Source organism: Mus caroli, unplaced genomic scaffold (assembly GCF_978045245.1).
Source record: "Mus caroli unplaced genomic scaffold, Mus_caroli_1 scaffold_2, whole genome shotgun sequence".
NCBI lineage: Eukaryota > Metazoa > Chordata > Mammalia > Rodentia > Muridae > Mus > Mus caroli.
In genome coordinates, this window is record NW_028227257.1 from 150756015 (window position 1) to 150894177 (window position 138163).

At 49.4% G+C, this 138163-nt stretch overlaps 8 protein-coding genes and 2 pseudogenes across 23 annotated transcripts in view; 5 read left to right on the top strand and 5 right to left on the bottom strand.

Annotated features, from left to right (window-relative positions):
- Positions 1-3728, top strand: part of Spout1 (SPOUT domain containing methyltransferase 1) — a 5067-nt gene extending 1339 nt beyond the window's left edge. The window contains exons 5-12 of the mRNA XM_021155944.3: positions 361-450; positions 525-574; positions 697-827; positions 1194-1266; positions 1373-1471; positions 1858-1960; positions 2078-2225; positions 2977-3728. Of these exons, the coding sequence (XP_021011603.1) occupies positions 361-450; positions 525-574; positions 697-827; positions 1194-1266; positions 1373-1471; positions 1858-1960; positions 2078-2225; positions 2977-3069 (787 nt within the window). The 3' untranslated portion in view covers positions 3070-3728. The remainder of the gene's footprint in view (positions 1-360; positions 451-524; positions 575-696; positions 828-1193; positions 1267-1372; positions 1472-1857; positions 1961-2077; positions 2226-2976) is intronic.
- On the bottom strand, positions 3117-5643 carry Endog (endonuclease G). The gene is made up of 3 exons (XM_021155945.3): positions 5050-5643; positions 4154-4263; positions 3117-3471 (listed from the first exon to the last, which is right to left on the bottom strand). Exons 1-3 carry the CDS (start codon positions 5539-5541, stop codon positions 3189-3191), a joined length of 885 nt encoding a protein of 294 aa, XP_021011604.1. The 5' UTR covers positions 5542-5643; the 3' UTR covers positions 3117-3188.
- A 4676-nt stretch (positions 5644-10319) lies between these two features.
- On the bottom strand, positions 10320-10558 carry LOC147005952 (signal recognition particle RNA; annotated as a pseudogene).
- A 12243-nt stretch (positions 10559-22801) lies between these two features.
- Tbc1d13 (TBC1 domain family member 13) lies at positions 22802-40970 on the bottom strand. 3 transcript variants are annotated; one of them, XM_021156224.3, is made up of 12 exons: positions 40820-40970; positions 39852-39925; positions 38043-38083; positions 37574-37635; positions 37377-37476; positions 34756-34838; positions 32890-33049; positions 28221-28431; positions 27591-27754; positions 26017-26177; positions 25807-25864; positions 22802-25102 (listed from the first exon to the last, which is right to left on the bottom strand). In XM_021156224.3, the coding sequence occupies exons 1-12, from the start codon at positions 40840-40842 to the stop codon at positions 25037-25039; spliced, it is 1203 nt and encodes a 400-aa protein (XP_021011883.1). In that variant the 5' UTR covers positions 40843-40970; the 3' UTR covers positions 22802-25036. The 3 variants fall into 3 exon arrangements, with proteins under 3 accessions (XP_021011883.1, XP_085691171.1, XP_085691172.1); XM_085835045.1 differs by lacking the exon at positions 40820-40970 and adding an exon at positions 39175-39318; XM_085835046.1 differs by lacking the exon at positions 38043-38083 and having other exon boundaries at positions 40820-40964.
- On the top strand, positions 31118-31347 carry LOC110289289 (reactive oxygen species modulator 1 pseudogene; annotated as a pseudogene).
- A 10616-nt stretch (positions 40971-51586) lies between the features above and the next one.
- On the top strand, positions 51587-82713 carry Zer1 (zyg-11 related cell cycle regulator). 6 transcript variants are annotated; one of them, XM_029474033.2, is made up of 16 exons: positions 51587-52041; positions 65092-65327; positions 67948-68098; positions 68182-68618; positions 68899-69075; positions 70932-71046; positions 71139-71285; positions 71594-71761; positions 74927-75142; positions 76328-76369; positions 76472-76591; positions 77068-77183; positions 77982-78185; positions 78841-78938; positions 79568-79670; positions 81161-82713. In XM_029474033.2, exons 2-16 carry the CDS (start codon positions 65170-65172, stop codon positions 81216-81218), a joined length of 2310 nt encoding a protein of 769 aa, XP_029329893.1. In that variant the 5' UTR covers positions 51587-52041; positions 65092-65169; the 3' UTR covers positions 81219-82713. The 6 variants fall into 6 exon arrangements, with proteins under 6 accessions (XP_029329893.1, XP_021011160.1, XP_021011159.1 ...); XM_021155501.3 differs by having other exon boundaries at positions 51591-51990; positions 71594-71767; XM_021155500.3 differs by having other exon boundaries at positions 51592-52041; positions 71594-71767.
- A 3684-nt stretch (positions 82714-86397) lies between these two features.
- Zdhhc12 (zDHHC palmitoyltransferase 12) lies at positions 86398-89493 on the top strand. 4 transcript variants are annotated; one of them, XM_021156769.2, is made up of 5 exons: positions 86398-86579; positions 87499-87635; positions 88348-88425; positions 88599-88765; positions 88872-89493. In XM_021156769.2, the coding sequence occupies exons 1-5, from the start codon at positions 86480-86482 to the stop codon at positions 89191-89193; spliced, it is 804 nt and encodes a 267-aa protein (XP_021012428.1). In that variant the 5' UTR covers positions 86398-86479; the 3' UTR covers positions 89194-89493. The 4 variants fall into 4 exon arrangements, with proteins under 4 accessions (XP_021012428.1, XP_085691177.1, XP_085691176.1 ...); XM_085835051.1 differs by having other exon boundaries at positions 88602-88765; XM_085835050.1 differs by having other exon boundaries at positions 86407-86621; positions 88602-88765.
- Positions 89414-103074, bottom strand: Pkn3 (protein kinase N3). 5 transcript variants are annotated; one of them, XM_021156764.2, is made up of 22 exons: positions 102975-103074; positions 100986-101214; positions 100654-100799; positions 100042-100153; positions 99845-99972; positions 99492-99675; positions 97744-97890; positions 97557-97666; positions 97304-97447; positions 95761-95836; positions 95515-95677; positions 95257-95353; positions 95109-95176; positions 93677-93740; positions 93454-93545; positions 92970-93146; positions 91772-91834; positions 91582-91658; positions 90452-90594; positions 90257-90364; positions 90021-90101; positions 89414-89913 (listed from the first exon to the last, which is right to left on the bottom strand). In XM_021156764.2, the coding sequence occupies exons 1-22, from the start codon at positions 102999-103001 to the stop codon at positions 89701-89703; spliced, it is 2649 nt and encodes an 882-aa protein (XP_021012423.1). In that variant the 5' UTR covers positions 103002-103074; the 3' UTR covers positions 89414-89700. The 5 variants fall into 5 exon arrangements, 4 of the variants coding, with proteins under 4 accessions (XP_021012423.1, XP_085691175.1, XP_021012422.1 ...); XM_085835049.1 differs by lacking the exon at positions 102975-103074 and adding an exon at positions 101968-102619; XR_002377408.3 differs by having other exon boundaries at positions 90257-90351; positions 99845-100153.
- A 5637-nt stretch (positions 103075-108711) lies between these two features.
- On the bottom strand, positions 108712-120366 carry Set (SET nuclear proto-oncogene). Of its 2 annotated transcripts, none has more exons than XM_021156765.3 (8): positions 119995-120366; positions 113029-113086; positions 112245-112387; positions 111925-112028; positions 111724-111837; positions 110974-111144; positions 110742-110888; positions 108712-110398 (listed from the first exon to the last, which is right to left on the bottom strand). In XM_021156765.3, exons 1-8 carry the CDS (start codon positions 120101-120103, stop codon positions 110375-110377), a joined length of 870 nt encoding a protein of 289 aa, XP_021012424.1. In that variant the 5' UTR covers positions 120104-120366; the 3' UTR covers positions 108712-110374. The 2 variants fall into 2 exon arrangements, with proteins under 2 accessions (XP_021012424.1, XP_021012425.1); XM_021156766.3 differs by lacking the exon at positions 119995-120366 and adding an exon at positions 114475-114883.
- Positions 120367-134058: 13692 nt separating this feature from the next.
- Dync2i2 (dynein 2 intermediate chain 2) overlaps positions 134059-138163 on the top strand; it is an 18225-nt gene continuing 14120 nt past the window's right edge. The window contains exon 1 of the mRNA XM_021184569.3: positions 134059-134253. Coding sequence (XP_021040228.1) covers positions 134068-134253 — 186 coding nt within the window. The 5' untranslated portion in view covers positions 134059-134067. The remainder of the gene's footprint in view (positions 134254-138163) is intronic.

Consider the following 138163-nt stretch of genomic DNA (forward strand, 5'->3'; position numbering starts at 1 on the left):
TAGAGAGTGGACTCAGGGTTTTGCCCATGGTCTATGCTGAAGCTCAGCACGTGGATGGTTTGGGTTGTGCTTAGCATTTCTTTATGGTGCTTGTGTACAAACACCAGTGTGGTTCTGGAGATCGGAAGGCCACTTGAGCTGAGCAGTGGTGGTGCATGCCTTTCATCCCAGCACTCAGGAGGCAGAGGCAGGTGGATCTCTGAGAGTTCAGTGCCAGTCTGGTCTACAGAGCAAGGTCTGGGACTGCCAGGGCTACGCCAAGAAACCCTGTCTCCAAAAACAAATGAAAAAAAAAAAAAAAAAAGAGAGAGCACAATAAGCCCAGCACTTGGATCTTGAGGCCTGTCTTAATCTTTCCAGGAGTGTGGAAGGAGAATTCAGGGGAGTTGGCAAGAAAGGCCAGGCATGTGTCCAGCTGGCCCGCATCCTGCAGTACCTGGAGTGTCCACAGTAAGTGTGAGGTGAGGGCAGTGGTTGGGAGGCAGCCTCCCCAGGATGGACCTGACAGATGCATTCCTCCCTAGGTACCTGAGAAAGGCGTTCTTCCCCAAGCACCAAGATCTGCAGTTTGCAGGTACAGCTAGTGTGCCTGCCCCATTTCCCATGACTCATCCTTAGGCACCAAGACGGATCCAGGTGGGAACACGGGCTAGGGGTAGAGCCTGGTCCTGTCATCACCTCCTGTTCCCTGCCCAGGAATCCTCAACCCCTTGGACAGCCCTCATCACATGCGTCAGGACGAAGAGTCTGAGTTTCGAGAAGGCGTCGTGGTGGACCGGCCCACCAAGGCAGGCCATGGCTCTTTGGTCAACTGTGGAATGAAGAAGGTAGGGGTGGGAAGGCGGGCTGTGGTACACTTGGGGACACTTGCTAGCTATAAAAGGTAAGGACACATGAATGAGGAGACCTGAACTCCAGGCCTGCTGTGAAACACTAGTTAACCCAAAGTAGGGCTCAAGCTGTGAGCCCCTCGAGGCTGGAGAGGTGACTCAGGTTAAAGAGCACTGGCTACTCTTGCAGAGGACCCACATTCAGTGCCCAGCACCCACATGGCAGTTAACTCCAGTTCCAGATAATCTGGTGCCCTCTTGTGGCCTCCATGGGCCCTGGACGTGGCAGGCTGACCTGGGATCTCTGACAATGTGTCCCCTTCATGGTGTGGCACTCACTCACTCCCTCTAGCTTCTCTTCAGGAGGTGAAGATTGACAAGAAACTGGACCCTGGACTTCGGGTGACCGTGCGACTGAACCAGCAGCAGCTCCCAGGTAGGGGGAGCTTCCTGGGCCCTTAGAGCTGCCTGGCTCAGAGCCGCTTCCAAGCCGCCCCTACCTACCAGTTTCCTTGGTCTTCATAGCCTGTTTTGTTTCCCAGAATGCAAGACATACAAAGGAACAGTTGTGTCATCACAGGACCCCCGCACCAAAGCTGGTCTCTACTGGGGCTACACTGTCCGGCTGGCCTCTTGCCTCAGTAAGAACTCAAGTCCCTTCCCTGAATGTCCATCTGTCTCACTTGTGAGATCCACAAGTCAGATCAGGGTCTCTGTCCTACCCAATGGTGTGTATGTTTAGGAGGTGCCTCCTCTAGCCTCTGGTCACATCTCTGGTACCCTAGTCTCCCTGAGAACAGGATGTGCTTGGCCCCCATCCTGTTGCGGTCTCAGCACTAGGGAGGCCAGCACAGGAATCTCACTGACCAGCTTAGATATGTCAGAGCGAGACCTTGCAGTCTCAAGACAAGTATCATGGCTGCTGAATGTTGTCTGGGGCTTGGGAGCTCCTTCTGCCTACCACAGCCAAGGTCAACTTCCCAAGAGCGGTAGGTGTCTTCTTTACCTGAGCCTGCCCCACCCCCAGGCGCTGTGTTTGCTGAGGCTCCCTTCCAGGATGGGTACGACCTGACCATTGGGACATCAGAACGTGGCTCTGACGTGGCCTCTGCCCAGCTGCCCAGCTTCAGGTGAGTGCTGTCTAGAACAGGAACTGGGCCCTGCTCTACAGAGGGTTAGGAACTTGAAGCTCTGGAGCCTGCATCCAGTGGAGCCTTGAAGTCAGTGTCTCTCTCTCTGGGTCCCAGGCATGCTCTTGTGGTGTTTGGAGGCCTCCAAGGGCTAGAAGCTGGAGTGGATGCTGATCCGAACCTTGAAGTGGCTGACCCCAGTGTCCTCTTCGACTTTTATGTCAACACATGCCCTAGCCAGGGCAGCCGTACCATCCGCACTGAGGTGAGCCACAGCCACAGGCACCCACTTCTTGCAGCCCACCTTGCGTGCCTTTTCTAAAATTTACTTACGGATGTTTTGTCTGCATGTACTTGTGCACGTCAGGAGAGGGCATCGGATCCCAGGAGGCTACAGGTGTCAATAGTTATGAACTGTTATGTGTATTCTGAGAATTGAACTCAGGACTTCCCGGAAAGCAGCCAGTGCTCCTAACCACTGAGCCATCTCTCCAGCCCCAGCCTAAAGAGCTTTTCTGAAATTGGGATCTTTACCACAGTCAACTAGTAGCAGGGACTGAACACAAGAGCAATTAAGAGTTGCAGTCCTGGCCCCGTGCCTTGTGGTAGCCCTGTGTTCCTAGGTTGAGGGACCCAGGTGATCTGTCTGTCTGTCCCTCTGCAGGGCTTCTTGCTTCCGCTTCCTTGGTTGTATCCTAGGTCCCTCTGGGTGTTGGGGGGAAAGTGTGCCACAAGCTCTGAGCATCCACGGGATCTATGCACCCATCTTGGAGACTAGGATGGGATGCGGTCCCTGTGGATATTAGGGGGGAGGCTCTGTTACAGTCAGCCTCAGGGGCAGTGACTCTGCAGACGGGCAGTCCCAGTCTCCCTGTCTCTGAAGTCCTGCCATGTCACTAATTACTGTTCCACTAGTATCCCTCCTGACTCTGAGGTAGGTCCCACATGGGGCCTGAAAACAAGCAGCTGGGAATGCTGCCTGGCTTCCTGGTCCCAACCAACTTCTTTTCTTCCAGGAGGCTATACTCATCTCGCTGGCTGCTCTGCAGCCTGGTCTCACCCAGGTGGGGTCGAGGCCCGCCTCCCCACTTTCTGGACCCAGGACGTAGAGGAAGCAGCAGGACAGGAGGATCACGGGAGTAGAGATGGTCAAGTCTTCTCTCCAAAAATAACTGCCTTTAATGTGAGCCAGCCCATCTCCCCAGGGCCTCCAGTGAGTCCTCCACCATCACTTGCTGCCAGCAGTGATAGCCTTGAGGTTTCCAGCTCGAGCCAGAATATTGGGCACAAAGAGCAATCCCGAGGCCCGCTCGATGCTCTCGACGGGCACCAGGAACCGCTCCAGAGGGATGGTCTCATCCACGGGGGCATTGGGCATCACGTAGGAACGTAGCTCGATCTGCCCACCGGCTGCCTCCAGGATCAGCACCTTGAAGAAGTGTGTGGGCACTGCCACGTGGTTCTTCCCAATAACCTGGTACTTCACATAGGACTTCCCATCAGCCTCGGTCCTGTGGATAGACCAGGGCACACATGGCCAAGAGGCCTGGTTACATGCAAGGTCACCTCTTCCAGGAAGCCTTCCATGACCTAACTTCTAACAAGCAAGAAGTTTGTGCTGGGCCTGGTGCCTCCTTGGGTCTGGGAAATATGTAAGGTGGGGACCAATGCTTAACCTCAGCTTTTCTGCCCAATACTGCTTCAGACAGAATGGGAGGTAATAAACGCAGCTAGAGGAATGAGCTCTCTAGACCCTGATGCTCACCTATGCTCATGTGACTGTAACCTGTCCCGTAGGCAGTACACCTAACAAGCACGAGTGGGAGGCCAGCCTGGTGCTCGGCTGGTGCCACACCGCGCCACGCCAGATGGCCTGTAGCAGATGCCTGTAGCTTCTGGTTTCCTCAGCAGCCGCTGCCTCCTGCAGCCAGTGCTGCTGCTGTTGCTTTCTGTGCCCTCCCGAGGAGCTCAGCTCATTTGTCTGCCAGGAATCCTTAGCACGTCAGAGGCAACGGTGACAGCCTCCTGCAGCAACGGGTTACGGGTGGTGAGGGGGAGCAAAGGCAGGTGTGGGGCCCAGGCACCTGTGGGCACAGCAGAGTTCTAGGCCACCCAAAGGTCTCCGGCTACAGTGACACAGAAAGCCCAAGGTTGGAGAACAGGAGTTGGAGGCCCCATCAGCTACAGGCTTACCTGGGCAGGAAAAGAGGCCCCGTGCAGACATAGACATTTTGGTAAGTTCGTGTCAGGCTGCGGCTGTACTTCTCAAGGTTGTTCCAGGCATTCTGGTTGAGGTGTGGCACCTGGTGGGAGAAGCGAGGCTCAGGAGCACACCCCGGACCTTCCATTAGGGGTGCCCCAGCTCTTAATGTCAATGCCCAAACATTTGAAGGACAAGGGCTCAAAGAAGGGCTCCCTCCTTGGGGCTCTGTGACTACAGTTTTTGAGCCAGTGCTAGCCACTTTCCTGGCACTCCAATGCTCTAAGCTTTTTCCTTGCTCAAAGGAAGGAGGAAGGAGGGGACATTAGTCATTCAGAGACCCCTAAGGTCCCTTGAAACTCCCAAACCTCAGGTCAAGCTCTAAAAAAGGCACGGGGGCTGGACAGTGCTGGCTGGCGTGCACCTTTAATCCCAGCACTCAGGAGGCAGAGGCAGGCGGATCTCTTGAGTTCCTGGGCAGCCTGGGCTACACAGAGAAACCCTGTCTCTAAAAAGTGAGCAACAATAAGGTGTGGGGTGGGATGTGGTCTTCTGTCCATCTCCATCCACTAGGTGGATGTGCCAGGAACCTACTTCACAATCAAGACCCTGCTGGGAGCAGGTGCAGTGCTAACAGTGTGCCCTAGGCCAGCAGGGTAGACTGAGGAGTCAAGCTCCTGGGTTCCCTGAGGAAGCACACTGGGTGGATTGCTGACCGGCATTGCTGCAGCCCTTCACTACTTGGTGCACTGCTTCCCACGGGAGGCTGAAGAAGGATGAACCCCGGACTCTGCAGTGCCACTGTAGGATTCCTCCCTCCCGCCACGGTGCACGTGTAAAGTGAGATCTAGACGCTGCAGTCGGGCGGGCGACCAGGGTCCGACACTACCTGAGGCGCTACGTTGCTCAGGTAGAAGGTGTCGTCCATGGCCCGCTGACTCCAGCGGTGGTTGGCGGCGGCGGCCAAATGGCCGCGGTCAAAGCCACTGCCGCGGTAGTCCGCATTGGTGGCACGGTGGTACGCGTGCACAGAGTCGTCCTCGCGGAAGTCGCAGGCGCGACGGTCCCCGTCGCCACGGAGCCGCTCTGGCCTCAGCTGCTCCAACACCCAGAGCGCACCGCGCGTGCGCGGGTCGTAGCTAAGCACATAGGACTCGCGGCTCCGGAGCTGCGCCACGCCGGGCAGCCCGTACTTGGCCAGTTCCCCGGTGCCGCCCGCCGGTCCCCCGGGCAGCGCGGGAAGATCGGCCGCGACCACCGGCAACAATGGCACTCGGCCCAGCAGCCCGGGCGCTTTGCCCTCCCGCCGCCGCCAATGCTCTGCCGCGACGCCCAGCCCCGCGCCCAGGGCTAGGGTCAGGCCGGCCCGCAGCGCACGCATGCCTACCGGAGGACAAGGACGCTACCGATGTTAGCAAAGAGTGAAGGAGCCTGTGCCGGTGTGGCCCCCGACGCCCTTCAGCTGCCCTTTTAAGACGTAGCTGGGGCCTGGTGCCGCCCTACTCGCTTACCATTGGTCGTTCCACGTCGGGCTCCGCCTCGCCATGTACACCTCACATGGCCCTGCTTTTAAACAGGACAGAACCCCAGATCTGTCAGACCCCTCAGGTGCACCCACCCTCCTGCCACCAAACGAGCGAAGGATTTCTCTAGATTGATTAACAGAAGGACGCAGGTGTAGCTATTGATAGCCGCCTGGAACCTAAGCTTGCTAGTAAGGTTAGAGAAAACAGCTATGCTAGGGTCATACTTTTCAACCCACTTAAAGGGTTTGGCCTGGGATGTATGTTGTGTTTCCTGTCCGTACGTCAGGGGCTGGCTAAAGATATTTCCTACATTTCAGATAAATAGTATTTAATTTATGAATATTTTAAGACATCAACTTCCTTACAACCTATTAAGACAGAGGAAGACCGATACATAAAAACTTTGAAGAAAATAGGGCTGAAAGTGTACAGTCAGAGCCACACTCATTAGCATGGGACAAAACCAATTATACATTAAAAGATAATTGGGGGATGGCGCTGGGGAGGTGGCTCAGTTGTTAAGAGCTCTTCCAGAGGTCCTGAGTTCAGTTCCTAGCAACCACATGATGGTTCACAACCATCTGTAATGGGATCAGATGCCCTCTTCTGGTGTGTCTGAAGACAGCGGCAGTGTATTCATATCCATAGAATAATTCTTTTTGCAAAAGGATTTATTTATATATTACATATACAATGTTCTGCCTGCATCGATACCTGCAGGCCAGAAGAGGGCACCAGACTTTATTATGGATGGTTATGTGCCACCATGTGGTTGCTGGGAATTGAACTCAGAACCTCTGGAAGAGCAGTCACTGCTCTTAACCTCTGAACCATCTCTCTAGCCTGAATAATAATAATTCTTTAAAAAAAAAAAGATACATTGGGAAATAGGGCGTCTGCAGGTGTTGATGGGCAAGAAGGCAATGGAGGGAAATCATACAAATACACAGTATACACTGAACATCTTATGATGAAACTCGGGCTTGCTTGGTTTTTCTGAGACAGGGTTTCTCTGTGTAGTCCAGGCTGTCCTGGAACTCGCTCTGTAGACCAGGCTGGCCTGGAACTCAGAAATCTGCCTGCCTCTGCCTCCCAAGTGCTGGGATTAAAGGTGTATGCCACCACAGACTGTTGGAAAAAATGAAAAGAAAAAAAAAAAAAAAAGACAAAGTTGTAGGCTGGAGACATGGTGCAGCAGTTCAGAGCACATGTTGGTTTAGCAATGGACCCAGGTTCAGTTCCCAGCACCTATATGGTGGCTCACAACCATCTGTAACACCAAAGGATTTGTAGGCAAACACCTATATAGACAACATAATTTTGTTTTTTAAAGAGCATATTCAGCTCTTGCAGAGAACCCAAGTTAAGTGACAGGCAGCTCACAATGTCCTATAGCTTCAGTTCTTGGGACCCATTATATTCTGAACTGTGCAGCCTCTGCAGTTCTAGGGTGAAGGATTCAGCTCAGGTGACCAGAATTTTGCTTCCTTTCCTTTCCTTTCCTTTCCTTTCCTTTCCTTTCCTTTCCTTTCCTTTCCTTTCCTTTCCTTTCCTTTCCTTTCCTTTCCTCTCCTCTCCTCTCCTCTCCTCTCCTCTTCTCTTCTCTTCTCTTCTCTTCTCTTCTCTTCTCTTCTCTTCTCTTCTCTTCTCTTCTTTCTTTCTTTTTAAAAAGATTTATTTATTTTATATATGTGAGTACACTGTCACTGTCTTCAGACACGGAAAAAGGACATCAGATTCCATTACAGATGGTTGTGAGCCACCATGTGGTTGCTGGGAATTTAACTCAAGGCCTCTGGAAGAGCAGTCAATGCCCTTAACCTCTGAGCCATCTCTGCAGCCTGGAACTTTGGTTTCTCTAAAAACACAGTTATATTTCATGAACATGATTTTGTTTTAATCCCAAGTGTGGGATATGGGGCTGCTTCAGACTGTGCACAGCCGATAAATATGATTGTCTCATGCTCTAGGAGGGACAGGATTATTGGCAGCTGCAGATAGTTTATGTTTGGAATTCTGGGGACTCTTGAAAGGGAATAAAGTTGAGAACCCTGAGAGGGCCTGTGATGGCTGCAGGCCCTGCTATCACTGGTCCCTGCTGCTGCATTTGCTATTGGTCCATTGCTGCTATTGCTGGTTTGCTGGATTGCTGGTTGGAGATATCCTGAGGATGGATGACAGATTTGCCTCATGGGCCGGGCAGTGGTGGCACATGCCTTTAATCCCAGCACTTGGGAGACAGAGACAGGCGGATTTCTGAGTTCGAGGCCAGCCTGGTCTACAGAGTGAGTTCCAGGACAGCCAGGGCTACACAGAGAAACGCTGTCTCAAAAACTGAAAACAAACAAACAGATCTGCCCCCATGGAACCCAATGCCCCTAATCAGCAGGAAGTAGTCTAAAGAGGCCTATGCCTACAGCAGTGCTTGGTCTGGTGCTGCTATGTATTCAAATGTCAAATACTGGACCTGAAGATCTGGTTGTAGTCTAGACAAGCACAGTATCACAGCCACCAGATGATGTGTATGAACTTTGCTCACCTAGCTTCTCTGACTGGTTAAATAAAAGTGGTGACAGCCGGGCTGGTGAGATGGCTCAGTGGGTAAGAGCACCTGACTGCTCTTCCGAAGGTCCAGAGTTCAAACCCCAGCAACCACATGGTGGCTCACAACCATCCGTAACGAGATCTGGCGCCCTCTTCTGGAGTGTCTGAAGACAGCTACAGTGTACTTACATATAATAAATAAATAAATCTTTAAAAAAAAAAGTGGTGACAGCCAATCACGGGGGAGAATAGGTAGGCGGGACTTTAGTTGCCAGGCTGGACAAAAAAGATGGGGAGCAGAAGATATTCATTATATGTGATGGATCACGGACAGGTAACTGAGGGAAGTGCACCCTGAGGACAGCCTTACCTTATCTGAGTGAGTGCTAAGCCAGCCACACCTCACACCATGGGCACGGGGCTCAACTCATGCCACTTTTCCAAAGGAGGGGAAGCCATCACATGCCACAAATAAGAGACAGAGGACAGGGGCTGGAGAGGTGGCTCAGTGGTTAAGAGCACTGACTGCTCTTCCAGAAGTCCTGAGCCCAATTCCCAGCAACCACATGGTGGCTCACAATCATCTGTAATGGGATCTGATGCCTTCTTTTAGTGGGTCTGAAAACAGCAAGGATGTACTTGGGAGGCCAAATTGTTTAAGTTCAGACTGCAGTTTAGAGAACCTGATCTAAGTTTGAACTCAGATAAATAGGCTGGTACCTAGCACTAGTTTCTAATTGCCGCTCCCCTGCCCCCAACAAAACCCAAGCCTAGCTCCAGTCTCTAGACTAATCCCCAACAAGACCAGTGTCTCCAGGTTATTCCCCCAACAAACAACAAAGGTAATCCCCAGGTTACAAGCCCACCCGCTGCCTAACGACCACCGATGCAGTTGGTGACAGGAAGTTAAATTTATGATATGACTCCAGCACCAGCCAATTATGTTAAAGGTCACAGTAGCTTTCCAATTAGATACTTGCATGCTTAACCCTCCCCTGCCCCCCACTTGCTGCTTACTATAAAGCCTTGCCCTGATAGATATTCAGGGTTCACCACCACCACCAAAACCCTCCTGCATGAAAGTGGTGCACTGGATAGGGGTCGGAGCGACTTCAAATAGAAGACCCTGCTGTGAGATGCATCAGATCAGCTCCTGTCTTGTTTTTCGTAATACACATTCCCTGGCAGTACATTTGGTGTGTTGGCTGAGAAGTTCCCCATGACACACAGGACTAGCAATCTGAAGGGGCAAAACCAGTCTAGGTATTTTTGTTTTTTATGTTTGTAACACCGTGTTACACTTCCTGCTTTTTGCCTGTCTGAGAGCTGAATTTGTCTGAGCTTTCTGTGAAATCTGCTGATCAGAACAGAGCAAGCTTGTGTAAAGGTAAATGTGGAACTCTTCCAGTCATGCTGAGATGATTTATTTGTGTGGAACCTGGTGGCTTGTGTTGCCATGGCAATTCTTCTAGGTTTGAGCCCTGCTAAGGAATCTGAGTGTCAGAAGCTTCCTATGAGGTCTGAGCAAGTGAGTACTTGCAAAGTGGCTCAAAAGCTTGTGATTTGTGTGGCGGCTAATTTGTCTAAATGTTAGAAGATTTCTGTGAGATCTACAGAGTAGAATGAAAACTTGTGTAAAGATAAATGACTTATACTGCCATGGTAATTTTTACAGGTCTCAGTAAACATCTGTGCAGTACTGTGAGTTGGCACGTGTGAGAGCGCCACCTTCTGGTTGGTACTTGTTACTGTAAGCTGTATGTTTTTCTCGTTTTTTTTTTTTTTTTTTGGTTGGTTTTGGTTCTGGTTGTGCCTTTCTCTGTTTGTGGACTCCAAATGGTGGCACATCTTTCTGAGAACAAGGCCTTAAATTTGTTTCCGTGGCCAGTTTGTGTTTATGACAGATGTGTCTGGAAGCAGTGACTGTGGTGGAGCCAGGAGACCTCCCAAGCCTCAATTTGGGTGGGCATGGGCTCCTCACCCATCTGGTAACAAGGCCTTGATTTTATACCTGTGGATGACTGCAGTTAAAGATAGATGTATTGTAGGGCAGTGGTGGTGCACGCCTTTAATCCCAGTACTTGGGAGGCAGAGGCAGGCAGATTTCTGAGTTCGAGGCCAGCCTGGTCTACAAAGTGAGTTCCAGGACAGAGAAACCCTGTCTTTTTTTTTTTTTTTTTTTTTTTGGTTTTTCGAGACAGGGTTTCTCTGTATAGCCCTGGCTGTCCTGGAACTCACTTTGTAGACCAGGCTGGCCTCGAACTCAGAAATCCGCCTGCCTCTGCCTCCCGAGTGCTGGGATTAAAGGCGTGCGCCACCACGCCCGGCTGAGAAACCCTGTCTTAAAAAACAAAAACAAATCAACAACAAAAACAAACTAACAAAACAAAACAAAAGATAGATGTATCTGGGAACTGTGGCTAAGGTGGGTCCAGGAGACATCCTGAGTCTCAGTCTGGGGTGGGCATGGACTCCAGGACACCCACCAATCTGGTTCTTTTCTGGTGTGTGTGCACCACTGCTGGTTGTTTCTCTTTTTTTTTTCTCATTTGGTGTGTTTTGTGTGTGGTATTTGTGTTTCTCATTACAAGATGACATTGAAGAAGTGACTTTGACTAGAAGACTGTGATGAAGTAAGTGACTTGGACTTTGATGGATGTATTAACATGAGACAGGCTACATCTACCACATTCTGAAGGTTCCCTTCACCACAGAAGAGGCAGAAAGCTTGTTCCTGGACACATGGGGGAGCCCATCAGTAACCAAGCAGCAACTGATGCTTGCTTTCCCCTAACTCTCCCAGATTGGGATTTTAACACAATTAAAGGTAAGACCATCTTGGTCTACAATCAGACTCTGCTGTCAGGTCTCAAAGTGCTTGCAAGATGGTCCACAAATTAGGCAGAGAGAAAATGAAAGCCCTGCAGCTTTTTTTTTTTAAAAAGAGACAGTCATGAAGACATTTCAACAATACACCCCCATGGACCCTGCATCACCAGAAGCAAAGGCAACAGTCACTCAGCTCTTTTTTTTTTTTTTTTAATCAGGCAGCACCAGATATTAAGAAAAAGCTCCAGCCGGGCAGTGGTGGTGCACACCTTTAATCCCAGCAGTTGGGAAGCAGAGGCAGGCAGATTTCTGAGTTTGAGGCCAGTCTGGTCTACCAGGACAGGTGAGTTCCAGGACAGCCAGGGCTATACAAAGAAACCCAGTCTTGGGGGAAAAAAAAAAAAGAAAGAAGAAAGAGCTCCAGAGGGTTGAGAGGTTAGGAGAAAGAAGTCAGAGGAACTTAGTCATAGTGGCAGAGAGTATTTTAAAAAGAGAGAGAGACTGCAGAGGAAAAGCAGATGAGAGGAGAGAAGCAACAGATTCGAGAATGGGCAAAGATCCTGTTGGCAGCCATGGACAAACTAGAAGACCATAGGAGATGCCTAAAACAGACAACTTCAGAAGAAGGAGTTAAGGGAGGCCCTGAGATCAAAAGTGCCCCATTCCCAACCCCAGGGTAACCCTAAGAGTAAAAGGGAAACCCAACAGTTTTTTGTTGATTATTAATAAAGTTCAATATTCTGTCTTGCTAAAACATGAAGATCAAGTCTCTTTATCAGTTTATAAATGGCTTCCCAGTGGCAACAGAAACAAAACAAAGACTCAGGACATCTTAGAGGCCCTAAAAAAATTGGGCTATTGAGCCTTCACAAAGAAGGCCTTACTCTACCAATTACAGGTGACCTCCCTAGACCCAGGGGATGCATACCCAGACTCGGGGCCCTGACATCAGCCAATAGCCAATCTGATACCACTTGCCAGAAGCTGCCCTATCCTGAGCTTTTGTCCCCACCGGCAAGAACACACTCAGGACAACCGGAATCTTCTGCGGCAAAGCTTTATTGCTTACTTCTCAGGAAGATCCCGACCCCAGAAAATGGAGTCCCTTATATAGCACTCAGCCATGACGTTTCAGCACCTGATGTGGCGTGACAGCTCTTGATTCGTTGCTCACCCATCACACCACTATTACACCCTGAGAATGGGCAGTGACTAGGAGTGAGTTCACTCTTGCACTTGCGCACAAGGCTTGTTTACTAGTTAGTCACAGCGGAGGCCAGCGCCATCTTATAATGGTGATTGCTCGCTGCACGCGCACGGCTCTCCACAGCGATTGCTCGCTGCACGGCTTTCCACACTGCCCTCCCACCCCCAGTTTGTGCAGCCTTCTGGTTAAAGATGATGCCAGAAGGACTCCTTACCAGCCTCTCTTCTTTTTTTTTTTTTTTTTTTTTTTTAAAGATTTATTTATTATATGTAAGTACACTGTAGCTATCTTCAGACACTCCAGAAGAGGGAGTCAGATCTTGTTACAGATGGTTGTGAGCCACCATGTGGTTGCTGGGATTTGAACTCCAGACCTTTGGAAGAGCAGTCGGGTGCTCTTACCCACTGAGCCATCTCACCAGCCCCAGCCTCTCTTCTTGAATGCCCCCAGGATAACTTTTCAGCTGCCCTGATGCCTGACCCTGATCTTGATTAATGGGCTTCTGCATGACTGCTCAGATGGATGCAGAGGTAACATGGTTCACCAATGGCAACTGCCTTATTCAGGATGGACAGAGATATGCTGGGACAGTGATGGTCTCAGACACCAAGATCATATGGGGAGAACCAGTCCTGGCAGGAACGTCAGAACAGAAAGCTGAACTGGAAGCTCTGACCAAGGCGATAGAGTTGAGAAAAGACAAGAGACACAGATGGTTGGTGCCTTTGCTACTGCTCACATCTAGGGTAATTTTTATAGGGAGAGCAGCCTTCTGAAGGCAGAAGGAAGAACTAAACTCCACCCCAAAGAGCAACAGGACAGCCTGGTGGGTAGCCCTAGAAAATTGGGCCCCTCCTTTCCTTGACTGCACTTGACCCAGGCGATCCCACACCCTCTGACCAGACAGAAGATGGGATCTTGGCCAAAAGCCTGCCCATGTATCAGTGTCATAAGAGATGATGGAGATCAGCTGACTACAAACTAATTGTACTAGAGAAAATGGGTATAAGCATACTGAAAAAGATGCATTGTTCTTCAAACATGGGACCCCAGAGAATTCAGAACTTAGTCCACCATTCCCACACCAGAATTAGAGATCCCAACCCGAAAATAGCTGAAATTGTTAAAAAAAAAAAAAACAAACAAAAAACAAAACAAAACAAAAAAACACCCAAAACAACCATAAATCCTGTCAGTTGACCAATGCAGTTGCCAATAAAAAGAACACAAGTACTCAACACTGAAGCCAGAAGTCTATGAGGAAACGAACTGATGAACTTCACAGAGGTAAAGCCGAAATCCCAGCACTCGGGAGGCAGAGGCAGCCGGATTTCTGAGTTCGAGGCCAGCCTGGTCTACAGAGTGAGTTCCAGGACAGCCAGGGCTACACAGAGAAACCCTGTCTCGAAAACAAACAAACACACACACACAAAAAAAAACAAAAAAACAAAACAAAACAAAACAAAACAAAGAAAAAAAACAAAACAAAAAAGAAAAGAAAAGAAAATTTGGATACAAATATTTGCTAGTATTTATAGATACCTTTTCAAGATGGACTGAGACTTTCTCAACTAAGCACAAGACTGTGCAGATAGTAACAAAGAAACTACTGAAAGAAATTCTTCCAAGGTTTGGTTTCTCTAAGCGGTATAGGCTCAGACAATGGACCTGCATTTGTGTCCCAGGTAAGTTAGAGATTAGTTAATATTCTGGAGATTGATTGGAAACTTCCTTGTGCTTACAGACTCCAGCGTTCAGGACAGGTAGAGACGGTAGATAGAATCCTAAAAGAGACCTTAGCTAAATTGACCTTAGAGACTGATGGTGACTCTTCTCCCTTTCATCCTTTATAGAGTGCAGAACTCCCCACCCAGGTAAGACTCACCCTTTTGAAGTTGTGTTTGGTTCACCTGCTGGCAGAAGCTGTTACATGATCTCAAGGGTGTCCAGCGGGTGTACAAGCAGGTTTGGCATAAGCACTGTGCTTTCCATAAAGCAGGTCCACCTGTGGAGGTCCATCAACTTGAGCCTGCAGACACAGCCAGGGGTCACTAGAGCTTCGCTGAAAGGGTCCCTGTGCTACAGAGTTCACCGCACATCCGGTTGCTGTTGAAGAAGACCCTGGCCAGCAGGAGGAGAATTCAGCCTCATAGCCCTGTCACTGTTTACGTGAAGCTTCAGAAGTCCCGTGATTGGGCCTTCTAGTCGAAAGAGAAAGGGGATAGGGTGAGAGGTCAAATCTTTTAAGTTCAGACTCCATTTTAGAGAACCTGATCTAAGTTTGAACTCAGGTAGACTAACAGGCTGGTATCTTGCATTGGTTTCCAAGTTGTTCCTCAACAAAACCAAAGCCTAGCTCCAGTCTTTAGGCTAATCCTCAACAAGACCAGCATCTCCAGGTTATTCCCCCAACAAACCTGCACCCCCAGGTTACAAGCCCACCCCCTGCCTAACGACCACCAATGTGGAGGGGAGCAGAAGTTAAGTTTATGGTATGACTCCCAGCACCAGCCAATTACGTTAAAGGTCACAGCAGCTTTCCAATTACATGCCTGTTGCTTACTTAAAGCCTTGTCCTGATAGATACTTGGGGCTCAAACACCACCCAAGCCATCCTGTGTGACAGCAGTGAGCTGGGGGGACCCAAGCTAGGTGGAATAGAATAAAGACCCTGCTGTGACTTGCATCAGTTTGGCTCCTATCTGTTTTGGGGAAGAATCACTAACATTTCTCTGGCAGTACATATTCACATATACAATATAGATAGATAGATAGATAGATAGATAGATAGATAGATAGATTGATAGATAAAGATACATAGATAGATATATAAATAGATAGATATAGATTGATATAGAGATAGATTGATAGATAGATAGACAGACAGACAGACAGACAGACAGACAGATAGATAGATAGATAGATAGATAGATAGATATAGATAGATATTGATATAGATAGATTGATCAAGATACATAGATAGATATATAAATAGATAGATATAGATTGATATAGAGATAGATAGATAGATGATAGACAGACAGACAGACAGACAGACAGACAGACAGACAGATAGATAGATAGATAGATAGATAGATAGATAGGTAGATAGATAGTAGATAGCAGTGGCTCAAAAGCTCTGATCATAGAAGCTGCATTTTTTTCTCTTCAGTCCACCCCTACCTGAGAGTGGATGAATCCAAATCCCCTGCAATGTCCTGAGTCAAACACCAGAGGGAAGCAAAGAACACACCAAAGAAATTGGAGCCTAGAAAACTTTTAACCATGTGAAAGGGGTTTTAAGTGAAATTGATAATTTTAAAGAAAAATAGACACATAAAGATGAAAAACACAATACAGAGCTTTGGGCTTTATGTAACACTACTTTAAACATTTTGAGGAAGATGGAAGTAATGAATAAAATTGGCACACTGCTGATTAAAATTATTGTATTATTAAGCTTTATTTGGGGGGTGGGAGGCTGAGACAGGGTTTCTCTGTGCAGTCCTGGCTGTCCTGGAACTCACTCTGTAGACCAGGCTGGCCTCAAACTCAGAAATCAGCCTGCCTCTGTCTCTCAAGTGCTGGCATTAAAGGTGTGCACCACCACGCCCGGCTTAAGCTTCTGAAAGATCTTGACAGAATGTAAAAGGTCACAGAAGCCCTGAAATTGGCAAGATAGATGTCACTGTTAGCAGAACTAGCTTCACTGATTTAGAAAAATAGAGGTGCACAATGCTCTCGCCACTCCTTGAACCTGAACCCGTGTGTCTGCCAATGTTTTGACCGTTCCTTGAACCCATGCATGTGCCCATTGCCGGTTGTTTGTGATATTGGTTGCTGAGAAAGAGTCAGAAAATCTCCCCAGCAACCACAGCCTGGCCAATCCTGAGTTGCTACACCTGCACCAGACTCTTTCCTTGTACCCCTCCCATACCCATTTCTTGAGAATAGACATTGTTTAGATCTGGAAATCCCCTACTCCCCCTCCCACTTCTCCTTTCTCCCCTGAGGGCCTATAAAAACTGGGACCTTTTTCCCCTCGAGGTCGACTCCTCTACCCCTGCATGGGATATGAGTTGTCCCCAGAGCTCTGGCTTTCCCCGAATAAAGCCTCATATGGTTTGCATCAAGCTTGGTCTATTGTGAGTTCTTGGGTGTCCACTATTGTCCTGAGGCCTGAGTGAGGGGCTCCTCTCAGAGTCTTTCACTTCATTCTTAATAAGTATTTTGGTTTGTTGTATCTTTTTTTTTTTTTTTAAACCAAGGATTTTGAAAAAATTCACAAATCTTAGAAAAAAGTATAGAAAATTATAAATCAGAGTGAGGAGATTACTTGGATATCTTAAAAAAACAGGAAAAAGACAAAGGTGAAATATGATGAGAAGCATTAGAAGAAAGGTTGCAGAAATTTATAAATCTAAATGAACAAGATACTAAGATAGTAGAGACACAGGTACAGGAGAGGGTTGGAAAATGGACATAGATTTAAATGGGGAGCTTAAAATATTGACAGATAAAAAGAAAGCCAACCAAAGGTTGTTAGGAAAACCAAACCAAACCAGCAGCTTCTCCAGCTAGTGTCCAGCAAAGGCCAGCAGCTTGTCCAAGTAGTGTCCAGACAGGCCAGCAGACGCTGAGCACCCCTGAGAGGGCTGTGGACGGCTTCCTGGGGACGTGCTGGCCTTGGAAAAGTTTAAGGGAACTTACAAGTTAAGTGTTGCGAATGTTGGAATGTACTTGCCATACCTAAAAAAATCTTGATTTCTTGGGTGATCAAAACCAGAATAATCCAAGCTGGGTGTAGCACTTTAATCCCAGCACTTGGGAGGCAGAGGCAGGCAGATTTCTGAGTTCAGTTCGAGGCCAACCTGGTCTACAGAGTGAGTTCCAGGACAGCCAGAGCTACACAGAGAAACCCTGTCTCGAAACAAACAAACAAACAAACAAAAAGAAAGAAAAGAAATGCAGTTGATATTAGATCTCACTCACCTGAGATGGCCTTAATAAGAGAAGCCATCCCTAAAGCTTTTGAGAAAATTCAAACTCACAAATGTATTTTTTTCCATTAATTTATTTATTTATTCATGTTACATACCAATCACAGCCACTCCCTTCTCACAGTCTCACCTCATCCCAGACCCACCCTAGGTATTAACATACCCTGGCTCATCAGGTCTCTGCAGGACTAGGCACGTGCATCCTTTCCCACTGAGGCAACACCAGGCTGCCCAGTTCCCTACCTTTGGGGTAGGATCCACAAGCAGGCAGCAGAGTCAAGGACAGCCCTGACTCTGGGTTGGGGGGGACCTGCATGAAGGCCAAGCTGCACGTCTGTTATATTTATATGGGGGAGAGAGTGGCTAGGTCCAGCCCATGCTTGCTCTGTTTTTGTTTTTGTTTTTGGTTTTGGTTTTGGTTTTTGGTTTTTCGAGACAGGGTTTCTCTGTATAGTCCTGGCTGATCCTAGAACTCACTTTGTAGACCAGGCTGGCCTTGAATTTAGAAATCTGCCTGCCTCTGCCTCCCGAGTGCTGGGATTAAAGGCGTGCGCCACCATGTCCCTCTCCATGCTTGCTCTTTAGTTGGTGGTTCAATCTCTAGGAGCCCCAAGGGTCCAGGTTAGTTGACTCAGTTGGTTTTCTTGTAGAGTCCCTGTCCCCTTCAGTTCCCTCAGTCCTTCCCCCAACTCTTCCACAGGACTCCCCGAGCTCCATCTACTGTTTGGCTGTGGGTCTTTGCAGCTGTTTCTATAGATGAAACAAACAAACAAACAAAACCAGAAGGGGTCAAGAAACAGATAAATTGGGAAATGTCTATAGATGATCAGAGTTCAAAACTAAAGATATTTACAAATAATTGAAGGAATGGTAGACACTAAAGCTGATGCAAATATAACCTCTCCAAAATCTTGGCCCTCAGATTGCCCTCTTAAAGAGGTAGGTATCCAATTTCAAGGAGTTGAAACTTTATCCCAGGTAAAACAAACTATCAGATGGCTTAAATGTATAGGGCCAAAAAGTCAAACAGGAAGATTAAGGTTCTTTGTGGTTGAGAGAGCCATAAATTTATGGAGAAGAGATATATTACAACAATGGAAACACAGATTAGCCTCCCTCCAACTTCAGGGGCAAGGATTAAAATAGGTGCTGCTCCTGATAATTTTTTTTAAATGTTATCAAAGACAGTTACAGACTCTCCAGGCTGTCCATAAACACGGTTGTTAATGGACTGACTCTTCAGTTTTAAGTGGGGGAGTCACTGCTGATAAAACACCAATAGCCTGACCACTAAGGTGAATTGACTGACCAACCTGTTTGGACCAAGCAATGGTCTATGATAAAGGAAAAATTACAGGCACTAGAACAGCTGGTCTAAGACAAGCTGGGGGCTCAACACATAGAGGAGTCCACCAGCCCTGGGAACTCTCCTGTATTTGTCATTAATAAGAAATCTGGCAAATGGAGGATGTTGACAGATCTGAGAGCAATCAATGAAGTCATTCAGCCAATGGGTTCTTTACAGCCTGGAATCCCATTGCTGTCCTCGTTACCTAAGGAATGGCCTATCACAGTGATTGATCTAAAAAGTTGCTTTTTCACAGTTTCTTTACCAGAACAAGATAGAGAAAAATTTGCCTTCTCCCTCACACAACAACTCTATGCCAACCGAAAGGTGCCTTGTGGCAATCCTGCCACGGGGAATGTTGAATAGTCCTACCTTATGTCAATATTTTGTACAACACCATTGAAAATAATTCATTAGCAATTTCTTTGATCCATAAATTACCATTATATGAATGATATTTTGCTGGCTGATTGAAATAGATTTACCTTAGAAAGAATTTTTTTGTTTGTTTGTTTTTGTTTTCGAGACAGGGTTTCTCTGTGTAGCCGTGGCTGTCCTGGAACTCACTCTGTAGCCCAGGCTGGCCTTGAACTCAGAAATCCGCCTGCCTCTGCCTCCCGAGTGCTGGGATTAAAGGCTTGCGCCACCACGCCCGGCTGCAGTCGGCACTCTTAACCACTGAGCCAGCTCACCAGCCCCTAGAAAGAATGTTTAATGAAGCAAAAAAAAAAAAAAAAAAATGCCTTTTGGGGTTTACAAATTGCTCCTGAAAAAATCGAAGAGGAGATTCTCTTAATTATCTAGGATATAAGTTGTGTTATACGAGTGTTCTACAGGAAATTAGACCACAAAAGGGACAAATCAGGAGAGATCAATTAAGAACTCTTAAAAATTGCCAGGAGAAGCCAGGCATGGTGGCGCACGCCTTTAATCCCAGCACTCTGGAGGCAGAGGCAGGTGGATTTCTAAATTTGAGGCCAGCTTGGTCTACAAAGTGAGTTCCAGGACAGCCAGAGCTACACAGAGAAACCCTGTCTAGAAAAAAACAAAACAAAACAAACAAACAAAAAAAATTGCCAGGAGATATTAACTGGCTACAGCCTACAGTTGATTTGCCTACTCAAGAGCTAACTCTTTTGTTTAACATCTTTCAAGGTGACAAAGACTTAAATAGTCCAAGAAGATTATAAGCAGAAGTTGAAAAGGAATTGGCTCTGGTAGAAAAAAAAACTATAAGATGAACATATAGATCATAAAGATCCTCAGATGGCCTGTATTTTAGTTATTTTGCCACAAATTTTATGGGGACGTGGTTTGTTGCTGCAATGGGAAACACAGATTAATATTCCTCCAACCTCAGAAACCAACAATAAAATAAAGAATGCTTCTGAAAAAAATAAAAGGTATTACCAAGCCTTCTAGCTTTGATAATTCCTTGAGAATAGCCTTGACAATCCCAAGGGCTGGTGGACTCCTCTGTGAGTTGAGCCTAGTCACAGACTGTCCAGGTTGTCCACAAGAGCAGGACACAACGGGCAGTCTTTCAAAGGTACTAACTGCCCTACTTTAAAAATGGTTAAGTGACAAACCTGTTGGACATTCAGTCGTCGTCTTCTTCTTCTTCCTCCTCCTCCTCCTTCTTCTTTTCTTCTTCTTCCTCCTCCTCTTCTCCATATAATATTTATTTATTATATGTAAGTACACTGTAGCTGTCTTCAGATACTCCAGAAGAGGGCTTCTGGTTGTGAGTCACCATGTGGTTGCTAGGATTTGAACTCAGGACCTCTGGAAGAGCAGTCAGTGCTTTTTTTTTTTTTTTTTTTTGGTTTGAGACATGGTTTCTCTGTGTAGCTCTGGCTGTCCTGGAGCTGATGGGCACAAGGGCATGCATGCATGTGTGCTGGAGCTCACACACACACACAATTAAATGCTAATGAATAGTAATTGGGATGGTCATTCTTACCTGTAATCTCAGGAAGAGAGGATGGGGCAGAATAACCATGGGTTTGAGGCCCATCTGGGGTGAGGCATCAAACACACACAGAAGAGCAGAGAAGTCTACCATGGAGATCTATACCAGCTTCTCTTTATTCATCCACTAATGGTCAGTTGAATTTTTTGGTGCTTGTGAATACTACCAATATATTCACTGTTCTGTGTGGAAAATCAGTTCTCTTGACACAATTTACTGCAGACTGTCTTTTCTTCATCATGTTCTGGCTCCTTTGTCAAAAGTCAATTGATTCCAAGGGCTGGAGATGGCTCAGCAGTTAAGAGCACTGCCTGCTCTTGAAGACCTAGGTTCAGTCCCCAGCACCCACATGCCAGCTCACAACCATCTGTAGCCTGGGGATCTGATACGCCTTCCTCTGGCCTCCATAGGCACCAAGCACTCATACACATTTTCTGGGCAGTGGTGGCTCACACCTTTAATTCTAGCACTCGGGAGGCAGAGGCAGGCGGATTTCTGAGTTCGAGGCCAGCCTGGTCTACAAAGTGAGTGCCAGGACAGCCAGGGCTACACAGAGAAACCCTGTCTCGAACCACGCCCGGCTTGTCTCGAAAAACAAAACAAAACAAAAAAAAATTCTAGCACTCAGAAGGAAGGTGAATCTCTAAGAGTTCGAGGCCAGCCTGGTCCTCAGAGCAAGTTCCAGGATACCCAGGGCTACACAAAGAAATCCTGTTTAAAAAATAAAAATACCTAAACAAACAAAGAGCCTTTAAACAGATGAATTGCAAGATTTATACCTGTTTCTGGGCTTCCTGTTCTGATGGTCAATGGCAAGTGGTCCCTCTCACCAGCATCGTGTTGTAATTACCGTAAGTTAGAAGTTTAAAGTCAGGTGGCCCCCAGCTTTGTCCTGTTTGCTCAGGATTATGTTGGGTACCTGGGATCTTTTATGGTTCCCTAACCCATTTTCAGATTTCCCCCCTTTTCTGTGAGCTGTATGTGCATACTGTGCATGTGTGTGTGTGTGTGTGTGCGCGCGCGCGTGTGTGTACATGTGTCAGGGACCTGACCCACAGTCTCAGACAGGCAAAACAAACACTTTGCCACCTAGCTACACACGGATGTCATAGAAGTTTTGTTTCAGGCAAGGCCTCATTAGATAGTCCCAGGAAGACTGGAACTCACTACACAGAGCTGGCTGGTCTCCAGTTTACCAGGATCCTTCCTCCTTGTGGAGCGCTGGATTAGAGCATGTGCCAGCACCTTTGGCCACAGTGGCATTTGGATAGGGACTACATTCAATCCTGTGACGTCTCTGACCTGGGGACGCAGAGACGTCTTGTTTCTCAGTTTCTCCTTCAGTTTCTCCCAAGCATTTACCATGTTCAATATTCTTGGGACTGTGGTTCTGGCTCAATGACGCAGTGCTTGCTCGATGTGTGTGGGGGCCTGGGCTCTATGACTGGCACAAAATCCCTAAATACTTTAATTTCTTCTAGGTATTGCAAGTGGCATTTATCATTTTCAGAGTTTACAGTTGGCATGTAGAAATACTTGTGTTTTTAGCAGTGTGCATGGTATACACCTCTAACCCCAACACCCAGGAGGCAGAGACCCTGGCCTCAGAGGCTCTACAGGATGAACAAGAGTTTGAGACTAGCCTGAACTACATAGCAAAACTAAATAAAACATAGTATTAAGTGACCTAAGGAACAATGCACTGCCGGAAGTGTGTGAGATGGCTCAGTGAGTAAAGGTGCTCACAGCAGCCCTGAGTTTGCTGGGACCCACATGATAGCAAGAGGGAACCAATGCCAGTTAGACTCCCTCACCCATAGGCTACACACAAACATAATGTAAAAAGATTAATAAGCCGGGCGTGGTGGCGCAAGCCTTTAATCCCAGCACTCGGGAGGCAGAGGCAGGCGGATTTCTGAGTTCGAGGCCAGCCTGGTCTACAAAGTGAGCTCCAGGACAGCCAGGGCTATAAAGAGAAACCCTGTCTCGAAAAACCAAAAAAAAAAAAAAAAAAAAAAAGATTAATAATAATGTGTGACAGGCACAACACCTCCTTCCTAAGGCCATCTCTGGCTAGCCACAGCTGAACTGCAAGTCTCTTGGCAAGCATTTCCTGGTCTGTCTTAGAACACTATAAGGGACTTTGACTCTGTCCTTGCTCCAATTGTTTTCTCTCCTCCAAAGTCTCAAGTCCAGACACCACAGCACCAACACGCATGGTAAAGAGCACACAGTTTATTAAGGACAACTCATCAACAACCCTGGCCTGCTGAGCTCCTGGGAGCTGCTCCCAAATGAGCTGCAGGTGTGCAGGCTCGGGTTCCCCCTTAAGAATCAAGGGCAGATCCTTCCCTCAGGCAGCACCCATCTGCGGAGCCACCCTACCCAAGACAAAGTCTCCATGTCCTTGGCCTTCATCTCAAGGACCAAGTGGTGGGCACAGGATGCAGGTCTCCCACAGAAACAAATCAGATGCAGTGATTCCAGTAGCATGGTCCCAGGAAAGGGGGCAAGGGGTGGGGTAGGGGAGGCAGGCAAGAAGGAATGCATCCGCGTCCAGGGCAGCATTTGCTGCGTCCCAGTCAACAAAGGGATCATTGCTGGGCTGAGCTACCAGCTACCAAGTCCTAGGTCTGGGGACGTCAAGATGGCGGGAGTGTATATGGCCTCCTTTATACTCGGCTCTAGGGTAAAGCTGGCAGCCCTCTCAGGCAGGAACGGGGAGAGGATGTCAGGGTTAACCTTGGGAAGTAAGACAATCCATATCTCCAACTCCTTTAGCATCCTGGCCACTCCTCCCCACCCACAGTCCCAGGTCACTTGCCAGTCTGCAATAAATAGCTAGCCTGTGTTCAAATAAATAGTAAAATACCTCCCAGGTGTTGTGTATTGAGAGAGAAGGTAGTAAAAAGGCAGGTAGAGTCCCAGCAGCGCTCAACCCAACCTGGCTAAAGCAATGGCCTGGGAAGGAGGCAGCCCTGCCCACTGCTCTCACGAAGGCTTCAGGTGCCAGCTGCTGGAGCCTCGCTCCTGCTGGCCAGTCTCTGGAGAAGGTAAGAGCCCTTGCTGCCAACCTGCCTTCAGGACTCAAGCCACCTGACCTCCAGAAGAAACATGGTCAGAAAGTCTACAGGGTTCAGGGAACCCAGCCCCAAAGCCAGAAGATAGATCAAGCACATGACCAGAAGGCCAGCACCTCCACAGCCTTCCCCCTGCCTCCCCGCCTCCCTGCTCCGCCTCCCATGGGTGCAGATGGCACAGGTAGCCCTCTGGTACTGTGAGGCTCTAGGCCTTCCAGTTTAGCCACCCTGGACCCAGAGAAGCTTTCTTTGGTCCCTTGCCCTTGATGAGACCTGCACACACCAGGTGGGAACATGGCCATCAAGGAGATGACAGCTCTCCTGAAATGGCAACTCCCAGGCACACAGCAGCCAGGGTGTCTTACTCTCCAACTGAAGGCTCTCCCCATCCCTCCTTTCTCCATTCTTGAGTAGAAAATGGGCGAGAGGCTCAAAGCATCACAGGCTGCCATTGTCAGCAGCACTTGGCTTCCTGGAGCAGGTACTGGGGATTCCTGCTCTAACAAGAGGACCTGGAGGCCTCAGGCTGGGGATGGGAACAGGATGCCAATAAAGTTGGCCTCTAGGGCTCTCACTAAGCTACACTCCTGAATGCTGGCCCCAGGGAGCAGAGGGGAGGAGAGAGGGAAGAGAGCCAGGGTAAAGAGGACAAACAGAAGAAAGACAGCAGGAGCCACACACGCCTCTGGCAAAGGAAGAAAGGGACAGGCAGAGGTAGACACAGAGGGGAAGCAGGGCCTTAGAGGGTTCCCACACACCCTCACCCCACTGCCAGGGCATGTGTGAACACACATGAATACACATACACACACACAAGCAGAGACCCGGGAGACAGCCCTACCGGCCACAAGCAAACACACCTGACAGAGACAAATGGTGGCCCTAGAACTGGCAGTCACTCAGCTCTTCTGAGGTGCTTCCCCAGGCAGCCTGAGCACCAACACTCAGAAGTTGTTTCTGGCCCATTAGCTAATTGCCTCCCCTGACCAGGACTCAGGGAAGATGAAAGCACAGGGGTGAGGAGCTACTGGGCAGAGGCATGGCAAGACCCTGTCAGCCTCCTAGGCCCCAAATGGCCCCAGCCCCAGGAAGCCAGTTCAGGAGCTCTGGCCCTGCTGAGCAGTCTGGGTGGAGGGTCCCAGGGCTGAGGTGCAGGGAGTGTGGCAGGGCTGAGCACTGGGAAGGAGTGCATCGCGGTGTGCTCCAGGAGCACCCTGGACCATGGGAACCAGGCTGGGAAGACCTGGAGCTGGCCGGGACTGCAGCTTCCCTTCAGGCTGGCTTTCCCACAGGCTCCTTTGTGTCCCCAAAACAAGGGTGCGGAGCGAGCACAGTGGCTGCTCTTCCAATGCTGGGCCCCTGCTACCATGTTACTTCGAGTCTTGGAGTTCCTTGGCTTTCTGTAGGATCTGGCAGACGTCTGTGATGGGGTAATCCTGGAAAGCGAAAGCCAGGTCATGCTCCTGGAGCAGCATCCACTTTGCTCCACTTGCCACACCCACCACCTTCCCAGAGACCCGTTACCATAGAATGGCACCAGGGGCAGGGACCATGGTGTACCAGACACCCAGAGCAGCCTGCCCCAAACACTGCAAGTCACTAAGGTTCTGCGTCCCAAGGTCCAAAGGGTTTCACAGCCTGTATTAGAACCATGGTACCCAAAGGCCTTAGCCCCCACGTCTGACACAGAAGCTGGGGCCACACCTATTAACAGCATGGTGCTAGCTCAGGCAACATAGCCCTTAGTTCTCTAGTCACTTCAGGAGGCCCAAGGAGGGATATTGTGATTATGCCCGCCTTACAGACCTAGCTAGTGAGGTTATTGCAAACCAACCCTAGGCCAGGTGTTGGAGAAGCACCAAGGCCTAGAGACAAAGTCACTTGGCTCAAGTCACATGAGAAGCAGAGCAGAACAGATATGGATGCCAGGCTGACTGTCAGACCCGACACACACCTCTCTGGCCTGAGACAAATCAATAACTCCCATATACTACACTCAAGGTCTGTGAGGACCAGGACTCAACTCAGGCCCAAACCGGATGCGTTCCAGGGGTCTGGACCCTGAATGTGCAGTATGTGGTCCTGTTTCTGGCCCCAGCCTGCCAGTGTCTGAGACTGGCCTCGTGCCACCAACCAGTACCTGTAGAAGTCGCATGTTGACAGTGAAGTCCCCCTCCAGCAACTGCTCCCGGATCAGTCTGCAGGGAAACAAGGAGCCACAGTGCTGGGCCCTGGGTGCGCACAGGTTCGGGTGTACTCTAGCTGTGGAGGGTGGCCCCTGCTCACCACTCAGGACTGGGTACTCCTCCACCTCCACCCCCCAGCTTCTCTTAAGGATGGCCCCACTCACATGAGCATAGCACAGCAGACCAGGAGGAGGAAATCGAATCGGTTGCCATCAGCAAAGAGGGAGTCCCAGATACGGATGACATCAGGCAGCAAGAACTCCTGGGACAGCAGCAATGTCAGCCATCGGAAGGCAAAGAACTGAGGCTTGATACTCTGCTCTTGCTGGGGGACAGAGGGGTGTGTCAGGGAGCGCACGTCAGCTGTTTAAACAAGACACAGCCTGGGAGCAAGCCCGGTTCAGGGCCCTCAAAGGGGCCGTACAGAGCCTGGGTCCACTAACACGGCAATTCCAGCCAATGTTGTTATTTCTTCAAGGCACACTAAAACTCCTGAATTTCACACTAGGCTTTCGATTTGGAGATGATGTCAACTCATGCATCTCCTCCCCCTTGGCTCTGTGGACCAGCATGAAGGCCAGTACCAGGCACTGTACCTGTGCTCAGCTCACATAACCACAGAACAACCCTATAGAGGAGGGATCCGCAAGAGAGCAGTACCCTGTGTGCCACACAGGGTGGTAACAAAGTATACACCACACAGTAAAAAAACAGAACTCTTAAAAAAAAAAAATTCAACCAAAAAAAGCCGGGCGTTAGTGGTGCACGCCTTTAATCCCAGCAGAGGCAGGCGGATTTCTGAGTTTGAGACCAGCCTGGTCTACAGAGTGAGTGCCAGGACAGCCAGGGCTACACAGAGAAACCCTGTCTCAAAAAAAAAAAAAAACAAAAAACAAAAAAAACCCCAGAATTCTGTGTTTGCTTAAAAAATGTAAGCTGCCGGGCAGTGGTCGCACATGCCTTTAATCCCAGCACTTGGGAGGCAGAGGCAGCCAAAGCTATGCAGAGAAACCCTGTCTCGAAAAACAAACAAACAAACAAATGCAAGCTTCAGCTGGCAGGTGGCAGCACACCCCTTCAGTCTCAGCACTTGGAAAGCAGAGGCCACCAGATCTCTGAATGTGCTGGGCGTGGCCTTCAGCACCTTCACCTGCTCGGCCATCTTGCTGGCAACACTCTTTTCTTCCTTTTTGTTTTTTTTTTTCATGGCAGGGTTTCTCTGTGGATCGCTGGCTGTCCTGGAACTCAGAGATCCACCTGCTCCTGCCTCTCAAGGCTGGATTTGTTTTTTTTTTTTTTTGGTTTTTCGAGACAGGGTTTCTCTGTATAGCCCTGGCTGTCCTGGAACTCACTTTGTAGACCAGGTTGGCCTCAAACTCAGAAATCCGCCTGCCTCTGCCTCCCAAGTGCTGGGATCAAAGGCGTGCGCCACCACGCCCGGCTTGGATTTGTTTTTTGAGACAAGGTCTCATTACATACTCCTGGCTTACAAGGCTGAAAGCATGCACCATCACGTTCAGCCTGTAAGTACCATTCTTAACTTCACACTCCCAGCCTATTTAATGTCTTCTACGCTCAGCTGCCAGGCCTCCCAGGCCTGTCTCAGCACATGGGTCAGTGCTCCCTGGAGCTGGGCCAGCCCAACATTGCTCAACTACAGCCACTTCCAGCCCCCACATTCAAGGCAGAACTACTGTGTCCCTGGCCTGTGCGTCCTGCCCATGAGTCAGGTCCTCACCAGCTTCAGGTAGAGCTCTACATCCTTATCCTTCAAGGTGGAGTACACCTTTTCCATCTTGTAGGTGATACCGCACTGGGAGTCATCCAGGCTCTTGATGAAGTTGTCCCGGATCTCAGCCATGAGGTTGGTGAAGCAGAAAAAGGTATCTGCTTCAGCGTGCTCTGGGACAGACATTGGGGTATGAGTGGACAAAGGAACGTGAGGTGTTCTGGAGTCCTGCCTCACCTCTCACCCAGAAGACATTTGCCCCACTTATGAGTGTCACCAAACTGCCCCTGGCTCCTGTCCACCCCTAACGCCTTCGGCACTTTGGGCTCACCTAGGCACAGGGTCCACTCAGCAGCCTACATGCGCTGTGGTAATGAACCCCCCCTCTCAGTGCATCATGACCATCTACTCTACCACAAGTCAAAGGCGTCAACAGATCCTTAAGAAGCAGAACTCAGAAAAGCAGAGCTGGAAAGGGTTTCAGATGCAATCCCGCCAGCCTCTGTTCTGACATGAGCAGAGATGTATAAGAGCGGATGAGGCTTCAGAGCCCCATACAGCCTATCGGTCAATCCAGCCCCATTTCCTTTCTCTAGGAAGCCAGCAAGGGGAGATTGAGGTAGCTAAGAGCTTGTCTACCTTTCCACTCGCTGTTAGGGTCAGTGGCAAAAGTATAGTAGAGGGGGCCCACGATCTCATTCATGCCCTGCACATAAGCGATGCCAGGGTTGAGCTTGGCATAGATGAACAGGATGCGCTCCACCACCTCCCAGTGGGCTTCGCAGCCATTGGGTAGCACCTCATACTCGTTCAGGGCTGAAGGCGTACTGTTCTTGTGCGGGGAGCTCATCTGGAGAGAAGGGAGAGCCTGTTAGCAGGACAAATGTTTCCAGTAAGCCCAGCTTGACAGTATCCTAGCTTATGGGCAAGAAAGGGCAGGAGGAACATGTCCGGCCCAAGGAACAGGCAGGCCAATGAAGCAGGAGGAGATTTCCAGTTACACTAGGCTAAAAGCAGAGGTTACAACAGACATGATAGAACACAGCTCCTTCTGTCCCAGTACTTGAGAGGCAAAGGCAAGCAGAACTCTGAGAGTCTGAGGCCAGCCAAGGCTATCTTAAAACCAAACCAAACTAAACCAACCAAACAGAGGTTATACCAGGTGGTGATGGTGCCCATCGTTAATCCCAGCACTCAGGAGGCAGAGTCAGGTGGATCTCTGAGTTTGAGACCTGCCTGGTCTACAGAGAGAGTTCCAGGACAGCCAGAGGTTGCATAGAAAAACCATCTTGAAAAACAAAAGCAAAATAAACAGAGGTGGAGAAAGGAAGAGAAAGAATTTCCTGTAGTGAGAAATCCTACGCTAGACTGGTGGTTACACACAGGGGTAACCTATACATATGCATGTATATATCTAGCATATCTAGCTATATACATAAAATGTATGGTTTTCTGTCTTTTGTGTTTTTTTTTTTTTTAAACTTCAGTTGTGGGGCTGGAGAGATGGCTCAGCAGTTAAGAGCACTGACTGCTCTTCCGAAGGTCTTGAGTTCAAATTCCAGAAACCACATGGTGGCTCACAACCACCGGTAATGAGATCTGATGCCCTCTTTTGGTGCATCTCAAGTCAGCTACAGTGTACCCATGTATAATAATAAGTCTTTGGGCTGGAGGAAGCAGGGACTGAGCAAGCGGAGTTGACCGGAGCGAGCAGAAGTCCTAAAAATTCAATTCCCAACAACCACATGAAGGCTCACATCCATCTGTACAGCTCAGTGTACTCATATACATAAAATAAATAAATCTTAAAAAAATAAAAACAAACTTCAGTTGGAAACAAACTTCAGTTGTAATGAGAAGAAAGACTTGGCTGTATGTAGTGGTGCAGACCCGTAAATCTCAGCACTGGGAGGCAGAAGCAGGAGTCTCAGGAGTTCAAAACCAGCCTCAGCTATATATGAGAGTTCTAGGCCAACCTGGACTACACAAAAACCAGCTGAAAACGAGAGAAGGGTCTGAAACCTCAGCTGCTCTGTAGAATCTCAGAAAACTCGGGGGATTCTGATGCCTCAGCTGTCCCTGGCCTGTGCCAGCAGTGGCTACAGAGCTGGGGGACTGCAGGGGACACCCCCGCAGAGACTGTGAGTCTTAGAACACAGTACAGGGAGTCCGAGCTACCTCAACATTCACAGCACACATATAAGACAGAAACACACGCGCCTCAGGAGCAGACCGCACTCTTCCAACAGTCCTACACACTTCTCAAAGCCATCTTCTTTTTCTTCTCTTTTCTTTTCTTCTTTAAACAGAGTTGGGTATAGCCCAAGCTGGACTTCAAACTCGTCATACAGCTGAGGGTGACCCTGAGCTGATCCTCCTGCCTCACATTACAGGCTTAGAGCCATGACACTACCTTTGAATATTTCAAGAGGAGAAAACTGAGGCTCACATAGACCTGAGCCTGGACTGGCTAGCTCAGAGCCTTTGGCCAAGCCACTAGAGCAGGATGTCTCCCAGGAAGGCCCAGTGCTCCCAGCTTTCCAAGAACCTACTTTCCATGACCTCGTTTCCTCCTGCAGTTCCACAGAAATGATCATATCCAGATTACAGAGAGGAAAAAGAACAGAGTCACACAGAAGGCTGACTTAAGCCACCCTACCACAGGTCTAGAGTCCCAGGGATGAAGCTTGGGTGGATCCTGGACTGAGACCAGTTCCAAAGGTAAAACGGGAAGAGCCTGACCCTCATATTCAAAGCTACAGCAAAAGAATCAATAGAGCTGGGCCTTTATCCAGCATCCACGCAAGACGGATGCACAAGTGAGCCACGGTTCCTTCACCAAGCCAGCGCTCTGCACAACTCCAGTGGATCTCAACCCTGCAGCAGGTGCATGGGACCAGGAGAGACGGCACCTGCTCTGACTGCACCCATCAACACCCTGAGTAGTTAGCAACTCAGAGAGATCTGTGCAGTCCTTCATTCCCTGCTGGGGAGGCTTCAGAGCAGGGCCTTCCCAAAGAAGAAAGCCAGTGACATGTGGGAACAAGTCACTGCTACAGGTCCCAGAGCAATGGGTCTATGTAGAAATAAGGTCATACACCTCATTTTGGGGAGTGGAGATGGGGTGCATACCATCTGCCACAAGTGGCAGGGTCTGCTAGATCTTGGAGCTCAACAACGCTCAGGAAGGGTACCCAGCACAGCCCCCTTCTGTGCCATGTCCTGCTCTAACCCAGCCTCTGGCATGCCTGCACAAAGGCCTGCAGCTGCCTTTGTGACATCCTTGCCAGGCATGAGGACACCTGAACCAAAAGCTGCTGCCTGCTCACAACACTCATCGGGCCCACCAGCCACCTGGACAAAGGCCTGTCTGACCCTCCCTCCCACTGCCAACTCTTCTGGAACCTTCCAGCACCTTCCCTCATGTCTCAGTGCTTCTAGCCATAGGGGCCCTCTTTTTTTTTTTGCCATGATACAAATGATAAATTAAGCTTTTGTTGTGAGATGTTGAGCTGAGTGATATGGTGGTGAAGGAGATGCCAGTGGCTATGTCCCTATAGGCAGTCCCAGCCTGGCTCCTCCTGCTGTGTGAGGATGGGCTTTGTCATGAGTTGTGCTATGGTGGCCAGGGCGCTGTTTGGTACCTCCCCCTGTCTCAGGATTGAAGACAGGAGTTGGAAGCTGTCAGGGGACACTGGAGAAACCCTGATGCGGTAATGGCACCTTTGGCACATTCACGGCCATCAGAATGGGCACAGGACGTTAATCAGGGCAGTGCAGGCCTGCTATATCTCTACTTCCCATCCAGATCCCTTGTACAATAATAAAGAGATTTTGGTTTTGGTTGTTTGGTTTTTTTGTTTTTTGTTTTTTTTGGTTTTGGTTTTTCCGAGACAGGGTTTCTCTGTGTAGCCCTGGCTGTCCTGGAACTCACTTTGTAGACCAGGCTATCCTGGAACTCAGAAATCCACCTGCCTCTGTCTCCCAAGTGCTAGGATCAAAGGCGTGCACCACCACACCCGGCAAAGTTTTGTTTTTTGAGACGAGGTTTCTCTGGCTGTCCTAGAACTCATTCTGTAGATTAGGCTGGTATGAAATTCAGAGATCTGCTTGCCTCTGCCCTCCAAATGTTGGGACTAAATGCATGGTTTACCACAGCCCAGCATTTTATTTGTTTATTTTTGGGTTAAAGTTTTTTCTTCTCAAAAAAAAAAAAAAAAGGTGACAAATTATATTTACACAGTAAATAAGTTTCAACAGTCAACGCAAATCCCAAGCCACCAGCCCTGGGACTAAGAAGCAGTGAGTGACTTCCTCCAGGGTGTCCAGGAGGGGCATGGTTGGCACGTGTGCAGCATGGTGGGTAACGGGATGGCCTGTTGGAAGAGGAGGAGGCCCAGTGGTCACTGGGGGCTCAGTCAGAGGGCTTTTGTCTCTGCAGCAGAATCACTAGCCCAGCCCCACTCTGGAACATTTGGCACTCTCTCATATCTGAGGACTTGGCACATGCTTTCCATAATACTTAGGCAGCTCTTCTGCTCTGTCCTTCACCTCCTGTTGTCTAGATCTGCTGCAGCCTCTGAGGCCCACACCTGGATGGACGGCTAGCTGTTCCACCGCTGCTCGCACCACACTGGGACATCCCTCAGAACTGTCTCCACTCTACCTCTAACAGAAGCGCCTGAGATGAGGACAGCGCCTGGCCTGTAGTTCACATGCCCGGCTGGAACTACAACAAAAGGCCTGACAGCAACCTTCAGAAAGCACCCAGTGCCCTGTGGCCAGTGCACCAAAGGAGACAGGAACGGACAGCCTGTAAGGAAAAGCCCCATGGGCTGGAGAAATGGATGGCTCAGTGGTTAAGAGCACTGGTTGCTTTTCCAGAGGTCCTGAGTTCAATTCCCAGCAAGGACAAGGTAGCTTACAACTATGTAAAATAAAATCTGATGCCCTCTTCTGGCATGCAGGCAAACAAGCAGATAGAATACTCACAAATAAATAAATCTTAAAGGGGGGGGGGGAGAAGACCCCAGGGAGCTGGAAAGATGGCTCAGCATGAAAGAGCACTTGTTCTTGTAGAGGACCAGAGTTCGATTCCCAGCACAGCACTCACAACCATCCATGACTCCAGTTCCAGGAGATCTGATGCCTTTTTTTTTGACCTCTACAGGCACTAGACATGCACATGCACACATGCACACACACACACACACACACACACACACACACACACACAGAGGCAAACATTCAAACAGAATAAATAAATCTTTAAAAAGAAAACTGTCTCAGATCCCCAACTGGCTCTTACATTTGTGACCCCACTTCGATTCCTGGCCACTGTCTGAGACTTCAGTGTCGTCTGCTCCACCCGCTTACGAAGGGTCTCAAACTCATTTTGCGGGTCCAGGATGAGCAGGCAGGGGTACTCAGTGGCTCTTTGGAAGAAAGATATATCTGGGCACAGCCTCCTATTGGAATGGAAAAAATGCTATCAGTCAGGGTGGAGGTTCCAGCCAGGCAGCCTCAGGCATCCTCAGAAATGGTTGATCTACTTATTTTACAGTGCTGAGGACTAACCTAGGTCCACACTAGACAAGTGCTCTACCACTAAGCTACCCCTTCAACCCTTTGCTTGTTTGTAATTGTAACATCACAGCTGGGTATGGTGGCTCACACATGTAATCAAGTACTTGGGAGGTCTAAGGCAGGGGGATTGCCCTGAGTTCAAGGCCAGCTTCAGCTACAAAGTGAGATCCAAACCACACAGTGTGAGACTTTGTCTCAAAAAACTAAAATAATAATAGTTTTCCCAAGAGACCCGGTTTTTAAAAAGGCAGTAGAAATGGCATCTGCACGATTACTTCATATGTGTCTATGAAAAGGAACACGTGTAAATATTTTAAGTGTTTCTATGGCACACAGCCAAATTCTCACAGACCACAGACACTTCTTGACAAAAGCATTTGTGTGGAGCTGAGGATGCCACTTGGTGGCAGAGCACTCGCCTGGCATGTGTGGATCTAAGGGTCAAGTCCTGAGTTCAATCCCCAACAAGAGAATCATATATTTCCATGCATGTCTCTAGATGTATGCAATGTATAAGGCCTGCCTGTGATAATTTATCACAGAATGCCCTCCGCTGGCACGGAGAGATGCATGGAACATTAGGAGGGTGGCTTGGATCTGGAGTGTGACAGGGCAGGCATGCACGTGTACTCCTCAAAGCTCCTAGGCCCAGCACACTGTTTCCTGGCCCTTGGGAAACCTTGACCACCTACTGCCATCACCAATGAACAGAACCTGAGCCCCTAATCCCTCCACAAAACTACTACAGGATGGGACTCTTGACCTAAACCTGGCCCACATCATATTATGTATGGGCAGGGCTACTCCAACGCCAGTCTGAGCAGAAAGGCAGCAGAGCCTGGTGACCGCCCCTCTGGCATCCGGAGGTTATCTGGAAGGATCTGGACAGAGAAGTGGCACTCAGGAAACTAAAGGAGAGGATTCCTGGACGGTACCCCAAGCCTCAGGGCACTCCTGCATCAGTTCCTTAGGCTAGAAAGCTCTTCCCATTCTCCTCACGACTGGCATCTCTTGCTCAGTCACCTCCTCTAAACTGAGGCCCCTATTCTCTCAGAGCACCAGCTTTTCATCCCCACAGCACTGGGAACCTGTGCAAATCCCATAGGTGTTGCCAGGTTGACTATCTGACTCCTCACATAAGCCTCCAGCCTTCCTCACATGGGTGCAATTGGCCTGTGCCACGCAGGCAGAATTGGGCCTGAGAGAGATTCCATGAAAGGCTGCTGAGTCTGCTCTGCATGACTTTCCTGTCTAAACAAGGAGTGTGTGCCAGAGAGGACTCAGGCAGGCAGCTCAGTGAGGAGAGGGACTGGCTCCCAGGGCCCTTCTTCAAAGGCTGCTGTCCTGTGTAATAAGCAGCATAACATTTCTATATTGCACACACCGCTAACCTGAGCTATGTCACTTCTACTTCCAGATAAATCATATATGAGAGCCTGGGTCACCTGCACAAAGTCAAATAGTTGAGGGGAGGCTACAACTAAACCAGACAAATAGGTTCCAGCACATTGTGGCACAAACCCCACAAAGCCTTCCCCCAGTCCCCACAGCAGGCCCCCAGCAGCAGAAGCCCCTGGGAGCCTCTTACCGGACATCTTTGTCAATCTGGAGTAGCACCTCATTGTCCTTAAAATATGTGTTCCACCTGCTGTCAGGGTTTGGGTTCAGGGGCTGTGAAGAGAGGGAGAAGCAGATGCCGTGTCCAAGAACCAGGCAGGGCCTCAGACCAAATGCCGTTAGCCCTGGCTTTGATCTAGAGACAAGCTCAGTCCACCCAGAGGACACAGCAAGCACGGGCTTCCCAATGCTTCCCAGGTACCGTGGCGACACTTCCATACTGCACAGTCAGCCACAAGCCTTGCAGCCTGCTCTGAGCACATGCTGGGTGGCAGACAGTGCACTTGGCAGTGCCCCAGCTACAAGTTTGTCTGTGGCAATCCCTCACTGAGCACTGTTGAAAGGTTGACTGAGGCCGGGTGGTGGTGGCGCACACCTTTAATCCCAGCACTTGGGAGGCAGAGGCAGGCAGATATCCGATTTCGAGGCCAGCCTGGTCTACAAAGTGAGTTCCAGGACAGCCAGGGCTATACAGAGAAACCCTGTCCTGAAAAAACAAACAAACAAACAAACAAACAAACAAACAAGAGAGAGAGAGAGAGAGAGATAGAAAGAAAGAAAGAAAGAAAGAAAGAAAGAAAGAAAGAAAGAAAGAAAGAAAGAAAGAAAGAAAGGTAGGTAGGTAAGTAGGTTTGTTGACTGAATGAATGAACACCATCTCATTTTCTACCCAAGCTTTGAGTAGTCAACTCCAACTTCGGAGGATTGGCTCTGAGGCCAGCCCAGCTCCACTTCTTGTCCTATAAAGTCTACAGACATGGGTCTCCATGTCTGCCCAGCTCTTTCTTCAACTATACAATCCTAGGACCACAAACGAGAACTGTATAGCTCCTGAGGAACGATTGCTTGCCACCCTGGAGAGCCTGTCCTTAGACTCCAAGGTCATAAAAAGGTAAACAAACATTTAGCCAGAGGGAAAGCCAGGACCTATTCAAGGGAACAAAGCAGGAAGGCTGCAAGTTTGAAAGCCTGAGCTACATAGCAAGATCCTGTCTCAAAACAAACAAACAAACAAACAAACAAACAAACAAACCCATTTCCAGCCTGCAAGATGGCTTAGTGGTTAAAGAAGCCAACTGCACAAGCATAAAGACCTAAGTTCAGTCCCCAAGACCCATGGGGGAAGACAGGACCTGACTCAAAGTTGTCCTCTCACCTCTATGCATGCACCATGACATGTGCCCACCCTGGCATCCATACACATACTAACAATTAATTTTTTAAAAAATGTTTCAAGTTCAGTGTCACTCTTGACTATAAACTGAGTCCCAGAGCCAGGTGATAGTGTCAGACACCATTAACATTAACCCCAGTACTTAGGGAGACAGAGGCAGGTGGTTCTCTGTGGCAACATCTCTGAGGCCAGTCTGATCTATAGAGCAAGTTGCAAGACAGCTAGGGCTATACAGAGAAACCCCACTCAAAAAACAAACAAACAAAACAAAACAAAACAAACAAAAGAAGACAAAAATACTCCAAGTCTCAGGCCAGCACAAAAATACACAAGAGTCTGTCTTAAAAAGACGAGAGAGATTAATGAGTCTTTAAAAGCATATACTACTTATGTAGTCAGTCAGTCAGTTAGGTTTTTTGAGACAGAGTTTCTGTGTAGCCCAGGCTGTCCTGGAACTCACTCTAGATCGCTTGCCTCTGTCTCCTGAGTGGAAGAATTAAGGTCGTGCACCACCACATATAGTGTGGCGCATGTACTACGACTCTTTTTTTTTTTTTTTGGTTTTGGTTTTTCAAGACAGGGTTTCTCTATAGCCCTGGCTGACCTGGAACCCACTTTGTAGACCAGGCTGACCTCGAACTCAGAAATCCGCTGCCTCTGCCTCCCAAGTGCTGGGATTAAAGACGTGCACCACCACGCCCGGCTATGTACTACCACTCTTAACAAAGGACCTCAGAACCCAGCACCACCCGGTAGCTCACAACCATCTGTAACTCTAGTTCCAGGGGATATGATACCGTCTCCTGATCAAGCATGCATGTAGTGCACATATACACATGTAAGCAAAATGCTCATATACATAAAACAAATGAAGCTAGAAATAATTTTTAAAATTAGCCTTTTATTTAAAAAAACCAAAACCAAAAACGAGCCAAGTGGTGGTTGGTGATGCACAACTTAAATCTCAGAGCTTAGGAGGCAGAGGTCTGAGGGCAAATTCCAGGACAGCTTTACACACAGAACCCTGTCTCATAAAAACCAAGAGATAGACAGACACAGACACAGACACAGACACACAGACACACACACACACTCTTACTCACTCTTGGACTAGTCAGGTTTCCAGAGACCATGCCCTAGGAGCTCCTGGTGCAGAGCAACTCCCACAGCACTCTTAGGACTATAGTCATTGCCTATGTTATGAACTAGGCCTGAGCTCCTGTGGTTCCCTTGTGCCTAGTGCAAGCAGGGAGACACCACTGTTTCCAAGCGGGGGCAAGCCGGTGCAGAAGGGGGGAGGACGCACACAGGAATGCAGGCCAGGCTGCACCTGTCCTCCAGCAAGGGGTCCTGGTTGATTCAAGCCTCTGCCCCCACCTATGCTCAGCTCAGCCCATGCTTACATGAACCCTACTCACATGGTCCTCAAAGGTCACATCCTCCCTGAATACACCCATGTTGGCCTTGGCGATGCCAGGCTGGATAATCATCTCTCTCAGGAACTGCGAATAGAGCCCCCTGCAGGAGAGAAGTGCAGAGAAAAGATGCTTGGTGGTCCCACCGAGAGGCACTCACGGGAGGCTCCGTGTGAGGCTGTCCTGACCGTAGGTCTCACCTCTGCTTGGCCAGGATGGAGGTCCACGAGGCTCTCTCCAGAGGGAGGTAGTTCAGGAGGATCTGCACAGAGAACGGCACAGCTCTGGCGACATGCCTGTCCCCATCCTGGACAGTGGCCTCCCTCCTCCTAGCCCAACTCAGCCCTGTCCTCTGCTTTCCTCAGACTGTTCTACATGAAAAGAGAACTTGGTACCGACGGGCTGGTAACCCGGAACAGAGGCTGCCACCACCTCAGCTCTGAGGGTGGCTTCCCTGGTACCAACGAGTGGAAATCTTTACTGGCATAATGAAGTAGTCCATCCCCAAAGGAGTCCTGGAGGGGAAGCCAAGAGAACACAAAACCCCACAACTTTCAGAAAGACTTCCTCAGACAAGCCAGGAAAATAGCAAAGAGGAGAGGCCAGGAGGAGGTCCATGCAAGATCCAACGGAGTCAGAACCAAGAAGCCCCGCCCGAGGCACACCCACCTTCCAGCAGAGGCACCGCAGTCCGCCCTCACAGGGGATGCCTGTGGACACAGCAGGCAAAGGTCACCCCAAGCCAGAGTTCCAGAACCCCCCAGACCTCTATGCCTTGGAGCCAGCTGGCAGGGAGTGGAGTGGGCAGGAAACACTTTAGGAACCATTCTCTACCAAAGAAATGTCTAAGCAAGCTGGGCATGGTGGTATACGCCTTTGATCCCAGCACTTGGGAGACAGAGGCAGGCGGATTTCTGAGTTTGAGGCCAGCCTGGTCTACAAAGTGAGTTCTAGGACAGCCAGGGCTATACAGAGAAACCCTGTCTCAAAAAACAAAAAAAAAAAAAAAAAAAAAGAAAATGTCTAAGCAGATGCTAACTCTTCCCGCCCAGAACTGCGTCTGTACTCTGAGCCTCCCCATCTTTGATATTCCTCTTCAAAGGGCCCTTACCAACCAACCACTCTTTTCAAAGTCAGGCTCTTCTTTTAGGGGAGGGACAGAGTCTCATATGGCCTAAGCTGGTCTCCAAGTTACTGTGGAACTGAGACAGAACTTCTGATCCTCCTGCCTCAGCCTCCTCAGTGGCAGGATTGCAAGTGGGTTTTGCCATCGTGTCTAGTATATAGGGTGCTGAGTGGAAAGTGGGACGCTAGGCAAACGCTCTATAAACTGAACTATATGCCCAGCCACAGGCTCCTTTCATTTTATTTTTTGAGACAGGGTCTCACTATGTAGCCCTGCCTGAGCTAGAACTCACTATGTAGACCACCAGGCTGGCCTTGAACTCACAAAGATTCACCTGCCTTTACCTCTTGTTCTGGGATTAAAGGTGTGAATCACTATGCTGGGCAGGCATTAGTGTCGCTGCTTATAAACAATGGCTCTCTGGTTTCTCCATAGTACCCACAGAAGCTGGAATTACATAAAGGCCTGAGTATGACTTTAAGTTCTCAGGCAGGCAAAAGCTTATCTATTTGTTGATGCCCCTGTGTCTGTGTCCTGTGCTAGACATAAGCAATGGCTCTGTGGCTTCTCCACATTGGTCCTGTTGAGAGCTCTGTGCCAGACAACCACCATTTCACTTAATTCCCAGTTTAGCTCCAGTAAGGATGGAAGATTAGCTGCATCGTCCTCACTTACAGATAAAGACACGGATCTGTAGACAGAGCAACCAGGATTAAGACAGGTGTGATGTGCAGTCCAAGCTCTGCACAATCAGCACAGGCAGCTTCCCCTCTGGGGCCTCCACACCACTCCAGAATGGGAAGGCCAACTTCTGCAATGCTGTCAGGAGTTCATAAGAATGGCTCTGAGGGTGGCTTCCCTGACACCTGACCAAGGGGGCAATTACCGCCAGCCCCCCCCCAATCTGCATGACACAGGCGACTTAAATTCTTTCTTTGCAAAGTTACTAGGCAGATAGGAGCTCTACAAACATCTTGGGATGTTTTTACAGACAATCCAGCTATCTCTGTGCTAAAACATTAACCCTGGGGAAGGGCAAAGTCAAATGTGGTGGAAGTTCAATTCCTTAAAATTGGTGCGCTACGGCTTGAGTTTTAACACTAACCAAAGGTCACTCTCAGCTGGGATCCAAAGCCAAGAAGAGAATCTGGGAACCACCCTGCAACTTCCTTAACTCAAGAAACGAGCTGAGAAACGATGAGAGGCCTTCCCTAGGCTCAAAGGGTTACCACCGGTGCAGTCTTCAGGCCACTTCAAGGGATTTGGGGGATCATTTCCTGCCCCTAGCTGAGGCCCAGCTCTCTGCAGGCAGGCAGGTTTCCAGGGAAACCCTGAGTAAAAGTGCATCTTACCACTAAAACTGAGTTCTCGAAGCTTTTCCAACACAATGGAGGGCTCCTTCAGGACATCCTGGAAATCTGCAATCCTTCAAGGGCAGAAAAGGAAACGCCAAGGTAACAGGCTTAATGACTACTCTTGCAGCCAGCCCAAAGATCCTTAACTCCCAACGGTCTCCAACTACCAGCTTAGGGAAGTGGGCAATACAAGTTTCTTCCTCTAAGATCTGCCATGCCAACGAAAAGCTATGAGAGGTATTCTAATCCAAAGGGTTTGAAGTGAGAACTTAACATTAAGCACCGTCCACTGTTAGCGAGCTGGCATTTCCTGGGCACTTGCTGCGGCCAAGCCCAACACACAGCACACCACTACCCGAATTCCACAACCAAGCTTCCTGCAACCAGGAGTAATTGGATCCACAGACAACGGACTTGTACAATCTCCCCACGGCTCCCGAAGGTCTTGGCTGGGTAAGGGGGAGGGGGCACAGACTTCTCGGGCCTGCCCTCAGGCAAAGACAAAAGATTAAAAATTAGTCCTGGAGTGACCAGAATTTAGCGGGCGCCGCAAGATGTGCCTGGGGTGGGGGTAGGAGGTGGATTTAAGAGGCCAGATTGGAGAACCTGGGTCCTCTGGTGTTTCTCATGAGCATGGAGCACAGGGACAGGGGTATTTGGGGGCGGGGGGAAGGTGCGGATCCTAGAGCGAGGAAGCGGGGAGGGTAATAGGGGGCTGGACAAGAGAGACACTAGGGAAAGAGGTCCCGAGTGAGAGAGAAAGAAAGGTGACACTGAGGTAAGAAAAGCATCTCTGCTTCTCGCCTCTGCCACACAGGCAATGAGACCGTAAGGTGGACTCTGGGGGCTCGCCGCCGGGGGAGGGGGCTGTTCTTGGCCGCACATGCGCTGAGCAGCTCTCTCTGTGCGAAGGCCCGGCCTGGACGGAGCGGTCTGGGTGCAGTCTTGACCTCAGGTCTCCTTACCGGCTCTTGTGCAGACTCGACATGGTGTTGACTTCCGGACTCCCCAGCTGCTTCTGCAGCCTCAGCTGCCGCCACCGCCACCGCCCCCCTCCCTCCGGGGACACGGGGCGCTGGGCAAAAGCCTCCGGCAGGAAGCAGGACTTGGAGCGTGCGCGTTCCGCGGGGGCGGGGCCGCGCTGGGTCCGCCCAGGGGTCACGTGACGCGGGGCTTCTTTAAGGCTAGGCGACCGGTCCCTTGAGCGTCAGGACGGCGGGACTGTCAGTGATCCCGCTGGCTCTGAGTCTCCCGCCCTCAGTTTCTGTCTACTGAATACACTTGTCAATCTCTTTCACTCCCTATCATTAACTGCGGTGCAGTTGTTTGGTTGATTGAACTAGCTGTTTGAACTAGACTCAGTCTCCGGTGTGGTCTCGTTCAATGTCGAGTCCTTCTTTATGGAAATGACCCTGTTGCTCAGTAAATACCTCTCGGAGGAGCCTGAGGAATAAATACAGCTCAAGGTTTCCTTGACTTTGGAAGTTCATAAACTGTAGAATTTTCGCAAGCCTGGCGGTGGTAGCTCACGCCTTTAATCCCAGTACTCGGGAGCTAGAGGCAGGAGGATCTTTGAACTCGAGGCCAGACTGACCTACAGAGTTCTAGGACAGGAAGAGTGACACAGAAACTCTGTCTTGAAATTCCTCCCCTCCCCCGCACTCCCATCCCCAAGTAGAATTTCTGTAATTGCACAATTTCAAAGCAATAGAAAATGAAAAACAGGAGCTGAGGGGGTAACTCAGTTGGTAAACTCAGTTGTGAGTGTGAACTTAAAAGAGCAACCATGAAAATCATTGGCTAGCATGCACGAAAACAGGTTTCAGGTTCAGCACTCCTTGTAGCTGGATTTGGGGAAACATGCCAGTAATCCCAGCATTTGAGAGGTGGAAGCAGGAAGATCAGAAGTTGAAGGTTCAAGAAGTTCACTCTGCTAGAAGTGAATTTGCTGTTGATGCTCCAGAGAATAAAGCACTCTTGTGAGCACGAGCTCTGGCTTTTGCATCCACAGGATTCATGAAAGAGCTGCCAAGAGGGGCGGGAATGTGCAAGGTTTAGACAGCAAACTGACTCACTGGACTACCTTCAGTGAATACAGGGGAGAGCCATCAAGGAAAGCAAATGACCTTTAGGTCAGGGCCCCCTATACACACGTTATTGCTACACATATTTGCACACACATGCACACAATTTCTTTAGTAAATTATGTGTATGGGTGCTTTGCCTGCATGTATGTCGGTGCACCACTTACCTGCCTGGAGGTCAGAAGAGTGTAGGATTCCTGTGGACCTGGAGTTGTAGATAGTTGTGAGCTGGGAAATGAACTAGACCCTCAGAAAGAGTAACTAGAGCTCTTAAATTCTGAACTATTTCTTCAGTATCCCTCCCCCCCACACACACACAATGTTTTTTTAATTTGAAAAAGAGAGCTGGGGGCTGGAGAGATGGCTCAGTGGTTAAGAGCACTGACTGCTCTTCCAAAGGTCCTGAATTCAATTCCCAGCAACCACATGGTGACTCACAACCATCTGTAATGAGATCTGATGCCTTCTTCTGGTCTATCTGAAGACAGCTACAGTGTACTCATATACATAAAATAACTAATTAAATCTTAAAAAAAAAAAAAGCCCGGCATGGTGGCACAGGCCTTTAATCCCAGCACTCGGGAGGAAGAGGCAGGCAGATTTCTGAGTTCGAGGCCAGCCTGGTCTACAAAGTGAGTTCCAGGACAGCCAGGGCTACACAGAGAAACCCTGTCTTGGAAAACCAAAGAGAGAGAGAGAGAGAGAGAGAGAGAGAGAGAGAGAGAGAGAGAGAACTGGTTGTTATGTTGCATGCCTTCAATCCCAGCACTCAAGAGGCAGAAGCAAGTGGATTTCTGTGAGTTCAAGGCCAGCCTGGTCTACAGATCGATTTTCAGGCTACCCAATGAGCTCCAGAATAGCCAGAGCATAAAGAAACCCTGCCTCAAAATAAATAAATAAATAAATAAATAAATAAATAAATAAATAAAATTAGATAAACACTTAAATTAAAAAGTAAAGAAAAAAAGTAAAAGAAAAAGTAGAGGAAAAATCAAGATATCAGAAATCCTCAAGTTTCCACACACACACACACACACACACACACACACACACACACACTCGTAACTGCACTTAGTTCTTAATTTTTCCCAACAGCCAGTGAAGACTAATGTTGGAGAGTGTGAATTTTCTTTTCTTTATTTGTTTGTTTGTTTGTTTTGAGACAGGGTTTCTCTGTGTAGCCCTGGCTGTCCTGGAACTCACTCTGTAGACCAGGCTGGCCTCGAACTCTGAAATCCACCTGCCTCTGCCTCCCAAGTGCTGGGATTAAAGGCGTGTGCCACCGCTGCCCTGCAAGAGTGTGACTTTTCAACTCCCCTTGCACTCATGTTCCTGTCTGCTAAGACTCTGCTGGCCAGTAAAGCAGGTATAGGCTTTTCTAGTCCAAAGTCCGAAAGCCTCTCATATTCCTCCAAAAAACATTGTCAGGTTTGTCGCAGCAACACCCCAGTCCTTGTACCAACTTCTTCACTTTTCTCTTGCTGTGAAAAACCATGACCAAGACAAGTTCTAGAGGGGAAAATAAGGCTTCTTTAGAATCATGGTTCCGAAGGGATCGCAGTCCATAACCATCATAGCAGGGAGGCACAGCAGCAGGCCATCCTTGGAGGCAGAAGCAGCAAGGCAACAGCTCACATCTTGAGCCATAATCACAGAGATCAAGTCTGGAGTGATAGCTCAGCAGTTAAGTACACTTGTTGCTCTTCAGAGATCCTAGGTTCACTCTTGGCACCCACATGGCACCTTGCAACTATCTGTATCTACACCTGCCTGGAGTTTCCTCCCTTGTCTTTGTCTTTTTTTCTTCTACTTCTCTTGTTTTTTTGAGATAGTGTTTCTCTGTGCAGGCCCAGCTGTCCTGCAACTTGCTTTGTAGATCAGGCTGCCTTCAAACTCAAGAGATCTGCCTGCCTCTGCCTTCCCAGTGCTGGGATGATTAAAGGCATCAGCCACCACAATCTGGTCCTTTAGAATTTTTTTAGTCTAATTTATTAGATAATCAAAATTAATCATCACAACACCACTGTCTTAGGGTTTCTATTGCAGGGAAGAGACACCATGACTAAGGCTGGCTTACAGATTCAGAGGTTTTGTCAGTTATCTTCATGGTAGCATGCAGACAGACATGGTGCTGGAGAAGCTGAGGGTTCTGCATTTTGATCAGCAGGCAGCAGTGGGGGACTGAGACACACAGGTCCTAGCTTGAGCATATATAAGGCCTCTAAGTCCATGTCCACAGTGACATACTTCCTTCAATAAGGCCACATCTCCTAACAGTGTCACTCCCTGTGGCCAAGCATTCAAACACATGAGTCTGGGGGACATTCCTATTCAAACCACCACAACCACCCTTTGTTAATTTGACACCCAAACTTACTACTTTTATTATTTTTTATTTTATTATTTCTATGTATGTATATAAGTGTTTATCTACATGTATGTCTGTGTGCCACATGCATGCCTGTGCCTGGTGAAGCCAGACAAGGGCATGAGATCCCCTGGAGCTGGAGTTACTGTGGTGGTGAGACGCTGTGGGTGCTGGAGAGCAGCCGTGCATTCCACATCAGAGCAGCCACGCTCTTACCCACTGGCTGTCCTGCTCTCTCTGCTCTCACTGCGGTCTGGACTCACCACCAGCTCTGTTCACCCTTTCAAGTTTGCTCTTTTTTTCTTGAACCTTGATATTCCATATGAGGTGAGTCTTTCAATCTTTCTTTTTCCTTTCTTTTTGCTTTGTTTTGTCTTGGTTTTGAGACTGGGTTTCTCTGTGTGGCCCTGGCTGTCTTGGAACTCACTCTGTAGAGCAGGCTGGCCTTGAACCCATAGATGTGCCTCCTGCCTCTGTGTCCTGAGTGCTAGGAGTAAAGGCGTGTGCCACCACTACAATGCCCTGCTTGAGGTGAATCTTTCCTTCTTCCCTCCCTTCCTCCATCCTTTATTGGTTATTTTGAGACAGGGTCTCTGGTAGTTCAGGAGACTTCAAATTCACTATATAGCAAAGGTTAGCTTGAATTCTTGATACTCAGGTCTCTGCCTCCCCTGTTCTGGTATTACAAGCACACCCCACAATGCCTGATAAGTTTTCACTGTCTTTGGACACACCAGAAGAGGGCATCGGATCCCATCAAAGATGGTTGTGAGCTACCATGTGGTTGCTGGGAATTGAACTCAGGACCTCTGGGAGAGCAGTCGGTACTCTTAACCACTGAGCCATCTCTCCAGCCCTTTTTTTTTTTTCTTTCTTTTTTTTTTTTTTTAAAGCTGCTGTTAAGAGTTTGGGAAGAATTTTATTTACTTTGTAGATCAATTTGGGTAATAATGTCATCCTAACGCGCTGAGCTGTCCCGCCTGTGAGCATGGGTGACTTTCCATTAATGTGTCTTTAATTTCCTTCAGCTGTGGTTTGTAGATTTTAGTTCATAAGGGTTTTTTTTTTTTCACTTCTCTGGCTAATTTTTATATTTTTAGTTTTATTTGTATGAGTGTTTTGCCTTCGTGCATGCATGCATGTGCACCACATACATGGTTGGTGCTAAGGAAGTCAGAAGAAGGCACTGGATCCCTTGGAACTGAAGTTACAGATGATTGTGAACTGCCATTGGGTACTGGGAACTGAACCTTCCCTCATCGATCGATCGCCAGGAAGAACAACAGGCACTTTAAACTGTTAGGCCCTCTCTCCAGCCTGTAAATGTGTTCTTAAATGTTTTGCTCTTGGAAGGACAAAATTCAGCCCTGCAAGGTAACCTTTGCTCTCCACATGCACACGCACACCCCCTCCGAGTAAAATGTTGCTCTTGTTCCCTTTTGTGCTATTGTGGAGAGCTGAAAAAGCCCCAAGTGAATGTGGATTGTAGACATGGGCATGAATTCTGTTGTCAGGAACGCATCCCTGACACACACAGGAACAGTAGAGCCTTCCCAATCTTCCCAGTACAGGTGAGGTTCATCCGTGGACTTCCTTTCCTTGTGCGATGCATAATAGAACAGCTGAGTTCCAGGTTAGTATGCATCGCCGCTGCTCTGTTCTCCCAGTTCTAGCTTTTCTGAGTGTTTGCCTGTCCTTTCTTCAATCCCTTGCCACCCAGTTAGGTTTCCAGAACCAAGCTATGCCTCTGTGGCAGGATGGAGAGGAAGCCCCCTGTAAAGTGCCTGCCTGTCTGCCCAGCAAGCCTCAGCTGCCGAGTTAGGCCCCCAGCACCCATGTGAAATCTGCAGTTGTGGCAAACTCAGAGTCAAATACCTCCAGGGATAGTGAAAAACCTGTCCCCAAAAACAGTGACTGAAGAAGATATCCAACATCAACCTTTGGCATCTGAACTGACAGCTACCCCTCCCCCATGGCACTTCTAGAACTTGTTATGTAGACCAGGCTGGCCTTGAACCTACAGAGATATGCCTGCTTCTGCTTCAGGAGTGCTTGGATAAAAAGGCATGTGTCACTATCTATGCCTGGCCCACAAAAATATCATTTAATAAGAGCTATCTATCTATCTATCTATCTATGTATCTATTCATGCAATATATGCCAGGCTGGTCTCAAACTCACAGAGATCCTCTTGTCTCTGCCTCCTAGATCAAAATCATGCACTGACAAACCCATCATACTTTTAAATATTTTCAGGTTGTTCTAGTGTACAAAACAATCAACAGATTTTCTATTCTATCGTATCTTACAATCTCATTGGATTTACTTCTCAGCGCTCACATGTTGTGAAATAAGGATTACCAACTTGCCTTTCTTTCTTTCTTTCTTTCTTTCTTTCTTTCTTTCTTTCTTTCTTTCTCTCTTCCCTTCTTTTTAAAAAAATCTATGATTTTAGCCGGGCAGTGGTGGTGCACACCTTTAATCCCAGCACTTGGGAGGCAGAGGCAGACAGATTTCTGAGTTCGAGGTCAGCCTGGTCTACAGAGTGAGTTCCAGGACAGCCAGGGCTACACAGAGAAACCCTGTCTCGAAAAAACAAAAAAATCTATGCTGTTGAGGATGTATAATGGCAATTTTGGATTCTTTAAAAACACAGAAATAGGGGCTGAAGAGATGGCTCAGTGGTTAAAGGCACTGGCTGCTGCTCTTCCTGAGTCTAATTCCCAACAACCACATGATGGCTCACAACCATCTATAATGAGATCTGGTGCCCTCTTCTGGCCTTCAGTATATATGCAGGTAGAATGCTGTATACATAATAAATAGGTAGATCTTTAAAAAAAAAAAAAATCTACAGAAAGATTATAAGAATGCGTTTCTGTTTTAACCCCGGGTGTGGATGTGGGGCTGCCTCGCACTGACCACAGACGCTGACTATGATTTGCCTGGTGCTCTAGCAATGGCGTGCTTTTGCCAGCTGCAGAGAGTTTCTGTAATGGTGCAAAGTTTGGAATTCTAGGGACTTTTCAGAGGATATATAAATGCTAGGGCCCGCCGGGCATAGTGGCGCACACCTTTAATCCCAGCGCTTCGGAGGCAGAGGCAGGTGGATTTCTGAGTTCGAGGCCAGCCTGGTCTACAAAGTGAGTTCCAGGACAGCCAGGGCTACACAGAGAAACCCTGTCTCCAAAAAACCAAAAAAATAAAATAAAATAAATAAATGCTAGGGCCCAGAGAGGCATGGTGGGTTGTGGTTTGTTAAGTAATTGTTCAGAAAGAAACAAGAAGAAATTAGATACCCTGACAGCAAAGATCAAACTTGCCCCCAGGCACTCACTACCCCTAGTCAGTAGGCTCCTTAATGATAATGTTGCGCCGGGCGGTGGTGGCGCACGCCTTTAATCCCAGCACTTGGGAGGCAGAGGCAGGCGGATTTCTGAGTTCGAGGCCAGCCTGGTCTACAAAGTGAGTTCCAGGACAGCCAGGGCTATACAGAGAAACCCTGTCTCGAAAAACCAAAAAAAAAAAAAATGATAATGTTGCTTCCCTGACTTTATTCAGGGATCTCTTTCCTTTCCTCTCTATCCTTTTTTCTGTTATCTAGTGTTGGGGGGGGGGGGCAGAAGGGGAGAAGGGTGGAAGAAAGAAGAACCCACAAAGTAACCAACACCAGATACAAATATGTGTAATCCTGTGTTGAGTAGACAGAAGAGGGCATCTTTCCCTTTTCCCTGATCACAGAGTAAAAACTTACCATTTTTCACAATATTGTGTCAACTCTGATTTTTTTTTTTTGGCTTTCATGATATTATGAATTTTTTTCTGTCCCAACTTAACTAAGGAGTTTTGTTTGTTTGGCTTGTTTTTTGTTTGTTTGTTTTGGTTTTGGTTGTTGTTGTTTTCTTTTTCGAGACAGGGCTTCTCTGTAAAGCCCTGGCTGTCCTGGAACTCACTTTGTAGACCAGGATGACCTCGAACTCAGAAATCTACCTGCCTCTTCCTCCTGAGTGCTGGGATTAAAGGCATGTGTCACCATGCCTGGCGTTTGGCTTGTTTTTTGAGACAATGTCTTATTATATAACCATGACTGGTCAGAAACTCTATATAGACCAGGCTAGCCTCAAACTCAGAAGAGCAGGCTATTAGGTAGCCTGGAGTGACCTCTATGTAGCCAAGTATGTCCTGGAATAACATTAGGTGATCCTCCTGCTTCTACCCAAGTACTGGGATCACAGCCAGACAGGGTGGGACCCTCCAGCCTGAATCTTTTTTTTTTTTTAAGATTTTATTGATTTTATATATGTGAGTACACTGCCACTGTCTTTAGATACACCAGAAGAGGGCATCATATCCCAGTTCAGATGGCTATGAGCCACCATGTAGTTGCTGACAGTTGAACTCAGTGCCTCTAGAAGAGCAGACACTGCTCTTGACTGTTTTTGTGATTTGTTGTTGTTGTTGTTGTTGTTTTGAGACATGGTTTCTCTATATAGCCCTGGCTGTCCTGGAACTCATTTTGTAGACCAGGCTGGCCTCGAACTCAGAAATCTACCTGCCTCTGCCTCCCAAGTGCTGGGATTAAAGGTGCTTTTCTCCTTCTTATGTCAATGCCCTGTATTAGAATAATTGACCCCTAAAGCCGGGCATGGTGGTGCATGCCATTAATCCCAGCAGTTGGGAGGCAGAGGCAGGCGGATTTCTGAGTTCGAGGCCAGCCTGGTCTACAGAGTGAGTTCCAGGACAGACAGGGCTACATAGAGAAACCCTGTCTCAAAAAACAAAACAAAACAAAAAAAAAAAAAACAAAACAACAACAAAAAAAAGATTAACCCCATCTTTGAATTCCAGGAATAAATCTCACTTGGTCATTTTACTGGCTGGTTTAATGTTAACTGGACACAGGATAGAGTCATCTGAAAGGAGGGAACCTCCACTGAGAAAATGCCTCCATAAAAATTTAGATGTGGGCTGGGGAGATGCCTCAGTGGGTAAAAGCACTGACTGCTCTTCCAAAGGCCCTGAGTTCAAATCCCAGCAACCACATGGTGGCTCACAACCATCCATAATGAGATCTGATGCTCTCTTCTAGGGTGTCTGAAGACAGCTACAGTGTACTTACATATAATAAATAAATAAATCTTTAAAAAATACTTAGATGTATCAGCCCACTTGTGCACACATTCAACCCCAGTGCATGGGAGGCAGAGGCAGGTGATCTCTGAGTTTAACCCCAGCCTGGCCTACAGTGTGAGACAGAGTTACACAGAGAAATCCTGCCTCAAACAAAGATGAGCATACAAGTGACCTCCATGACCTCTGCATGGACTCCAGCCTCCAGGCTTCTGCCATCTGAGTTCCTGCTCTGACCTCCTTCAAAGACTATGATGGACAAGTGTATGCCCAATAAACTTTTTCCTCCACAACTTGCTTTTGGTCATGGTGTTTCCTCACAGCAATAGTGACCCTAAACTAAGACAGTGCATGTAGAATTGTTTCAATGCATTGCTGAGTTAGGATTGCCATACACAGGGTGTTATGTGACAAAATTTTTCCTAGAAAGTTGACAACATGCATGTCTACTCACCCCGGATAGGGAACTCAAGACAGACCAAATTTACCACCACAGTCCAGTTTGGTGAGCTAGTGAGTTTTATTGGTATTACTTACAGGAACAGAAATGACTCAAAGACAGGGGCATGACCAAGGCACATCTCTGCGGAGATGACAGTTCACAAAAGCTGGAAACCTATAGCACAGAGCATAGTCTGCAGAGAGCTAAACAGACTGGGAAGTGTACTTCCCACCTGACTCTGGTCTAAATCTCTCGTAGGCAGCGCAGCTCGTTTCCTCTTCTTCCGTGTAGCTGGCCTGGTCTCAGTATCTTCTTTGCAGCTCAGCTTGTCTAAGAACTCTCAACTTTTTATTCTTTACTCTGGCAGGGAGGGTCTTAGTGAATCTGGTTAGTTTTGGGGACTTCCTGAACCTATTTTGAGTTATTTACTTTCCTACTTAAGGTATCTACTTTCTTTTTTTTTTTTTTCCCTCCTTTTCTTGTTTTATTTGTTTTTTGTTTTAGAGACATGGTTGTTTTTGTGTAGTTTTGGCTGTCCTGGAACTAGCTAAACTAACAGAATCTGCCTATCTCTGCTTCCTGAGTGCTAAGATTAAGGTGTATGTATCGTGTGTGTGTGTGTGTGTGTGTGTGTGTGTGTGTGTTGGAAAAGAAAATCGCTCAATGGTAGAATTCCTGTCTGCCACAGGACCTGGGTTTGAGCCTCCACATCCCCTCCCTTCTTTCTCTCTAACCTCACTCCAGGGCATCCCTCAAGCAAAAAGTGTTGTTAGTTTACCAGATGTGGAGGGCAGTAAGAAAAATGTTTAAGCCTACTGCCTGATTGTTTGAACTTAGAATGACAGAGATGCAAAGAGCCCACACTGATTTCAACTGTGAATGTTCTGGACAGGAGCCCAGAAGGAAACAATTTACTGAGGGGCTGGGTAAGGAGAGAAGGTAGAGGAAAAGTCTGGATGCCCTGATTGTGAGACTGCAGAAGGAACGAAGGGATTTGTTTTCGGAGGCTATGGTAGAAATCGGGAGAAGAAATAGTGATGGGGCCAGTGAGATGGCCCAGCATGTAAGGGTGCTTGGTACAAGTGTGGTGAGGACCGAACTCGATCCCTGGAACCAACGTGGATGGTGTAGAGAAACCTCTCCAGCGAACAGTTCTCTGATCTCCTGCACATGTGCATATGCATGCACACATATAAATAAATGGGAAAAAAAATCTTAAAATGAAAAGGAAGTATAGACTAGAGAGCTTGTTCGGTTCCTACGTTTGTGGGGCTTACAACTACCTGTAACTTCAGCTTCATGGGTTCCGGGGCTATTGTCCCCAGCAGGCAGCTGCCGTCACGTGCATAAGCACATACACACTTATATACATAATTAAAAATAATATTTTTGAAAGAAAAAATGGACAGTAGGGCACTATTGGAGGAAGAGAGAAACAACTGTTAAGAGATCTTTGGTGATTAGAAGAAGACGCAGTGGCCAAGAACAGCTACACTCCTGCTATCTGACAGCTCCTGAGTGAATGGCCCTTTTCGTGAAGGAAAGAAGGAGGAGCACATTTTGAGGGGCAATGTGGTGGCTGCGTAGAGACCGCCCAAAAGACGTTGGGTTGGGCACCGGGTGAGTCAGCACTAACTAGGTAAGATGGAGTCAATCCTGTCCTGAACCTGCTCCTGCGAGCTAGCCCCTCGCTAGAAGGAACCCTGGAGGCTAACGTGGGGGGACTCGGGCCTCAGCTTGGGCAGGAGCAGCCCAGAGAGCCCGGAACCTTCAGCCGTCGCCGCCCACGTTCGCGGCGGGACAAGACGAGAGAACCCCTCCTATGCTGCTAAGGGGCGGCCCGGAAGTGACGCTTTGTTGACAGCACACCCGCAGCCACAGGCTCTCCAAGCCTTCGGAACAGGATCGGGGGGAGGGGCTGGGCCCGGAGCCAAGCAGCCGGCGGCCCTCAGCGCAGCCGGCGGCCCGAGGGCAAGGGAACGGCCTCAGTCCGGGGCTCCGGTCACAGCATTCCCGCCCTGCCCGGCCCCGCCCCGCCGACCCGGACCCGGACCGGATCCGACCTCCTGCGGCGCTTTGGCCGCCGATTCCCCCGGGCCGCAGCCTCCGCTTGTAAGCCTGCGAAGCATCCTGTCTCCCCGTTGAGGGCCGCCCCCTCCTAGGGTACGTCCTAAATGCCGAGCCAAGAGACGTACCTGCATCCTTTTCTTCACCCTGTCTCAGGGTCTAAGCATTGTCGCTGCGACTCCTTGCAGAGGTCCACCACAGGCCAGTGGTGGGATGGCGCTCGTCGCCTGCTACCCAGGTCTGAGGATTTTGCCTTGAAAATTGAGCTCTCTCTAGAATGAGAACGACGCTCGCCCTTGCAAAATGGGGGCTCAACGTAGGGCTTAGGAGGCCAGCTTCTGCCCCTCCTACCTGTTGGATGAGTTTAGGTCTCTTCCCAACCCCCCCGAAGCCGTGCTACTTAAAAGCTTAGGGATGGCTTGGCTCCTGGATCAGCTCCTAAAATGCGATGCCAAGGTACAAGATAGTGCAACAGGGTCGGAAAAGAGCGGGTGGGCTTGCTGAAGATCAGTGGCTCCCATAGGTGAGGTGAAACTAAAACTGACCGCTCTGGCTAGCTCTGGGTAGATTTAGCTGCTCTTTAACCAAAGCTCTCCCGGGTTTGCTTGTGCCTTGTGTGTGTGACAGAGACGGGAGGGGGAGCGGAGGGTTGGGGGTAGTGGTGCCTGGGAAAAGCTAACTCAATGATGTTTCTGACAGAATGGTTTTCTATAGGCTTCAAGTTAGAGTGACCGGAGGAGATAGCATTGAAAGGGGGTCACAGAAGCTATGCTTCGACCAAGAGGTTCTTGTTAGGTATGAAGGGTCGCTGTGCTTTGCCTTATTCAGTAAATAAACGAACAACATGTTCGATAGTAATAGGTGTCACGAAGCAGAGACTGGGACCTCTGTATAGAATGGTCAGGGAAGGTCTCTAATGAGGTTTCTGTCTGAGCAGAGATGAGTGAGGTAGAAAGTCATTACATCTGGTGGCAAGAGAACCGGCTTGGGTCCGAATGAAGGAGGCAGAGTGGGTGGCAAGGAAATCAAGTGAGAAGAAATAACCTCAGGGAACATATTAGGGACTGGCTTGTGATGCAGGGTTGATTTGTAATTTTTGAAATGTTGGAGAAGAATCAAAACTGTCTGAGGTGACAAATGACTAATGTACTTCAGCCCTGTGTTTTAAGTGCCCTCTTGCTGTCTGTACTGAACATCCATGGCAGAAATTAAAAGATTTCTGAGGGAAACTCATGTCACATTACTGTTTCCTCGTAGTTAGAATGTGAGCAAGTGACCTTCTGCCTCGGTCTTTCCATCTGTAGAATAGGACTGCTAAGCTACAGGGTGCATGTGTGGCAGTGTGGGACATGACAGGAGGGATCCACCCACGACACAGTCCTGCAGCCCTTCTTTCTAGCATCAGCTGGTGGCATCACCAGGTCTGTCTGACTCCCCTGGCTCATAGGATTTGTAGGAATACTGGGGGAAGCTAAGTAGAACTTTATGACACCATTCACTGGTAAAAGTAATGGTCTGTTCTTCGGGGTATCTGTGACCTTGGCCTTGATTGTTGTGTTTGTTTAGACAAGTTCTCACTCTGTAATGAGACTGGCAACTGCCTGTGGAATCCAGACTGAGCTTGAACTCAGCAGTTCTCCTCAGCATCCTAAAGGCTAGGACTGCAAATAGGAGCCACCAACTCGAGCTGATGGCCCATACATACATACATACATACATGCATACATTTATTTATTTATTTATTTATAGGCAGTTTCATGTAGACAAGGCTGGCTTCAATCTTGCTATGTGGTCTTGAATTCATAGAGCTTGACCTGCAACTGCCTCCTGATACAGTTCCATCAGATTATATGTGTGTACCACCATGCCTGACCCAAAAAGGACTTTTAAAATCAAGCCCTGAATATCCCCATTCTGTAACATAATATAAGCAAAACGATGTCTTCCAGACAGATTGGAAAAGAACCGTGTTGGACCTATCTGTGGCACTGAGTGTGTGATCAAACTTCAGGTAGAGGCTGTGGATCTTGAAGGCACCTGGCACAGGCTGGAAATCTGCAGCTTTTGAGGAGAACAACTCCAGATCTTCTTCTCACGCCTTGAACTGACTACATCATCAGGCCTGTGCTATTGGCTGAGCAGGGCCAGAGGATTTGAAAATGCAAGGCCAAGGGGCAGAGGCTATGGCTGAGTGATAGAACACTTGCCTAGCGTCCATAAACCCCTGGGGCCCACCCCATGCAGCACAAAATTAAGTAACATGTAAATGTGTAAAGTCAGTGATTAGAAGACAGGAACCTCAATGGTGGAGAAAGCTTCTCTGACCAGAACCCCAGACTAGCACTGTGGTGAGCCAGGGCCTAGCACAGTTCTGCTGCCAGCTTATTGTATATAGTTACGCGAATCTGTTGCTCCTTCTGAACCTCGGGTTTCCCTGCTTTACGCAGAGAATGGTGTCCTCCTGCCCCTGCTGGCCCTGGAGAGAGTGGTAGGATGAAACTGGTCAGAGAAGAGTTTATCCTTCACTCATGCTCGCAGTGGTGAAGAACACTTGCTGTTACCATTCATGCCACTGGGTTTGTGCAGGGGCATCTAGGGCCACATGCACAGGGGTACTCTTTGCCTTCAGGTGTTCGTTTGCATTTAATAGTTACTTAGTGAAGTACCACAGCACATTTGTGGAGGCCTGAGGACAATTTATAAGAGTTGTTCTCTTTCCACCACGAGGGGCCCGAGGCTGAATGCAGGCTTTCAGTCTCGGCAGCACTAACCACTGAGCATCTTACGGTCTTGCCTTTGGTGGGTGTTTTTGTTAGCCTCACTGCTGGAATTCTTGAATCCAGGAATGTGAGCTCAGAAACCACTATGGAGTCAACTCTTTGGGGACCAACATCAAACCTGGTTCATTTACTAGAGCTGGGTTTCTGGCTTCAGAAGTGAGCAAAGTCCTAGGGATATGGCTCAGACTGTAAGCATGCTTGCAAACATGGACCCGAGTTCAATCCCCAGCACCCATATACAGAAGCCATCTGCTGACATGCACTGATAATCCCAGAGATGGAGAGACATACGGGAGGATCCCAGCTAGCCCAACATGTGCTCTTTAATATACAATGGAGGTCCTGTGACTTGTGCACTGTCCCTACTTTTAGGAAGCTTCTAGCCCTGGTCCATGGTACCCATAGAATCATTACCAGAAAACCAGATCATCTGTGGTCAGTACTCAAGGATGCTTGGAGTTGTAAGGAGGTACTAATGGCAGAGAAGAGAAAATGAGGCTTGCCTAAGTCGCTGTAGGCGGCACCTCCGAGAACAGACCTGGAAAGCTGGAAACCCCAGGTCTGACCTACTGAGTGGAGAGCGCATATCTATGTACAGACTGTGCAGACTGCTTGGCACACAGCCTCAGATGCCACACCTGCAGACTGTAGATCGATCCCTGCCTCCTGGAAGGATGAAGGGAGCCAGTGGGTATCCAGGGCTGAGCAGTGTAGGCACTAGGAAGTTTGACTACACAAGCAGAACCCAAGCAGCCTGCCCCAGTGTTCTGTCCTTCCTCAGTGTGTGTGCATTGTTTCTTTATCAGGAGAGATACCAGCAGCATGCTGGGCATGTGCAGTCTTCCCCCATTCTGTGTCTTCCCAGCAGTGACCTGCAGGCATCGACTCTATAGACATCTGTCTCTAACCTCACCTGCACCTCTGTCCCCGAGAGTCCCCTGACACTTGTCTGGACTATCATCACAGCAGCGTTCTGTCCCTAATCTCCAGCCTGGGACCTATTCCTTCCTGGAAGGCATTCAACCTCTATAAAGAGGGTTCCCAGAGCTCATGGGTTAACCTTTCACTGGATGGGCGCTGCTCCAAGGTTTGGCTCCCCTGGCTCCCCAGAGTCTCTCTTCCTCGGTGTCAAGATGTGGCTGTGGTCCCTTGCTTCCTCCTCTGAACATTGGTTACTCTCTCATTCATTTATTATTTTTATTTTGTGTTTTTTTGAGACAGGGTTTCTTTGTGTAACAGCCCTGGATGCCCTGGAACCCTCTGTAGACCAGGTTGGCCTCAGACTCAGAGGGACCCACCTGCCTCTGCCTCCCAAGTACTCAGACTAAAGGTGTGCATCACCATGCTCAGCTAACTCTCTCTCTAGCTGGTTGGCTGGATGAATGGAACAGTGTGGTTGGTGAGCACTTTAGATTTACAGAGTTGTCATCTCAGGCTTCTTTTGTGGGACTTATGGTTCTCCGTGTAGTCTTCAGCAAGTGACTAGCAGTCTCTACCTCAGAGTGCCATCGTGAGGTGATACTGGCAACAGCAAACCTTTGTTCCGCCTAAATGCCAGGCACTAGTAGGCACAGAGGATGTGGGGGTGTGTGCAAGCCGCCAGTCTGTCCTCTGGAGCTGGCAGCTGGGGGGGAGGGTCATAGACAAATTGTTATGCAAATGAATGGGTCTCTATTGGTGCAGAGTACTGGGCTGTGATGTTTGGCTGGTTTAAATAAGAAACTGTAGGAAGTAAATTCTGGAAGAGCTGGGTATCCCTCAGGAAGCACAGAGGATGGAGGTGGTACAGCACAGCGAGGGTGGCTGCCTGGGCTGCTGTTGTTTTTCTCCATCTTTTCTTCCACTGCCCTTCCCCCAGCATGTCTTAAAGGGCCTGTAAGAAAAGAGACATGGGGTTCTTCTCCTCTGGTAGTCTAGCAATATCAGAGTCCAAACTGTCTCCAGTTGCCAGAATTCCAGATGGCTGGAACCTGCCTTGAGAGTTGGAAGGCAGTTAAAGGCTCCAAGGGGTGGAGTGGTAGGGTGTCGTGAGCCTCTAGACTTTGGTTCCAATGAGGGCAGCTCCTTCCTCCCCAGCTCACCCAGATCTCCCATACCCCTGACCCCTTCAGAGCTGTAGGGTCGGCTCCTGGAGGTGAACACAGGTGGCACCATCCACCAGTCTGTTCTATGGAGGCCTTTGGTGACTTGGGCAACTGGTATTATGGTGTCCCTTCCATGTGTGCAGCCCAGCTAGAGCAGGGTAGCTACCTGGGGCCGGGGGTCAGCCCTGCAGAAAAGGCAGTTCTTTCCCAGCCAGGCACAAGGTTCTGCCGTGGCCCATAGGGATTCAGCAGTATTCTGGGGACAGTGAACTCACTCTCAGCCTCATGAGAATCACATCCTGCCAGTCCACTGTGGCTCCTGCCATGGTGTTTGTTGTTGAAACTTCCCTTTCCCCAAGCCCCCGAGCTTAGTATTCAGTACCAACTGTGTTCATTTCCCAGGAGCCATGGATCTGGACTCTCAGTGCCTGCATCCTCTGTACCCCAAGCTCTCAGCCATTGCACGTGTCTTCCTACAATCTTCAGAGCTAGCTAGGGCTCATCTCTGTGGTCTTAGCTAAAATGTCAGACCTTCCCTGATGCTCCAACTCAGAGTGACATGGGCCCTTCCCCTGTCGTTCAGAGCACTGTTCGTGAGATGTGACTGTATCTGGGTTCTTTTTAGGTAGCTGATTGTCTCTTTCTAGTGCCAGAATGTTTTATAGAGGCAGGACCTTGTCTGGTTTGCTCATTATAGAACCTGTGTCCTTAGTAGCTCATTGCTAGGTCCATAATTACTACAGGAACAGTCAGCTTGCAGGACTAGCCTTGTCTACAGATTGAGTTCCAAGACAACCAGGGCTACACAGAGAATCTGACTCAAAAAACAAAACAAAACAAAGATTTTTTTTTTTCAAGATAGGGTTTCTCTGTATAGCCCTGGGTGTCCTGGAACTCACTTTGTAGACCAGGCTTGCCTTGAACTCAGAAATCTGCCTGCCTCTGCCTCCCAAGTGCTGGGATTAAAGGTGTGCGCCACCACGCCCGGCCAAAACAAAGAAAGAAAGAAAATAAAAGGAGCAGGCAGCATGGCCTCTGACCTCAGTTTACCAAAGACACGAGAAATAAACTGGCACCTGGATTGGGCCCAGGGGAGCCTCAGCAAGAGCCTCCTCGTGGGGTAGGCCTCCCTAGACATTGGGATGGAAGAATGGACTCTGTAAGAGGGCTTAGTTCACACTTTGTAGAAGCAAGATACTAACTAGTTGGAACTGGACAGTCCTAGCAGATGGAGGGTTACAAGTAAGGTGAGCAGGCCTGGGGCTCTTGCCATCCTGTGGAGGGAGTAAGCTAGAGAGGGTCCAGGAACTGAGGAAGCTGGAAAGCTGGTCCCCAGCAGGGCTGGCCTCACTATGCTGCTCCCTCTGATGTCAGCAGGCCGAAGGCCAGGCTTGAGGGGTCTGCAAGTGAGGAAGGTCTTAGGGCTGTCCAAGTAATCCATTTGTGCCATCCCCAGAGTGTTACATTTCCACTGCGCCGGGTGAAGCATGGGTTGTGTGGGAGGCCTGGGTCTAGGGAGAACAGACCTTACTTGACATAGAAGTGAGAGCAGCGTGGCTAAAGGTGGCTGTGGCAATCCTAATAGCTGCTTTTAAAGAAAAAAAGAAGGCCGGGCGTGTTAATCCCAGCACTCAGGAGGCAGAGGCAGGTGGATTTCTGAGTTTGAGGTCAGCCTGGTCTACAAAGTGACTTCCAGGACAGCCAGAGCTATACAGAGAAACCCTGTCTCAAAAAAAAAAAAAAAAAAAAAAAAAAGAAAGAAAGAAAGAAAGAAAGAAAGAAAAGAAAAAAGAAAAAGAAAAGTCAAAATACCAGGGCCTCAGAGCTGGCGCTGCAGTTAGGAGTACTTGTTTGCGACCCAGTACCACATAGTGTCTCACAAACACCCGTAACTCCAGTTCCAGGGGTGCCATGGCATCTTTTGCCTTCAAGCACCAGGCAGGCATGTAGTCCATGAACATACATGCAGGGAAAACACTCACACATCTCAAATAACATAAGCACAGCTAAGAAAAAATAACTGTTGTTTTAAAGTGCATACTATTCTTACAGAGACCTGAGTTCAGTTCCCAGCACCTGCATCAGGCAGCTTGCAGTGACCTCAAACCCCAGCTCTTAGGGTTTTGGCATTCTCTTCTGGCCTCCATGTGTGCCTGTTCTGTGAGCATGTATCTCCCCCCTACACACACGAAATGTAAGTTAGTTTTAGGGCATAATGGCCCATGCCTTTAATTCTCCCAGCTCCATGTATTAACCATACACACACACATATATGTATATGTATACACACACACAGATAGATAGATAGATAGATAGATAGATAGATAGATAGATAGGTAGATAGATAGATAGATAGATAGATAGATAGATAGATAGATAGATAGATAGATGTCAGATCACCTGGAACTGGAGTTACAGACAGTTGTGAGCTGCCATGTAGGTGCTGGGAATGAATCTAAGTCCTCTGGAAGAACAGCCAGAGCCCCTCTCCCCCCCCCCCTTTTTTTTTTTTTTTTTTTTTGAGACAGGGTTTCTCTGTGTAGCCCTAGCTTTCCTGAAACTCACTCTGTAGACCGGGCTGACCTTGAACTCAGAAATCCACCTGCCTCTGCCTCCAAGTGCTGAGATTAAAGGCATGTGCCACCACTGCCTGGCTCAGCCAGTGCTCTTAACCACTGAGCCGCCTCTCCAGCCCCCATTTTTATTTTATTAATATGGGGCTTTGCTAAGTTGCTCAGGTTGGTCCTGAACTAGTCATCCTCCTATCTCAGCGTCCCCAGTGCAGGCAATGTTGTCTCTTGCCTCCTGTCCAGAGTAGCTTAAAGGGCTCAGGAGTGGACATGGAAGCTAAGCCCATACCCCATTGGAACCTTCCTCCAAGGCTGTGGTTCTCAACCTCCCTAATGCTGTGACCCTTAAATATAGTTCCTCTTGTGGTAACCCCCAATTTTAAAATAATTTTCATTGTTACTTTATAACTGTAATTTTGCTTCTATGATGAACTGTAATATAAATATCTATGCTTTCCAATGGTCTTATAACCTGTGAAGGAATCATTCCACCCTCCCAAAGGGGTCAAGACGCACAGGTTGAGAACTGCTGCTGTAAGGACGGAGCCAGACACCAGTTTGTACAGAGTAGCCTTGAGTCTCTGAGCTCGCACTTCCTTATCTGTCCCACGCCCAGAGCTCACGCACTGTGTGCTGTGAGCAGCACTATCTCCTCAACTCCTCCAGCCCTGGAGGAGAGTTATCATCCTCGTGTTTTCCAGCGGAGGACACTGTGGTCTGGAGAAGTGACATTGTTTACCAGTAAATTATGGAGTGGAGTCAGAACACAGACCTATCTGTCTGACCATAGCACTTGTGCTTTTGGGTAGATGTTGGGAATTCATTCCAAATCTCCTATGTGGTAAGCATGGGCTGTACTACATCTCCAGAACACTTAAGTTCAGTATCACAAGGGACTGAGTTGAAGACTGGGTTGGGTACCAAAATCCACAGATGCTCAAGGTGTTTATATACATAGTATAGTACTCACACAGAGCCAAGCTTAGGTTCTCTGCAAGATCAGTATGCACTCCAACCTGGAGGAACTGTTTCTTGTTCACCTAAGTGTAATATGAAGGCTCAGTTCTGCAGCCATTGTTGACACTATATTAACTTGCTTAGCACTGGAATGCATCCAGATCTCTTACAAGTATGGATCCCTTTGATTAGTCCCAATGTTTTGGTTTGCTGTTTGAGATTGGTTCTCTCTGTGTAGTCCTGGCTGGTGGGAGCTTTCTGTATAGACCAAGCTGGCGTTGAACTCATAGTTAACCACCTGCCTCTGCCTCCCAAGTTCTAGGACTAAAAGTGTGTGCCACCACGCCTGGCTGGCACTAACCACTTTTAATCTCTTTATAGAATTCTAGTATGCATGTGAGTATTCTAGTATTTTGGAATTCTTTATAGAATTCTAGTATTCTCCACTGTGAGACAACTCACAGTGGAGACAACCTGTGAGTCCGTGGAGAGGAAAGACCCAAAGTCCATCTGCACTCAGAAACTCCCCTCAAGTGTACATACATACACACATCCTTGCCAATGACGCAGGCCTGTCCCAACATAGACCTCCTATGTATTAGCAGAAGGGAGCACGCCTGGAGCAAACACAGTGTCCTCTTGCTTCTGACTCCTTCCTGTTACACTGTAAGGGTCATCCAAGTGGCTGACTGTGTTCTCAGTGCTGTGTGGCAGTGAATTTACTGTTATTATCCCCTGCGATGTCAGTGGACATTCAAGGGTCTCTTCTTCTGGAGGCCTTCACATAGGATACTGCTTTCAACATCTAGTGTGTTTTCAAAGTTTTATTTATTACTAGCTATGTGTGAGAGTGTAGCTATGTGTGAGAGTGTAGCTATGTGTGAGAGTGTAGCTATGTGTGAGAGTGTAGGTATCTGTGAGAGTGTAGCTATGTGTGAGAGTGTAGGTATGTGTGAGAGTGTAGCTATGTGTGAGAGTGTAGCTATGTGTGAGAGTGTAGCTATGTGTGAGAGTGTAGCTATGTGTGAGAGTGTAGCTATGTGTGAGAGTGCAGGTATGTGTGAGAGTGTAGGTATGTGTGAGAGTGTAGGTATGTGTGAGAGTGTAGGTATGTGTGAGAGTGTAGCTATGTGTGAGAGTGCAGGTATGTGTGAGAGTGTAGGTATGTGTGAGAGTGTAGCTATGTGTGAGAGTGTAGGTATGTGTGAGAGTGTAGCTATGTGTGAGAGTGTAGCTATGTGTGAGAGTGTAGCTATGTGTGAGAGTGTAGCTATGTGTGAGAGTGTAGCTATGTGTGAGAGTGTAGCTATGTGTGAGAGTGTAGCTATGTGTGAGAGTGTAGCTATGTGTGAGAGTGTAGGTATGTGTGAGAGTGTAGGTATGTGTGAGAGTGCAGGTATGTGTGAGACTGCAGGTATGTGTGAGAGTGTAGGTATGTGTGAGAGTGTAGCTATGTGTGAGAGTGTAGGTATGTGTGAGAGTGTAGGTATGTGTGAGAGTGTAGGTATGTGTGAGAGTGTAGCTATGTGTGAGAGTGCAGGTATGTGTGAGAGTGTAGGTATGTGTGAGAGTGTAGCTATGTGTGAGAGTGTAGGTATGTGTGGGAGTGTAGCTATGTGTGAGAGTGTAGCTATGTGTGAGAGTGTAGCTATGTGTGAGAGTGTAGCTATGTGTGAGAATGTAGGTATGTGTGAGAGTGTAGCTATGTGTGAGAGTGTAGCTATGTGTGAGAGTGTAGCTATGTGTGAGAGTGTAGGTATGTGTGAGAGTGTAGGTATGTGTGAGAGTGTAGCTATGTGTGAGAGTGTAGCTATGTGTGAGAGTGTAGGTATCTGTGAGAGTGTAGGTATGTGTGAGAGTGTAGCTATGTGTGAGAGTGTAGGTATGTGTGAGAGTGTAGGTATGTGTGAGAGTGTAGGTATGTGTGAGAGTGTAGGTATCTGTGAGAGTGTAGCTATGTGTGAGAGTGTAGGTATGTGTGAGAGTGTAGCTATGTGTGAGAGTGTAGGTATGTGTGAGAGTGTAGGTATGTGTGAGAGTGTAGCTATGTGTGAGAGTGCAGGTATGTGTGAGAGTGTAGGTATGTGTGAGAGTGTAGCTATGTGTGAGAGTGTAGCTATGTGTGAGAGTGTAGGTATGTGTGAGAGTGTAGCTATGTGTGAGAGTGTAGGTATGTGTGAGAGTGTAGCTATGTGTGAGAGTGTAGGTATGTGTGAGAGTGTAGCTATGTGTGAGAGTGTAGGTATGTGTGAGAGTGTAGGTATGTGTGAGAGTGTAGCTATGTGTGAGAGTGTAGCTATGTGTGAGAGTGTAGCTATGTGTGAGAGTGTAGGTATGTGTGAGAGTGTAGGTATGTGTGAGAGTGCAGGTATGTGTGAGAGTGTAGGTATGTGTGAGAGTGTAGGTATGTGTGAGAGTGCAGGTATGTGTGAGAGTGTAGCTATGTGTGAGAGTGTAGGTATGTGTGAGAGTGCAGGTATGTGTGAGAGTGCAGGTATGTGTGAGAGTGCAGGTATGTGTGAGAGTGCAGGTATGTGTGAGAGTGTAGGTATGTGTGAGAGTGCAGGTATGTGTGAGAGTGTAGCTATGTGTGAGAGTGTAGGTATGTGTGAGAGTGTAGCTATGTGTGAGAGTGTAGGTATGTGTGAGAGTGTAGGTATGGACTGCCACAGCCCTGTAAGGATCAGAAGACAACTTCTGGGTGTCTGTTGTCTCTTCCACTGTGTGTTCTGGGGCTTGAACTCAGGTCTGCAGGCTTACATGGCAGACACCTTTACCCCCAAGCCATCGCACTGGCTCTGTTTGCACACTCACACAGCACCTCTGTTGGGTATGGTCCTGTAGGCAGATTTGCTGAACCTTGAAAGCACATTCCCGCTCAGCATCAGTCAATATTGTTGAGCATCTCCAGTTACTGCTCGAGTCACACTGCTTTATAGTCCCACCAGCATCCGTATCTTCACCAGGGCCTGGTATCTGCAGTAGAGCTGGCTGGCTGTGGGAAAAGGCATCTCATTGTGGGTTGGTGTGCATTCTGCTGATGCTGATGGAGGCAGCCGTCCTGAAGGAGGTACCTGTGCTGGTCTCCTGCCTGCCTTTACGCTGGTGTGTGTGCTGCACCTCTCCTCCTGGACGACAGATGTTGCCTCTGCACCACCATGCCTGGCTGGTGCCATGCATTTTTAAATCTCTTTCCTGATGTTTAATATACATGCGAATGTTCACAGTGAAGACAGCTGTGGGTCCACGCAGAGGAAGGGCCAGATATGCTTTGTAGTCTGTGGCTCCCTTCTCTTCCTCCTCCTTCCTCCCCTCAGTCCCCCTTCCTTCCCCCATCTCCATTATGCTACCTAGGCTTGAACTGATCCTCTATTTTTTTTTTTTCCAAAACAGGGTTTCTCTGTATAGCCCTGGCTGTCCTGGAACTCATTTTGTAGACCAGGCTGGCCTCGAACTCAGAAATCTGCCTGCCTCTGCCTTCCAAGTGCTGGGATTAAAGGTGTGCGCCACCACGCCTGGCTTGATCCTCTATTTTAAGGTAGGGTAGAGAGCTTTCCCAAAGGCTGGGATTGCAGGCGCATTGCAAGCTCAGTCCATCAGTGTCTTTCTGAGAAATCATTGCCTGTTGTTATGTCATTATGTACCCTTTACGTTAGGCCTATCGTGTATTTGGAATTAACTTTTTTATATATATGAACAGAAATTTCTTCACTCCAGTGCATACCAGTTCAACTTTTTCTCCCTTGTGATTAGCATTTTGAGGTCTGTTAAAAAAATCTTAGGGGAGGCCAGGAGTGGTGGCGCACGCCTCTAATCCCAGCACTTGGGAGGCAGAGGCAGGCAGATTTCTGAGTTCCAGGACAGCCAGGGCTACACAGAGAAACCCTGTCTCGAAAAAAAAACAAAAACAACCCCCCCAAAAAAATTTAATTTAAAAAAAGGGGGGAGGGGGAAAGAAAAAGAGAGAGAGAGAAATCTTGGGGGAGTGGCTAGAGAAGTGGCTCAGTTGCTCACAGCACTTGCTCTTGCAGAGTACTTGGGTTTGGGTCTCATCTCCCACATGGTGGCTCACAACCATCTGTAATCTGAGTTCTAGGAGATCTGATTTCTTTGCTGAGCTTTGTGAGCACTGCATCCCCTTAGAATTGGAATTCTAGTACCATGTACGTTCTGGGAATTGAATGCAGGGCCTATGCAAGAGTAGTAGATGATTCTCTTAACCAGCAAGCCATCTCTCCAGCCATCCATACTTTACATTATAAAGTAACAATTTCAGTGCAATTCACAGGAGGCGCAATCCAACCATTTGCAGTATCCAGTTCCATGGTTTTCAGTGGATACAGTGCCAACACTCCCAAAGGAAAGTCCATACCAGGAGTGGTCACTCTGTCCCCCAGGTTGGCCTCCCTCCATCTGTAGACTTGTCCTTTGTGGTTGCACAGCCCAAGGACTGTGTTGTCACCTTCATAATTGGTTCCTCAGTTAGCACAACCCAGTGTTATATGAGAACTTTTTGTGACTGGATGATATTCCAACTTTTTATTTAGTAAGGGACTCAATCTATAGCTCAGGCTAGTCTGGAATTCCTGATCCTCTTGCATCTGCCTCCCAGGTGCTGGGATTACAGGTTTGTACAGCCTAAATTTTAAGGTCCTGATTTGAATGTGATGGATGGATGGGGCTCCCCTTTCACCACTCAAGAAGTAGACACAGGTTCTTATCTGCATCTCATTTGGCTGCTTTTTTCCTTCCCAGGCTGTGGCTCTGCCAATGATCTTGTGATTATTGGTAATCCATAGTTGCCCTTGTGGGCCACTGCTGCCGTCTCCCAGCATGGCGTCCGACACGCCCGAGTCCCTGATGGCCCTCTGTACTGACTTCTGTCTCCGGAATCTTGATGGCACCCTGGGCTACCTCCTGGACAAGGAGACCCTGCGGCTGCATCCAGACATCTTCTTGCCCAGTGAAATCTGTGACCAGCTGGTCAATGAGTGAGCAAGGGTCTCCCCAGGACTGGGCAGGGTTGGAGCCCAATGTGAGGGGTGAAGTTGAACTGGTGATGAAGACCAAGGCAAGGGGGAGTGGCTGTGAGGGTCAATGTGTTACCAGACATATGGTTACATGTGCATTGGTGTGTGTGCACAGGGGCACACATGAGGGAATGGGTATACATGTAGGATTACACAGCACAGAACGTGTGTGTGTGTGAAGCACCATGTGCATGATGAGAGATAAGTTACTATAAAGTCCTGCATGTACATGGGGCACTATGTGCTCCGTGTGTGTGCGCGCACCTGTGCCTGCACCTCTAAACTATGTACACATAAACACTGTGTCAAGATCAGAACAGTAGACCTGTGATCAGAGACTGACTCACGCAAGTGCTCTTTGTACAGCCTCCTGTACAGGTCCCCACTGCACAGTGTGCATGTCCTTCCTGAAGGCTTAGTTACCAGTTACCCCAACAGGAAACCACAGGATCAAAGAGTTTCACAGCCAGATAGGAACCAAGGGAAACAAGCTCCTGATGTGTTCTCAGCATTCAGTGTAGGCCAGGCATGTGGCTAAACCCTTTATCAGCCTAGCACGGAGCCAAGTGCATCTCATAGATGGAAAGTCTGGGGAGGTTCAGTTACGTGTGAAAGGTTCCCCAGGTGGAAGCAGCCTAGCATCTGCGATGCTATGCGTTTCATAGTGCCAAGAGCTTCCAGATCTTTCTTATTCCCCCTTCTTCCTTTTTTTGGTTTGTTTCTGGGTTGTGTTTTTGTTTTTGTTTTTGTTTTTGTTTTTTTTTTTTTTTGGTTTTTCGAGACAGGGTTTCTCTGTGTAGCCCTGGCTGTCCTGGAACTCACTCTGTAGACCAGGCTGGCCTCGAACTCAGAAATCCGCCTGCCTCTGCCTCCCGAGTGCTGGGATTAAAGGCGTGCGCCACCAACGCCCGGCTTTGTTTTTTTTAAACAAAGAGGATTGCACTGTTCTTGGCTGGCCTGAAACTCACTTTATAGACCAGTCTAGCCTCAACCTCAGTGATCCACCTAGCTATGGCCGCCAGATGCTGAGGATGTGCAATCCAGTGCCTGCCTCTTTTCAGGTTTTTGGGCTTTTTTTTTTTTTTTTAAAGATTTATTTATTTATTAAGCCGGGCGTGGTGGCGCACGCCTTTAATCCCAGCACTCGGGAGGCAGAGGCAGGTAGATTTCTGAGTTCGAGGCCAGCCTGGTCTACAAAGTGAGTTCCAGGACAGCCAAGGCTATACAGAGAAACCCTGTCTCGAAAAACCAAAAAAAAAAAAAAAAAAAAGATTTATTTATTTATTATATGTAAGTACACTTGTAGCTGTCTTCAGACACTCCAGAAGAAGGCACCAGATCTCACTGCGGATGGTTGTGAGCCACCATGTGGTTGCTGGGATTTGAACTCTGGACCTTCTGAAGAGCAGTCGGGTGCTCTTACCCACTGAGCCATCTCACCAGCCCAAGGGGCTTTTTTTTTTTTTAAAGACTTTTTTTTTAGATTTATTTATTTATTATATGTAAGTACACTGTCCTCAGATACTCCAGAAGAGGGCATCAGATTTCGTTAATGATGGTTGTGAACCACCATGTGGTTGCTGGGATTTGAACTCGGGACCTTTGGAAGAGCAGTCGGCGCTCTTAACCACTGAGCCATCTCGCCAGCCCAGTTTTTTGGTTTTTCAAGACAGGGTTTCTCTGTGTAGCCCTTGCTGACCTGAAACTCACTCTATAGATCAGGCTGACCTCCAGCCCAGAGATCCACCTGCCTCTGCTTCCCAAGTACTAGGATTAAAGGTGTATGCAACCCACTCACCCCCCAACTGGGTCTTTTCATTTGAGACAATTCATTTACTTATTTTACATAAATATAATGTCTTTAGACAGACCAGAAGAGGGCATCAGGTCCCATTACAAATGGTTGTGAGCCACCATGTGGTTGCTGGGAATTGAACTCAGGAACTCTGGAAGAACAGCCAGTGCTCTTAACCAATGAGCCATCTCTCCAGCCCTCTTTTATTTTTAAAAGAGCCACCATGTGGGTGCTAGGAACTAAACACCAATACTCTGCAAGAACAAGTATTCTTAACAGCTGGACCATCTCTCTAAGCTGCTAGCCTAGGATTCATGAACAAACAGCTGTCTTGGCTAGATAGGGTTACACTGATAGTTCAGACTCTGCCCAACAGGCGACTGTAAGCACAAAACCATTTTACTTGATTTGCCTGCCCTGGAAGGGGATGATAAGGCACCAGAGGCTACTAAGGGAGAGTCTAGACTTGGTGTGGTGTGGCTGAGGTCAGTGCACACCCAGTATGTTGGGGCGTGCCTCGGAAGAGGGGACACATGTTGTGGGTTATAGGTGTGTGTTTAGGCAGAGTGCTAGAAGGAAGTGCTTGGGACTTGCCGGTGATCACCCTGAAGACCACCCTTACATTCCTATCCCCTGAGGTCTATGGATAGTCAAGAGTATAAGCAGATGCTGTGAAGAGAGGTGGCAGTTGCCTAGGTGATGTCATAGCCCCCAGGCCTGTGATATGGCTTCCAGAGGCAGGCCAGCTCCTAGGTACTTGCTGAGCTAGGCTTGCTTCTCTCGAAGGTATGTAGAGCTGGTCAGTGCTGCCTGCACTTTTGAGCCACACGAGACTTTCTTCAGCCTCTTCTCAGACCCCCGTAGTACTCGGCTCACTCGCATCCACCTTCGTGAGGACCTGGTGCAGGACCAGGACCTGGAAGCCATTCGCAAGCAGGTGAGACCCCGCCCACCCCCCAGAAGCCAGGCCTGAGGTGGCTCAGGGCAGGCAGAGGAGTTGAGACTGCTGTGCTACTCCAGGACCTGGTGGAGCTCTACCTGACCAACTGTGAGAAGCTGTCCGCCAAGAGCCTGCAGACACTGCGCAGCTTCCGACACAGCCTGGTGTCCTTGAGCCTCTTCGGCTGTGCCAACATCTTCTATGAGGAGGACAACCCAGGCGGCTGTGAGGATGAGTGCCTGGTCAACCCCACCTGCCAGGTGCTGGTCAAGGACTTCACCTTCGAGGGCTTCAGCCGCCTGCGTTTCCTCAACCTGGGCCGCATGATCGACGGCATCCCCGTAGAGTCACTGCTTCGGCCACTCAACTCCCTGGCCGCCTTGGACCTCTCAGGCATCCAGACAAGTGATGCCACTTTCCTAACACAGTGGAAGGACAGTCTGATGTCCCTTGTGCTCTACAACATGGACCTTTCAGATGACCACATCCGTGTCATTGTCCAGCTGCACAAGCTGCGGTGAGCACCCGGGGCAGGAGTTAGACGGGGGAGGAAGCAGGGGATAGAAGAAAAGTGGTGTCAGTCCTGTGTTCATCAGGGGAACCCTTGCATGGAACAGAGGGAGAGAGCCCACTCTTTAGACCACACACTGTAGAGAGTTGAGGGCAATTTAGGGCACCCAAGTCCCAGCAGGGTGTTTCTCCAGAATTGCCTGGAGAAGCTGTGGCAGGCATGGATCCTTCCCTGCTGTGGCCTGAAGGAGTAAGATCCTGACCTGTGGTCCCCACCTGACCTCCAGCCACCTGGACATCTCCCGAGACCGCCTCTCCAGCTACTACAAGTTCAAGCTGACTCGGAAGGTGCTCAGCCTCCTGGTGCAGAAGCTGGGGAACCTATTGTCACTGGACATCTCTGGTCACATGATCCTAGAGAACTGCAGCATCTCCAAGACAGATGAGGAGGCAGGGCAGACCAGGTGGGTACCTACTCTGCCACTGGGAGGAGGCCACTCACTAAGCCCTGAGCAAGCTCCCTGTGCCAAGTACTGTGCAGGTTGGTGAGGCTGGCATGGTAAGCACACCTTCAATCACAGTACACCAGAGACAGGCCATGCTCATCTCTGTGGATTTGAAGCCAGCCAGAGCTGCATAGCTTCAAAAGGGAGTGGGGTGGCTAGAGAGAAGGCTCAGCAGTTTAGAACTCTTGTTGTTCTTCTATAGGGCCCAGGGTTTTTTGTTTTGTTTTGTTTTTTGTTTTGTTTTGTTTTTTGTTTGTTTGTTTTTCGAGACAGGGTTTCTCTATATAGCCCTGGCTGTCCTGGACTCATTCTGTAGACCAGGCTGGCCTCGAACTCAGAAATCCACCTGCCTCTGCCTCCCAAGTGCTGGGATTAAAGGTGTGTGCTGCTACCACCACCCGCCAGGGTCCAGGGTTTAAGTCCCAGTACCCACATGGAGGCTCACAACCTGTCTGTAAATCTAGTTCCAGGAGACCTGACATCCTCTTCTGGCCTCTGCAGGCACCAGGCACACACAGAGAGTACAGCGTATATCCAGGCAAAACACCCAAACCCCACAAAGTTAAATAATCATTAAAAAAAAAAAAAAAAAAAAAGGCAAGGGCCAGTGAGATGCCTCAGCATGTTAAGGTGCTTGTCACCAGATCTGACAACCTGCTTTCTGTCCCTGAAACCCACTCCTACAAACATCTGCTGATGTCCCCATGAGTGTGAGCACTCAAGCATGCACAGGCACATATACACACACATTCAGTACGTTAACAGGAAGGAAGGAAGGAAGGAAGGAAGGAAGGAAGAGAGAGAAAGACAGACGCGGGGGAGGGTAGGGGGGAGAGAGAGAGAGACAGGCCCTGCCTGCTGTGGCCTGTGTGAGCTGACAGGAAAGGAAAGTCACTCTGGGCACTGGCAGGGGAAGTGCACACTCGGCTGCCTGAAGCCTTCTGAGTCTGTTGAAGAGATCACATAGCAGCATGGTGATCTTCTGATCGTCTGGGTCAATCTGCACCGAGATCTGGCAGCCATAGGTTGAGAGCCTAAGAAACAAACCACACTGGGCATGGTGGAATGGTGGGGACCAGCAGGCCAGGGGTACTGCTGTCCCTCAGGTCATGGTGCCATGGCTGATCTGAGCCTCTGTGAACTTCTGAGATCTCATTCCAGGCCAGCCACTGTGACTGGCCTCCAGCCTCCCTCAGCAGTATTTAGCTTTAGATGGCAGAGGAACTCATCTTGAGCTGGTGAGATGGCTCAGCTGGTAGGAGCACCTATTGCTCTTCTGAAGGTCCTGAGTTCAAAACCCAGCAACACATGGTAGCTCACAACCATCCGTAATGAGATCTGACGCCCTCTTCTGGTGTGTGTGAAGTCAAGCACAGTGTACCTATGTACAATAATAAGTAAATCTTAAAAAGACAAGAAAACAGAAAGAGGAGCTTATTCTTGCTTGTCAGTGAAATGTGTCAGTGGTATAATGGCAGGGGACCTTTCAAAGGTACTGGCAGTGGTGGCAGCTCCCAGTCCATGTTCTACACTATGCCCTCCCACCCTTCCATCAAGAAGTGAAAGCAGGGAATGCAGCTGAAGTGTTACAAAGCTCTGACTTTGATCAAAGCAGGCATAGAAGCATGTCCCAGCACTTGAGAGGTGGGGTAGGAGGACCAGGGGTTGAAGGTCAGGCTCAGCTCCACAGTGGGTTGGGCAGGGTCAGGATGAGATTAGAAGCCATTGATTCTCTATGGGTGGAGTTCCTAGTCCATGAGGGAGCCCAGGTTAGGTCCTGTCAGGTGGCTAGCTCTGACATGCTCTTTCCCCAGCACCGAGCCGTCCAAGAGCAGCATCATGCCCTTCCGGGCTCTGAAGAGGCCACTGCAGTTCCTTGGGCTCTTTGAGACCTCTTTGTGTCGTCTTACACACATTCCAGCCTACAAAGTAAGAGGTGGAGTTGGGAGGAGGAAGTGGCCAGGTACCGCATAGCACTGGGGTCCCATTGCCTGGGTTGTCCTGACATGTTCTGTCACTAGGTGAGTGGTGACAAAAATGAAGAGCAGGTGCTGAACGCCATCGAGGCCTACACAGAGCACCGGCCCGAGATCACGTCCAGGGCCATCAACCTGCTGTTTGACATTGCACGCATTGAACGCTGCAACCAGCTTCTGCGGGCCCTGAAGGTCAGCTCAGAACCCAAGGCCCTCAGGCTCCCAGATACTGCTGCCCTCCTTCTCTGTCCTTCTGCACCCAGCCCTGATCCCAGGGGAACAGGTAGCCTTGCCTTGCAAACCTCCACCCTTTGGCAGTGCTGGCCTCACTGCCAGCTTGTTCAGGCCCTGCCCTAGTTTCTGATCTCACATCTCTCCAGGAGAGCAGGTCTAAGGTCAGCCTTTCCCCCAGAGAAGACACGGTGACTCAAAGAGCCCAGGCTGTCTTTGCCTGCCTCTGGCAGTGCCCCAGCTCCATTCCCTTCCCTGTGTTCACACAGCTGGTCATCACAGCCCTCAAGTGTCACAAGTATGACAAGAACATTCAAGTGACAGGCAGTGCTGCCCTCTTCTACCTGACCAACTCTGAGTACCGCTCGGAGCAGAGTGTCAAGTTGCGGCGGCAGGTCATCCAGGTGGTGCTGAATGGCATGGAGTCCTACCAGGAGGTGACGGTGAGCCCCTGCCTGCTGCGGCCTGCATGCTTAGGCCCAGTATCCCTTCCTGCTCCCCAGGCTCCCCCAGGCTTAGGTGGCCTTTGCCAACTCTCCTCGCACAATTGCTGTCTCAGAAACCTGCCCCTGGCACACAGGGACCCCAGAAGCTGTCTTCAACTGCAGTCCCCTGCCTGTGGCCACCCCACCTTTGCCCTCTGTGCTCCTGATTTGCCATTTGCTCCGCCCCTCTCTCCCTATCATTGTTGGGGGCGGGGGCATTCTAAAAACAGGTGGTACCTGTTTTTAATTATAAAATAATAAAAGAACATTTACCATAGAACAGTTACAAAGACATGAAAAACACCTAAAACTCTACCACACACCTAGCCTTCCCCTGCCATCCTTTACTCTGAGATGTGGTCTATGCATGAGAATTTAGTAAACAGGTTGTCTGCACCACTCTGCATGTTTGTGTAATGTGGATGCCATTTGTTTTGTTTTCTTTTCTTCTCTTTTGAGACAGGGTCTCACTCTAGCTCTCTCCTGCAAGTCCTTACATGAACCAGGCTGGCCTCGAACTCATAGAGCTCTGCCTGCCACAGCCTGCAGAGCTGATTAACGATGTGCACCACATGGTTACTTCCAGCTCACCAGGGCTGGGACTAAAGGCGTGGTGCACATCAGTGTGTTTGAGTTCTGCTCTGAAGATGTGGCCTACCTAAAAGAAAAAAAGGATGGGGATCAGGCATGCCAGCTCTTACCTGTGAGCCCAGCCTCAGGAGACTGAGGTGGGATTGAGGTCTGGGCTTCAGTGTCAAACCCTGTATCAAGAAGAAAATCAAGAAACTGGGGCAAGGAGAGATGGTTCAGCAGTTTAGAGCACTGACTACTGTTGCAGAGGACCCAGGTTCAAATGGGTCAAATGGGTCTCACACCCATCTGTAACTCCGGTCTCAGGGATGCAGCACCCTCTTCTGGCCTCCATGGGCACAGCATGCATGTGGTACACAGACATGTGCTAGCAAAACACCTACATATATAAAATTAAAATCAAGAAAGCAAAGGAGTTATTGGGTGATGGTGGCACACTCCTTTAGTCTGAGCAGTCAGGATGCAGAGGCAGGCAGATCTCTGGAGTTCCAGGCTAGCCTGGTCTACATAGTGAGTTCCAGGACAGCCAGGGCTACACAGAAGAACCTCTCTGAAACAACACAACAAAGGAGCTAGGACAGTAGTTTTCTGCAGAAATTGTAGCATATAAACATTGTAAAGGGTTGGTTACCTTTAAACTTTAAGGCTAGGGCAGATGCAGGAGGACTCTCTGAGTTTGAGGCTAGCTTCATCTACACAGTAAATTCCAAGACAGCCAGGGCTACACAAAGAAAGCCTATTTCAAACAAACAAACAAAAAAAAGCAAAATAAGCTTTCTCAAATTACAGCATTTGGGGCCGGGGTGTAAGTCAGTGGTGGAGCACTTGCCTAGCATGTACAGAGCGTGGGGTCCGGGGCTTGGCTCCCAGCATGTAAAAATGTGTGTGCATGTGTGTTGTATGATAAAGGGAAAACCAAGATGTTGCCTAAGGGGCCATACCCTCTAAACAGTGTAATTGATAAAGCATGGAGAGTGACAATACTTAATAAAGAAGAATGTAGGGCTGGGTTGATGGCTCAGTGCTCAAGTTAAAGGCACTTGTTACAAGCAGATCTCTGTGAGTTCTAGGCCAGCAGGACAGCCAGGGATACACAAAAAAGCCTGTCTTGAAAGACACACACACACACACACACACACACACAAACTTTTACTATTACCCCTGCAGAGAACATGGGTTTAGTTGCCAACACCCATTTGGTGGTGGCTCCCAAGTGGCTGTAATTCCAGATCCAAGGAATCCAGCACTGTCTGCCCTCCCCTATCACAATGCATGGTGCACCTATGCAGGCAAAACACTCAAAATATGTTTAACAAGGAAGAACAAGAGATTAAATGACGACCAGTGTAGTACATTTATGCATCACCATAAATGTTCAGGCTGGGAAAGAACAACTGAGAAGGGGTGTGGCCAGATGCCTGTACACAGCCACCTGGATGACAGCCTGGTGCTGTCTAGCAACATGAACATGTGTCCACCTACACCTTCTGATCCAGAGAGCCCTCAAGGAAGCCAGGCTTGGTGGAGGCAAGAGGATCAGAAGTTCAGTGTCATCTTCAGCTGTGTTTGAAGCCAGCCTGAACTACATAAGATCCTCTCAAAGAAACGAACCCCAGAGCCCCCCAACCACGTATACCTTAGTGCAGCTGTGTGACAGACAGCAGAGCACATGTGTAAGGCATTATGGACAGTGGCCATGGGCCCGTTAGCGGGAGAGTCGGGGGTAAACTGAGTGTCATGGGAGGACAGTGGCCACAGGCCTCTTAGCGGGAGAGTCAGTGGGAAACCTGAGTCTCATGGGAGCGTAGACTGCAAGGCAGGTAAGTGCCTTTCACCTGTGTGGGGCAACACGTGACCTCAGAGCAGTGCTGAGCTCCCTGGGAAGGGAGGACAGAATCTTAGGATCAGAAAGGGACTCGGGTGCTGGCAGTGTTGTTTCTTGACATAGGTAGTGGTTACACGGATTTTAAAAAAAAAATAATTATATACCATACAAAAATTTCACTTTTTTAAAACTTTTTTTAGAATAACCTCAATACAAATGAAAAGCAAGGGGGCTGGAGAGATGGCTCACAGGTTAAGAGCACTGACTGCTCTTCCAAAGGTCCTGAGTTCAATTCCCAGCAACCACATAGTGGCTCACAACCATCTGTAATGGGATCTGACGCCCTCTTCTGGTGTGTCTGAAGATAGCTACAGTGTACTCATATACACAATAAATAAAACTAAAAAAAAAAAAAAAAAAAGAAAAGAAAAGAAAAGACAGCAAGTATTAGTTGAGCCTCGTGGTATACTAAGGCAGCAAGGGTGGGAGTTGAAAGCTAGCCCTGGCTACGTGATCCTCAGCTCAGCCTGGACTATGTGAGACCCTCATCTCCATCTCAGAAACCTACAAACCAAACAAACCAAAAAGCCTGCTAGCTTCCTCTTCCAGAGAGCCTCCCCAGCTCTGGGTGACCTCTGACCTGGAGTCCTGTCCCAAATCTGTCCCTGAACGTGCTCTGCTTGTCTCCCAACCTGGCCCAGGTGCAGCGGAACTGCTGTCTGACCCTCTGCAACTTCAGCATCCCTGAGGAACTGGAGTTTCAGTACCGCCGGGTGAATGAGCTGCTGCTGGGCATCCTCAGCCCCACACGTCAGGACGAGTCGATCCAGCGGATCGCTGTGCACTTGTGCAATGCCCTGGTCTGCCAGGTGGACAATGACCATAAGGAGGCTGTAGGCAAGATGGGCTTCGTCGTGGTATGTGATCTTGACTGCCCTTGTCCTCCTGTTCTCTGTGAGGGAGGCTGCCATAGGATCTGGAATCAGGGGTAGGAGGGGGAAGGAGATGCTTTAGGGTAGACCCAAGGAAGTACATCTCTGTTCTTGTTGGCGGTGAGCTGGAGAAGGGAATTGCTAAGGGCTGAGGGCAGAGCCTGGCACATGCTAGCAAAGCAGCCCAGCACACTGAGCTTCACACTACCACTGAACACTCTCTTTCCTTCTTCCTGTGTGTGTGTGTGTGTGTGTGTGTGTGTGTGTGTGTGTTGGTGAGTGCTTCTGGAGGCCAGAGTTGTTTGATCCACCTGGAGCTGGAGTTATAGGTGGCCATGAGCCTTCTGACATGAGTGCTGAGAATCGAACTTGGGTCCTCTGCAAGAGTAGGACATAATCCTAACCACGGAACCATCTCTACACTCCCCTAGAAGAGTTGCTTGTTTGTTTGTTTGTGACATGGTCTTTCTGTGTAGCCCTGGCTGGCCCAGAACTTGCTATGTACCACAGGCTGGTCTTACCTCTACCTCCCCCGAGTGCTTGTAGTAAATGTGTGCACCACCATGCCTGTCTCAGAAGAATTTCTTGTGCTTTGTTTTTCAGACAGGGTTTCTCTGTGTAGCCCTGGCTGTCCTGGAACTCGATCTGTAGACCAGGCTGCCCTTGAACTAAGAGATCCACCTGCCTCTGCTTTCCAAGTGCTGGGGTTAAAGATTGTACCACCACACCTGGCTCTCAGAAGACTTTCTTAATGTGACTGTTGCTATGACTGTGTGGTCTTCTCTGTCTTTAACTACTTCCACTCAGCTCCATGCAGTAAGCCCTATTCCAAAAGACCCAGGGCTGGCCCTTCATCACTATGCCTTTCTGGCCTGGTATGAATAAATTCTTAGTCTAGCACCTGGGACAGGATAAATATGGAAGGAAAGAAAGATTTGGGGGTTAGGGGCACCAATTGTCACCCTCCCTTATCCCTGGGGAAGTGCAGCCCCTAGCAGGGAAGCACTGTGACAAGTGTGTCCCCAGGTCTGTCCTTGCCCACCCTCAAATCACTTCCAAAAGACCTGGGTGCTGCCAGGCTGTCACCTGGGACAGGCAGTGCCCCCTCCCTGCTGAGCTCCTAAGCTGGTGGAGCCCCGGCTTCAGGCAGCCTCTCTCCTCTGCCCACAGACCATGTTGAAGCTGATCCAGAAGAAACTGCTGGACAAGACGGTAAGCAGAGCTCACACACTCTGCTCTCACCCCAGAGCCTTCTGTGTCAGAGTTGGCCATGTGTCCTCAGGAGGACATAGCTGAGCTGTGCCTCCCCCACAGTGTGACCAGGTCATGGAGTTCTCCTGGAGTGCTCTGTGGAACATCACAGATGAGACACCTGACAACTGCGAGATGTTCCTCAACTTCAATGGCATGAAGCTCTTTCTCGACTGCCTGAAGGTAGGCAGTTCCCAGGCTGCCACCATCCCACGGGTGCCATCCCACACAAGCCTCCCATGGACACACAGGGCCAGCCACACACAAACCATGTCTGCTGCTGAGAGATGTGCCAGGAACCTCCTCTCAGCCATGCCATCCAGCTGTGCCTCCTGTTCTGTTCTGCCTGCCCACAGACCATTCCCTGCTAACAAGATACAATTCTGCCCAGAATGTAGGACTCTGTTTTGTTGGTAGCTTCTTAGGGGCTCCCCTAAAAGGACTCTTCTGAGCTGTGGCAAGTGGAGCCACAGTCCTCCCGAGTCAGCTCTCTCCAGGGCCTCTGTCCGGCAGCACTGGAGAGTTGGGGTTGGCCTCCTGTGCCTCTCCTTTGTCTAGAAGGTCCCTTCACACAGGTGCCCGCCCACAAAACCTGCAGGGCAACAGTATCAGACTTGAAGGGACCAAGCGTGAAGGCCTTGCTGGTTCTCGTTCCCCAGGAGTTCCCAGAGAAGCAGGAGCTACACCGTAACATGCTAGGGCTCTTGGGGAATGTGGCAGAGGTGAAGGAGCTGCGACCTCAGTTGATGACCTCCCAGTTCATCAGCGTCTTCAGGTTGGTACTTCCTGGGCCGCCAGAATACTCAGAACAGTTGTGTGTACACTGTGAACACTGTGCTCTGTCCAGTTTCTGTTGTTGATACTGCCTTCTCTATATTGTGCTTTTTAAAAAAAAATATTTACTTTATGTATATGAGTACACTGTAGCTGTTTTAAGACACCCCAGAATAGGGCATCGGATCCCATTACAGAAGATTGTGAGCCACCATGTGGTTGCTGGGAATTGAACTCAGGACCTCTGGAAGAGCAGTCAGTGCTCTTAACCGCTGAGCCATCTCTCCAGCCCCTATAATGTACTTTTGTTTTCCTTTGATCTTGTTTTTCATTCTGTGTATGTGAGGGATGGGATGTGCCCATGAGTGCAGCTGCCTATAAAGGCTAAGGCTCTGGGTCTTTTCTCAAGATCTGAAGGGCACAAGTGATTGCAAGCCATCATGGGTACTGGGACCTAGCTCCAGGATGAAAGAGCAGTGTTTTAGTCTTTTAGCCTACCACAGATGGCAGTAATGTTACATCCTTTTCTCTGAAGGACTGTGTATACCAAGTGGCTAGATGTTGTGACATGAGCTTGGGAAATGAAGCAGGAATCTTGACTATACCACAAACTCCAAGCCAGCCTGACTCAAAAGTAGAAAAAAAGGAGCCAAGTGATTTTCCGCTGAGCAGTGGTGCAGGCCTGTAACCCTGGCAACCACGAGGATGAAGCAGGAGGATGTAGAGTAGTGCCCCTGGCAGCAGGCGGAGGCTGCCGCCCACGAGCACGTACATCATGGATTTTCTCCCTCCTTGGTAGCAACCTGCTGGAGAGCAAGGCTGACGGCATTGAGGTTTCTTACAACGCCTGTGGTGTCCTGTCTCACATCATGTTTGATGGGCCTGAGGCCTGGGGTGTCTGTGAACCTCAGAGGGCAGAGGTGGAGGAGCGTATGTGGGCGGCCATCCAGAGCTGGGATATCAACTCCCGAAGGAATATCAACTACAGGTCAGAGATGGGAAGGTACACAGCATGGAGAATCAGAAGCTGCTTGTCCCAACGTGGGGTGCCAGAGCTCTCCACCCTGGTCCTGTTCTCCAAAGGTGTTTGCCCTCGCTCACTGTAAGGTCCAGTGTGTGAGGGGCACCTCTCCCACTTGTTAACGTGTGCATCTAGCCAGGCCTGTCTCTTATGCATGTTATATACAGCAAAGTACAAGTCACCTGTAACCCCGCCCATGGCCATCCAGCTGCCTCAGTCCATCTCCCTGCCACACTGTGTATGGTAAACAGTTGAAAGGAAAGCCATCTTGAGCGGCTGTGCTCAGGCCCCAGGTCCCTGGGAGGCAGGAAGCTGAATCCCAGGGCGCTTCTGAATGAAGCTTGGCTGATGAGATGTTCTGGTTTGGGGGCTGGAGCCACAGACTGGCCTAGAATTATTGTAGGTTTCTCTCAAGGCTCCCTTCCTTACCAGTTCACACTCTTGGTTACCAAGACCCTAGCTTTCTGTCCTCTCCCTCTTCCCTGACTTTGGTCTTCTCCAGAGCGAGCTTCTGGGTGGGGCCAGCAGCAGGGCCCTGGCATCCTACAGGCTTGCCCATGCTGCCTTTAGGACCCTGCATGGAGGAGAAAGCCTCCCCCTCCCCAGCCTCCAGGTAACAGTCGTCTCTCTCCTGCAGGTCCTTTGAGCCGATCCTCCGCCTCCTTCCCCAGGGTATTTCTCCAGTCAGCCAGCACTGGGCCACCTGGGCCTTGTACAACCTCGTGTCTGTCTACCGTGAGTGCCTCCTGTCCCTTAGCTCAGTCACTCAGTTGAACACAGCATATCCTCAGGGAGCTGGCACACAGGAGAGACACAGAGACTCACTGTTGGCATGGGAGGGATGCCAGTGTGCCTGTTAGCCTAGTGCACCATCAGAGGTGCCGTTCTTCATACTCTTCCCCTCCCGGCCAGTGAACTTCCCAGTCTTTTTGCCAACTGCAGGGCAGAAGGACACCTGGCTGGTCACCACAGTCACCTGGGGGTGCCTTACTAGCAACATCATAAATTCCAGCTTCTGACTGTGGAATCTGGCTCCAGAACTTCCAGGGAACCTGTGTCACCATCAGACCTCTCAGAGAGAGTTCATGTTTTGGGCCTATGGTCAAGATATTTCCCATAGGACCAACTCCAGGAAAATTATAACCACAATTTCTGGGAAACAGTGGGGAAGTATCTTTCCCAAAGACTTGCCCATTCCCCTCCATGTGGCCCCAGGAGGCCTGACACCCTTGGCCTGTTCCTACTCCCTCCTGGCAGTGTCTTTCCCCAGGCAGCAACTGTAGAACAGTTCTGGTTAACGTTCAGCGTGTCTGGGAACAAGCTGGTAGATGCACACTGTCCTCACTATTGCCCCTACCTTGTAGCTGACAAGTACTGCCCCCTGCTGATTAAAGAAGGTGGGATGCCCCTGCTGAGAGACTTGATCAAGATGGCAACTGCCCGGCAGGAAACCAAGGAGATGGCCCGGTAAGAAACAAACTGCATTCCTGACTAGGCACCTTGGTATGGGGGCAAAGGGCACAGTGGGGATGTCAGAAATCTCCAGGAGTTATCAGGGTTGAGTGTGGAGCAAACAGTGTATGGGTGTCCAGCAGAGGCCTCTTGTTGTTGCCCATGGACGACAGACAGGGTCTTAACTCTCAGGGGAGCTGCTCTGCTTTCAATTCCCACTGAGCACCGAGCACTAGCAAGCATTCTGCATTATTTTTGACCAGTGTTATTCCAATAAAAATGGACTCAGTGCAGTGAGCATATGCTAGAAGCCACGTGCATACAGTGCTGGGTTATTTGAACGCAAATATGAGGGAAACACACCCTTGGACTGCTGGGATGAGGCTCAGTGGTACAGCTCTCGCCTAGCATGTGCAGGGCTCCATGCATGCATGCGCACAAATACACACACACACACAGATGATATCAGAGTGAAGGGCCAAGGCATGCCAGAATCCTCCCTGGTCTTCTGTGTCTCTGGGATTCAGTGTTGAATATTTAACCCTCAGTTCTGATTGTCCCTCCCTGTGTGCACTAGAATGTGCATACTACATTAGAATCAGTGGGATTGCCTTCCTCGCTCCTGGATCCATGCTCTTTGGGAGAATATTCCTTTGTCACAAATCTGAGCACAGGATAGCCTGAGCCACGGAAACACCCCCTACCCCCCCCCCCCCACTGCCAATCCCCATGCCATTCTGTTGTGGAGACCCCAGCACTCTGCCATTCAGTCTTTCTGGTGAAGAGACTGGTTCAGTTTGAACTGACTGGTCCTCGAACTTAGTGTCCCTTGGGAGTCCCCTGGAAAGTGTTAGAACTGAACAGCTGCCTGCAGATTTTTTACCAGTGGGCTTGGGGCTATCTATGTTAGACAAGATCCAGGACTTTTGTGTGGGGCTTGTCAGCGAGCCCTCTTGGTCCCCTGAGGCCTGCAATGTGTCTGAGCCAGCAGGCCCTCTGCTTCAACGAATGAACTATCCTGAACTACCCTTCTCAAAAGCCCTCAGTGCAGCCTATCAGCAAATGGAGGCTGCGGTGAACCCCGAAACCCTGTTGAGTAACAGGCAAGCAGTGGAAGGGCAAACTGCAGTGGGTGGCAGTGTTCTCAGGGAGCAGGCTGAGCTGGCACACTGAGGGCCTGTGCATATCTTCAGTCTGTTTGGGGGGCCCCTGTGGGCCTCTGAGGAGAGGAAGAGCTGCTGGCTGGCAGGGCAGATGCTGAAGAAGGCAGCAGTGGGTTTGGGAGGTCAGGCATGGCTGCTGGTAGGACTTCCTCCTTTTCCTAAGTTGAGGGCAGTGGCAGCATTCATGGCCACAGGTACTACTTCCCAGGTGTGCTGCTAATCACTGGCAACACCATTCAAGACTACGTCAGGGTCACTCTGAAAGCTTGGTAAGTAGCTGTGGGGCTCCAGGAGAGCCGCTCTCCTTAGCCACCCTCCAATGCTCTCCCCGGTTTCATCCAGCAAGGTGATTGAGCACTGCAGTAACTTTAGAGAGGAGAACATGGACACGTCCAGATAGAGGCCACACAGCTCGGACCACAGGCCGGGAGGAAGCGCTGGAGGAGGTCTAGTGGGCAGGTCCCTTTGCGGAGCCTCCCACAGGGTGAAGAGACAGCGAGGACTTGCACAGCCGACGCATTTCCTTAATGTTAGTGAGATATATATTATATATATATATATATATATATATTTTTTTTTTTTTTTGGTTAGGAAGTGTGAAGTTTTGTGTGTATGACTTCTCCCGAGTCTTTGCAGCTCCTTGCCACTCTTGGTCCGCCTCCAAGCTTTGGTTGCTGCCATGTTCCCTCCTGCCCCAGCCAGGCTTGCCTCTAATGCTGTGAGTGCCTGGCCCCTTCCCAGTGAGCTGACCCTGGCCTGGCTTCTGTCTGTTGTGGGAGGGGCTGGCCCTTAGCAGGCTACTCAACATCCCTGATCCCTGCCTGAGTGCCCTGTCCAGGCTCCCAGGTGAGTGAGGCTGGCAAGCTTTAGGATTAAGTCCAGCCCTACTGGGTTTCCCAGAAGCCTTGGTGCTCCAGGCTGTAAGCCATCTGGGGCCAAAAGAGTAAGCTGTTCCCAGGCCTTAGGCCAAGCAGATCCTGTCCAGAGGACCCTGGAGAAGCAGGGCTCTGTTGGCCCACTGCTCTCTGGCCAGGCCTGTCTGTGGCCATGCTGCTATGGAGAGAGGCTGCCTCAAGTCTCCCTCAGGCCCCAGGTTTTTGAAGGCTGCAGCCCAGAGAGGGTCAGAACTCAGGGGCAATTACACTGCCCCTTCTGCCAAACATGCCCCAAACCGCCTCAGCTCTGCAGCTGGCACCTTCCGGGACCAGGGTCTTTCCTTGTTCTGTAGCCCTTATCTGCCCACAGCACCCCAGTGCCCAGGTACTCCCACCAGCAGCGGAGCTGAGCCCACCCGCTGTCCAGAAGATACTACAGCTCCCTCCAAGGCAGGAGGTCCCCACTCCAGCCTCACAGTGGCAGCAGGAAGCCACCTCCAGACCAGCACTTGGACAGTCCTCTGTCCCTCCAGCCCAGTCAGGTTGTCCCTGAGAAGCTGCTGCGCTGTGTGACAGGCAGTAACAGCAAGCTCTCTGGCTATCTCCTGCACCCTGTCATTGTATCTCAGCATTGCTTTTCATTGTTGCAGCTACTGAGGAGACCCATGCACACAAGCAGGCTTTAGGGAGCAAAGCTGACCCTGGAGGCAGCCTCTGGTGTGGCTTTTTCTGCCCTCTTTCTTCTCTGTGCCCGTTTTTCCGGGCTTGCCTGCCTACAGTCAGAAGGGGCCCGGCTGTTCCCAGAACTCAGGGAGAGGCGACTGATCTTCCCAGAGGAAAATCTCCCTGCCAGGTTGCTTCCCCCATGCAGCACTTGGGCAGCCTCAGCCCATCCTTTCCATCCCACGCCCTCTGGCCCTGCAGGCCCTGAGCAGAGCTCACATCCCATTGCTTTCCTACCTGGGTCTGGGGAAATGTCTGTACTTCAGGATGTCACAGAAATACATTTTGTGCAAAGTGCAGGAGAGTGGTGTCTTTTCTTTCCGGAGGAGACTGGGGGGATACTGGACTGAGGTCAGAGGTCAGGGAAGGAGCTAGGGGTTTCCTGGAGTGTGGGTAGTTTTACTGTGGGTTTATGTGCCTGCAGTCAGGAGACAGGTGGCAGACTGAGGTTATGTGTCTATGACATTCTCTCCACATCTCTGTGCCCAGACACTGAGGTCATGGCTGTCCACCAGACTGGCAGAGCCCCTGGGAGAAAACATAGCCTTCTGGGAGAGACACAAAATAAATATAAACTCACCATTTGCAGCAAAGAGGAGAAGAGCTCCTGCTAGCATGGTGAAGTGGCTCAGGTCTGATGGGTGCCAGATAGTATCATACAGCTCCCTATGGATGGAGAAAAGGGGAACAAGCGGGGGGGGGGTCCTCTACCCAGCGGAAAGGGGGAGCCTCTCAGGGATGGCATCTCAGACAGGGCATTGCCATGGCGAGCACAGAGACAATCCCACTGAGATGCAATAGCAAAGGGAACGTGCAGGTTCAGGTGGGAGGGCAGAGCTCAGGAGCTGCTCACACACCTGCCACGTGTTCTCAGACCATACAGAGGGTGTGCAGGAGTGCCAGGATCAGATTAGACAGTTCTGGGAGCTAGCATGCCATCTGCATCCTTCCTGGTAGAACAGGGGTCCCTCTTTGCCCCAGCAGAGCCCACAACAGTGCCTTCTACCATTGGCAGCCCACAGGGCTGAGGCAGAAAAGGTGTCCGTCACATGTGGTTGTTTGCCTTGAACTTAAGAGGGTCATGTGAGTCTGGGAGGGAGCTGGACGTGCAGGCCTAGTGTATACACGTGTATGGGGCTTTCCCTTGTCCACGACACATTCTCAGCCCACAGATGGGTACATGCACTCAAGAGGTGATGTGCCTTCTCACCTCAGGTTACCATAGCAAAGGAGGGGACACAGCACCCCACCCCACCCCCAGGTGCAGAGTGTGCTCCTAGCCCAGGTGCCTGCTCTTGCCAATGTCTAGAACACTGCTTCCTGCTCACTCCATCCCACTACCTGGCTACTTGTCGATGCTGAGGCTATGGCACCTGCCACTCCACGGGGCTGTGAACAGCACATCAGGGCTGTGCTAAGGGTCAGCACACAGCACAGAACCCTGGGTTTTCCAGGGGTCTTTATAAATTCATCTTAGTTGTTTTGTGTGTGTACACTACTTGTGTACAGTGCCCATGGTGGCCAGAAGAGGGCAGCAGGCCACAACTATGTGGTATGCGTGTTGAGACCCAAACTTCTCTGGAAGAGTGGCAAGCATGAACCACTGAGCCACCTCTCCTGGCAGCCCATCCAGGGATCTTACTGGCTGTGCCACACATATGGCTTAGCCACAAGGAGCCCTACCACTAAGACTGACTACCTGAGTTCCATCCCCAGGACCCATATATTGAGAGAGAAGAGACCACACACCCAAAAAAGTACAAATAAATACACTGATTTTTGTTTTTTGGTTTTATTGAGACAGGGTTTCTTGGTGTAGCCTTAGCCATCCTGGAACTTGCTTTGTAGACCAGGCTGGCTTCAAACTCCACCTGCCTCTCTGCCTCAGAGTGCTGGGATTAAAAGCACCACCATGGGCTTTTTTTTTTTTTTTTTTTTTTTTTAAAAAACAAAACAAAAACACCCCACTGGCTAGGGAGATGCCCTGGTGGTTAGGAGCACTTGTATACCCCACACACACACACTCCCAGTGAGGGTTTCTCTGTGTATTCCTGCTGTCTTGGAACTAACTACACAAGTAGTTCTGTAGACTACACTGGCTGGTCTCAAACTCCAAAGATCCACTTAACTGCCTCTGCCTCACCAGCAAGCTGCCCCACCCCAAATAAGACCTTTCTCTTTATGCAGCTCTGGCTGCCCTGAAACTATGAAGACTAGGCTACCTCTGCCTTTGAGTACAGAGATTAAGGCGTGCACCACCATGCCCCACTGTACTTGTGGCTCTTGCAAGGGACCTCAGTTCAGTTTCTAGCACTCACATGGTGCTCATAACCACCTGTAACTCCAGAGGACCTGATACTCTCTTAGAACCTCTGCAAACACTAGGCATGAACATGGTGCAGACATACATTCAGGGAAAATATTCACACACAGTCAGCCTGTAAGCCCGCTGACCTGATTTCTGTCCCTGGAACCCACATGGCAGGAGAGAGCCAACAGCTAGGGTTATCCTTTCATTTCTGTGAGCCAGCTATCACATCCACTTGCACACACATACACTCCCTGACTCACAAATGGCTGTGTGCTTTGTTTTGATCTTTTTATTTTATTTTATTTTTCTATGGACAGAGCCTCATTATTCAGCCATAGCTGCCTAGAACTCATTATGTGGACCAGGCTGCCCATTTGCCTGTCTCTACATCCCAAAGGATTGGATTAAAGGTGTGGGCAGGGGCTGGAGAGATGGCTCAGTGGTTAAGAGCACTGACTGCTTTTCCAGAGGTCCTGAGTTCAATTCCCAGCAACCACATGGTGGCTTACAACCAGTTGTAATGGAATCTGATGCCCTTAAGTGTATCTTAAGTGACAGTGAGTGTACTTACATAAAACAAATAAATAAATCTTTAACAACAACAAAAAGGTGTGGACAGCCCAACCCCTTCTTTGGGGACTAGCTTTTATGTCACACAATTAGTTGGCTTTAGTCCCCTCCCTCCACATGTATAGAGGATGGCCTTGAATTTTCTCCTCTACCACTAGTTTGTTGAGATTTCAAGCATGTACCACCATATCATATATACCATGCTGGGGACCTAACCCAGCCTTTAGTGTTTGCTAGACAGTCTACCAATTGTGTTAATCCCCAGCCTCTGTTTAATCTCATGGAATAGCATGATTGGCCCTAGCCGACCCCCGTCCCCCAATACACACTCGCGCGCGCGCACACACTCACGATGGACAACCAATCCTTCCATAACCACCCTGGCCTTAGGAAGTCAGTTCTCCTACAGAAAAAGGGATGTCTATTTGACCAAAACAAATCCCAAGAACATGCACACTGGGGTTTGGCTAGAAGAGGACCATCAGGTGGAAGTCAGCTGAAGGGGGGGTGGGGGTTCAAGGAACACAAGGAGAGAAAGTCAGTCTGGCTGGGCCGTGGTGGTAGCAGGGGAGACAAATACCTGTCTAAGACGCGGGTACTATTACCAACCCCATTGAAGAGGCAGAAAGTAGCCTAAAGAAGCTCAGTAACTTGCCCCGAGAGTCATAGGCCGGACAATTATTTCTCTGACTCCAAGCTAGGCCATGCGTGTCCAGATTCCGCACCAGAACCCTCCTCTTTCCCATCATCCGTTGGCTAAATCAGAAAACGAGTACGAGGCAAGTGTGTCATCAAGGCGTGCCCTCCTGCAAGCCCAGCCCATCGCCCCTTGGGAGCAAGCACCGCGTGGCCTCCGGGGATCAAAGACGGGCACGCATGCGCACGCGGGGGTGGGGTTGTCTTCGGAGGCTTCCGCCTCCCGGGTTTTGCAAAGTTACCTGGCCCACAGGAGGCGGAGTTAGGGAGTTGTGGGCTGTGCGCGCGCGGGCCCCGCCTTCAGCCTCCTCGGGCACCTGTTGGCCTGAGGGGCCGCCGGTGGCACCCAATAGACAGCCTCCCTGAGCCGCCCGCGCCCCGCCTCTAATGCAGAGCCACCAATCCCCGCATTGCTGCAGCCCCGCTGCCCCGCGGCCCCACCTACCGCGCGCTTCTTCCGGGTGGGCTCGGGCGGGGGCCAAGGCCATGGCTCTTTGGCCGCCGCTTAACTCTGGGATGCTGGTGCGGACTGGGCACACCGTGCTGACCTGGGGAATCACTCTGGTGCTCTTCCTGCACGACACCGGTGAGCCGGACACCGCGCCACCCCGAGCCCACCCGATCACGCGTGGGTATACCGGGGTCCCCCTAATCCTCAGACACATTGAAATCTCCATTTCTATCTCCCACCAGTTCCTCAAGCGTCTTTCTCCTATGTCGGTCCAGGGATCATCCTCTCTCCGCCTGATTCCCAAGTTGGACCCTAATAAATCCCAGTAATTTTCTGTCATCGATAGATGTCCATCCATCCAAAGACCACCAGAGCCCATCAAATCCGAGGACCAACTAGAGGCCCCATCTCTCCCGTCCCTGGGCTCTACCTGTCCTTCCCAGAAATTGCCTCCCAACCCCTCCCTAAATAAGATTTAAAAATCCGCTAGACTTAAGGACTTGGCTTTCCGGTCCACTCCCCAAATCCTATGAGCCGACTAACTGCCCCAAAGAACGCCACTAGCAGGTTTCCCACCTTCGCCTGGTAGCATCTCCTTTCCCTATCATTCCCTTCACCCCCCTCCCGCCCCTTCCTAGGTTTCCCTTCCAGAAGGAACAGAGCCCACCACAGAGGCTTCCTCTGTAGCCCTCCTCCATCGCTTTTGCCCTTTGTCCTCAGGCTTCCACACCAGGAGTCACCCACCTTCAAAACCTCCTTGGCTCTCTTTCACCCAAGGGTACCAGAGTTGCCCATGCTCAGCTGTCTGGTGTCCCACCTCTCCATAATCCTCATTGACTACCATGGGCTTAAACAGGCTGGCTGGCACCTTCCTAGCTGGAGCTCCTGGCTGGCTCCACCCTCTTCCAGGGCTGACTCTTCCCCTGGGGAACCCTCTTCCTCCTCCCTCCCTCAGGTCTAGCCTCCATATCGCCTCAGGCTACTTTCTCTCCACCCCCACTGCCTCCTGCCCTTCCCTTTTGCTTTGGTTCTCACTGTCCTCTGGCCTCCCCAGAGCTACGCCAATGGGAAGAGCAAGGGGAGCTGCTCCTGCCCCTCACGTTCCTGCTCCTGGTACTGAGTTCCCTGCTGCTTTATCTGGCTGTGTCACTCATGGACCCCGGCTATGTGACTACTCAGCCCCAGCCTCAGGTAAGCAAGCAGGGACCTCGAAGGCCCACAGGGGAGTGAGACCTCAATGTTACGCCCTAGCCGGGCGTGGTGGCGCACGCCTTTAATCCCAGCACTCGGGAGGCAGAGGCAGGCGGATTTCTGAGTTCGAGGCCAGCCTGGTCTACAAAGTGAGTTCCAGGACAGCCAGGGATATACAGAGAAACCCTGTCTCGAAAAAAACCAAAAAAAAAAAAAAAAAATGTTACGCCCTGAGCTGCACTCAGCGTGGGGGCATCTTGATGAAGCCTCTGGCCTACCCTGTGTTTTTGCTCCTACAATGATGACATCACCCAAGACCCACGTGGGGACACTTGTCTTACAAAGGTCACCAAACGTCTAGTATGCTGCCATGTGCATGCGTCCCTTCTACACGAGATGGGCCCCAAGTCCTGCACAATGGGGACCAAGCGGCGCCTAGATAGATGCCCCCAGCATCGTCTGCGTCCCAAGGAAGGAGAACCCCCAGTCTCATACTCTTTTTTTTTTTTTTTTTAAAGATTTATTTATGTAAGTACACTGTAGCTGTCTTCAGACACACCGGAAGAGGGAGTCAGATCTTGTTACAGATGGTTGTGAGCCACCATGTGGTTGCTGGGATTTGAACTAAGGACCTTTGGAAGAGCAGTCGGGTGCTCTTACCTGCTGAGCCATCTCACCATCCCCAGTCTCATACTCTTTGTCTCATTTTCAGGGCGAGCCCAAGGAGGAACAGACAGCCATGGTTCCTCAGGCCATCCCACTTCGGCGCTGCAGACACTGTCTGGTGCTGGTAGGTGACGCACACATACTCTTGTGGGAGCAGTCGGGCCATCCTTAACCCTGCCTCCCCTCCAGGAATGCCTCCCAAATTTAGGACCTGACTATGGCCTTCAGCCTTCTCCCCAAAGGAGGACTCACTGGGGGGAGGCAGCACTAAGCCTAAACTGCGCTCTGTCCCCACAGCAGCCCCTGCGTGCCCGGCACTGTCGTGACTGCCGCCGCTGTGTTCGCCGCTATGATCACCACTGTCCCTGGATGGAGAACTGTGTGGGTGAACGCAACCACCCACTCTTTGTGGCCTACCTGGCACTGCAGCTGGTAGTTCTGCTGTGGGGCCTGTGCCTGGCATGGTAGGTACCTGGGGGAGCACAGATAACATGCACACAGGTACTCAGGGAGCAGGAGTCCCTGGGACCCTGCAGTGCCCAGCCCTAGCTCTCCATCCTTGTCCTCTAGGTCTGGTCTCCAGTTCTTCCAGCCCTGGGGGCTGTGGCTCCGGTCCACTGGGCTCCTGTTCACCACCTTCCTGCTGCTCTCCTTCTTCGCGTTAGTGGTTGGCCTGCTCCTGGCCTCCCACCTCTACCTGGTAGCCAGGAACACGACTACCTGGGAGTTCATATCCTCACACCGAATCGCCTACCTCCGCCAGCGCACCAGCAACCCCTTTGACCGAGGGCCGACTCGAAACCTGGCCCACTTTTTCTGTGGTTGGCCCTCTGGGCCCTGGGAGACCCTCTGGGCTGAGGAAGAGGAAGAAGGCAGCAGCCAGGTTGTCTAGGGTTGCTGGAGATAAGGCTGCTGTTGTGCCTAAAAGCCAGAGGCTGTGCCAGCTAGGGATCAGCCGACTCAGCCTAAGGCCTTTATGTCTTCCTAGGGCTTCCAGCCCTCAGGAGAGAAGTAGACAGAACCCCCCTGCCACCCGTAAAGGAAGACATAGAAGAAAAGGAAATAAGTTGGGGGAGGGGTGTTAAAAGAGAACCTAGACACTACACAACCCCTGGCTTGGCTACCTCGAGTGTACAGTTTTATTAATTTAATACTCTCTATAAAGTCAAGTATTAAAAAGAAAAGCCACCCATGCTGCCGTGGACTCTTTCCTGGTCTGGGGTCTACCAGGAAGCAGAAGGAGAGGGTTATAAACACAGCAGGGACACGGAGGAAAGCCTGCAACGACAGCCCCACGGACGGCCACTGCCTGGACTCCCACACACTCATTAAATACTTTGGCCCAGGCACATGACTAGGTGGAGGCTTCCTGCAATCTGGCAGAAGTGCCAGGAGACCCTCAGGACTCCAGGAACTGCTCAGACACGAAGTCAAAGTCCCGGAAGGCAGCCTGTTGGCGAGCAGTGAGGGAGCTCTGGGAGACTGGTGGGGTCAGGGTTGGAGGCAGGCTGGTGAACTCTCCCTCGAAGTAGCGAAGGTCTGCAGGGCCACAGAGAGTAGGCACGAAGGGAGGCTGGACGGTGCGGGCCAGCAAGGCCTGCCAGTTGGTGGTCTGAACAAGGTACAGGAGTAAAAGAATGTGGGAACCGCAGACCCCGCAGGTCCCCTAGCCTCTCCACCTCACCAGGAAATGGGGACTGCTGGGTTCCGGCTTCTTACTCTGAAGAAAGGCTGCAGCTTGATCTCCTCGGCGTCCCGTTCTCCTGCCCCTAGACGCTTCTCTGGGGACTTTTGGAGGAGCTGGCAGGAAGCAGGGCAGGATGTGAACCTGAGGGCATGCCACTCCAGATGCTGGCTGCCCTACAGGTACCCGACTTAAGCTATGCTAGAGGGCCACAAGGTAGAGGCAGGGTACACACGAGTCACAAGCAGCTGCCCTGGACCTTGGGTCTCACCTTCTGAATGAGTTCCAGTCCTTGCACTGACAGAAAGTGGGGATATGGGACATCAGCATTGACGATGCATTCAAACACCTCCTCTTCTGTGTCCCCTGGGAATGGACACTGTGGAGATTGGGGTTCAGCAGGCGATGCAGGCTATCCCACTGTCCCCACCTTCAGAGACCCTGGAAGCCCCACTCTAGCACTTACCTCACCCACTAACATCTCATAGAGCAGCACACCCAGCCCCCACCAGTCCACAGCACGCGTGTAAGCCTCCTGAGTCAAAACCTCGGGGGCCAGGAACTCTGGGGTGCCACAGAACGTGCTGGTCCGGTCACCAAAGCCAATCCCTGCAAACCAACATTCACTCTAGTGCCTGCTAGGTGTGGCACACACACCGTAGTTCTGGTTATAAGAATCAATGGGGGAGCCGGGCAGTGGTGGCACACGCCTTTAATCCCAGCACTCAGGAGGCAGAGGCAGGCAGATTTCTGATTTCGAAGTCAGCCTGGTCTACAGAGTGAGTTCCAGGACTACACAGAGAAACCCTGTCTGGAAAAACAAAAACAAAAAGAAACCCACAAAGAAGAAGGAATCAGGAAGGGGCCTGAAGAGATGGCTCACTGGTTAAGGTTGGACCCAAGTTTGATTCCCAGGACCCACATAGTAGCTTGTGAATGTCTGTAACTCCAGTTTCAAGGTACCTGAAGTCCCCTTCTGGCCTCCATGGGCACTAGGCATACTAGACATACATGCTGCAAACCACCTATACATATACAATACAGTTTAAAAAAATCAAGGCCAGAGGTGGAGGTAGAACACTTGCCTAGTATATGTGAGACCATGGGTCAAAACCCAGCAATGGAATACATATATACATACATATACATATCCATATATATACATATGTGTGTATGTGATATATACCATACATATACACATTTTTTTTTTCCCAAGACAGGGTTTCTCTGTATAGCCCTGGCTGTCCTGGAACTCACTTTGTAGACCAGGCTGGCCTCGAACTCAGAAATCCGCCTGCCTCTGCCTCCCCAGTGCTGGTGCCTGTCTTTAGGATACCCAATAGCAAGGTTTACTGTGTCCCCTAGACTCTCTAGGCCAAGGTAATTGTGCAGCCAGTGACTGAGAGAGTTGTTTCTGATGAACTTGTGTGCCAAGGTCATCATAGCTTCTCTGGCCAACTACAAATTAGGGTATTCTCAGCTGTTCCTCTAAACAAGGGTCAGGAATGAAGGCCAGGGCTGGACACCGTGAGTGGGGAGATTTCTGGCTGGCCTAGGCAAGACAAGAGGATGTGATTACAAGACAGGGGGCCCCACCTTCCTTGCATAGTCCAAAGTCTGCAATCTTGAGGAAACCCTGGGCATCCAGTAGCAGATTATCCAATTTCAGATCCCTGATGGTGGAGTGATGAAGATCAAAGGGGCTGAGAGGGGCTGAGGCCTTGGATGCAGCAGCAGCACAGGGAAAGCTCCCAGGCCCACCCAGCATCTCTTGGGCAAAGACTACCTGTAAATGATCCTCTTCTCATGTAGGAACTGCAGCCCCAGAACCACACAGGCCAGGTAGAAGCTGAGGGAGGTACAGGAAGAGTTCAGGCCTGGCACTGAGAGGTACCAGAAGGTCCTGGCCAGACTCAGGCATGGATGGAACTAAACAAACTAATATTGGAGAAGCCCAAAATATTCCAATGTTGCTATGTATTAATGACCTATCCTTCCTGTGCTCAGCTATGGCAGAGCTACTGGGTCTAGTAGTATAGGCCTATAATCCCAGCTACTTGGGAGGCTAAGGCAGGAGGATAGCAAATTTGAGGCCAGACTGGTCTATATAGTTTTCAAAAAGCAAACAAAAGCCTGGTGGTAGTAGTGGTGGTGGCGGCACACGCCTTTAATCGGCACACGCCTTTAATCCCAGCACTCAGGAGGCAAAAGCAGGCAGATCTCTGAGTTCAAGGCCAGCCTGGTCTATAGAGCAAGTTCCAGAAAAGTCAGGACTGTACAGAGAAACCCTCTCAAAAAACCGTAACACAAATAAACAGAAAAGGAACCATAAAGGGCTGGAGATGTAGCTCAAGTGATAGAGCCTGGCTCACAGTAAGCCCTAGGTTCAAAGCTCAGTATAGACATCTTCCCAGCAGCCTCGGGGGATAGTCATCATGACTTTGACTCCAGTCTGGATCCGAGAGGCTGGAGAGATGGCCTGGCATTTAATAGGAAGTACTATTCTCTGTCCCAGTACCCATGCCGAGTCAAGAGTTCCTCTATCAGGTGGATAGATAGCCAGCCTCTCCTGCTTCAGGTGATCTGTGCCCTCTTCTGGTGGCTGAGGGCTCTGCACGCAATTGCAGGTGGCCATGAACAGCCCACACATACACACAGTCAAATGAGAATCTGAGATTTGACTCAGGGTCACACACTAGGGTGAGGGCTGATGTGCTGAGTCAGACTGTTGTAAGCAGAGCAGCAACTGGAGCTGGGTAGGCAGACCCTGCTTCTATCCTGTGGTAGGCAAACATGACTCTCATCCCTGCAAACAAGCTTGCAAAGGTGTGATGACAGGTTTCATCCACGGCTATGCAAATGAAGTCCTCATGGGCTGTAATGTCCCACCAAGACTCCTCACAATCCCATGCTATTTGTCTGCTGGGTACTCCCCTCCCTCCCCTCCCCCAAGGGAGCAAGCACCAGGTAACCAGAGAACCCACCAGGCCTGGGGCTCAGGAAAGACATCCTCGTGAATCTGCGCCATGAGGTCTCCTCCAGGCAGAAACTCAGTAACAAAGCAGGCATGGCTGGAGGTCTGCAGACAGGCAAGGAGAGAGAGCAGGAAGGGGTGCCCTGTACGTCCCACAGTCTCCAGGATCCGCTTCTCACAGTATAGGCTGCAAGGGAGGATATGGAATGGAACCCCCATGTGCTGTGCCCTGACACCCATACAACACCTCTGGCTGGCTGGATACTCAAAGAGCTAAGGAGGCAAGTTGATGGTTCACACATGGGGAAGGCTTCAAACCTGCCAAAGTACCACAGTCCTATTTATAGACGAGTTCCCCGGGGTACTAAAAGACAAGAGGGCTTGCCCAGGGCCAAAAAGACAACCTGAAACTGACCCTTGGGATCTCGAGCTACTTTGGGAGCCCAGGTTGGCCACCCCAGATCCAAGATCAGATACTTCTCAGATATATACACCTGTCAATCTCGTCCCGGCCTAGCACTTCCTGCTTCTTCAACGCCTTGATAGCATAGTATTTCCCTGTTCCTTTGTACTGGACCAAGAGGACCTAGGGACCAGAAAAAGTTGGACTCCAGGAACTCAGGACAAAGAGCCTTCATCTCTCCACACATTCCCTCCATCCCAGCATCTCCAGCTAATGTGCTGAGACAAGGCTTGCCCACCCACTCAACTACCTACCTTCCCAAAGTGTCCCCGACCCAGCACAGCCAAACATCGGAAGTCTTGAAGTCTGGGGGCTTTCCTGAAAGAGAGGAAGGGCCTAGGCTGTCTCCCCACATCTAGAATTTTAAAACTGCACTCAGCACAGAAAGACATTGAGCAAGGCAGTTTGTATACCCGAGGAGAGAGGGAGTGAGGGTCAATCAATATATACAAGGAGCGATGGTGCACACTTGTAATCCCAGCACCCAGGCTGCAGAAGCAGGAGAATCATAGGTTCAATCAGCCTGGGTTACACTGTAAGACCTTATTTTTTAAAAAGAGTAAGTCTCAGGCAGGGAAATGGCTTACGTTCCATGCTCAGACCCACTTTAGAAAAGTTGGATGCAAACAGGGCCATGGTGGCACACGCCTTTAGTCCCAGCACTTGGGAGGCAGAGGCAGGCGGATTTCTGAGTTTGAGGCCAGCCTGGTCTACAGAGTGAGTTCCAGGACAGCCAGGGCTACACAGAGAAACCCTGTCTCGAAAAAACAAAACAAAACGAAAGAAAAAAAAGAAAAGTTGGATGCAAATGAGTGGTGCTGCACACTTTTAATCCCAGCACAGGTAGACAGTCTGATCGTGAGTTTAAGGCCAACCTGGTCTACATAGGGAGTTCCTGGGCAGCCAGAGAGCTACACAGAGAAAGGAGGAGGAAGAGGAGGAGGGGGAGGAGGAGGAAGAGGAGGAGGAAGGAGGAAATTAAAAAACAAAGAAGAGATGGCTCAGGGGTTTAGAGCACTGGCTGGAGGCTGGAGAGATGGCTCAGCGGTTAAGAGCGCCAACTGCTCTTCTGAAAGTCATGAGTTCAATTCCCATCAACCACATGGTGGCTCACAACCATCTGTAATGAGATCTGATGCCCTCTTCTGGTGTGTCTGAAGACAGCTACAGCATACTTACATATAATAAATAAATAAATCTAAAAAAAAAAAAAAAAGAGCACTGGCTGCTCTTCCAGGGGACCCCAGGTTCAACTCCCAGCATCCACAGTGGTTCACAACTTCCAGAGCACCTGACTCCCTCATCCAGACACACATTCAGGCAAAACACCAAGGAACATGTAATAAAAAGGAGTCACTACAAAATGTGCTTCAGCATGGGTCTGTGTGCACACGAAGGCACATACACATAAATATCTATTTAGTTTTTTAAATAAAACAAAACAAAACAGCCGGGCGTGGTGGCGCACGCCTTTAATCCCAGCACTTGGGAGGCAGAGGCAGGAGGATTTCTGAGTTCGAGGCCAGCCTGGTCTACAAAGTGAGTTCCAGGACAGCCAGGGCTATACAGAGAAACCCTGTCTCGAAAAACAAAAAAAACAAAAAAAAACAAAAAAAAACAAAAAAACAAACAAAAAAAAAACAAAACAAGACAAAAGTCTCTAAATGAATGGAAGCCAGTGAGTACCTCATGGATAAGGCTGCCAGGGCGGGCACTACTGCAGGTCTAGGATCCATGTGGGGGCGCTTGGTACACTGTGGGGACAGATGGGTTCAGGACAGCAGTTACTGACTCTCTTTCCCTTCTGGCAGCCCCGACCTCCAGAATCCCTTACAGGAGTCCCTGGGGCTGGTTCTTGGAGATAGAGGCGCGGGGGCTTGGGAGGAGGCTTCCCGTCTTCATTTGAGAGCGTCTTCTTGGGCAGGAAGTTACTGTAAGAAGGAGATGTCTGAGCCCAGACACATGGAGGGGGGAGGGGCGCGGCCATGTGAAAGGACAGAGGGCTCAGAGGTTGAGGAGGCAAAAGACAGCACTCAGAACCTGAAGAGATAGAGCCTGAGAAGTGTCTCAGAGTCTGCACCAGGTGGCTCACCTGGGGGAAGCAGCACTCGGGGTCCCACAGGCTGCTGTTGAAGGGCACCCTTTAGGGGGACTGACTATGTTTGGTGAGCTGCAGGGGGGCAGCAAGCTCATGACCAGGCGCCCCCAGGCTGCCATGCTGAGGTTCATCTGGGAAGCTCTCAGGAAATCCCGGCCTAGAGGAGGCAGGCGGGGCTCAGTCCCAGCATCCCCATTGGTCAGCCCAGCCCTCTCCTCACATAGTCCGTATGCTCCACACCTCTCCGCTTAGAGAAAAGGCGTCTCTGCCTCTGCAGCCGAGGCCTCCTTTCAATGACAGGCTCGCAGAAGGTGACCTAAAGGGACATGAAGAAAGCTGAAGACCTGGAGACTGGCCGCCTTTCACCCTGCTGGATCATCCCCGTCCCCACCCTCATCCCCACCCACCCCCACCCCCAGAGCCAGCTCCCAATCTCAGCCATGGGGGTATTCTAGTTAGTGCTAACTTTCCATATGACCCATCTGAGAGGGACTGCCTAGATTACATAGCTCGTGGGCATGTTTGGGGGGGGGGGGAGGTCTTGATGCAGGAGGATCTAGCACACTGTTGGAGGCACCATTCCCTAGGCAAGTGGTACTGGGCTATATAAGAAAGCTAGCCAAATGCCGGGCGTGGTGGCGCACGCCTTTAATCCCAGCACTTGGGAGGCAGAGGCAGGCGGATTTCTGAGTTCAAGGCCAGCCTGGTCTACAAAGTGAGCCCCAGGACAAGCCAGGGCTACACAGAGAAACCCTGTCTCAAAAAAACCAAAAAAAAAAAAAAAAAGAAAGCTAGCCAAGCATGAGCTTGGGAGAGAGGCAGAGAGCAAGCCAGCAAACAGGGTTCCTCCCCAGTTTCTGCTTTCAGTTCCTGCTTATTAAGTTTCTGCCTTGGCTCCCTTCAAGATAGGCTGTAAACTGGGTGATGGTGGAGCACACCATTAATCCCAGCTCTGAGGAGGCAGAAGCAGGTGGATCGTGAATTGGAGGCCAGCCTGGTCTACAGAGTGAGTTCCAGGACAGCCAAGGCTGCAAGAGAAACCTTGTCTCAGAAAAAAGAAAGAAGGCGGTGGGGGGTGGGGGGAGAAGAGGAGGGAGGGGGTAGGCTGTAAATCTGTACATTGAAATCACCCCTTCCCAGCCTTCAGTTGCTTTGGCTGGTGTTTTATCGTAACAATGAGGCAAAGCTGATATGAAGCAAAACTCAGAGGACCTAGACAGGATACTGTATCCTTACTGGGGCCAGGGGAGAAACTGAGGCCCAGAGGAGACACACTTATGTATTCAAGATGACATATGAGGCAGGACAAGCTCAGGGTAGAGATGTGAGCCTTCCTGTAGGCCTGTCTGTGGACCTGTCTCCATCTCTCAAGTCCCATAGTACATGGGTTACCAGTTTTTATCACACAGACGCACACAGAGACGCGCGCGCACACACACACACACACACACACAGTTGTACTCACTGATGTAGGCAGAGGTTGACACCACACTGGGTATCTGCCCTTCCACCTTATTTTTTGAGACAGGGTTTCTCACTGAACCTGGAATTCATTGTTTCAGCTAGACTGGCTGGCCAGCGAGTCTGGAGAACCCATGTTTCTGTATGGCCAGTTGTGAACTTAGAGACACACCAAGCCACACATGGTTTTTACACGGATCCTGGGGATTTGAACTCAGGTCCTCATACTTCCACAGTAAACACTTTACCCACTGAGCCATCACCCCAACCCAAAATGTCAGTCCTAAAGACCCCCTGTTAGGGGTCAGGGCTCAGTAGGAACCTGGGCAAAGAGCTGCCCCTGCGGCAGCAGACTGAGAGAAAGCTGGTGACAGGCATTGTCCAGGAAGTCCTCAAGCTTCAGAAACGCCACAGCACACAACTGCCGCCAGTCCCGCCAGTGAACCCCAATCTCCAGCTCTCGAGCCTATGTGGAAAAGACCAGGCTGAGGAATGGGGTTCGGCATCAGCCCTCACCTGAGTGCCCCCGCCCCGTACCCCACAGCTAACCCTAACCACACAAAGGCCAGCCTTACTCGGTCCAAGGAGATGATAAAAGTCTGGTCCCAGGATTTCTCAGCCACCAGTCCCCATCCTGTCTGGCCCACAACACGATTGTCAACCTTCAACACAGCCAGTACCTCACCTATAGTGCCAAGGCTTGGATTTAGGGCATGGCCAGAGCAGGGGCCTCACCACCTCCCATGGCTTCTCCTTACTCACTGGCCAGCTCGCCTCCACCACGCTGCTGCCGGGACCTTGTTCGGAGCCAGCTTTCAGAAGGGCTACCTGCCAGGACAGCCATGGGACACCGTCCAGGCACAGCTACCAGCAGATCTTTGCAGCCCAGGAGGCGAACCTGCAGTGTCCCTGGTTGGGAGTCAAGAGAGCCCTCTGTCAGTAGCCACCACCAATGGAACCCCAGAGGGACACCACCTGCTCTAGGAGGGTCAGAGCTAGGAGCAGCCGATCGAAACCCTACCTACCACACTTGGTAACCACCCAGCATCCTTAGCAGCCTGGCTAGCTCTCCTTCCTGAGTGTCTATGCAGTGGCAGAACACAGCAGGAATGTAAGAACAGGACTTCTCCCAAGCTTTGTGAAGCCACAGGATGAGGGAAACTGCTACCTTGAGCTCAGGGTCTGGCGGGCACCATGGTCTCAAATGCACAGGGGCAGGCACCCGAGCATCACTCTAGCTGCCTGCCCTATTCCTTCCCACCTGATCAGCAAGGGAGAGCCCCCAATAGGGACAAAACATGTTTTGTCTAAGATCACTGAGAGTTTTGTCTTCAAGGGTAGAGAACGAGAGGAGGAAGCAGCAGATACCCAGGAGCTCCTGAGGGCATAAACTGGCTCTGAGGACACCATTTTAGTAGGCTGGGTCTGGAGGTAATACTTGGAGACCTTACAGAAATACCAAGGGTGGTCCAGGCAATCCACTTGTCTTAGGAAATGGAAGTTCAGCTACAAACTAGCATATGTTTTTGTTTAAAGGCAGGATCTTGTTAGCCCAAGTTGGCCTCAAACTCACTATGTAGCTAAAGATGCCCTTGAACTCCTGATCCTCCTGCCTCACTTCCCAGGGGGTTGGGTTGTAGGTGTGCGCTCCCATACCCAGTTAATTTGGTGTTGGGGACTGAACGCAGGACCTCATACGCAGTACAAGAACTTTATCAGCGCTTCCTATGACTAATCCTTAGTCCCAAATTCTTCCCCTTTAAACAAGAGGCTCCTTTTGTCTTGCTGGACTTGCTGGCTTGGCCATCAGCACTCCCGTGAGCCCTCCAAGGCCAAGCTCAGACTCCCCCTGTTCTAAGGAGCCCTCCTTGATTATCCAAGATAATAGTAACAGAGCTCTGTCTATCCCTATCTATTGTGTTCTGAAGCAGGCACCAGCCGGGCTCTAGCTTGCAGCTCCCATGGTCTGTTGACTGCCAGTCAGCTGCTGCTACAAGAACAGACCTCATGAAAGAACTTACAGGTGGTCCAAGCTGCCCAGGCCCCAAGGCTGCCAGGGTAGTGGACTGTGATTGTCCATTTACTCCCTACCTAAGGCCGGGCATTTAAATCCCATCCACGCTGGCCAGGCTCCAACTGTGTTCTGAGCATCAGAAACTTTTGGGTTTACAAAACTATGTTGGGGATTAGGAGAGCACTTCCACCCTTTGTTTACTTAGGGTCTCTCCCATGTCTCTCTGGCTGGCCTGGAACTCACTCTAAAGACCAGGTTGGAACTCACAGACATCCCCCTGCCTCTGCCTCACGAGTGCTAGGATTAAAGGCGTGCGCCATCATGCTGGGTCACTACTATTGTTTCTAGGTTACAGATGGGGATAAACCAAGAATCAGAGTGGGAACGTGAGGGATCCAAGGTCACACAGCAGGACTGAACTCTCTCCCAAATGCTTCAGCATCCTCTCTAAAAGGTAAGGGGCCCTCTGACGTGAAAGGGAATCCTTGCTACCTACCTGTCAGGGCAATAGGTTTCACAAGTGTCCCCAAAGGCTGGGGGTTCCCAAGCATTGCCATCCAAAGTTCTCGGGTCACCCTGCTACGTAGAGAATGGGTGGGAGGCAACCTCTCCAGCAGCAATTCCAGGGCCAGCCGTAGGAGGTCCAGCTTCTGGGAGGATTCCTGGAGCTGGGCCTGGGCCTACCGAGGAGACACAAACACCAGGTATGGGTTAAAGGGGTCAGGCCACACCTCGTGGGTATTCACTACTACCCTCCACAGGCAGCAACCCTGCGTGCAGGCCCCACTGCAGGTGGATGGACCCAAACAGAGCTGTAGAGACAGCAGTGAGCCGGGGACACAGCCTGACCTCGGCCAGTGCCTTGCGGTCCTGCATCCTCTGGCCACCAAGCAGCTTCACCACATTCTTGGCGCCAGCAGCCACAGCAGCCTCTACTCGAAGTCGGTGCTGCAGCTCCTCTGCCAGCAAGTCGGGGCCTGCAGGGCGGAGGTGAACCTTTAGCCTCGGCCATCGAGGGCCACCCTCCCTGACCTGAGAGGCCTCACCTGGCTCTGGAGAGCCACTGGACTCCAGGCTGCTTATCTTCATCCGGAGCAGGGCCACCTTCAGCTGACTGTCCTTTAACATCTGCTGGGCAGCCGCCAGGAGCTTCCTCTCCTGGGGAGGTGACACTCGTCCCATCAGAAGGGGCTCACAGCAGACCACCAGGGCCTGGGTGGGGCTGAGCCTCCCCTGTTATACCAAGGTTCAAGCTCCTACAAGGAAGACACTACAGGCAAGCCTCCCTTGTTGAACTAGGTAATGGGTGGTGGAGGCTGGAGGGGTGAGCGGAATATGACACTCATCAGTTTGACAAGCTAAGTAGTAAGGAGTCTGTCAGATGGAGAACAGAGGGTAGGTTGCCAAGAGCTGGGCGGGCAGCCGACTGGATCTTCCGCTAGCCTTCTGTTGGGCCTTGCTGACAGTGTGGATCAGAGACTTGCCTCACCCACCTACCTGTACTTCTAGCATTAGGTGAGGAGCTGGGCCAGGGTAGCATTTCCCTGTTGGCACAGGGCCTGGCTGGCTTTGTGCTCCTTATACCTGAGAGCTACGTCTCTCCCATCAGGTAGATGAGAAGCCAGGTCTACCCCTCTCCATCAGACGCCAGCCCTTACCTTGGGGGTGCCGCTGGCACACGTGTGAATCATATTCTCAGCCCCCTGCTTTACCTTTAGCTCCACCTGCAGCTGCCTATGTAAAGCCTCTGAGAGCCGAGCCCTGGACTGCTCCGCCCGCGGCTGGGGTCCCGAGGTCACTGGCTCTGCAACACAAAGCAGGGGATGCAACGCTCCTACCTTTAGAGTTCAGACCTCCAGGAAGCAGCGCCTGCCTTTTTCCCTTCCCTTCCGTATAGACAACATGTGGATGATATAGGGTGGTCAAAGCCAAAGCCAGGATTGTGTTCGTGAGTCTCCCGTTCCCAGGTGTATTCAGACTCCTCGCTCACCGGCTGAGGCTGGCAGCAGAACTTGGGCGTGCAGCTCCCGAAGCTCGCCATGCAGCTGCTCCAGGCGGCGGTTGGAGGCCCTCAGCAGTTGCTGCACATGGCCCAGGTGGCGTCGGTCTGTGGCCACGCGCCGCATGTTCTCCATGCCCTCCTTGATCTTCAGCTCCTTCTGGATGGCTCTGCGGACCATCTCTTTCTCATCCTCGGGGGCTCTCTGGCCAGTCCTAGGCTGCAAAGGGCAGAGAAGTCTTAGCCTACCCTGCTCCACAGCAAAGAGGGATCAGACACAAAAGGCAGAGCCCCAGAGTGTCTCAGAACCCTGCAGTGTCTAGCTCCTGTCTCCCTTTCAAAGAAGGGAGAGAGAAAACAGACCAGGTTGGCCCAGTGCCTTCTGGGTACTGAACTTTTCACTCTAACAACACACTGAATTCCCTTCTCCTTGGTAGTAGTCGCTCTTTTGTGGTCCTGGGAAAGAAGCCATAGCCTGGAGCATGCTAAACAAGAGCTCTGACACAGACCCACATGCTTAGCTCTCATTCCTATTTTATACAGGAGCAACAAACAAAGAAGAGTTAGGTGGCTTGCTCACACAGGCAACACAGAGGAGTGGCCACTGTGGATCGAGGGACAGTGTGATCCCATTTTCTCCCAGCCTGCCACACTGCTCTCCCTAGGTCTGAGAAGCAACCAGAACCTGGGAGGTAATGTAGGCAAAGAATTCACTCTAGGTCCCCTGCAGGAGACAGCCAGTGGCCCTAAACACCACAACTTATGTCTTCTGCCTTAGATAGTGTGGCAGACAGGTGCTGTGGCAGAGGTGGCAAGCTGGAGCTACAGCTGTTCACCAGATTAGAGGCACCATCAAAGGTAAGGAGAGAAAACCTCTCGGAGGCTGACCTTATTCCAGGGCAACTCCTGGTAACCCCCTTCCCATCCCCAGGATCCTGGAAGCCACGCTATTTTATCCCTATTTTATCCTTACCTTTCGGTGTTCCATCTCCTAAGCCCCATGAAAGAATGGCTACTCCGTTTAGGGGCCCCAGGCCTCAGCTAGGTTGCTGGTCCTGCCTTAGCTGTCAGAGGGCAAGGGCGAGGCTCAGGAAATCCTTTGGCCGCCCCAAGCAGGAGGGCCAGAGCCAAAGGCCTGAGCAAACAAAGCTCTCACAGAGCTGGGGGCCTGCTGGCCACCGGGGTCCTGAGTCACCTCGCTGCCGCTGCTGCAGGGCGGAGGCTCACAGGAAATCGGAAAATGTGTATAAGCTAGACAGGCCAGAAGGATCTCTGGAGGAAGGGTACTGGGAGGGGTGAGATCCATCCAGCCTTACAGGCTGCCTGAGGGCTAAGGTGCTCCAGTCTACTGCACTTCACCTTCCCCTCAAGTCCTGACTTGACACTAGGGTGTTATCTTCTACATAAACATCTCACCTCACCTTGAACTGTCCTGGCATAGAACAGTATCTCTCTCTCCTGCTTAAGTGACACATCTAACCCGAACCTCTCCACATTGCGGACCCCTCCTTGGACCCAAGAGTTCCTTGTACAATGCTGAGCCAAGTCCCTCTAGTGGCCAACTTGTTCTAGCCTGTGGGTGTGGTGTATGGGGGACAACGCCTACTGCGCGCACAATCTTGTCCCCGCTCCCCGTCCCTCCGCTCCCTCCCCCCCCCCATCCCCGCTCCCCCAGTCCTCTTGCAGAGCTGTATACTCCAACCTTTGCGCTCCTGGCAAATTCCCACCTTCCTGCAAGCCTCTAGAAGATCGAATTTTAAGGAACTTGACCTCTCTTACCCCCACCTCCACCCCCACCCCCGGTGGCACATTCCACGGTAACAGGCGTGCTGCCGGGCTGGATCTCCGTCACTTCGGGGACCTGGGCACCAGAGCGTCTTAACCCAGGCAGGGCTCAGGCAGAGAGGCCAGAGTAGGGTGAAGATCCGAGCACCGTGTGCTCAGAGCTGCAAACACGGTCGCTGCGTGCGCTTGGTTCACCTGGCGCACAGCCCCCTCCGGCTCCATGGCGCCTTGCCCGCCAGTCCTCTCCTCCACTGCGGTTCCGGAAGCCCGGGCCTCAGTGCCTGACTTTCAAACTTGAAACTTCCCGGGAAGTGGCGCGGGACACGCGGTCGGGCGCCCCCTCCGGAGACTCGCGCGCCCCGCAGGAGCTGGGGGAGCAGCGCCCCCTCCCGGCCACGCGGGAGCAGCGTCACGCTCTGCACCGCAACTGTTCTTAGAGATGGGAAAGCCGAGGGCCATTTCTTCTCCAACTTTGCCCGCAGCATGCGCTGGGGCCTGACCTGGTCACGGAGTAAACCTTGACCCAAATTATGGCCAGATCCAAATAAGATACGAACTAACTCAGACTTATGCGAAACGCATTTTCTATCTCAGCGGGAGTCAATGTTCTGATTTTACCATAAGGATGTCCACAGGGGCTGAGGAGGGAGTTCAATAAAGTGCTGTGAGCTTAAGGATTAGATCAGTCAAACCAACCTTGTTGGGTTTTAAGGGGCTGGGAGTGAGGGCAGGACTTCTCCGGTGGGTAGGATTTGCCCAGAACATAGGGTGGGGGTTGCCCTCCAGGTGTGGTCGTGAAGACCCTGTGTGCCTGGTGGAGAGAGCCAGACTGAACTGTGGTTGGCCTTATCCCCAGCACACCACACCCACGCCTTCAATCCCATCAATTGGGAAGTAGAGGCTGCCAGATCTTCTGAGTTCATGGCCAGCCTGATCTACAGAACAAGTTCCAAGACAAAAAGAAGGGCTACACAGAGAAATCAAGTCTCGAAGAACCAAAAAACAGCCAGCCAACCAACCAACCAACAACAGAAGGTCTGAGGGGAGATTCTGGCTCTAACCTTTTTGGCATCCTATGAGTAGCAGTAGTTGGAACCTACCTCTAGAACCAGTCTACACAAGGTTACAATCCTAGCACCAGAAAAGCTGAAGCAGGAAATGGATGATGCGTTTGAAGGCTGCTGAGGCTGCTCTTTTTGTTCGAGAAAGGGATTCACTATATAGCATTTGCTGACTTCAAACTCAGTTACCCATTCATCTCCCTCTGCCTCCAAAGTGCTGGCTGGGATCAAGTGTGTGGCACAACACCCAGGTAGAGGGCTACTTTCACTGTAAAAACTTCTTAGGATTTTTTTTTTTAAAGATTTATTTATTTACTATATGTAAGTACACTGTAGCTGTCTTCAGACACTCCAGAAGAGGGAGTCAGATCTCGTTACGGATGGTTGTGAGCCACCATGTGGTTGCTGGGATTTGAACTCTGGACCTTCGGAAGAGCAGTCGGGTGCTCTTACCCACTGAGCCATCTCACCAGCCCAGGATTTTTTTTTTTTTTAATGTGCCCATAGGAATGTTTTGTTCACATGTGTGTGTGCACTATGTGGATGCCTTGTATCTTTGGAGGTCAGAAGATATTGAGTGCATGTAGGTGCTAAGAATCAAAGCCAAGTCCTTTGCAGGAGCAGTGTTTTAAATCTCTGACCCATCTCTGAAGCCTCTACCTCATTCCTTTGAGACAGAATCACCTGCAACCCAGATTGGCCTCAGGAACTGAAGCTCTCCATCTAAGCTCTCTCCATCTCCCCGAGCTGGATTACAGATGTGAGCCAAGGCCTAATATACAGCTCTGGGATTAAATTTCTCACTTGCCACGGCTTCACTTTCCATTTTTAAGCAAAAGCACCTCTAGCAACAAGAAAAAGAACCACAGTTTATGAAAACTATGAATCACACCCATAAATCTCTCCCTTTGAGTTGCTGGTGTTACAGTTCAGAGGTTAAAGATATTTTGAAGGCTGGTGAGATGGCTCAGCAGGTAAGAGTGCTGACTGTTCTTCTCAAAGTCCTGAGTTCAAATCCCAGCAACCACATGGTGGCTCACAACCATCCATAACGAGATCTGACGCCCTCTTCTGGTGCTCCAGTGTACTTATAAAATCTCTGGGCCAGAGCGAGGAGCAGTGCTGACCAGAGTGAGCAGAGGTCCTAAAAATTCAATTCTCAACAACCACATGAAGGCTCACAACCATCTGTACAACTACAGTGTATTCATATACAATAAATAAGTAAATCTTTAAAAATGAAAAAGCTATTTCAAGAGGGGCCCAGTGGTGTATGTCTGTAATTCCACCATTCACAAGGATTTTTTTTTTTTTTTCCTTTTCTGAAACCCAGTTTCTCTGTGTAGCCCTGGCTGTCCTGGAATGGCTCTGTAGACCAAGTTGGCCTAGAACTCAGAGATCTGTTCACCTCTGCCTCCCAAGATTAAAGATGGGCGCCACCACCACTGTCCAACTTTATCAGATGAATCTCTTGAGTGAGCCTGTCTCCCACCCCCACCTCACAAAAAACCCTCACTTAATAAGAAGTACTGCTGCTACTCCCAGAAGCTAAGCCAATAATCTGATTCAGAGCTCTCTTTTGGACCAGTGGCTATGTGTGAAGGGATTTTGCTGCCAGTAATGAAGACCCTGGAATTCAGATCCAACTCCCACTTCCAAGACAGCCAGGGATACTGGGAGACCCCCCCAACTCTGTGTCTGTCTGTCTGTCTCTCAAGCACAAGCACGCACACAGTGGAAGTGCATATGATCTGAGCATTGGCACTGGCTGACGCTAACGGGGGTCCAAGACTAACCAGAAATGCATAGTCATCTCAAACAGGAAAAAAAGAGCCAGGATCGATGGCACATGTCCTCGATCCCATCATGAGGGAGAGGCAGGCAGGTACTAGAGCTCAAGGATAGCCTAGTATAGAGTCCCAGGTAGCCAATGAATGCTACACAAACCCAACTCAAAAGAAAAGTTAACCAAGTTGTCTGTACATGTGATTATAGCCCCCAACCCCAACTCCCAGGGTAGTGACTGTAGTTTCCAAGTGGCTAAGAGATCCTGTATGTGCACGCTCTTTGCCTTCCTCCGTGACACTGAGGGCAAATGTTGAGTTCTATACATTGTAGACAAACCCTGCACCACAAATGAAAGCCCCCAGCCCTCTATAGAATACTGCTTCAGAACCACACGGGTCCTCTCCCTATACCAGAAAGCTGAGTGAGATGGTCAAGTCCCTCACATGGAAGGAAAGGAGCTGGGAGCAGAAGCCATCATTAAGGCATCTGACGCTGGTGAGATGGCTCAGTGGGTAAGAGCACCCGACTGCTCTTCCGAAGGTCCAGAGTTCAAATCCCAGCAACCACATGGTGGCTCACAACCATCCGTAACGAGATCTGGCGCCCTCTTCTGGAGTGTCTGAAGACAGCTACAGTGTACTTACATATAATAAATAAATCTTTCAAAAAAAAAAAAAAAAAGGCATCTGAGCAGTTGAAGGGTCTAATGCAAGCACCTATGCTCAAATTCTCAGACAGACTGCAAGCCCAGCATCCAGTATGTGGCTCCACACCCAAGATGCCTTGTACATCTTCCTAGGCCTCTGGTAAAATCAGTACAGATGTAGCTTGAGCTGTGAAACATCCTATAATTGCTTGTATCACACATCTAACTGCAACCCATTAGACCTGATTGAGATGGGAATGGTAGAGCATGCCTTTAATCCCAACACTCAAGAAAGCAGATCTCTGGATACCTAGCCAGCATGGTCTACATAGCAAATTCCTAGAACAGTCAGGATATAGACACCTCAAAAAAAGATATGCACACACACACAAACCCAATACCACCCCATCCCCAATTATATGTGGGTGTGTGCTCAGGAAATGGCTCAGTGGTTACTAGCATCTGCATACCAGAGGCTGACTGTTTGGATCCTACCACCCATTAGGTGGTTCACAAATAACCTCCTGCTCCAGTACCCTCCCCCCCCAGGAGAGCATCCACTCACAGGGCATATGCACTGCGCAGACATTTTACACAAACTCAACACCAACACGCATACACAAAGTAACTTCTTAAAAAAAAATTTATTTTATATTTACAGGTGAGTACACTGTAGCTGTTCAGACACACCCAAAAGAGGGCATTGGATCCCATTACAGATGGTCATGAGCCACCATGTGGTTGCTGGGAATTGAACTCAGGACTTCTGGAAGAGCAGTCATTGCTCTTAAAAGCTGAGCCATCTCTCCAGCCCAGCATAACTTTTTTTTTTTTAATTTATTATTTTATTTAACACTGTAACTTTTTCCAGATACACCAGAAGAGGGCACCAGATCTTATTACAAGTGGTTGTGAGCCACCATGTTGTTGCTGGGAACTGAACTCAGGACCTCTGGTAGAGCAGTCAGTGCTCTTAAGCACTGAGCCATCTCTCCAGCCCCCCCACCCCCAAGTAACATTTATTTTGTTATGTATGTTTCTTCCATATCAGTGAGATATGTACATGCAAAGGCCAGAAACGTGACACTCAATGCTTCAGAACTGTAGTCACTGAGGGTTATTGGGAGTTAAGTGGATGCTGAGAACTAAATGTTCCCAAAGCTTAGCAGGGCGTGGTGGCGCCAGCCTTTAATCCCAGCACTTGGGAGGCAGAGGCAGGCAGATTTCTGTGTTTGAGGTCAGCCTGGTCTGCAGAGATTTCCAGGACAGCCAGGTCTCAAAAAACCAAAGATCCCAAAGCTTAAACCTTCACATCCATGGACTATGTGCTTTTTTGTAGCTCTGGCAGTCCTGGAACTCTGTACGCCAGGCTCCCACAAAACAAAGCAGAGCTTTGTGCAGCTCTAGATGTCCTTGAACGCAGAGCCTCCTGTGTCTGCCCCAATCATGTCAACCACAGGCTATGCTCTACAGGGAATGCTGCTTTGGAACTGGGATGGGAAGCAGCTCACTAGCTACTGCAGCTGCACAACCCCATCCAGCTAAGTTTTTTAAAACAATGAAACCTTAACTTTCCACACCCAGTGTGAGGGCTCAGTAGCTAAGCAGTGTGGCCCGTTAGGATAGCTCTCCCCTGTCTAGTATACCCCTTCATGACAACCCAAGTCTGGCTTACTTCCTTATTTTTTTCTTTTCCTTTTTTTTCCCCCTCAGACAGGGTTTCTCTGTGTAGTTCTCTGGAACTCACTCTGTAGACCAGGCTGGCCTCAAACTGAGGAATCCGCCTGCCTCTGCCTCCCAAGCGATGGGATTAAAGGCATGTGCCACCACTGCATGGCTTTACCTCTGATTCTTATGTGAGACAGTGACAATATCTGGGACCAAATTATTACCTTCAAAGCCCCTACCCCCAAATTATTAGGGAAGTAGTCCCACTTGGAAGGCTGAATCAATTAAAGAGGGCTGGAAAGAGTTAGCAGGGGAACTAGAATCTCTAGGCCCAAGAACTTTTAACTCCCTCTCCTGGCCTTCCAGAAAACTCTTCTTGCAGACATACAAGCAAGCAAAATACTCATACAAATAATTACACAGAGCACACATAAGGAAGACCGCAGTGGGTGATGAGAAGCTCATATTCCCCAAAAAACACACACATACAGAAACAAAAGGGGTGTAGAGACATAGCTTAGTGATACAGTGCTATTTCTATTTTGTCCCACACACACATATACTCTCTCCCCTGGGGTCAGTATTCATTTAGTTCTAGGTCAGCACCTTCCCCCAACCACATGCAGAGTCAAACGATTATGAATCTGGTGTACTTCAACCAACCTTCTGCACACCACTTGGGCCCTGATTACTGCCAAGCGAGTATCACTTGAACCCCAGCCATTACTGTATCTTCTAAATCACTACAAAACAAGGAGAATGACCCCAGTCCAAAAAAAATCTTTATGTTCCTTTATTGGAGCAAGATTCCTGACGTATACAGTGATGTATTTACTAAACAGAGTCCTGTGCAGAAATTACACACTATCCATCCAGACAGATTTTGGTTACACTTTGCCTATTGATGGAGTAGTTCCATTTATAAAGTTTTATACATCAGAAAGCTTTGAATTTGACCAGGCTGTCCATTAATCATCTCTGAAAAAGTGGCATTGAATTTTAGCTCTATTTTACAGCATTAAAAAGCTTATGCATCAGGTAGCTTCCCCAAACATTATCCTCTGCCCAATGGCGCTGAGCAGACAGCTCTTCATCCGCCTAGTTCAGTCTCTCATCTGAGAGCTTCTGCTACATACCTGTGACAGACACTACCAACCACCTCACTGACTGCTGACCCTGACAGTTCACACTGCCAATGAGGACACAAGAGCGGCTGTCCCTCATAGATGGCACAGAGCAACAGGTCAGTAACGGTGGGAGCATGGGAGCAGGTAGGTGCTGCCGTGAGGTCCGGGTAAAGGCCCACTTTAAAAAGAAAATGCCAAATTGAGATAAAAATCAAGGGTACAAGTCCACAGCAGCAAGCTGTGCCCACAACTCAGTACGGAGACGTTAAGACATGATTCAAATCCCTTTCTCAATCTGCACAGCCCTGAGGTCATCCTGCAAAGTGCGTATCAAAAAATACGAAGTTGGGGAGACAAAGTTTGACGTGATGTCATTAGGCAGTCAAACTTGGAAGGTCTGTTGAGCATCTGTTCTGACAGAAAAGCATCAGGTCCTTTGTGTACACACTGATTTTATTGTAACAAAGCAACTTGTACACTTCAACATTTAAAATGAGCATCTTTTTCTTCCAGTGAAAACCAAAAAAAAAAAAAAAAAAAAAAAAGAAAAAAAAAGAAAAGAAAGAAAAAGAAAAAATTAAAGTTACAACAGAGAATGTCAACTCCAAATAAAACCGTACAGGTTCTGCTGATTCTCCCATTGAGTGTCAGGGCTCAAGTCATCATCAGGAGAGAATTTTATTTTAAGTGTCACCTTAAATTGCAAGGATGTCTGTTAAACCACACAATTAAACATGCCAAAGGAGAAGCCAAAGGAGAAGGTGTTGTCAGATGCCCACCTACCCCAGACACCTCAAACCCACCCTTGCTCACCGTCTATACCCTCCCTTTTTTTCTTTTTTTTTTCTTTTTATTAAACAAGAGAAAGTAGACAGATACATGTTGGTAAATGCTAACTGTCTGTATTCACATAGAGACACAGTGTAATCTGAGCCCAATATACAGAGAAAGAAAAGCTAAAATTCTATAAACTACTACACAGGGGCCTAGCGCCCTCCAGCAGAGCCAAGGGAACTGGAGAGCTTTTCTTTTTTCCCACAGAGCATGGTGGTGTGGAATCCACAAATTTAGACAAAGGATAAAAAATTAATTTAGAACAGAAACGGAGATTCTTTTCCTGTTGTATTTTGCTCAAGATATTTTCCCCCAAATTAATTGAGAACCATGATGTTGAGACCTCAAAACAGGGCGACTGAGCACAGAGGGACAGGGAGGAAAGGACTGCAACTTGCTCCCAGGGACTGGAGAAAATTAAAAAATAAAAAGAAAATAAAAAAGAAGGTTGGAATCCATCAGTCTTCTGTGCTAATCATCCTCGCCTTCGTCCTCCTGAAAGAACAAGGAGCAGTCAGCCTCCAGCGCACACGCCCTGCCCTTAACCAGCTCTCCTAGCCTAAACTGGAATCTTCATCAACTTAGCACTGATGGGGAGGGAACCCACAGCGGCTCACAATCACATAACTTCAAACCAATGATATCCTACACCTCCTGAACCACGCAGTGCATACACGTAGGCTAATCACCCACACATATATAATTAATTTTTAAAAGAGGGAAGACTCAGATGTTAACACTCCACCCCCACAACTGTCCCACTATTCCAGCCAGTTCCCCATTACACATATTATATCTTATAAACCACTGGGGCTTGGGTGTACCTCTCCTTCCTTACCTCTCCTTCCTCCCCTTCATCCTCATCGTCATCTTCTTCACCTTCATCCTCATCTCCTTCTTCATCAATATCTTCCAACCCCTCCTCCTCTTCGTCATCGTCATCATCATCTTCTGCCTCTCCTTCTTCATCATCCATGTCGGGAACCTGAGAGCAGCAGGCAATGTTCTTTTAGGGTCTCATTCATTCTGTTGGACACATTACCTCCCTCAAGCCACTGACGGTTACTCACCAGATAGTACTGCAAGGGATTTGGCCAAATGTCATCTTTGATGACCTCTCCTAACTCGTCAGCACCTGCGTCAGAATGGTCAGTAAACCAGGTAAAGAAGCTCTCTGGCTCTTCGTGCTGCCTCTTCCTGCTGGCCTTATTCTGCGTTTGACTTGAGCGTTTTGTCAAATCCTAAATGAAGACATAAACACTCCCTTTATTGGCTCCCCATAATACCCAAACCCCACATAAAGTACAACAAAGACCACTGAAGAAGTTCATATTACTAAGAACTATAAAGTATGCATTTGGTAAAGTCTTGTAAATTGCTTTCATAGGATACACCTCTCAACTGTCTGACTTCATAAAATGACTTCCACTGGGCGCCTTTATTCCCAGCACTCAGGAGGTAGAGGCAGGCAGATTTCTGAGTTTAAGGCCAGCCTGGTCTACAAAGTGAATTCCAGAAAGTGAGTTCCAGGACAGCCAAGGCTACACAGAGAAACCCTGTCTCAAAAAAACAAACAAAAAATAAATAATATTAAAAACTTAAATGACTTCCACCCTAAATCTCCAATCCAAACCTATGTTTCCAAAAATGGAGCCTGAAAGCCTGAGCAGATACTGCAGACGCTGCAGCACAAAGACAAATGCTGTCTGGGGTTCCTATCGCCTATTCCTCTGTTCATTGGAACGTCTGCACTGTTTACCCAGAATCTAAGGCACTGTGTGCAAACCAGAAGTCCAGCTAAGCCATGATATACAAAATACCTTTCCAGATTTCCATTTGATTTCGGTGGACTTTGAAGACGGGTCACCACTCTCATTCAGATGAAATTCTTTGGAGAGAACTTTATTTTCAAAGTAAGGATTTTCATCAAAATACTGTAAAATATGGAAAGATGCGCAGTCAATCATCAGCTTTCACACCATTCCATACTCACGGTGCTAAGCAGGAGGTTAGGTACTTACAAAATCTATTCTGTAACCTGATTTAATGTCTTCAAATTCTGTCACTTCAACTCTGGTCAAATAATGCAGAGCCTCCTCGTCCTCCTCCCCGAGCAGTGCAGACACTAGAGAAACAACTCAGTTCAGTTCAAGTGGGAACGATCGACTACTTAACGACCCTTTCAAATGTCCCAAAACGCAGCGAACACCCTTCCACTTTGCTCTTCCTACTAAAACCACCAACTGCAAACAGACTATTCTTGTCCCAACTGTAGCTTTGTGAGGTAACTGTCCCCAGAGCTCCCCAAGCTCCAGATCAGCAGTGCTGACCCACCACATACCTTGTGGATGGTTGACAAATGTTGTTACCCAAAAATTTGGGATTTTGGCGATCAATTCTGACCTCTTCTGAAAAAATGGTTGGCGGAGTTTGTTATATTTTTGTTCTACTTTCAAAATTTCCTCACTGGCTTGTTCATTAAGTCTGAAACAAATAAAAACTAGAATCAAAACTTAAGGCGGTAAAATGGAAAGGCTAAATACCCATCTGACACATGCTGGTAACACTGTTGCTTTTTCTCTCCCCGCTTAGGAACAGAGTATCTGCTGCCCTGCAGCCCAGTCCTCTGACAACCAGAACCACTGAGCTAACTCAGCTCATGTCCAGTACTGGCAACATTGTGTTTCTGTATACTGTATTTCCAGATAGCGATTGTGTCCCCAGTAGCAGAAAGTAAAGTGTAAGTGAAGGTTAATCAAGAAACAAAACAAGCACATGCCTATAATCCCAGCACTGGGGAGGCAGAGGCAGGCAGATTTCTGAGTTCGAGGCCAGCCTGGTCTACAGAGTTTGTTCCAGGACAGCCAGGGCTATACAGAGAAACCCTGTCTCAGGAAAACCAAAATCCAAGAAAAGCAGGCAGCAGCAGCAGCCAGACTCTACTTCTGTACCTCTGAAAGCACACCCTCCCTACAGTCCTCCTGCATCGGGGAAGGCTGAGATTACTGTAACCCAGGAATTATAACCAGTCTGAAACAGGAGTGTGTTCACCAAAACCGTCCTCTAGTTACCTGATGCCAATCAGTTCCACAAGAGAACTTCCATAACTTGAATTAATATTTTACCTGTCTATTTCATTTTGTACTTCATCAATATGTTCAATTGCTTCTTGCTGTTCTTTTTCTGCAAAACAAAAGGGGACATAAGACACAACACTAATTACAAGCTCCTCTTCCTCATCCCAGGATGGGAACTGCAACAGTGAAGCTCACCACAAAGCATGCTCCCCACGTGTTCGAGCACGCAGTTGAGAATTACTTTCTCATTACCCTACCATTCACAAATTAAGGCATCCACTCCGCTACTCGGAAAAATGCTTCACTCTCAGATTACTTTTCAAAGAGTTTCGTTCGTTAAAAAGGTGCAATCATTGGCCTTCATTATTAAAGGTGAACGAGTGGCTTCGCCTCATTCAAGAATTTTTCATGTTTATTACTAATCATATTATACAATTGTAAGAGAAAGGGTGCCAGCTGCTAACTTAGTGTGGAAACTAGTCCATGGCCATAAAACAAATGAGGATACTATCAACTGTTATAACCGCTTTAAAAAAATTAAAGTGCTCTCAATTTATTATGATTATTGATAAACACCGACAAAGACCAGTTAGTCACCAAACTTCCCCAGTCTTCTTCTCAGACTTAGAATGTAAACCTGATTCCAACCTGACCTTACTCCTTCAACCCATTCTTGATGAGATTGGCCATCATATACGGCCGTGCAGTATTTCAGAACACATCGTGGGAAAACCCTACTCAAAAACTTGGAGGCATAAAGAGGAGAGGGGGTGTGCTCCTATTTCGTGCCCTTTTGTCCGAGGGTTGTGAAGGCTTTTACAAAGCCAAGTGGGCGTGAAGGGGCCCGATCGCGCGTCTCATTTCCGGTAAACTAGCCCGGGATCTGCAGCTGTCCTGGGCTCGAAACGACCCTCCAGGCGAGGGCTAGGCGTCTTAAAGGCCCCTGAAGCCCCTGCATCATACGGCCTCGGGGCCAGATTCCTCGCACCCACTGCGCGCCCGAGTGTGGCTGCCCCACGTGGGGTGTGCAACCCGCGCAGCCTGGAGCATCCTCCCGCCAGCTCCGCGCCCCTACCCCGCCCCAAACCCCGGTTCCCGGTCCCGCGGTAGCGCCGGCTCAGGGCGGGAAGCAGGGCAGCATGAGAGGCCCGGCCGCAAGGCTGCGTCCGGCCGCACCATGTGGCGGCGGTGGCGGCTGATGGGAGCGAGGCATCATGGCGGAGCACAATAAAGAGAGGCTTCTCGGGAGGGAGGGGGGAGGGAGGGGGAGGAGAGCGCGGGCGGGGGGAAGGGGGGGTCTCCGCCCGCCGCGCAGGCCGCAGCGCCCCCGCCACGGCCGCACCGCTCGCCGCCACGGCGCCACCCCGGCACCCGGTCCCGGACCGCACACAAAAAAAGGCGCCCGCTCTGCGGCCCCCGCGCGCCCCCCGCAGCCCCGCGGTCTGGGCCGAAAGATGGCGGCGCGGCCGGGCCCCCGCCGCGCCCGGTCCTCACCTGAGGTCTCGTCGGCCCCGTCGTGATTGGAGTTGAGCTCCTTTTTACTGGCTTTGGCCGTCGGCGCAGACATGGTGCCCTCCGCGATCGGGGCGGGGAGCGGGGAGGGGGAGCGAAGGGAAGGCCAAGGGGGCGGCCAGCGGCTTCCCCTCACGCCACACGCGCGGCGCCCGCTCGCTCCGGCCGCCTCCTCCCGGCGCTCACTTGCCTGCCCTCCCCCTGGCTGCCTGGCACTGCCCGCGGGGCCTGACGCCGAGGCAGGCCCGGGCGCGTTGTGGCGAGCCCCCGGCCGGGGCTCTCGCTGAAGGCGGGGAGGCGGCGGCGGCTCGGCTAGGCTTCTCGACTCGCGCCCCGCGCTCCGGCTCGCTTCTGGATTGCCCTGAGCCTCCTCCTCCTCCTCCTCCACCTCCTCCTCCACCACCACCTCCTCCTCTTCCCAGCGAGGGGCAGGCCGCAGAGCGCAGGCGCGCTGGGCCTGCGCAAGTCCCGCCCCCGGCCGGAGAGGCTCGCGCCGTGCAGCGATTGGCCGCGGCCGCGGGCCAGGGGGCGGGGCCGTGGCGGGTGGCGGCGGCGGCGGTGGGGACACTGGGGCCTGGACGAGAGGCGGGAGGAAGCGGCTCAGCGACGCATGGTCCTGCCCCCGCGCGGTGCTCCCCTCCCCCGCTCTCCCCTTCTCCAGCCGACCCGGGACATTTGCGCGCCGCGCGGTGACTTGAGAGGCGGGGCCTCCGTTCCCCAATACCCGCGCATCACGTGGTGGCTCAGTGGCTTCCCTTAGCGGGGCGGCTGGGGGCTCCGGAGAGGGGCCGCGCGCAGCCCCTCAAAAGTACAGGCCTTAGGAGTACCCTGGCTACAGTCAGGCTCCTGAGTTCTGCACCCCGGCACCTTCATTTTTTTTTCTAGATGGAGAAGATGGGGACTCTAGGCTGCTGTGCAAAGCCACACGCAAGCAGTTCATCTATACAGTCTACACGCAGGACCGGGTTGTATGCATGGGCCAATTCAAGCCTCTGCCCCCGGTTCTGAATTTTTAAAAATCTGTTACATATTCACACTCAAAAGAACCACAGGAAAGTTCTCGGTAGGAAGGACCTTTCTGCCACAGGTCCTCTGCTCAACTTCGTACAGGTGTCCTGATCTCAGTGGTGAAGGAAGCACATTTTTGGTGATGACAAATGGGGAAATGTTTAAACGTCAAAGGCTAAAACACTAAATTAAAAAAAAAAAAGCTTTAGATTAAAAAGTCGCTAAGCACTACGTCGGAGGGATTTTCTGATTAAACACTGTTTTTCAGGACTTGAAAAGACAGTTCTCTGTCTACCTGGATCCCCAACACGTGGTCCTGGAAAGCCAGAAAGCTCTCTACCTGGGTCCTCTACCGCTAGAGCTAGAACTGTGCATATTCTCAGCATTCCTGTTTTAATATCAGCTCTTACACATAAAGCAATGTGGCTTTAAGACAAGTCATTCATGGTGGGTAGACAAATGTAAAACACACCATATACAGTCCATGGTGAGAGAATGCAAATGTGCTCGTGCAAGTTTCCATCTCAACTCCAGGAAATTCAGCTAAGCCTTCCTGGTGGTGCACCTTGAATGCTCAAGTCGGTGAATTAATTGCATTCATCTGTTCCAATCAGTAAGCTTAAATCTGGCGACAAACTAAGGACCAGCACAGCTCCCAAGCCTAGAGACCTCCAACACAGGCAATTGTGGACAGGCTCCTTAAAGAGGGAAGGGTCTGACAAAAAGCAGAGCTATAAACTTTGTGACTAACATTTGCTAAAATTCAGGTGATGCCTTCACCAGGAATGATTCCTGATAGTCCTGTGAGCTCCTGGCACACAGATGCAAAGAAATTCCACAAACAAAACAAGGCAAGTAAGGACTGAGGCAGAGGCTAGCCTGCTACAGTGTGCAACAACAGTGTCTAAAAGTAAAACAGCTAGAGCATTAGCCCTTAGCACTCCCATACCAAATCACTACCCTAGGCTTCTGCTGCATTTGGCTGTATTGTCCTGGAATCCTCATAAGATACAAAGTAACTTTTTTTTGTTTTTGGTTTTTTTGTTGTTTTTTGAGACAGGGTTTCTCTGTGCAGCCCTGGCCGTCCTGGAACTCACTTTGTAGACCAGGCTGGCCTCGAACTCAGAAATCCACCTGCCTCTGCCTCCCTAGTGCTGGGATTAAAGGCGTGCGCCACCACGCTGGGCTTTTTTTTTTGGGGGAGGGGGGTAAATTTTACAGATAATCTTAGGGTTAAAAAAACAGGGCGCCGGGCGTGGTGGCGCTCGCCTTTAATCCCAGCACTCGGGAGGCAGAGGCAGGCGGATTTCTGAGTTCGAGGCCAGCCTGGTCTACAGAGTGAGTTCCAGGACAGCCAGGGCTACACAAAGAAACCCTGTCTTGAAAAACCAAAAAAAAAAAAAAAAAAAAAACCAGGGCTTGGATCCTAAGAGGCAAGTTCCCTATCACTCAGCCACGCCCCCTGCCTCAAACTCTTCTAAAACAAGATACTAAGTATATTTTACAGATAAACTAAACTGAGTTAAGTAATGGGAATGGATCCCCAGGTCTAGTGCCTGATAAACTGTCATCTGCCAGCCAGCCCCACCCGCAACTGAACTTTACAAGAGAAGGAACCAACATAAACCAGTTATTTTCTTTTTCTGGGGGATGGGGAGTGAAACTAGACAAGGATGGCCTTGAACTTCTGCTCTTAACTCCCCAAACCCGTTAATATCTTAAATGTGGCTTAAGAGACTGGGCTGGGGCTGGAAAGATGGCTCAGTGGGTAAGAGCACCCGATTGCTCTTCCAAAGGTCCAGAGTTCAAATCCCAGCAACCACATGGTGGCTCACAACCATCTGTAACAAGATCTGGCTCCCTCTTCTGGAGTGTCTGAAGACAGCTACAGTGTACTTACATATAATAAATAAATAAATCTTTAAAAAAAAAAAAAAAAAAAAAAAAAAAAAAGAGACTGGGCTGGGCGTGGTGGCGCACGCCTTTAATCCCAGCACTCCGGAGGCAGAGGCAGGCGGATTTCTGAGTTCGAGGCCAGCCTGGTCTACAAAGTGAGTGCCAGGACAGCCAGGGCTATACAGAGAAACCCTGTCTCGAAAAACCTAAAAAAAAAAAAAAAAGAGACAGAGCTGGGGCTGGTGAGATGGCTCAGTGGGTAAGAGCACCCGAATGCTCTTCCAAAGGTTGGGAGTTCAAATCCCAGCAACCACATGGTGGCTCACAACCATCCGTAACAAGATCGGACTCCTTCTTCTGGAGTGTCTGAAGACAGCTACAGTGTACTTACATTTACATATAATAAATAAATAAATCTTAAAAAAAAAAAAAAAAAAAGAGACAGAGCTGACATCAAGACTTGGCGCACACCCACTGGGGCGGGGGGGGGGGGGCGGGAAGACAACGCACCACGAATGTCTGTTTCTTTCTCTTTGTATTACACAATTTAAAAATTACTTTTACCCAGAAGAGTGTTTTGTCTGCATGTATTTAACTGTGTTATGTGCAAAGGCCAGAAGAGGATCCTCCTGGAGCTGAAGCTGGGAGCCACCACTGCAGTACTAGAAACTAAATCCAGGTCCCTGGCAAGGCCAATGTGCTCTTAAGCACTGAACCACCTCTCCAATCTCTTTCCTTTTTTACCTACAAGCCTAGATACACTGACTTAATGGGCCACTCCCAGGTAGAAAAAAGCTTGCTCTGAAAACTGAAGTTTTTTCAACCACAACATCTGGTCCAAGGGTTGGTGCCTGTGACCACAGCATGCATCTACAGAAGACCCACGGGGCCTTCCTCTGATTGGGCCCTGAACTTCAAGATGAATGCAAGGGGCATACTAAGGAAAATCAAAGCAGAAAGGCATGAGGTCCTGTAAACAGGGGGGCAGGGGGAAGAGGCCTGGGCAGATGCCCAGGAAGCCACCAAGCACTGCACTCTCCATACCAGTTTGGAGAGGCTGGCTACAGTGCCTGACACGTCAACCTGCGTCCACTGAGCCCATTTAGGAGGACTATGGTGGCACCCTCCCATCTCTCCCGGTTTAACTATTTCTGCCAACAGACTAAATGTGTAACACCAGAAAGGTTCGCTCACACTTTGCTTATAACAAAAGGGAGAAGATTACCAACCATCTCAACTGCAATTTATTTGCCCTTACGTCTCAGCAAGCAGTGAGAAAAAGGTAGGGTGTTTGCCGTGTGTTCATACAGCATGTTCGAGGCTCCAAACCCAGAACCTTCTGCATGATGGTGCTAGCCCGGAATCCCAGCTCTGAATCAGAAAGTTCAAGGTCATCCTCACTGGCAAACTGGAGGCCTGCATGAGCTACATGAAACCCTCCCTTTAGAAAACTCTGGGTGGGGCGGTGCCTTTAATCCCAGCACGTGAAAGGCGGAGTACCAGGAGCTTCATATCGAGACCCTGTCTTTACCACTGGGAGACATAGGGCAGGTCTTTGCCTGCCATTTGAGAGGCAAGAGAATGGGACACAGCAAAGAGAAGCAGGTCCACAGAAGTGCAGAGATGCCGACTCCACTCAGTGCCTAGGGCGTCTAGACTTAAACCAAATGCATATATTTTCCTTCTGCTTCTCTGTCCTGTACCAGACACAAGCTACGCGGGAAAACTACACCACAACTCGAAGCTGTGCCTAAGAAACGCAGCTCTCACGGTCAACAGAGGAGGCGAAAAGTGTAGGCATGAAAACCACTGTCTGAATGGAAAGCGAGGAAAGTGCTTGCGAGGGGCGATTCTGGGTGCGGCCAGCAGCGCTTCAGATAAGGAGCGCTTAGGCTCAGAGCGAGAAGCTGGAAAGCGACTCCCCCCACTCCGCCTCAAACCCGAGTTTCCTGGCATAGGGCAAGTACGTGTGCAGGCTCGGAGGAGAGAAAATGCAGCTCCAGGCCTTTAGGCCATGCCGCCCCTTGGGAAACCCGGAGAGGTGGGTGGGAACCAGGTGGGCAGCGTCCCCGCTACCGGAAGTCTTAGTTTGTACCTGGAGGGCCACCAAGAGGCTAGGTCTTAACTGTAGGAGACAACCACGTGACTAGCCCTTTGCTCAGGCAGGATGGGAGAAGGAAGCTGGGAGCTACACGAGGTGGCAGTAATTCAGGCCAGAGTTGTGGGCCGGCGGCTCCAGCAACAGGGAGACGATCAGAGCGGGCTTGAATCTCCAGGACTCGTGGTTAGAGGGGTGGGGGAGGCCTCAAGCTGCTGCATTTACCGAGGCAGAAGCCCCATTCGAGAGTTTGGAGGCTGGGAAGGGCAAGCTGGGTCCCACGTGGTGTCCCGGGCCGGAGGAAGTCCCCTGTGCACTGGTCTCCCGGTTCCGCGCTTTCTGCTCCTTTTCCCACACATCACCTTCATTCCCCGCCGCCCCGGGACAAAAGCTTTCACGAGTGATTGTAAGGGTTTCTCAAGTCCAGTGGGATGGGGGGGGGGCGCAGAAAAAGCCAATCGCAAAGTCGATTACCAAGGAAACGCAATGGAGGAACTTACCTCCCTTCGGCAGGCCGGGAGAGGCCGACTTGTCCTCCAGCTTCGGGCCAGCAGCCGGTCTGGGTTTCTTGGGCTGAGGCAGGATCGCAGATTGCCGCTTCGGGGCCATGGCGCGAGGGAGATGACCAGGAGACAGAGCCCTGATGTTCACAGCAGGAAGAAACTCACAGGAACTGAGGCGGCCTCAGGTGCGGGAGATTTAAGTCGGCCTCGCAGCCGCCCTGCCCGCGGGGGATATTTACATGACAGTGGGACACACACCCCCACGCCCCTTCTCCCAGCCTCCTCGCCCTCCCTCCAATCAGCAGAAACTTCTTTGAGTTGTTCGCGGCGGGGGCTTCCCGGCGATGGAGAAGGGGGCGGCTCCTGCGGGTGCGGCGCGGGGCTGCCTTTGAACCCCGGGTTGCACGTGGAAGCCTGTGGCTGGTGGCCCTGCCCTCCCCCAGAAACCCTGCCTTACAATGCGCGGCCCCCATCGGGGGTTCTTCCTCTTTCCCTTCACCCCCCAGTTTGCTGTCCCAGAGACTTAATACGTGCTGTTGCCTCACTTCAGCCTGGAACATTCTTTTCACTCATCCCAACCCCCAACTCGTGAGTTTGGCTAGACTCCTTCCCAGCCTGCAGATCGCCACTTGGAGCGACAGATAAATGTTGGAAAAAAAGGGATTCCAAGGCGAAAATTACAAAAGTCGCGATGGGGGAGGGGAGGGAAAACTTGGCTCACTCTTGACATCTATTCGAAAAGGTTTGTGTCAGAGAAGTTAAATGCGCTGGCTAAGCCTGTACCTTGTTTTGTTTTGTTTTGTTTTGTTTTTAAGATAGAGTTTCTCTGTATAGCCCTGGCTGTCCTGCAACTCACTTTGGATATAGACCAGGCTGGCCTTGACCTCTCTAGAGTTCTGCCTGCCTTTGCTTCCCGGAGTTGGGGAGGGAGAATAAAGGCGTGCACCACCACCTCCGGCTTTTAGCCTGTAATCTTAGCCCTTAGAAGTGGAGGTCAGGGGATCGCAGGTTTCAGACCAACCTGGACTACAGTGCAAACCCTGTCCCAAAAAAAACCTAAGAGGAAAAATAAATTTTTGCGTGTGTATGGGTCGCTGGGGTTGGGCAGTCAGCTACACCTTGCTGCTGCATGCATGTGTCACATACCCAGGTAATAAGAAACAAATGTGGTCCAAAAAAAAAAAAAGCAAAGCTGGACAAAGGCAGGAAGATTTCTGAGTTTGAGGCCAGCCTGGTCTACTGAGTGATTTCCAGGACAGCCAGGGCTACACAGAGAAACCCTGTCTCCTGGCGGGGGGCAGAGGGGAGCCGGGCATGGTGGCACACACCTTTAATCCCAGCACTCCAGAGGCAGAGGCAGGCGGATTTCTTTCTTTCTTTTTTTTTTTTTTTTTCTTGGTTTTTTTTCCGAGACAGGGTTTCTCTGTGTAGTTCTGGCTGTCCTGGAATTCACTCTGTAGACCAGGGTGGCCTCGAACTCAGAAATTTGCCTGCCTGGTCTACAGAGTAAGTTCCAGAACAGCCAGGGCTATACAGAGAAACCCTGTCTCAACTCCCCCCACCCCCCACCCAAAAAAGAAGAAACCCGGTAGTGGTGGTGCACACCTTTAATCCCAGGATTTCTAGGCAGAGGAAGGCAGATTTATGAGTTCAAGGCCACCCTGGTCTACAGAGTGAGTTCCAGGAGAGCCAGGGCTATACAGAGAAACCCTGGGGGGAGGGGGAGGTGGTTGTGAGCTACCATGTGGTTGCTAGCAATTGAACTCAAAACCTCTGGAAGAATAGTCAGTGTTCCTAACTGCTGAGCCATCTCTCCAGCTCCCAATAGATAATAGTTCCTTGTTTCTCAGTGCAGCCCTGGCAGTCCCGGAACTTGAAGCTGGCCTTGAACTTAGAGATCTGCCTTCCACTGCCTCCCAAGTCCTGGGATTAAAGGTATGCACCACCATACTCAGCTCACATACACAATTTTAAAAGTTATTTTTTGCCGGGTGTGGTAGCACACCCCTTTGATTCCAGCACTTGGGAGGCAGAGGCAGGCAGATTTCTGAGGACAGCCTGGTCTACAAAGTGAGTTCCAGGACAGCTAGGGCTATACAGAGAAACCTTGTCCCAAAAAAAAAAAAAAAAAAAAGTTATTTTTCTAGCCAGGCGGTGGTGGCAAACACCTTTAATCCCAAAACTCTGGAGGGAGAGGGAGATGAGTTCACAGCATGGCCTACACAGAGAGAGTTCTAGGACAGCCAAGACTACACAAAAAAACCCTATCTTGAAAAACCAAAAGTAGGGAGCTGGAGAGATGGCTCAGTGGTTAAGAGCACTGACTGTTCTTCCAGAGGTTCAGAGTTCAATTCCCAGCAACCACATGGTGGCTCACAACCATCTGTAATAGGATCCAATGCCCTCTTCAGTAGTGCCTGAAGACAGCTACTCACATACATTAAATATATATATATATCTTAAAAAAAAAAAGAAAAACCAAAAGTAAATAAATACATAAATAGGATTGTTTTTCTTCTGAGACACAGTTTTACTATATATAATCTTAGCTGCCTGGAGCTTACTTTGTAGACCAAGCTGGCCTTCAACTCATGACATCTGCCTGCCTCTGGAGTGCTGAGATTAAAAGCCTGTGCCACCAAGCCCTGGCACAAAACAAATTTGAAAAATGCAGTTCAAGCCAGGCATGATGGCACAGGCCTTTAACTCTAAGGTAGAGGCAGGTGGATCTCTTGAGTTCCAGGACTGCCAAAGAAACACAGTGAGACCCCGGGCTCAAAACAAGAAGGGTAAGAGGGGCTTGGCAGGGCTTGGGGATTAAAGAACACTTGTTGCTCTTTCCTGGATGGCAACTTCCATTCCCAGCACCCACATGACCCCTCAAAACTGTCTGTAACTTCACTTGCAGGGAATCTGACTGTTTTTTCTGGTCTCCTAGGGCAACAGACATACAAGTACACAGACATTCATACAGAGAGAATGCCTGCACAAGGAAAATAAAAAATTCTTAAAAAAAAAAGGGGGGGGGCTGGTGAGATGGCTCAGTGGGTAAGAGCACCCGACTGCTCTTCCGAAGGTCCAGAGTTCAAATCCCAGCTACCACATGGTGGCTCACAACCATCCGTAATGAGATCTGACGCCCTCTTCTGGTGTGTCTGAAGACAGCTACAGTACACTTACATATAATAAATAAATAAATCTTTAAAAAAAAAAAAAAGCCGGGTGTGGTGGCACACACCTTTAATCCCAGCACTCGGGAAGGCAGAGGCAGGCGAATTTCTGAGTTCAAGGCCAGCCTGGTCTACAGAGTGAGTTCCAGGACAGCCAGGGAAACCCTATACGAGAAACCCTGTCTCAAAAAAACCAAAAAAAAAAAAAAAAAAAAAAAGCAACCTTAGCAGAGGCCAAGCACCCTGGGAATGTGGAAGGGAGAACAGGGGTTCAAGGTCATCCTTGGATATATATCACAAATATGAGGCCAGCATCCTGTGCTACAGAAAGCTTTCTTACACACACACACACACACACACACACACACACACACACAAAATAAATAAATAAAACTAAGAAAAAAAACCTAGTAACAGTCCTGAAAGTTTTTCAACTGAAGGGCAGGCAGGAAGGAATTCTTAGCCAGTCAGAGGTTGGTACAACCACTGTGGAAAACTGGGCTGGGTCAAAGAGCCTAGAGATGAGCACCATCTGCTGTTACCTAGCAACTATGTCACTAACAGAAGTGTACACATAGATGCACCTACATACTTGAGGAAGTTTAGTGCTCTAGGTTTCATAATAGCCCACCAGAACAATAAGAAACCGAAAGGAGAATAATGTTGAATGAAATACAAGAGATAAAATACTACATGGTGGGCTCTCTTCTGCGTAAGGTACAGAATGAGGCCAGGCCTGATGGCTCACATTTGGAATCAGTGGGCCCAGGAGGCTGAAATAGGAGGACTGATGCAGAATAAAGCCAGCCTGGGATGCAGAGGGAGACCTTGTCTCCAAAAATGAGGCAGGGGATGGCAGGATTGCTCAGTGGGTAAACACATTTACCTGATTGCTTAGGTTTGATCTCTGGGACATAGAAGGTGGAAAGAGAGGCTGGAGAGATGGCTCAGTGGTTAAGAGCACTGACTGCTCTTCCAGAGGTCCTGAGTTCAAATCCCAGAAACCACATGGTGGCTCACAACCATCAGTAATGGAATCTGATTCCCTCTTCTGGTGTGTCTGAAGACAGCTACAGTGTACTTACATATTATAATAATAAATAAATCTTTAAAAAAAAGAAGGTAGAAAAGAGATAACTCCAAAAATACGGTTCATGTGGACATTGATATGGACATGATGAATAGACAAATGTAAAGTAAAATAAACAAGTATAATTTTCACAATGTAGGGCTGGAGAGATGGCCCAGTGTTTTGTTTTATATATATATATTTTTTTTTAATTAGATATTTTCCTCATTTACATTTCCAATGCTATCCCAAAAGTCCCCCACACCTTCCCCCCCACACTCCCCTACCCACCCACTCCCACTTTTTGGCCCTGGTGTTCCCCTGTACTGGGGCATATAAAGTTTGCAAGTCCAATGGGCCTATCTTTCCAGTGATGGCCGACTAGGCCATCTTTTGATACATATGCAGCTAGAGTCAAGAGCTTCGGGGTACTGGTTAGTTCATAATGTTGTTCCACCTATAGGGTTGCAGATCCCTTTAGCCCCTTGGGTACTTTCTCTAGCTCCTCCATTGGGGGACCTGTGATCCATCCAATAGCTGACTGTGAGCATCCACTTCTGTGTTTGCTAGGCCCCGGCATAGTCTCACTAGAGACAGCTATATCTGGGTCCTTTCAGCAAAATCTTGCTAGTGTATGCAATGGTGTCAGCATTTGGAAGCTGATTATGGGATGGATCCCTGGATATGGCAGTCTCTAGATGGTCCATCCTTTCGTCACAGCTCCAAACTTTGTCTCTGTAACTCCTTCCATGGGTGTTTTGTTCCCAATTCTAAGAAGGGGCAAAGTGTCCACACTTTGATCTTCGTTCTTCTTGAGTTTCATGTGTTTTGCAAATTGTATCTTGTATCTTGGATATTCTAAGTTTCTGGGCTAATATCCACTTATCAGTGAGTACATATCATGTGACTTCTTTTGTGATTGGGTTACCTCACTCAGGATGATGCCCTCCAGGTCCATCCATTTGCCTAGGAATTTCATAAATTCATTCTTTTTAATAGCTGAGTAGTACTCCATTGTGTAAATGTACCACATTTTCTGTATCCATTCCTCTGTTGAGGGGCATCTGGGTTCTTTCCAGCTTCTGGCTATTATAAATAAGGCTGCTATGAACATAGTGGAGCATGTGTCCTGCTTACCGGTTGGGACATCTTCTGGATATATGCCCAGGAGAGGTATTGCAGGATCCTCCGGTAGTACTATGTCCAATTTTCTGAGGAACCGCCAGACAGATTTCCAGAGTGGTTGTACAAGCTTGATGGCCCAGTGCTGGGATTTGAACTAAGGACCTTTGGAAGAGCAGTCGGGTGCTCTTACCTACTGAGCCATCTCACCAGCCCCTGAAACAACTTTTTAATAAGTAACAGAAACAGCGGCCTACTAGTCTGCTCCATAGGTAAGAAAGCTGCATCATGACCTGAATTACATCCCTGGATGTGGGTAAGAATGGAAAGTAAGATCTGACTCCAACAATTCTCTTCTGTCTGCTACATGGCTGCCATGGCACAGGTGTCCATGTTTCCCCACTCCCCATTAATAATAACAACATAGTAATAACAGTAACGATAATAATAAAGAAAGCCAGGAAACCAGAAATGCAGGAAGCAGAAGCAGCAGAGGCCAAAGTGACACATTCAGCTTCTCCCCACCTTTCCTCTCCATCGCCCGTCCACATCTAATCTTCCTGGATAGCCAGTGGCTGTTACTAGGCAACAGAGACAACTTGACTCCTCCCTCTCCAGAAAGGACTGAAGACATTGGTAAGGTGAGAAGTGAATGGCCTCTGCTACCCCACCTATCAGTTGGCTGACTCTTAGAGGGCCAGATGTTCTGTGTCCCTGAGCTTGGACCAGGAACCACCACCCCACAGGCAATGCCTGGCACACATGGACATAAGCATCAAGTCATAATCAATAAAAAAATCTAACAAAAAATGTAAAAATGGTAAAAATAAAGCAATTCAATAACTAAAGTTTTCTGGCGCATTGGTCAGATGTCCTGTAGTAACCTAGTATATCTCACAGAACCTGGCTTTGCTCCCTGAGCCTTGTCCTTGCTGGGTGGAAAACAGAACCCAGCTTGGTGCAAGCTCTTGTGTGGATTCTCAGCGGGGAAGGGTGTGCTGGGATGAGTCTGCCAACTCAAGGACAGCCTGGACCCAGAAGACCCTGTCTGAAGAAAACAACAAACCAACAAAACAGTGCTCAGTAGTTATGAGTGTGTTCTGATCTTCCAGGGGAACCCAGTTCAAGTCCCAACAACCATGCCAGGTGGCCAGAAGGTGCTGCTAAATCCAGCATCAGGGGATCCAATGCTTTCAGCTTCTTATGCGTGAGCACAGAGTCCTCCGCAGTCACAAACACATGTACATAGATATGCTGTTTTTGACTTAATCTACTTGTTAAGAGGCGGTCTTGCTATGTATGTTTGCTGGCCTGGAACTGAAGTCTCTATGTAGATCAGGCTGGCCTGGAATTCAAAACTTGTCCAATCTAAAAAAAATAAAAATAAAAAAATAAATCAAGTTTTATAAACAAAACAAAACAGTATGGTGGGACATGACTTTAATCACAAAAGTAGGTGGATCTCTGAATTTGAGACCAGCCTGATCTACAAAACAAGTTCCAGGGCAGCCAGGTCTACACAGAGAAACTTTGACTCAAAGAACAACATCAACAACAACAAAATCAGAACAGGATGGTGGTGGCACAGGACTTGAACCCAGTATTCAGGAGTAGGAGGCAGAGGTAGGCCAAGCTCTGAGTTGAGGTGCTTCTGGTCTTCAGCATGAGTTCCAGGACAGCCAGGAGTGCACAGAGAAAACCTGTCTTAAAATAATATATATCCAGGGCTGGGGAGATGGCTCAGTGGTTAAGAGCATTGACTGCTCTTCCACAGGTCCCAAGTTCAAATCCCAGCAACCACATGGTGGCTCACAACCATCTGTAATGGGGTCTGGTGCCCTCTTCTGGTATATCTGATAACAACTACAGTGTATTCACATACATAAAATAATAATAGATAAATCTTTAAAATGTATATATTGCTATTTGCAGTAAATAGCAACTGAGGGAAATATGTTTTGCTTTGTTTGGATTTTTTTGTTTGGTTGGTTTTGGTTTCCGGTTTTTGGTTTTTCGAGACGAGGTTTCTCTGTGTAGCCCTGGCTGCCCTGGAACTCACTTTGTAGACCAGGCTGGCCTCGAACTCAGAAATCGCCTGCCTCTGCCTCCCAAGTGCTGAGATTAAAGGCATGCATCACCAATGTCCCGGCTGCTGCTCTTCTTTCTTAGTGATCAAGGAGAACCTGTCAGATACCTATTTTTATGTAATGAAGTCACATACAGTTTTGATTTTAAAATATATATATAAATAAAAATTGCAGCTAGGCAGTGGTGGTGCACACCTTTAAACTCAGTATGGGAAACACAGAAGTGGATGCTCACTGTCAGCTATTGGATGGATCACAGGGCCCCCAATGGAGAAGCTAGAGAAAGTACCCAAGGAGCTAAAGGGATCTGCAACCCTATAGTTGGAACAACATGATGAACTAACCAGTACCCCGGAGCTCTTGTCTCTAGCTGCTGTGGGAAGCCGTTTCAGAGTGGCAGTTGCAGAGTGGCGGTTACAGAGTGGCAGTTGCAGAGTGGCAGTTGGCTACTGCTGGCTACCACACATACATAGGCAGTAAAGGTTCTTTTGCCAAGATGAGGTTTTGAGAATTAACCAAAGTTAACCAATCAGATGAGAGACAAGTTAACCAATCAGATGAGAGACAAGTTATCCAATCAGATGAGAGAGAACGCCTCTCCTAGGCCTATATAAGCAGCACCAGTTCTGGGCTTGGGGTCTCTCTCTTCGCCTCTACAATCAAGCTCTCCCAATAAACGTGTGCAGAAGGATCCTGTTGCAGCGTCATTCTTCCTGGCCAGTTGGGCTCGTGCAAGAAGCTGCATATGTATCGAAAGATGGCCTAGTCGGCCATCACTGGAAAGAGAGGCCCATTGGACTTGCAAACTTTATATGCCCCAATACAGGGGAATGCCAGGGCCAAAAGAATGGGAATGGGTGGGTAGAGAAGTGGGGGGGGGGTATGGGGGACTTTTGGGATAGGATTGGAAATGTAATTGAAGAAAATACGTAATAAAAAAAACCAAAAAAACAAAAAACTCAGTATGGGGAGGTAGAGGCCAGCCTTGTTCACAGTGCAAATTCCAGGACAGCCAGGGATACACAGAGAAACCTTGTTCTGAAAAACATAAAGAAACAAACAACCAAACAAGCCAACCAATCAGTAAACAAGTAAATAAATATATAAATCCTTTCCTGTCCCTTTCTAATTTCAGGGCCCATGACTTGGTAGGAGCTAAGCAGCCAGGGACTTTGTCTCAGGCACTGAGCATTCCATAGTTGCTTGTCTTTCTCAGACTGAGCAGGGAGGGCACCCAGAGGTTTCTGCCTTCCTTGTTACTGTGTCTGTTGATGTAGGCAGCCATATCTATCGTGGTTTCATGCCTGAAGCTTCCCTGTCAATTGGGGTCGTTACATCCATTCACTGCGCCATGCCCAGTGGATATTTTTCTTCTCAAATGATTTCTACTTTTCCTCTGCTGAGAGAGAGAGATGACCTCCAACAGTTCAACTGGCTTTTCTTCATATACTACATACATCTTTTTTCTACTTACACGCAGGTTCTCAGGTGGCTCAGGGGGCTTAATTTTAACCACACAACTGTTTACAGAGCACATTTTTTCTACAGACCTGGTACTATAGTGATTGTAAGTGAAATACCATAAAAATTATGTATTTCCAGAACATCTTCCTACTCAAAGCACGTTCGCTATCCATCAATAAGTATCAAGTGTCTAATTCAAGCCAGGCTGCAGGCATCATGGCCAATGCTTTGAACAAAATACACAGAAGAGACTCTATCGGGCATTTGGGCTGAGCCCTTCAGGAACGAGATAGGAAACATTGTGATCATACAGGAAACAGAGAAGGCTAAACTCCAGAGTATGAGCCAGTCCCAGGAAAAGGAGGAGACTGGGGACTTGCAGTGGGGTTGGTGCTGGGAGAGAAGCTCAGGGGCTTGGTCTTGGGCAGAACATGTGACCTGTGGCAGTGCTGCTAGGCTTTTCTACATTTGTGTGTGTGGGGTCATAAGTGTAATGTGTGTGTATGTGTGTTTTATGTGTGTATATGTGTGTGTAATATGTGTGTATGTGTTATATGTGTGTTCTGTCAGTGTGTGGGTATATGTGTTATATGTATGTATATTATGTGTATATGTGTTTGTGTGTGTATGTGTGTATTATGTGTGTATGTGTTTACTTGTATGTGTGTGTGTGTGTGTGTTTGCCACACCATTGTATCCTGTTCAGAGGACAACTTGTGGGAATTGGTTCTCTCCTTCTGCCGTGTAGGTCCCAGAGATCCAACTCAAGTGCTCAGGCTTTAGCCAATGGACTAGCTTACTAGCTGTCATTTTTTTTTAACTAAATAAACAGACAAATAAAACAAAATCTTTATAGTTTAAAATTAGATTATGCCACTTTTTATATGTGAATGTTTTGCCTGAAATGCATGTTGTACATCTCATCCATGACACACATACATGAAATGCATACATGACATGCTGGGTGATCAAGGAGGTTGGAAGATGGCACTGGATCCCTGGAACAGGACTTACAGATGGTTGTGAACCACTGGAATCTGCTGGGAACCAATTCTGGGTTCTCTGCAAGAGCAACAGGTGCTCTTAACCCCCTTAAAAAAAATTGTTAACATCCAGATGTGGTGGTACGCACATTTAATCCCAGCACCATGAAGGCAGAGGCAGATGGATCTCTGAGCTCAAGACCAGCCTGATTGACATTACATAGTGAGTTATAGGACAGCCAGGGTCATATACCAAGACTCTGCTTCGGGGGGGGGGGTGGGGAAGCTGATGTGATGACCCTTCCTCCCTGTGAGATTTTAAGCCTTCAGAACACAGGCACCCCAGAATGCCATCTCCTCAGCTGTTCTGCTAAAGAATTTGGCTTTCACCATGACAAATTGCCTAGACTTTCCTATCTCCAGAACATTAAAGGCCCACATTTAAAGGTTTTCTTTTTAGGATTGAAGAGATGGCTCAGAGGTTAAGAACATTTGTTGCAGCCGGGCGTGGTGGTGCACACCTTTAATTCCAGCACTCGGGAGGCAGAAGCAGGCAGATTTCTGAGTTTGAGGCCAGCCTGGTCTACAAAGTGAGTTCCAGGACAGCCAAGACTATACAGAGAAACCCTGTCTTGAAAAACAAAAAATCTCTCCTCCTCTTTCTGCCCCAGGGTCTCCACCCAGGCTTTGTGCCTTTTGGACAAACACTCTCTACCCCTGCCCTAAAATCTCCTCCTCAACTACTACCACCACTGCTGCCCTGCTTCAAAAACTACAAAGAAAGAAAACAAAACTTAAGTCTCTCAGAAGCAATGGCAACATTTAGGGACTGTCCTAGTGGGAACTTTGCAACAGGGTTTCACACTGCAGGCAAGGGTTCCCTGGAACTCATGATGTAGTTGAAGGCTAGCTGTCCTTAAACTCATGGTAGTTCTGCCTCAGCTTCCCATGTTCTGAGATGGTGTGTATGAGTCACCATAAATGAATTTGAAGAATTCCAAAGCAGACTGGGCAGACGGTGGTGGTGTCCAGTACTCAGGGGGCAGAGGAAGGTAGATCTCTAAGTTCAGCCTGGTCTACATAGTGAGTTCAAGGACAGCCAGGGCTGTTACACAGAAAACCAAAACCAAAACAAACAACACAAAAATTCCTAAGCAGGCAACTTACGCCTTGCCTTAACTTTTTTTTTTTTTTCGAGACAGGTTTTCTCTGTGTAGCCCAGGCTGTCCCAGAACTCAATTTGTAGACCAGACTGGCCTTAAACTCAAAGACCTAATTGCCTCTGCTTCCTGAGTGCTGGGATTAAAGGTGTGCTCAAACATTGCCTAGCTGTAATGACACTTAATGGCCATAGGAGGCTCTGTACCCTGCCTGCAATACGTGCCAAATACCTATTGTTTACTTTGTTTTAGAAAGACAGCCCCCTACCCCCTTTTATTTTTAAATGGTAAGGTGCTGGCAGGGAGTGGCACAGCCTTTAATCCCCGGCATTCAGGAGGCAGAGGCAGGGAGATCTGAGTTCCAGGACAAGACTACACAGAGAAACCCTGTCTCAAAAAACTGCCGGGCATGGTGGCACATGCATTTAATCCCAGCACTCGGGAGGCAGAGGCAGGCGGATTTCTGAGTTGAGGCCAGCCTGGTCTACAAAGCGAGTTCCAGGACAGCCAGGGCTATACAGAGAAACCCTGTCTGGAAAAAAAAAAACAAAAACAAAAATCAAACCAGCTGCCCAAATAACAACAATAAAAAACCTAGGTATGGTGTGACTTACCTGTTATCCCAGCGTTTGGGGGGCAGAAGCAGAAAGATCCAAGGTTCAAGGCCATTTTCAGCTACACAACGAATTTGAGGGTCACCCTGAGCTGCATGAGATCTTGCTTCAAAAAAACAAAGGCCTGGTACGGTGCTGCATGCATCTGGAAGGTAGAGAGTTACAGGCTAACGTTGATTATTATATAGTGCATTCCAGTTCAGCCAGAACTACAATGAGACCCTGTTTTGAAAACAAAACAAACAAAAAAATCAAGGATAAAAATAAAACAAAAAAACCAAACTGAACCTTTTTTGTTTTCTCTTGTCTTTACATCTCAAGAGGAGATAATAGACCTGAGCACCATGCACCATGCTCCATTTGGAGCAGTCTTTTTCTTCTTCTTCTTCTTCTTCTTCTTCTTCTTCTTCTTCTTCTTCTTCTTCTTCTTCTTCTTCTTCGTTTGTTTTTTTTGAGACAGGGTTTCTTTCTTTCTTTCTTTCTTTCTTTCTTTCTTTCTTTCTTTTTTTTTTTTTTTTTTTTTTGAGACAGGGTTTCTCTGTATAGCCCGGGCTGTCCTGGAACTCACATTGTAAACCTGGCTGGCCTAGAACTCAGAAATTCACCTGCCTCTGCCTCCAGAGTGCTGGGATTAAAGGCGTGGCCACCACTGCCCAGCAAGCTGTTTTTCAAATTTGATGCCTTGAACTCTCTCCTTTCCCTTGACCAGGTGAAGAAAGCCCCTTCTAAGCCTCTTTGTCCAGTTCAGCTGGACATAGTTGGTTCCAAGCCTGTTTTAAGACGTTACTCCAGGACTTTCACAGCTTTGGGCTTTTTAGTGTGATTTAAAAAAAAAATCTTATTATTATTATGTTTATGGATGTTTTGCCTGCATGTGTGACTGCACGTCAAGTGCATGTCTAGGGCTTTCAGAGGGCAGAAAGAATGTCAAATCTCCCTGAAACTGGACTTGCAGACAGTTATTAGCTGCCACAAGGGTCCTGGGAATTGAACCTGAGTGTCTTGGAAAAGCAAGCAGCCAGTGTTCTTAATCTTTGAGTCCTGAGTATGATTTTTGGAATCCTTGGTGATGTTTGCAAAGCAGTCCGTGTTAGGAAGACTTCTATGGCTTTTTATTATCCCTCCCAGTGCTGCTAATCTAATCGGCCTTCCTGGCCTTGGCTGCTCTGCTGAGGGGGATCCTGTCCCTGGGTGGTGCACTGAGAACAGGACCATGGCAGGCTTCCTAGTCTCAGAAACGAGGAAATAGACCCAGAGGCCTAAACTAGCAGATGGTTGTCTAGAGGCTCCAGGCTTAGTTTGGGGGACCAGGCAGGCCACCTGTAAGATCTTACTGGGTGACTTTGGACGATTTCCTATCTGACTGTAAACATATCCAAGAGGCACAGGAGTAATAACAATTGAGCTATAGGGGTAGTTCATTGGTAGAACATAGGAGCTGGCATGCAGAAAGCCCCGGGGTTCAACCTCAGCACTTCAAAAAGTAAACCAGCTAACTAACAAGCAAGCACACGGAAGGCTAAGGATTTAATAAGATAAACACTCATTCAACAGCCTCTGCCGGGCGTGGTGGCGCACGCGTTTAATTAATCCCAGCACTCGGGAGGCAGAGGCAGGCGGATTTCTGAGTTCAAGGCCAGCCTGGTCTACAGAGTGAGTTCCAGGACAGCCAGGGCTATACCGAGAATCCCTGTGTCGAAAAACAAAACAAACAAACAAAAACCCAAAAAACATAAGCCTTTGGGTGCTTGGCTTGACACACAATAGGCACGCACTAACTTGTAGTTGTGCCCATTTCGTGTGTGTTGAGGACTGAACCTGGGGCCATCTATCATCTCCTGTTGTTAGTCTCGAATTTTAATTTAACAAGCATTTGATTTGTTATTGTTTATGTAAATTTATTATTAGGCCTCCCATCCATTCAATTCCACGTTCGATCTGTGTATGATCCATTTCATTCCATTCACTGGAAATGACGCTAACTCAAACGGCGCAAAGTACGGTTCTGGAGTAGTCGGCTGCTTCCAGCCCGGCAGGGTCTCCGGACCAGCATGGCCCACTAGGCCGCCACAGGCCGTCCTGTCTCTGTGCTCGGCCGCTCAGCGCCATCTTTGAACCTGGAGTCCACGCCTCACTTCCGCTCTTTTCCTTATACCACGAAGAGCTGTTCCGGACCCCAAAATGGCCTCTGGGGATAGGGCAATCCCAAACCGCTGCCGTTTTGTTGTATTGGCTGATAAACATCTTCATTATTTTTCTTCTGGGCCTTAAAGACGATGCTGTAACCAGTTCAAAAACGGCGCCGACCGCTTCACTTCCTCTCTTCGGACTTCCGTTTGTGGGGGTGAACCCACTAAGGTCACGTTCCAGGGCGCAGGCGCGAGAGGGCGGGACCGTCGCCATGACAATGCGCGCGTCGCCCAGGCATTTTCCGCGCGTTGGAAGCGCTGGAGCTGCTGCCCTGGCTGCTGGCGGGGCTGGCGTCGCCGAAGGGCGAGGGCGGCCGGCGCCTCTTCAGGACGAGACCCTGGGCGTGGCGTCCGTGCCCTCGCAGTGGAGGAGCGTCCAGGGGATCCGCGGGGAGACGGTGAGGGCGCGGGCCCGCTATGGCAGCGCGGGCGGGAAGGCCTGGCGCCGCATTGTGTTTTCACGGTTTTTTTGTTTTTGTTTTTGTTTTTGTTTTTTTTTTTCGAGACAGGGTTTCTCTGTGTATCCCTGGCTGTCCTGGAACTCACTCTGTAGACCAGGCTGGCCTCGAACTCAGAAATCCGCCTGCCTCTGCTTCCCGAGTGTTGGGATTAAAGGTGTGCGCCACCACTGGTCCGCGTGTTTTCATGTTTTAAGGAAAAAACTTAACTCACAGATGCTTTCGCGTTAGCCTTTTTTCAGTCTCAGAGGAGAAAGAAACCAACCAACGAAAACAAACAACAACAAAAGCAAACCAGGGCAACAAAACTCTTAGGGGTCCCATGCTGTTGTTAAATGACATGTAGTTAATTTACTTGGTGGATCGTGCACGTGCCACAGCGCCTGTGGAGGTCAGAGGAGAACTTTGCACAAGGTTGTTATCTCTTTGCACCTCGAGGGGCCTGGGAATCCAAGTCAGGGTGTGGTGCTTGGCTAAGTGCCCTTGCCAGCTGAGCCTTTTTTGGAAGGGTTTTTTTTTTTTTTTTTTTTTTTTTGTAAATGGCAGTTTTTAGGCATTTCAACTTGACATTATTGGTTTTTGAAATGGTCAGATACCTTGAGGGCTAGCTTGAACGGGTTTCTATGTTCCTTTGTTGTTGCTTTTTTTTTTTTTGGTTTTTCGAGACAGGGTTTCTCTGTATAGCTCTGGCTGTCCTGGAACTCACTTTGTAGACCAGGCTGGCCTCGAACTCAGAAATCCGCCTGCCTCTGCCTCCCGAGTGCTGGGATTAAAGGCGTGCGCCACCACGCCCGGCTTGTTGTTGCTTTTTTGTTTGTTTGTTTGCTTTTGTTTTTGTGAGACAAGAGTTTCTCTGTGTGCCCTGGCTGTCTTGGAACTTGCTCTGGAAACTAGGCTGGCCTTGAACTCAGAGATTGCTGGAATTAAAAGGCCTGTCTCACCATTGCCCTGCTATGGTTTTCTAGTGTAATCTAAAAACATACAAATAATGAGGCCTGATGCTGACCGACTGGTGTGTTAGGGATTCATCAGCAGGGAACCTGGCGATAGCTGCTTTCCTGGTGGTTGCAAGGGTTATAGTAAGCCATGTATGTAGACAATGTACTGTAATGCCACATAGGTGTGTCATGCTACCGACAGAGCAGGGCTGAGGAACTCTTGGAAGAATGGATGTTGAGTGCCTTTGAGAAGACCAGATCAAGAGTGAGCACTGGCTGACTCTGGAGCTGGAGTCAGCACATTTGTTTGAGGTGTTGGAAGGGGCTGGAGAATCCTTGAGGAAAAGGGAGAGTGGTCCCAGGTTAGACCAAAATGGGTAAGTAGAGACAGGTCAAGTAAAGTCTTGCAGAACTCACAAGAGAAGACTGCTGTTGACCAGTCTGCCTCCAACCCAAGCCCCAGTGGTGTCTGCAGCCTTGGCTTGAGCCTTGTGGGCCTACAGTCTCATGCCCTGATCTGCTCTGCGTTCCAGGCCCTTCTCCGGGCCCTGGGACATGGAAGCCCTTGCAGTGGAAAGCAAGAAGCATGACCATGTTAGAGTGCACTGTGTCCTTGCAGCAAGCTTGTGATTTGTGTCCTGGTCTAGCAGGGTGCTCAAAACAGCTCCTGCTTGCTGAGGAGATCGTTTGGAAGACTCCTGACTGAAATCATCAGTTCAGTCAAACTTCTTTTCAGCACTCGGGAGGCAGAGGCAGGCAGATTTCTGAGTTCGAGGCCAGCCTGGTCTACAAAGTGAGTTCCAGGACAGCCAGAGCTATACAGAGAAACCCTGTCTCGAAAAAACAAAACAAAACAAAACCAAAAAAAGATTTATTTTATGTATGTGAGTACACTGTAGCTGTCTTCAGACACACCAAAAGAGGGTATCAGACCCCATTACAAATGGTTGTGAGCCACCATGTGGCTGCTGGGAATTAACTCAGGACCTCTGGAAGAGCAGTCTGTGTGCTCTTAACCACTGAGCCATCTCTCCAGCCCCCTGATCTAACTTTTTTTTTCTCCCCTTAAAGAGTGAATCAGAATGCCATCGGTTTTCTTTTTTTTTTTTTTTTTTTTTTTTAGGTTTTTCGAGACAGTGTTTCTCTGTATAGCCCTGGCTGTCCTGGCACTCACTTTGTAGACCAGGCTGGCCTCGAACTCAGAAATCCACCTGCCTCTGCCTCCCGAGTGCTGGGATTAAAGGCGTGGGCCACCACGCCCGGCTCGCCATTGGTTTTCTTGTAGACAGACTTCCAGAACCCTGTAAGGCTGTAGGGAATGACCCAGATCCACGGAGTGTAAAGGCCTCCGCACTGGGGGCAGATCCTGAATCCTGAAGGAGATTCTTAGGTTTTTCATTCTTTTATTTACTGATGCATTGCTTGAGAGTGTGTGGGTGGCCATGAACGTGCCATGTGCTGGTGGGAGTTGGGGGACAGTTTTTGGGAGTCAGTAGTTTCTGTGTACCATTTGAGTCCTGTGGGTGACACTCAGGAAGTCTGGGCTTGGCCTTAAGCACCCTGCCTGCTTCATTAGCTGTGAGAATGAAGGCGACAGGAGAACATGGGCGACTTTTCCTCTTGGTATCAGTGGTTTATGTCTAAAATTTAGGAAAAAATTGGGTTGGTAGAGAAGTGGAGGGCCACATGGCTGATACACTTGTAGTTCTAGCACTTGGAGAGTGGAGGCAGGGGAATCAGAGATTGGAGATCAGCCTGGGCTATATGAGACCTTCTCTCAAAAACAGACTAGTGAGATGGCTCAGCAGTTAAGAACACCCGGGTTTGATTCCCAGCACTCACATGGTGACTCACAACCATCTAACTCCATTTCCAGGGCCTCTGACACTCTCCTCTGATATCTGCAGGCACCAGGCACACATGTGGTGCATGAACATACACTGTGAGCAAAGCACCCATATATGTAAAAATAAGTATCAAGAAGAAAAGCTTTTTTTTGTTTGTTTTGTTTTTTGTTTTTGAGACAGGGTTTCTCAGTGTAGCCCTGGCTGTCCTGGAACTCACTCTGGTGACCAAGTACTGGGATTAGGGGCGTGCGCCACCACCCGCCTGACTGCTCTTTCAGAAGACATGGCTTTGGTGTCTAGCAGTGAGGTTGAGCACCCATGGCTGCATGTAATGGCAGCTCTAGGGGACACAATGTCCTCTTCTGCAGACTCCAGCACACACTTGGGGAGGCACCCGGATGTACACATACACACATAAGTACAAATATGATCCTTAAGGCAGCCACACATGTACAGTGCACACAGCTTAGAGGCTGATGGGCACTACTCCCGGCTCCATGGCACAGTGGTCGCCCAGAGTGGACCAGCCCTGTTCACTATTGCACTGCAGCAGAATGCTGGCGAGCATAAAGGAAGTGGGAATTTTAGGAGGTTCTGGGGATCCCGTGCATTGCCTCAGCCTGTGCAAGTACCCAGTCACCGGCCAGCCCTTCAACCTAGAAAGTCTAACTTGGAGCTGGAGAGTGCTTAAGAGCATTTGCTGCTCTTCAGGAAGACCCAGGTTCTATTCCCAGTACCCACCACATTAGTGGTTCACAACCATCTGTAAATCTAGCTTCAGGGAACCCAGTACCCTCTTATGAACTCTTTGGGGATCTGTCTGTCTCTCTCTCTCACACACACACACACACACACACATGTATATGCATAACTTACAAAAGGTAAGAAATTTATTTTGGGGGCCCTGGAGAGCCAGCTCAGCAGTACAGAGCATTGGGTGCCTTCTCAGAGGACCCGGGTTGAGCTTTCATTGTCTACAAGGTGGCTCACAATCATCTGTAACTCCAGCTTTAGGGACCCAGTGACCTCTTCTCGAGTGCTGGACTAAAGAACATTTCCAGAACT

Excerpts from the sequence above, each read along its gene's own strand:
- Tbc1d13 (XM_021156224.3), bottom strand. The coding sequence starts at position 40,842 with ATGTCGAGTCTGCACAAGAGCCG. Across the intron at positions 37,477-37,573 it reads TCCATCCTGGCCAAGCAGAG|GGGGCTCTATTCGCAGTTCC; the intron begins GTGAGACCTACG and ends TCTCTCCTGCAG. Across the intron at positions 25,865-26,016 it reads GTCTGCTGTGCTATGCTCAT|ACTGATCCGGGAGCAGTTGC; the intron begins GTGAGTGGGGCC and ends GTTTCCCTGCAG.
- Zer1 (XM_021155501.3), top strand. The coding sequence starts at position 65,170 with ATGGCGTCCGACACGCCCGAGTCCCTGATGGCCCTCTGTACTGACTTC. Across the intron at positions 71,768-74,926 it reads AGTCCTACCAGGAGGTGACG|GTGCAGCGGAACTGCTGTCT; the intron begins GTGAGCCCCTGC and ends AACCTGGCCCAG. Across the intron at positions 76,592-77,067 it reads TCTTTCTCGACTGCCTGAAG|GAGTTCCCAGAGAAGCAGGA; the intron begins GTAGGCAGTTCC and ends CTCGTTCCCCAG.
- Pkn3 (XM_021156763.1), bottom strand. The coding sequence starts at position 103,001 with ATGGAGCCGGAGGGGGCTGTGCGCCAG. Across the intron at positions 97,667-97,743 it reads TGGTGGAGGCGAGCTGGCCA|GTGAGGTACTGGCTGTGTTG; the intron begins GTGAGTAAGGAG and ends TTGGCACTATAG. Across the intron at positions 93,741-95,108 it reads CTGGCAGCCTTATCCATGAG|GAAAGCCCCCAGACTTCAAG; the intron begins GTACTCACTGGC and ends CCTCTCTTTCAG.
- Zdhhc12 (XM_021156767.3), top strand. The coding sequence starts at position 86,480 with ATGGCTCTTTGGCCGCCGCTTAACTCTGGGATGCTGGTGCGGACTGGG. Across the intron at positions 86,622-87,498 it reads CCGAGCCCACCCGATCACGC|AGCTACGCCAATGGGAAGAG; the intron begins GTGGGTATACCG and ends TGGCCTCCCCAG. Across the intron at positions 87,636-88,347 it reads CTACTCAGCCCCAGCCTCAG|GGCGAGCCCAAGGAGGAACA; the intron begins GTAAGCAAGCAG and ends TCTCATTTTCAG.
- Endog (XM_021155945.3), bottom strand. The coding sequence starts at position 5,541 with ATGCGTGCGCTGCGGGCCGGCCTGACCCTAGCCCTGGGCGCGGGGCTG. Across the intron at positions 4,264-5,049 it reads TGAGCAACGTAGCGCCTCAG|GTGCCACACCTCAACCAGAA; the intron begins GTAGTGTCGGAC and ends TTCTCCCACCAG. Across the intron at positions 3,472-4,153 it reads GGGCCTCTTTTCCTGCCCAG|GACCGAGGCTGATGGGAAGT; the intron begins GTAAGCCTGTAG and ends GTCTATCCACAG.
- Set (XM_021156765.3), bottom strand. The coding sequence starts at position 120,103 with ATGGCCCCGAAGCGGCAATCTGCGATCCTGCCTCAGCCCAAGAAACCC. Across the intron at positions 113,087-119,994 it reads TCCCGGCCTGCCGAAGGGAG|AAAAAGAACAGCAAGAAGCA; the intron begins GTAAGTTCCTCC and ends TTTGTTTTGCAG. Across the intron at positions 111,145-111,723 it reads TCAAATGGAAATCTGGAAAG|GATTTGACAAAACGCTCAAG; the intron begins GTATTTTGTATA and ends GTCTTCATTTAG.